Here is a 144,179-nt window from a genome sequence, read left to right as displayed (position 1 = left end):
ACAGTGGGAAAAATAAGAGTTGATCTGAGTTTTAAAAAAATGGATTAGAGAACGAAATTAGCAAGAAAATGGCAGAAGTATCTTGACTTGCTAGCTACTATATGTCTTGAGGGATATAGTCTTGTGCCTGGCACATAGTGGATATTTAACACATATTTATTGAAATAGTTTGTTTGAACTACACCATGATTTCATTCATGTATGCTATTTCCTATGAGAAAACTCCCCTTACCAATGCAGATTGTTATCTGTAATGCAGCAACTTATTTTCTTAGAGAATTGTTCATTTGAAAGGAGCACTGAGATTTGTCCAAGGTAACATAGCCAGCCTATTATGAGAAGCAAGACTTAAATTCAGGTTTTCAAGATTACAATATATTTACTATATACCAAGCTGCCTCTGGGCTAGAATAATATTTCAAAAAAATAAGCAGTGGAGATATCAGCCTTTTAGTTACCTATCAAGAAACCCTGAAAGCAATAGGGCTGTCAAAGCTTTTCAAAAAATCCTAACTGCCTCTCTCCTCTCACTATTTAAAACAATTAAATATGAATTTTCTCTTTTGAAATAGTTGAAGTTTTATTTTTATTTTTATTTTTTTGCCAGTAACATTGATAGTGTGCAGCTTGTTTCTGTTGGAGAAAACTCTAATCCAGTTTCCTAGGTCATAATTATTGCCTTAAAATATGTTATTATGTTTAATATATATATTGGATTGCTTGATTTCTAGAGGAAAGGTGAGAGAGGGGAGGGAGAAAATTTTGGGGCACAGGGGTTTGCAAGGGTGGATATTGAAGGCTATCTCTGCACCTATTTTGATAACAGAAAGCTATTATTTAAAAAAATAAAAAATAAATAAAAATTCCTAGTATGTGCCAGGAAAAATATTATTATCTGTTTTTGCATTAGAACAATAGTGAAAAATTAGTTTAGTTGGGATACCCATGACTTTCCCTTCAGGCACCACTTTTGAAAATCTTTCAAAAGAAATGTGAGCTAATGTGGTCAAAATTTATCTGATCATATAGTGAATGGATAAGGTTTTGAACTTGATGTCTTGAACCCCTTGGGATCAAAGCCCACCTTAGACATTTCCTAGTTCTGTGGATATTTAGCCAGTCATTTAACCCCTCTCAGCCTCAGTTTATTCATTTGTAAAATGGAACAATAACATCTACCAAGATTGTTGTGAGAATTGAACGATGTAATATATATGTGTGTGTGTGTGTGTATGTGTGTGTGTGTGTGTGTGTATGTACATACATATACTTTCTATGTAATTAAGAAAAAGTAAAATAAAAATGACCCTAAAATTAGATGATATATTTAAAGCATTTTGCAAATTTTATGCCTATATGAAAGTTTCTTCATCTTAATATATCTTTAATTTCACTAAGAGAAAAGATGTACATTATAGTGGGAAAATGAGCTCAGGACCTAAGAAGATATGATTTCAAATCCTTTCTGTATCAATGATTGTGTGACTCAGGGTAAGTCACTTTTATTGTCAGTGCACCAAGTGATAGAGTGGATGGGTGTAGAGGCAGCCAGGTGGCAGAGCGGATTACAGCCTCTGGGCCTAGGAGTCACAAAGATCTGAGTTCAAATTCTGCCTTCGATGCTGCCTACTATATGATCTTGAGCAAGTTACTTTACCATAAGAGTGATCATAAGGGCACCTGCACTTCATCAGGAGAGACTATCTCCAGTAGGTAGTCCAGGACCTGGAATTTAATAAATAATAGTCACTTAATAAATGTCAATTGATTAGATCGATTGAACCTGACAACTGGCAAAAATTTCCAGTGGTTATATCTTACTTGATCTCTTGCTAGCCTGTTCTCTGTGATTTCTTCTTTGACCCTATGTCATCATAAATCTTGGGCAAAGCATTTTACCTGTATTTTTTCTCCTGGTTTCTGGCTTTCATGGCCATTAGTTCTTATTCAGACAATTTGTTGTACCACCTGGCTGATTTTGGCTCTGACTTAAGGGGCTTGTGGCCAATATGAGTTTTTCTGAGCTATAGTGATCACCCATCATAATTTCTAAGACAAGAAGACACCGTGAGTTTATCATGCTGGGAATCTCCTGCTGATAGCCTTTTAACAGAGATAAGATCTCCAGCTTTGCCAAGATGGAATTTTGTTACCACATTTTTATCTCAGTCTGTTTCAGAGTGACACAAGAGTAAAGCATAGTGACAAAGAATACTTGGGACTGGTAAATTAAGGAAGCAAGTCTTTATCTTTTCTTCCCATAATAGAAGTCACCCAGAAAAATGGGAAATAATTGAGCTTAATGTGGAATATTTCCAATCCATTACATCTATAAGGCAGCTATCTGGCCTAGAGGATAGAATACATATATAGAATATAGAATACTACAAGTCAGGAATCTTCCAGAATTCAAATTTGGCCCCAATCACTTACTAGCTGGATGACCCTGGTCAAGTCACTTAACCTTTTTTGCCTCAGTTTTCTCATGTAAAATAGCTGGAGAGGGAAATGGCAAACCATTCCACTATCTCTGCCAAGAAGTTCCCAATTGGGATAACAAAGAGTTGGATCTGTTTGAAATGACTGAATTATGACAACATTATATATGACAACATACATAATGACAACATTATACCTTCCTCCTTCCTTAATGTGCTAGAGATGACTACTATTAGATATAAAAATGTATATATAACAATATATATATATACATATATAAAATTGTTCTATACATAATTCTATTTATCAGTTCTTTCTCTGGATGCAGATACTGTTTTCCTTCATATGACCTTTGTAATTGTAATCATCAAAATTAGTCACTGAGTTGTTCTTAAACCAATATTGCCATCATTATATAAAATGCTCTTTTAGTTCAATGTTTATTTTACTCTTTGTCATTTCATGCAAGTTCATCCATGTTTTGTTAAAATCAGTAAGCTCATCATTTTATAAAAGAATCCTCTTAGATTGGGAGTCTGTCTTTAAGTGGCATTGGGGTAGTTTCAGAGGAGGCCATGTAGTCCAATCCATACCTGAATAATATTTCCTTCAACTAGTGTTTGTTTGGCTTCTGAATAAAACATCCAATGAGAGGAAATCCAGTACTCTATGAGAAAATCTGCAAGCATACTTCAGAGATAGGGTTCAGTTTCAGAACACCACAATAAAGCAAGTTGCATGAAATTTTTTGTTTTTTCAGCACATATAAAAGTTATCTTTGCATTATACTACAATCTTTTAAGTATTTAATAATATTAATCATAAAGAGAATCAATGTATATACCTTATTTAAAATAATTTATTGTTAAAAATACTAATGATCATATGAGCCTTAAGCAAGTCATAATCTTTTTGCTGGTGGAGGATCTGGCCTCGGGATTGATGGCTGCTGACCAGTTTGAGGGTTGTTGAAAGCTGGAATGGTTGTGGCAATTTCTTAAAATAAGACAACAATAGGGTGTGTTGTGTCATTTGACTCTTCCTTTCACTTAAACACTTAGAGGTCAATGTAGGGTTATTAATTGGTCTAATTTTAATAGTGTTATATCTCTGGAAATAGGGAAGAAAGTAGAGGGAGAGAGAGAGAAATGGTATGTAGGTAGAGTAGTCAAAATACAATGTTTATTAAGTTTGTTTTCATATATATATATATATATATGATTCTTAGTGCCATTAGACAATTATAATAATAACATCAAAGATCATTGATCACAGAATAATAGATAGTGAAAAAATAACAATGAAAAAATTTGAAATATTGCCAGGATTACCAAAAATGTGTCAGAGACTTGATGTGAGCCCACTTGAGTGTTGGAAAAATGACATCAATAGACTTGCTTGATAAGGGGTTGCCACAAACCTTAAATTTGTAAAAAAAAATACAATATCTTAGAGGCACAATAAAGTAAAGCACAATTAAATGATGGTACGCCTGTATTCTACTTTGGGATAGATGTATTCTATTCATGGAAATCATTGTTTTAAGATTAGGCCTGATGTTTGAAGTTATCATAACAAGTCTCTCCTTAAGGAAGGCTATAAACTTTAAGAACAGACTTGTGAAAAAATATTGCTAATAACATTTTCCAAAAGTTAGTACAGCTAAGTTTTGTGTTCTCCAATAAATATTTTGTATATAATACCAACTTCCTTTTCTCCTTAATTGCAGCCCCCAAAATAATTTTTTCGCCCTTACTCCTAATATGCATTTTGGCCACCTGATGTGTATATGTGTGTGTCAGAGTATTAAAAACCCATTTTCAGAAGGACACTTTGGATCACACTCTCCCCTACAACAGGAGCACACTTTCTTGCTGAAGCACCCCGTTTCTGCTGAAAGGACCCGTGTCTGTCCTGTCCAATCTAACACTGTCCTTATATGAGTTATACTCTACATTAGTTTGTGTGCCTGAGTTTGAAGTTGGATTCCCCTTTCCTTTTGTTCCTTTCCTTTCTTCCTCATGACTTGTAATAAAGTTTTGTGTTGAACTGATTCCCATTATTTTAGTTATTCACAGCACTCACACTCAATAAAGTGTCCTTTTTGGACATTCCCTAATGTTTCTTGCTGGCCAGTGGGACTTTGTATGGAGAGTTGCACCTAGACTGGGGGAATATGGTACTTTGAGCCCAGTTGTAGAAAGCCAGAGTTCATAAAGGAACCCTATATCCTCCCAGAGGGACTCCTATATGCCAGATGACTATTAAAACATTATACTCTCTGTCTCTGTTTCTCTCTGTCGTTTTCTTTCTGTCTCTGTCTCTGTTTCTCTCTGTCATTGTCTTTCTGTCTCGCCTTGTCTCTCTGTTTCCATCTGTCTTTCTGTCTTTTCTCTCTCTCTGTCTCCTCCACTCCTTTACCCTCCCCCATATGGGACATGTGATTTCATAGACATTGGAATCCCCATATAAAGAAACTTCTCAATATAGTTCATTGCTTCCTCTGTTACTTATAAACTTAGAACATTGTTGGGGGTGGAGTGGAGTGGGGAACTGCAAGGTTCAGTAACTTTTCCAGGGTCACAAAGCCGGTATGTGTCAGAGATGGCACTTGAACCTAGGACTTAGTGACTCTGAGAAACTCTCTAAACTATTTCTTTATAATTGGACCATTGAAGAAATGTCTCAAACTAAAATCAAGGTAGATTTCTTTTTTCCAGAGGGGAGACCATAGCTTCACCAAAGTCCCACAGAATGTAAGAGTTCACCTTAAAGTCTCAATGGGATCCTTATCATTATGCCTTATGGACTTGTAATGAAGCAGAGTTACTCCCCATATTACTTAATCCTTATTGAAAACCCTTCCAGAAGAATAAATCCCCAATATCCTTTGCTGACCTGCTCCAGGGATTTGCTAGCTTGACTGTCAAAGAGTGTCTAACTCCCCGCTGTTGACTTCTTTGTTTTTTCATTTGACCATCTGGTAAGATGATTTTAAATGTACTTGCTTTTTTGTGTGTGCAAGGTTGTTGGGAGAATTCATTGCTATTTATAAAATACTTGAAGACCTTTGACTAATTACCTTTTATAGGGTACAGCAAGCTGCTTTCTAATTTTGATGCTCTTTGTTATTTGTTTCACAATTTTTCAGAAATGTACATGTCTGTCCACAGAAATGTGGAATTATAATGATAACTAATATCTTCATAGTATTTTAAGAGTTATTATGTGCTTCACAATGACCTGACCTGGAAGAGATAACTATATATATTTTATATGTACATATATGTATATATTTATATTATATTATATTTCATGTACTTTTTAACATTATTAACTTATAAAATAATATGTAACACAATTATATATGAGATGACATATAGACATATGTATTTGTGACACATACATACACACATATATTTATTTATGAGAGACAACAGTGGTTTTATGGATAGAGAATTTTCCTCTCTGATATATACTGCTTCTATGACACTGGGAAGGTCACTAAATATCTCATTTTTGGTGCTCCCTCCTCTCTTCTTTGCAATTCTCTAAGGTTATAAATATTAAAAAAGTGATGAAACACATTGGGGAGTTTCCTTATTTGGGAGTTACTGTGTCTAGATAGATAGATAGATGGACAGATACATAGAATGAACATAAATAGATGATCAGGTAGCTGGATGGCACAGTGAATAGAGTACCAAGTCCAGAATCAGGAAATTTCATCTTCATGAATTCAAATCTGGCCTCAACTCTGGGTAAATCACTTGGTTGCCTCAGTTCCTGATCTGTATAATAAGCTGGAAAAGGAAATGGCAAACTATTGTAGTATCTTTGCCAAGAAAACCCCAAATAGGGTCACAAAGAATCAGAGATGACAAAATTTGACAATTAACTGCAGAGAGGCAGAACTCTGGAGAAATATACTTGAAACACCGTGCTAACTCAATGGAATTGATGAAATGATGGTTCTCTAGTTCACATATATATACTTAGTACTTAGTATAGTGATTTAATGGTTCTCTAGTTCACACACAATCAGTATACTGTCATGATGTAATTGTAATAGGGTATATAAAGGCTGAGAAGGACTGGAAAGGAGATATTCTGTCTTTGACCATCCTGGTGGCTCTTTTGCCTCCTCCAATAAGACCAAGGACTCGGGCTGGTCCCCAGATCCTCCAGAAAGCTAGCCTGGACATTACAATTAACAGATGATAGCCATGAGATAAATAGAGGATAGATTGTTAGATAGATGATGAATAGATAAATACAAATTAATATCTAGATGATAGATAGATGGAGATATAGATACATATGTAGAGTTATGCTACCATCCAGCAGCAATTACATGACTATGAGGTTACTTTCCTCTTCCCTTGCCCCACTTTACCATTCACCCTGAAGGTGACCTGTTTTCTACTTGCTGTTTCACCTAATTAGGTTATGAACTCCTTGAGATCAGAAACAAGATTTTGTATTTGTATTCCCAACATTTAGCAGAGTACTTAGCACATAGTAAACACTTAATAATTATTCATTCATTTTATATTTTTGCAGAACCTGGCTTGAGAAGGTCTAGGAAACCTCTTAGAAATGTGAAGGCTTCCTCGAATTTCTGTAAGAGTCCTTTCAACTGATTCGTTTTTGAAGCAAGAGTTTAAAATGCTTAAAGGATTTGTATCTCATACCTATTAGATTGACTAAAATGATAGAAGAAGAAAGTGACAAATGTTGTAGGGAATGTGGAAAAATTGGGACGTTAGTGTACTGTTGTTGGAACTGTGAACCCATCCAACCAATTTAAAAATTATGCCCAAAGTGTTCTAAAACAGTATATACCTTTGACCTAGAAATACCGCTATTAGATTTGTTTCCCAAGGTAATCAGGGAAAAAGAAAAAGAATTTTCATGTTCTAAAATTATAACATCTTACTTTATAGTGGCAAAGAACTGGAAATTGAAAGCATGCCTGTCAATTTGGGGATGACTGAACAAGCTGTAGTATTTGATTATGAAGAAACACTATAATGTCATAAGAAATGTTAAGTTTTTGGTTTTAGAAAAACATGGGAAGACTTGCATCAAATAAGGAAGAGTAAAGTGAATAGATCCAAGAGCATATTGTATATAGTAATAGTAATGTTATCTGAAAAATAATTGTAACAACCAAGTTATTGGTTATTATATCCAATCAACTAAAAGAGACTTTTGAAGGAAGACATATCTACTTCCAGAGAAATAATTGGTAAATAGATATAAGCATAGTATAGTTTTACCTATATCTATTAATCTGTGTCAAATGGCTTTCCCTAGTGCAGTCTGAGGAGTGAGGAAGGGAGACAATATAGAATATGAAATATAACAAAAATTAAATTAAAAAAGATTTTGAAACTTTTGTCCTTCAGGACAACTTGTTTTGGCACTGGCCTTGAACACAATTGCAGAAAAGAAAACTAATGATCAATACTATTTCTACCCTGTTTCCCTGTAGCTGTTCACTTTGTTCCCCCAAACAACTCTCTCTCTGTCTCTCTGTCTCTGTCTGTCTGTCTGTCTGTCTGTCTGTCTGTCTCTCTCTCTCTCTCAGTGTTGTAGTCACAATACTAGATAGCCCTCTAGTAGCACATCATCCTTAATTTATGGGCAAGAGTAAATAGGTTCAGATTAAGGGAAGTGATTTATCCAAAGTCACAAGGCTAATTGGATCATAGTTGAGCACAAGGCCCCTGATCTCAAGTACAGAACTTTTTCATACTAACTACCTAAGAGTTATATAACATGCTTGAAATTGCAAAGTACAAAATACAAGGCAACTCTATATGGTTAATGTTAATAGGATCACATGTCATAGCTCTAAAGCCAAAAGAAACTTAAAGCCCCTCTAGTTCAATGTCTTCATTCTTTAGATGAGGAAACTGAAGTCCAGGATGTTTAATAACAAGTATTCTCATTTTGGCTTAGACAGAATTAAGAACTGCTTGGGCAGAATTCACTGAGACACTTCGCCATGATACACAGTCATCATTAAATATTCCCTGCACTTATTGGCCATGGAAAGTCTATTTACTAAAGGAAAGAGATGTGAGTTGTTCCCTAGTGGGGAATGAGGGAGGGAAAACCAGTTTAAGTATTTCTGCAGTTCCAGGTCTGGTATATGTGTCACACAGTTTATTTTTCAAAAAGTGACACATAAAACACTTAATTCAATTTAACAACAAGGGCTGGCTTCCATGTAGCTTCTTGTATGTGACTTCAACAGATTTTCCCGGGGGTGGCTCCCACATGCTTGTAAGGAGGTATGGCCTGAATTAACTGAAAATTAAGTGTTACCCTGCTGTTTACGCAGTTATATCCCTCAATGCAAACCCCCAAGGAAGGTCTGCTTCTGTCATGAAGTGGTCTAACCAGGGCTCTCTCTTGTATTCTTTTATTCCCTAACATTAGAGAGAGAGGGAGTACACAAAACACATGAGGAAAAACTACACACTTGAGCTCTGGCTTCCACTATTATCTCTGAGGAGTGGTCATTCATTGCTTCTCTCCTCCAGAGGTCTTATAGACTTTGCTGCAAAGGAAATCCTTCCTGCCAGGTTGCTCAGCAACATATTGGAGTCTCAATAAAGGGAGACTATTTAATGCTGCATTACAAAGAAAATCCTCCACTCGATGGTACCCTGAACAATATACTACACAACTGTAGTTATTTAAATTAGTTAGCAGTATTAGCTTTGTGGTTTATTGTTAGGCATAAGACCTGGTTAGGTTTAATAATATGTTAACCCTCTGAATTGAGAGAGGCGCTTGATTAGCCTTGTTCCTAAGCAAAATAAATAGAATAAGCACTATATTTGGAGCCAGAGGATGTAGGTTAAAATTCCAGTTTTGTCATTTACCAGTAGTGTGACCTTGAATAAACAAATCACATATCTTCTCTGGACTTCATTTTCCTCATCTGTAAAATGGGGCTGGGTGATTTAGATAATCTATGAAGTCTATTCCAACTCTAAAGCTGTGATTGTAGAGCCCTGACTCCCCAATAAGTAACTCCTAGCTTTCTAATGCCTCCTTTCTGCCTTTTGGATATCCAGAATCCCTCATTGTTGCTCCTCTCCAAACAACCTTCAGGCTTACTACCACTCTCTCCAAAATTACCCTTTTATTCTCTTCCTCTTCCCCCAAATTCCACTCCCTTTATTAGGAGCAAACCAAAATGATTAAAATAATTTACACTTAGGAGTGAATAATAATGGTATGGTTTAATTTGCTTAGTATCCTTCAGGATGTTTGCATTTTAAAAAGGAACTCTAGTAATTCCTAAAACATAACCAGCAATACAGATTTATCACATTGAATAAATTTAACAAACATTTATTGAATGAAATAGTAAATGGTGGTATACCAAGCACCAAATTGGAAATAGGCTGGGGAAAGATGTATAATAGGCAATGGCTCTTTCTGGAGGTTATGTTTCCTTTTCTTAGATACACACATCTATATATCTATATGTGTTTTATGGAACCAGTAGATTGAAGTTGGGATGTTACTTTATATCTATAGAATTATGGGGATGGGTGTAGAAAAGCAATTAGAATTGGATATTGTTGACTTATGGGTTTGTGGCAAAATTCTACTATAATAATCAATACTATTTGTTTAAGGCATTGTGGTAGGCACTTTCACCAGGCTACAAGACATTTTACAAGACTTGAAGGAAAGTCTATAATAGTTTATAAGCTGTCACATACAAGGTTCAGCAAAAATTTTTTCTCCTAAGCTCATGTTACAGTCTTACCAGAAAACTAAGTCTGTCACCAGTGCACAGATAAACTCCATCACTGCCCAAAATGACATAGTCTTTTTCTTATTATTACATTTGCAAATAAAAGAATCCTTGGAGGTGTTCTTCTACTATGAATGCCAGTAATATCCATCTGACTGAAATTAAACTAGTAAAGTTTGAACCTTCTTGTCAGTGTGAGAAATCTAAGTAGCAAACATGTGGAGATCATTGGTAAGGCTCATTGAAATCCAAGGCAGAGGAGCAAAATAATATCTGGGTTCATAGATCATAGCTAAAGATGGAGGCATTTGTGATAGGCAGATAAAGTTAGTATCTGACAGATGTCAGTGCAATTTCAACAAAGAGTAATCTACAGTTTTACCAAAAACTAACCTAATATGGAAGCTAAATTGTAGGAACTTTGTTTAACAACAATCTCCCTCCTCCTCAAATATACCACGACATTCTATTAACAATGTGACTAAATGTGAAAGCACATTTTTTTTTTCATCTGAAGACAGTTTGAGAGATATATATACATGGAGGATGTGGGTAGATTATAGTGAAATTTGACAGATGTCTATCAGAAGGACTTAATATTGAGATATTGGGTAGATCCAAATCTCTTTAGATAAAAGTGGGCTTGGGTGGAGGTGAATGTACTTATAATTTGGATTCTGTGGTAATAATAAATGGGAGAGATTATGTTTAAATGGTCAATTTGTTTTTTTTTTCCTTTGCCTATTTTTGTCTTAATTTTTGTTTTATTGACTTTCTTCTTCTTTTTTAAAAACTTACTCTAAATTCACGAGTCCCTTTGCACTAATCACAATATATAGTGACTGACTGAATGTGATAGGGTCCAGTGATCATTTAGTTTTAAAGACATTAGGGGAAAAAAGTAGAGTGCTACAAAGAACTTGTGGGGTAAAAGGTAATAGAAAGGAGAGAATTTGGAACTGAAGATAAAAATAAGATAAAAAGTGGAAAAAGGAGGGAACTCTAAGGTTATATTCTAAACTCTTTATTTTATTTTATTTATTAATTTTTATAATTATAACATTTTCTTTGACAGTACATATTCATAGATAATTTTTTTACAACATTATCCATTGTACTCCCTTCTGTTCCAAATTTTTCCCCTCCTTCCCTCCACCCCCTCCCCTAGATGGCAGGCATTCCCATACATATTAAATATTTTATAGTATATCCTAGGTACAATATATATGTGCAGCACCGAATTTTGTTGTTGTTGTTGCAAAGGAAGAATTGTATTCGGAAGCTAAAAATAATTTGGGAAGAAAAACAAAACAAAACAAAACAAAACAAAACAAAACAGTGCTCACAGTTTATACTCATTTCCCAGTGTCCTTTTTCTGGATGTAGCTGATTCTGTCCATCATTAATCAATTGGAATTGGATTAGCTCTTCTCTATGTTGAAGATATCCACTTCCATTAGAATACATCCTTATACAGTATCATTGTTGAAGTGTATAATGATCTTCTGGTTCTGCTCGTTTCACTCAGCATCAGTTGATGTAAGTCTCTCCAAGCCTCTCTGTATTCCTCCTGTTGGTCATTTCTTACAGAACAGTAATATTCCATAACATTCATATACCATAATTTACCCAACCATTCTCCAATTGATGGACAGCCATTCATTTTCCAGTTTCTAGCCACTATGAAAAGGGCTGCCACAAACATTTTGGCACATACAGGTCCCTTTCCCTTCTTTAGTATTTCATTGGGATATAAGCCCAGGAGTAGCACTGCTAGATCAAAGGGTATGCACAGTTTGATAACTTTTTGGGCATAATTCCAGATTGCTCTCCAGAATGGTTGGATTCTTTCACAACTCCACCAACAATGCATCAGTGTCCCAGTTTTGATTGGGGAATGACTAAATCAATTGTGGCAAATAAATGTAATGGAATATCATTTTGCTGAAAGAAATGATGGACATTAGTGAATACAGAAAAGCATAGAAATGCATGAACTAAAAGCAAAGTGAAATAAGCAGAGCTAGTAAAATTATACCTAATGAAAATAATGTGTATAGGAAGATAGACAATTAATAAAGAACTGAAACTAAATATTGTGAAATTATAAATAACAGGTTTGACCAGAAAGAAGAGATATGAGATGATAACCTTTATTAGACTTTTTTTTTTAATAGGTTGAGGTCCATGGGTATGAGAAATTGCATATATTGCATCAAATTATTTTCCAGTGTGTTGATTGAATTTGCTAATTCTGCCCCTCCACTCCATCTCTCTTTAAAAAATTCTATGTTATAATAAATAGGTCTTTGGAAGGGCAAATCTCCCTTACTGCATTTTCATTCTACTCATTCCTACTGTGCTTATTTCCTGAATTTTTTTTCCTGGTCCTCTTCTATCTCCATAGAATGGTTTTTGGTAATTTCATTAACTTCTATGGATTTAATTTTCATCTCCATGCAGATAATTTTTTTTTATTCATTTATGTTCATTCACCCTCTCTCCTGGTAGCCAGCTGATACAGTGGATCAAGTGCTAGGACTACAGTCAAGAAGATTCATTTTCCTGAGTTCCAATTTGTCTTCAGATACTAGCTGTGTAACTCTGGCCAAGTCACTTAACTTTGTTTACCTCAGTTTCCTCATCTGTCAGATGAGTTGGAGAAGGAAATGGCAAGCCACTCTAGTATCTTTGCCAAGAAAACCTCCGAGTGGGGTCATGAAGCATCTGATACTGCTGAAAAAAAAGCACTGAAGCACAAACCCTCTTTCCTGACCTAAATCTTGCATTTCCAGTCACCTATTGGAAACAACAATCCAAAATGTCCAGAGTTGAGTTTACTATCTTTTCTCCTTTTCTAATACTTACTTCTTCTGAACTTGAAACTTAGTCAATCCTCCATTTTTAAACTCTCTTTCATTCTGATGTTCAAATAATGCCTATCATTTCTCTCTTGGTAAAATCTTTCATGTTTGACTCATTCTCTCCTCTCACATTGCTACGCCTCTGGCATAAGTCCTCATCACTTCATAACTTCACTTTTTGCAATAGTCTTTTCATTTATTTTCCTGACTTGTTTCTCCTCAAACCAGTCCATCTTTCACTCAATTGTTGAACATATCATCTTTAAACATAAGACCATGTCAGCCCCTATTTAAAAATCTCCAATGGCTCCCTATTACCTCTAGACCAAACATTAAATTCTTTGGCTTTTATAGCACTTAATAATATTCCTACCTTCACAGTCTTATATCTTATTCCCCTTCATGTTGTCTACAACCCAGTGACATTGGTCTTCTTACTGTTCTTCTCACATATAACCCAATCTCCCTAATCTGAGTATGTTCACCGGCTATCTCCCATTCCTAAGACTGCCTTCATATCTATCTTCTGACTTTCCTGGTTACCTTCAAGTCTTCGCTAAAGTCCATATTCTACTTTTTAAAAATTCTGTATATAGTTTATTAATATATATTTAGACATTGAAGGTACATAAAAGATTGCGCTTAATCTATGCTAACATAAGAATATATTCAGAAAATACGGCTTTATTATGTTTTCGGTCTTTCTTTTTAAAGCACACATTGCTTTATGAATCATGTTGGGAAAGAAAAATCAAAGCAAAAGGGAAAAACCATGGGAGAGAGAAAAAAAAACAGAAAAAAACAAGTGAACATAATGTGTGGATTTATATTCAGGCTCCTTAGTTCTTTTTCTGGATGCAAATGGCATTTTCTGTCCAGTCTATTGGGATTATATAAAGCCCATCTTCTACAAGAAGCCTTTCCTACTCTTTAATCTTAGTGTCCTCTCTCTGAGACCACACCCAATTTATATTGTCTATACTGTATTTTATACATAGCTTTTTGTATATTTTTGTATATTGTCTCCTATGAATTCTTGAGAACAGGAATTATCTTTCACCTTTTTTTTTCCTGTCTTTATATCCCTAGCACTTAGCACCCTGCCTTGTATACAGTACATGCTTAATAAATGTATGTTGACTGACTGAGGGGAAAAGGATAGAGGAGGAAATGATGATATAAAAACAAAAGATATTGACTTAAAACACAAATACTTATTTAAATCTAAAAAATATTTAAAAATAAGAAACAAAATCATTTGGACACACCTTATCTTTCACAAATTACACAGCTGCTTATAACTCTGAGGTTTGCTCTGAGGCTTCCTACATAAATCTATGATTTCTTGAGTCTGGCTGAGATTCAGAACTGGCCCAGATGAAGTTCTGGTAAATCTGGCTTTGGCTCTGAATCTAAATCTTTACTTTTTATTTCGTCTTTATTTGAAGTCCATTGAATTTCTTGGGATTGCAGGGGGGGTTGATGATGTTAGATGGATATTTTCAGAATATGTGGTTTCCTTCTATGTGTTTTATTTAATGAATTTGTTTAAATTAATTAAATAAGCAGTCTGAGAAGTGACTTATAGGCTGTACCAGATTGCCAGAATAGTTCATCTCACACACATACATACACATACACACATATTAAGAATTATTACTTTACTCATCTCTACTCTATTCTTAGTTGTGCTTTGGAACTCAGACTAAGTCTATGACATTGAGACTGGACTGCTTCCACAGAACTTGGACTATTCTAAAGGAGAACAAAATACTCGTTCTTTTTTATACTGGGATGCTTTAAGCAGTTGGTGGATGGTTATAAGACAGATAGGATAGGAAACCTTAAGATGGAGGAGCCTGTATCATGCTTTGGTAGATGTGGATGGGATCATATTGATAGACCAAATTGTAGAATCCATGGAAGAAAATTTCTCAGGTACTGTCCTTATAAAATGTTTTGAATACTCAGTTAACAAATGACAGTAGGAATGAGACTGAGATGAATTTAGGCCAAGGCAAGAGACAGGATTTTTTTTTCTTTAAAGAAAGGAATTGGAAGGATTTAGATTGGAGGACTGGAAGAAAAGTTGAATCAGGAAAAATAAAAATCAGCATTTTAAGAAAAGGTTACTTTTCCTCAAATTCCTTAATATCTGATAAAGAGCTTTCATTCATAAGTGTGTAACATATTAAAAACATATTTAAGAAAACATATTTTCCCCTTCTTAGCATTAGATTCTTTAATCAGTTAATTAAGTATGTGTCTACATGGCTCCAACCATCTGTATGAGGAAATAAAAGATCTGGACTATATATATATTCTCTAAGGTCCTTTCCAGCTCTAAATCTATGAGCCATAATCTAGAAAATAAAGTATTCCAGATGTTTCCAAATATTTGGGAAGTGAACAATATGTAACATAATGTCAATTATTACTGTTCATTTAATTGTGAGTGTCATCTAATTTCACTGGAGAAACCAACAGTATTACCCCAAAGTTCCAATTATGAAAATGAAGTCCTAAATTCTGATGTTAGTTATCCAGTTTAATGTTTTTTAAGATTCAAATCTGGGATGTAGGGTGTGTTTGGGGAAGACTAGTACTACTGGTTTGAGGGCTACTGAGTTTTTTTCAACCTGTTTTCCACCTTTGATGTCTACCTGATCCATCTAACTCTCACTTGCAATTCCAAGAAATTACAACATGTGCAGAAGCCACACCCTGGTTAACTATTTTGGCAGATGAACTAACCCAGGTTGAGGATGACTGAGGAGGTCTCAGATCTGTTGGTGAGTTGGGCGGGGGTTCAACTCCAAGCATATTAAAAAAAAAAAAAGACTTCCCCTACTGGAAGGGGGAAATAAGAATAATTTGTTCCAGCTGCCATGAAGGTAGCTGATGAAGGTAGATGATGTAAGCATGTGGAATGCTTAGGACTTGGTTAAACATGGAAGATACAAGGCTATCTACTGAATGAAGTCATCATCTGTCATCTTGATTCTGTCCTGCCACTGGATTGTGATGCCTCTGGAAGAGATACTGAGTTTGAAGACTTCATTCAATTCTGCCTCACTTAAATCCAACTTATGCACAAATCAGAAAACATCACTCATACCATTTTACCATTTCTACCTATCTCAAAGTCCCATGATGATAGATAGTAGTGAAGGAGCAGGTATGGATACATTGGGAGCTGTAGTCATAGGTAGCCCTGAAAATACGATCGTGTTTTCACTGGAAGCAGCAATGAGATTTAGCAGCCTCATGGGTGTCTGGGCAGAGGTTTTTTCCTTTAATTTTATGATTTTGTTTTATTTATTTAATATTTTCTCCCACTTACATTCAAAATAATGTTTTTACATTTGTTTCTAAAAATTTTAAGTTCTAGGTTATTTCCCTTATCCCTACTCACAATTAAGAAACCATTTATGAGATTTTGCAAAACATTTCCATAAAAGTCAAGTTGAAAAAAAAACATAGATCTCCAACCACATGAAAATAAAAACCCTCAAGAAAAATTAAGCTTAAAGAAAGAGAGAAAAGAAGACAATGATTCAGTCTTTATTCAGACACAATCAGTTCATTCTCTGGGTATGGATAGGATTTTTCATCAAAAGTTCTTCAGAATAGTCTTGGATGATTGTGCTATTGAGAATAGGAAGGCCATTCACAGTTGGTCATCCCAGAACATTGCTATTACTTTCTATACAGTACATTTAACTTTGAATTCATGGAGGATTTTTTAGTTTTTTTTTTTCTTTTGAGAACATCCTGCTCATAATTTTCCATAGAACAATAATATTCCGTCATAAAAACCACACCACAGTTTATTGACCCATTCCCAATTGATGGACATCTCCTCAATTTCCAATTTTTTTGCTCTGAGAAGAGATTCTGTGAATATTTTTTGGTACATATAGGTCATTTTCCTTTTTTTCCCCCTGAATCTCTTTTGGTATTCATGCAAAGTAGTGGAATTGTTAGGTCAAAGGATAAGCATGAATTTATAGACCTTTGGGTACAGATCATATTTTTTGATCATTTATCAATTGGGGCATGACTTTTTTTTCTTTTTAAATAAATTTGACTCGATTCCCTCTATGTTTGAGAAATGATGCCTTATCAGAGAAACTTGCTTCTAAACTCTCTTTACAATTACTGTTGCTAACTGTATTCCCCCCATTTATTCTCTCCTTTCACTCTTTCCCTTCTCAAAAGTGTTTTGTCTTTTATTATCCTCTCCCTCTTCCCATATCCTCTTCCCCTCCTATTTTCCTGCAGGGTAAGATATAGAAATCTATCCATATTCTATTGAGTATGTATGTTATTTTCTCTTTGAGCCAGTTCTGATGAGAATAAGGTTCACTTTCTGAGCAGCCTTTTAAGGAGCACACTGCTCACTTCCTGATGTGAGAAAATGGCTAGAAAAGGTACCCTAAAAATTATCTGCTTACCCAATCATGACCTGATTACCATAGCAGGTGGATATCTCATCCTGTGGTCAACCTCCCCCCCCCAATCCAAAAATGTATTCAAAGATGATTTTACTCAGCATGGTATATGAAATGTGTGTATAATAGTAGAAAACACAAAATCCAATAGACATGAAAAACAAATAGCTCTTACTGTGAGAGAATTCAGTAGGTTTTGTATCCAAAAAGAAGCCCTGAATGAAATAAGACTGGCAAATGAAAGCCAGCTTACCAAAGTCAGGACTGGATACATGTTTTTTTCTGTAGTGGCTGCCATGAAAAGGAGTGATTTTCAATCAAAATTATTCTAGTCAGTAAGCTTACAATCCTATAAAATAAGCGAATAACAGACTTATGACAATGTGTTTGCCATTTTCAGGAAAGTGCCAAGTCACCATCATCAGTGTCAATGCTCCCATCATAAACTCTGATGTCGTCAAAGAAAAATTTTATGAAGACCTGGACATCCTCATCATCAATGTGCCAAAAGAGGAAAAGCTTATAATTTTGGATGACTTTTATGCTAGAATAGATATAGACTACTAGCCATGGCAGAGAGTTTTTGGAAGAACTAGAGCTGGAAAGAGCAATAGCAATATCACTTACTACTGAAGATTTGTGCATCTCATGATCTTCTCATTACCAACAATGTCTTTATTTCCCTAAACATAATAAAAATTCATAGATGCACCCTTACAGTAGACATAGGCATTTAATAGACTATGACATTTTAAGCAGAAGAGACAGGCAGGATGTGAGAGTGATGAATGTGACAAAGAGTTCTGGATTGATCATAGACTTAGCCTCTCCAAGTTAAAGATTTGCAGTCAGTGGTTCTATGTCAAGACAGCTACCAGAAGACTTAATGTCAACAGATTAGAATTCTTCTTCAGGCAATTTGTTGATAACTTGGAGGAAAAGCAGAGCCAGTACACAGTTAGCAACAGTGGAGCAGAACAGGAGTGGGCAGCTTTCAGATATTTGGTGTACAGCATTGCATTTACTCATCTGGATCAGAACACTTGGAAACATCAGGACTGGTTTGACAAAAATGATGAGGAAATTCAGAAGCTGCTAAATGAAAAACAAGAATTCAGTAGAGTTTAGCAGCAGGTTAGTTCATCTGTCTCTTAGAAGATAGTATTTAAGTCCATCAAAAGTAAAGTGCAAGTAAAGCTTAGAAAGACGCAGGTTTCTTAGTTCAGTAAGAAAGTAGATGAAATTCAGTTTTATGCTGAAAGTAATAATCCAAAGTGCTTTTATGATGCCCCCAAAGCTATTTATAGCTCAGAGACCCATAGTGCATTTAAACTATTTAGTGCTGATGGATCCACATTGATAAATGATAAGGACATAATCTTGGAGAAATGGGCTGAACACTTTCATAGTGTTCTCTATAGATTATTATCAATCAATGTTGCAACCATTTTGCTTCAGGTTGAAATCAATCCTTCCCTTACAACTGAAGTTATAACTGAAGAAGAGATTTTTGAACGCAGATAGGCTCCTTTTGTGTGACAAAGCACCTGGTGCTGATTTTATTCCAATCAAGATTTACAAAGCAGATGGTCCATTGCTCATACAAAAACTGACTGAAATTTTACAAGTTATATTGTTATCCCTCAGGATTTCAAGGACACCTCCATTGTTCATCTCTAAAAAGTAAAGGGAATAGATTATCCTGTAACAAGCACAGGGTGGTTTCTCTCTTAGTTATTGCTGGCAAGATTTTTGCCAGAGTCCTCTTTAATAGACTGATCTTTCACCTGGAAGATGATTGTTTACCTGAGAGCCAGTAAGGCTTTCGAAAGGGCCAAAGGACAGTTGATAATGGTTTTTTGCTGTCTGACAATTCCAGGAGAAATGCCAGTTACAGAACAGAAGTATTTTATGGAAAACTCACACAGGGCAAGCATTCACAGAATAGTCAGAAAAAGAGATATAAAGACACTCTCATGGTCTCTCTTAAGAACTTTAGAACCAATTGCATGATATGGGAGACACCAGGATGGCACACCCCCATCAAAGGGCATGAGCAAAGCAGAATTGAAGTAGCTCAAAAGAACTGTGAAATGCACAAATTTAGAGAATCCACCCCAAATGCACATATGGTAAAGAATTCTGAATTTGAATTGGTCTGAGCAGCCACAGTGGGATACAATATAACTTGACTCTAACAAGAGAATGAAGGACAACAGCTAACCATCATCATCAAGGTTCAAATCTAGTTCTTCTTGCACTAGTCATTGCAGGAGACATTCAGTCTCTAGAAGAGTTTGTTTTCTTAAATTTTTATCATGTCCTGGATGCCTTTAGTAATCTGGCAGAGTCTTTGGATCCCTTCTCAAAAAGGGATTAAATTAAATTTAAATGAATAAATAGATAAAACACTAGATAAATTAACATATATAAATAAATGAAATAAATTAAAATTAAAATAAAATATAAAGAATAATATTATATTGCATATAATATATATTTATACATAAATAAAACATAAATATAAAAATACATTTAAATTAAAATAAAATAAAACAAAATATACTTAATTAGTTATCAAAATAGTTAAAAAAAACCCCACAACATGTTCACATGGTGAATGGTAAGCACTACTCTTCTAAGAGAACTAGTGTATTCCACAATTTAGAACAGAGTACATTAAAATCACTTCTTAGATTTTCAAGTGAAAGTGAAGGGGTAGTCAGCAGAAGTGACAGATGGGCCACAGAAGTGTCCAATAGCCCATGCCTGTTGACAGTCCCAACAGATGGGCAGCTGGATTCTTCATGGTCTTTCTGGAACTCTAGGGAAATTTGATTGACATTTCTGAGATTATTTATATAATAGATCCATGTGAATATCTGAATGAAGAGAAATGAGCTTTTGCTAAAGTTTATTTAGCATCTCCAGAAAGTATATGGAATAAGTAATATATTAGTACAATGCATTGCATTGAGAAAGACTTCCCTAAATGATATTGACTGATCAAGGTTGGATTTTAAGAAAATAGCCTTACTTGTGTTCTAAGTTATTTTTATTTGATTCAGAAACATTTGTTAAGCACCTATCATGGACAGGCACAATATAAAATCCAAGATATGAATGTTAAAAAAAAAAAACCCAAAACATGCTAGACTTAAAGATAATACAACATCCTAAAGGAATTGCAAATAGCTGAATAGTTTTGGGCAAAACTCCCGGGTTCTCAGGCTGTTCATCTGTAAAATGAGAGGGCTAGGGTTGATGTTTTCCATGGTTCTAAATTTGCAATGAAAGGGGAGAGGGCATCTCAGTGTTTTGGGAATTATTTTGGATTAGGAAATCAGAGACTCTGGGTTCAGATGTTGGCTCTCCCATTTGCTACCCATATGATCTTGGGCAAGGCACCTAGCTTTCTTGGCCCTCACTTTTCCCGCCGTAAAAGGAAGAATCAGAACAGATGATCTTTAAGGTCCTGTGGATTCTAAATCTTATGATTCAAAAAGGTAAGGAACAGCAAAACAAAACAAAACAAAACAAGTCTCTGTCCCTCCTCCACCAACTTATTTTGTTTTACTTCTAGGAAAAATATTCCAAACAGATTTTAATGGCAATTTTAATTTACCTCAAATTCAGTAATGCTGAGTTAACTCCAGAAAAGCCAATGAGATGTAAGTGTGCAATGTAATCTCTCAGTTGTAAAGGCCAGGGCTATTTTGAGCAATAAGCACCCATGGAATAAGGAGGTGATAGGTAGTTTAAGAATCTCTTTGGTGTCTCTGGGTTGAGAGTGCCTGCTGCCAACTTTATCTTTATACTTAAAAGATGAAAACAAATTAGGATGATTTATAAGAAAAACATAAGGGTAATTAAGAGGAATAGAGATTTACTTTATGATGAAAGGTGAAAGAAAAACTACATACACACACATATATAGTATAGGAGAGATAGGGTTGGACAAGGAAAGAATTAGGATGATGAATATATCGTTCATTTATTTATTACTAACCTGCTGGTCACTTTTAGTTAATGGGGTATAAAGATACAAATTTGGAAAATAAAATATAGATAAAAACAAATGGTGAATCAGTTAATAAGCATTTAATTAATCATTTACTATAAATTAAAACTATCTTAAACATTTGTTCACTCTTGTTTTCTAAGAGGATAAATGACATTATGGAGTGATATCTTGACTCATGTGTGAATTGGATTTAAGTGAGGCAGATTTGTACAAATTCCTCAAAGCTTTGTTCTCTCTTCCAGAATCACTGAAATCTAGTGTTAGGATGAAAGTCAAAACAATTGATGATGGCTGAGTGAATGCAGTATGTGACATCGATATATTTGATATATAATGAAGCTAAGTTTTTGACCTCGATGGTTCTTTAGAACAAATTGTTCTTATTCACTCACTCTGCTAGATGTGACATGCTTGGGGCAGACAGTTCCTAACAGGCTTCAAAAAACTAAACCCTAGGGATACACAGAAAAGTAAAAACAGTGTCTGCTTTCAAAGAATTTACATTCTAATGGGAGGAACATGTGAATAAAGGTATATTATATATCTACATGTGAATATGTATGTATATATATGTCTCTCTCTATATATATACACATGCCTATTTATACACACAGAGCAAAAATAAGGTAATATTAGAGGGCAATACACTAGCAGATTAAGGGTGGGGTGAGCAGGAAAAACGTCTTGTCAGAAATACATATACAGTACATGAAAGGTAATACTAGAGGGAAGAGTACTAGCAGCTGAAGAGACTGGGAAAGGCCTCCTGCTGAAGATGAGATTCAGCTGAACAAATCCCAGCAGTAGAGAATTATAATAATAGTTGGTAGTGTTAAAATGCTGAAATTCATATTTACACAAAATAAGTATTCTTTAGCTTTGGAAATTTTAAAAGGATAGAAACGCTTTTATTTTTCTTTTCCCCAAAATAAATAATTAGCAAAAATTCTATCCAGAAAGAGAGGGAAGACGAGATGAGATTTTGAAATTATCTCTAAATATATTATTTTATGAAGTCTTAAGGACAACAGGAAAAAAGTTAAAAGTTAGGAGGTAGGTTCTGGTAAGGATTTCGCTTAATATTAGTGGAGAGAATAAAATATTGAGGAGACAGAAACCATCTATGCTGCTTCTTTTCTATTTTACATGTTTGCGTCTCTCTTTCCTTTGATTATCTTACTTTGCAGTCTCAGGTTCTGTCAATCAAGCTAAAATAATGTCCAGTCCTTAGGCAAGGCTTCTAGATATTTGTATTAATTATATTTTTATGGTGGCACTAAGAGAGGAGTACCTTCGGAGGGAAAGGTTATTTCTATTATTTGATTATTATCTATTATAGATACTTCTATAGAGAGGTGGACCTTAGAGACTGGGTACCAGAGCTTTTTTTCACTGTCCACCTGGAAAAATGTGAATTGTGCTCAGTCAATCCTTAGTCAGAGCTGTCAAGGAAAACTAAATTAAGGAAATTCACATTTACCCAGAATCAGCTTGCTACTTTAGCCTGTTAAGTCTAAGGATTTTGTTGGAGATACTCTTTTCTACTGCTATTATCTCTAGTCTCCACCCATTCTAGAGAAGCAGTAATTAGTTTTTCTTTTCTTTTCTTTTTGGCCTTCCTTCCTTCCTTCCTTCCTTCCTTCCTTCCTTCCTTCCTTCCTTCCTTCCTTCCTTCCTTCCTTCCTTCCTCCCTCCCTCCCTCCCTCCCTCCCTCCCTCCCTCCCTCTCTCTCTCTCTCTCTCTCTCTCTCTCTCTCTCTCTCTCTCTCTCTCTCTCTCTCTCTCTCTCTCTCTCTCTCTCTCTCTCTTTCTTTCTTTCTTTCTTTCTTTCTTTCTTTCTTTCTTCCTTTCTTCCTTTCTTCCTTTCTTCCTGGACTTGAATTAGTAGCAAGATGACAAGTTTAGAAGTGATGAGTTTATTCTAGGAGGGGCATTTTGATTTATGGAGTTGAATCCAGACAGGGCAGTAGAAACAAAGTGGAATAAGCTGCCTGGATCACCTAACCAAGTCATCAGTAGATATTCTTATATTCTCCATTGGAAGATGTCTTCCTAATAAAGGTTTGCACTCTGTATTTTTATCAGATAGTTTAGGGAGTTCATGAAATTGATCAGAATTGTTCCTCTGATTGATAACAAATCCCCTGATCCTACTTACAGAAATGTTTTCTATAATACACATAAAATTTAGAAGTATAATTTAAAGAAAAACAAGCAGAAGAATAAGACGTCGTATGAATAGAACTGACTTTTAAAATTACTCTTTCAGGACCTTTTTGAATCTAAATGCACCTCAGTTTTTGTCCAAATTGAGCTGAAGTTTCATGGAACTTTAAGGGTCTCCAGAATTCATGATTACTCAACAGGAACTTGTGTATCTGGTAGCCATGGTAGAGTTTTAGCTGTGATTTGTTTCTGCTGCGGGTGGAACAGGTTTGAAAAGCCTGTATTTCTTTTCCAGAATGTCCCCATGTCCATTAAAGAGTTGATTGAGATCTACCTCATTGATTATAAATAAATTAGAAGTACATAGGATAGTTAATTGAAATTGAAACTATTTCTAGCCATATAAAAAGATGCTCCAAGTCATTATTAATCATAGAAATGCAAATTAAGACAACTCTGAGATACTACTATACACTTGTTAGATTGTCTAGAATGACAAGGAAAGATAATGCTGAATGTTGGAGGGGATGTGGGAAAACTGGGACACTGATACATTGTTGGTGGAATTGTGAATACATCAACTGTGCATATCCTTTGATCCAGCAGCATTACTACTGGGCTTATATCCCAAAGAGTTTTAAAGAAGGGAAAGGGACCTGTATGTGCAAGAGTGTTTGTGGCAGCCCTCTTTGTAGTGGCCAGAAACTGGAAACTAAGTGGATGCCCATCAATTGGAGATTGGTTGAATAAACTGTGGTATATGAATGTTATGGAATATTATTGTTCTGCAAGAAATGACCAGCAGAATGATTTCACAAAGGCCTGGAGAGACTTACATGAACTGATGCTGAGTAAAATGAGCAGGACCAGGAGATCATTATATACTTCAACAACAATGCTGTATGATGATCAATTCTGATGGATGTGGCCATTTTCAACAATGAGATGAACCAAATCAGTTCCAATAGAGCGGTAATGAACTGAAGCAGCTACACCCAGCAAAGGAACTCTGGGAGATGACTATGAACCACTACATAGAATTCCCAATCCCTCTATTTTTGTCCACTTGCATTTTTGATTTCCTTCACAGGCTAATTGCACACTATTTCAAAGTCTGATTCTTTTTGTACAGCAAAATAACTGTTGGGATATGTATACATACATTGTATTTAACATATACTTTAATATATTTAACATGTGTTGGTCAACCTGCCACCTGGGGTAAGGGGTGGGGGGAAGAAGGGGAAAAGTTGGAACAAAAGGTTTTGCAATTGTCAATGCTGAAAAATTACCCATGCATATATCTTGTAAATCAAAAGCTATAGTTAAAAAGAGATCTACCTCATTGATATTTAAATACCAAAAAAAGATTCTCATCTCAAAATAGTCAGGACTCTTTAAATCAAATCTGCAACATTTATCTAGTATAGCAGAAAGAAGATAGGATTTAGAATCAAAGGACTTGAATTTGAATCCCAACTCAGACATCTCTTAGTTATGTGACTTTGGACAAGTCCCTTAGATTCTTTTTTCATCTGTAGAATAAAAGGATTGAATTAAAAGCAAGAGTAATATCTTTGAGGTTCAGTGCACCAAATACTGAGATTGATGTCAATACCAGATGATGAGCTCGAGGAGAGAATTTGGCATCAAATATTGGATTTGGAAACAAAGGTTGGTTTTCAGTCATGTGAAGAATTCACAATGGTCATTCTCTTTACCAAAAGGGTATTTATTAGGAAAAGAGGTTACAGACAAAATGAAGAGATACAATAGACACCAAGAGTGATACACATCAAACAGTTCACAGTTCCTATATTGTAGATGAATAGGATTTTCATCCTTTCTGGAAACTCTGACAGTCTTGTAGTTTTAGAGATATAGCTTCTTTTATCTATGCAGCTAATTGAAAGAGGCCATTGCCATTCATGTGATAGGAGAATGAAGAATGAATGTCTTCTCTGAGAAGTAAGGTGCCTCTAGGTTAGATGATCTGGGAATGTGCAAGAAAACCCTTATTACATTGAAGATATCTAAGAATTTCCAGCATCAAGATTCTATGACCTTATGTCCTAGGAAACCTCTAATTCCTAAACCTCTCATTTTTTTCTGTGGGGTTGTTCACCCAAATATTAAAGAAATGCCCATGGTCAACCATTCAATCAGTAGCTCAGTTTCTCAGAAGTTTTGATTTTTGATGTTCCTTGGCTGATAGAATGCCCTGGATTCACTTTGTCCTGAAGGATGAGAATTCACTTTATATCTAGTTAACCCTAGAACCAACTATGATTTTTCATTATGGTCATTTTCATACCTGCTGCTGCTTTCCTTAGTACCTCCTTGTTCTAGGAATTATAATTGAATCAACAAGACAATTACTTCTGGAAAGGGTTGGTCAATTCACTGACCTTTTGTTCCACTCACCAATCCTGGGATTTACCAGATCATTATTACCTTCTCTAGTCATTGCTTTTCTATGTGTGTTGCCTTCCTTTATTACAATGGAAATTCTTTGAGGGTAGTACAATTCTTCCTTTTATACGGTGTCTCTGGCATTTTCACAATATTTGGTTCTTATTAGATGCTTAATAAATTGTTTTTCAATCATTCCCTTATCCTTTTAGTATGAACAGTATAGTGGAAGTAGCAGTGGCTTTGGTTCTGGGTTCATAATGGATTGTACCACTTATTTTGACTTTAGCTAAACCTCTGGTTTCTCTAAAACTCAAAATCTTCATTTGTAAAATGAAATGATTAGACTAGAGTAATCTCTAAAATCTTTTTCAACTTTCTCTCTTTTAAAAATTAAAAAGAAAATTTTGTTATTCTAAACTTGACAGACATTGATAACAATGAATGTTTCATATAGAAATAACAATAAAAAAGAGAATTGCATAAGATCCAGCTTCTTAAATTATGGTTCAGGATCCCAAGATGAGATCCTAAAACTGAATGTGGAAGTTTGTGAAATTTTGATTATTATTAGTAAATTGATTTATAGATACCTAGGGATACATAAAAATTTCTTGGCTGAAATGGGGTCACAAGTAGAATAAGTTTAAGAAGCCCTAGTATAAGAAATTGATTTTAATTGTTTCAACTTTTTAAAACTCTTTAATGGGATGGGTAGGAAGATAATGTAATCTCCCATGTAGAAAAGACTGATGAACCTATTTTAAGAAAGGTATGGTGACCACTATTGGAGGTAATAATGGAAATGATTATGAAAATGGAAATGGAAAAGAGGGACAGCTGATGGGTTATATAATAAGACTGGAATGCATTCAAGAGGCACTAGCCAGCCAAATTCAGTTTCTTAGCTTTGACCTTTTCCTGCCTGACATGTTCAAGTGAAGAGGCAAGTGGGGAGAGGACTTTTGGCATTTATCTCCCTATACTCCAAGTAATCTTTGTGAATTGCATGGTGATTACATGGTTAAGCAGTTGCTTTATTTTTAGTTCAATTCTACATTTTTTTTTAGTAGAAGAAGATTGGAAATGCCTTAATCATATATGAGTTTCAAAAAGTGAGGAAAGTGGGTTACTGGTTCAGGAACTAGGTTCCAGGAAGCTGAATCTGCAGAGTGAAGTCCCAAGAGATCTGCTTGACTCAGTCCTACATAGTGGAAATTGAGACTCACTCATCCATCTGCTATACCTATTTGGAAGTGAGCTTGGTACGTGAATGCTATCAAGAAACTATTTTAAGTCTGAGTCTACTCTTCCCAAAAATAAATGTAATATATAGAGGAAAGTATGGCTTTAGATATTGGGTAGCAGTGGGCAGTTTATACTTCTACTTTCTTCTTTGCTAAATCACTGCAGTAAATTTCTTTTTACAAAAGTTAATTGATATTAAATGGAACTGAGACATTAATCATTAGTAGGTATGAGAGACATGAATAGGGGCCTGAAACAATAGCATTAGAGAAAGATTTACGGAACATCTCAGGAATGGAGACAGCCTTACTTTTTAACAATAAGTTCTTAATTCAGCACTTTAGTTTCAAAGCTGCCTTATGTAACCACGAATTGACCATATCTGAAAATGTATGTTTCATTCTTTGTCTCTAATTTATTACTTTTTTGCCAAAGGGCAGGAGACATCCTTTATTATTAGTTCTCAGAAATTGAAGTTGGAGAAAACAAACACCAAATGAAAAGCATTTTTGCATCCATGGTAGGGCACAAAATATTATTCTCTATGAAATACTGGAATTCCATTTCATATCTTTTGCTTTTGTGAAGTGTATAATTTGGCATATTATTTTCAAAATTGTCTTTCTTGTTTCCACTTTCTTATCTTCCTTCCCTTCTGCATACTTTAAAAATATTATAATTCTTCCCTAACCTCTGTTACATTTCTTTTGCTTGCAAAATCTCCAACTCTCACATTCATTATCCACCATTAAAAATTGAGAATAGGAAAAGGAAAAAAAAAAAGAAATCTTGCCACAAGTAATCATGTCCACACAGTGGCCTGTCAAAAAAAAAGTATACATCTGTACTTTCAATATCTTTCAATTTTCTGTTAGAGGTACTTTATCATAGTCCTCTGGAGATATGGGTTGATTAGAGTTCTTAAATCTTTCAAAGTTGTTTTTCTTTGAACATGTTCTTCATGTTCTGCTCACTCATTCTGCATTCATTACTACCAAGGATTCTAAGAAATCACCTCTTATAATTTTGCATGGTACAAAATATCCCATTATGTTCCTATGCCACATTTTGTTTAGCCATTCAGAGTTGTTTTTCTTTTAAGTCTTGTAGTTAGTTTATAAAGTGTTCTCCTGATTCTGATCTCATCTGTTTTAATTCACACAAATCTTTTCAGATTTCTCTGAAACTATCTTTATTTCTTATAGCACAATAATTTTCTGTCAGTTTATATGTGATAAATTATCATTCCTCATTTTAAAAGTATGCTCTTAGTTTCTAGTTCTTTGATACAACCAAAAGCACTGTTATATTTTGTATGATTGAATTCTTGCAAAATTTAATGACTTTTGGGCAGCAGTTCCAAATAAAGTTGAACCAACTCACAATTTGGCCAACTGTGCATTCGTGTGCTGGCTTTTCCACAAACACTCTCAATTGTAATATATCACCTTTTTTAATGGTGATTAAAAAAAATTAATGATTTAGAACATTCGTTCTGATGTTTGTTGGTAGCTTGCTTATCCTTTTTAGAGAACTGTTTATTCATCCTCTTTGGTGTTTTGAGGAATGGCTATTTTTCTTATATATTTGAACAATTTCTCTTTGTTGGATATCACACCTTTATGAAGTTTATCTTTATTCCTATAAAAAGTGGGTGCCTTTTTGGTTATAATACAACAATTATATATACAATATGTATTATATATATATACATATATATATAAATAATACATATTGTATATATAATAAATATACAGTACAACAATCATATAATTCCTAAATTTCTTTTGGTAAATGGATTTCCCAACATTTTATATAGTTTTTTTGAATGACATTTTTCTTAGTATCTTCTCTTTTCTTTTTGTGGTTAATGCAGAGAAAGACTGATATTATGTGCAGATTTGTTTTATATTTTACTTTTGTGAAGTTATTGTTTCATTGAATTTTTAGTAGACTCCCTAGGGTTTTCTATGTAGACAATTAGATTACGTGCCCAAAGTGATAATTTTGTTTTGTCTATGCTTATGCTTACTGTCTTAATTTTTCTTTCTTATCTTTATTGCTACTGCTAGCATTTCTAGAATTATACATAAAATATAAAATGATAAAACACCTTTTTTATCACTGTTCTTATTGGAAAGGCCTCTAGTACTTTTATAGAAAATTCTAAGTTTTAGTTTAGCTCAATTTTATTTATTATATTGCAGTGGATGGAATTCTGGGTCTGGAGTCAGAAAGAACTGAATTCAAATTTGACCCCAAATACTTACTAGCTATGTGATCTTAGGCAAGTCACTTAATTATGTTTGCCTCAGTTTCCTCAACTGTAACATGAGTTGGAGAAAGAAATGGCAAACTACTCCAGTGTCTTTGCCAAGAAGATTGAACAACTAAAACTATCATATTTTATTATTTTTTACTTTACTTTTTATTTATTTTTTTATTATAGCTTTTTATATGCAAAGCATAAGCATTCGTACTTTTTCAATATTGACCCTTGCAAAACCACCTGTTCCAATTTTTCCCCTCCTTCTCTCCCACCTCCTCCACTAGATGGCAGTTAGACCAATACATGTTAAATATGTTAAAGTATATGTTAAATACAATATATGTATACATATTTATGCAGTTATCTTGCTGCACAAGAAAGATTGGACTTAGACATAAAGTAAAAATAACCTGAGAATGAAATCAAAAATGCAAGTGGATAAAAACAGAGGGAGTAGAAATGCTATGTTGTGGTTCATACTCATTTCCCATAGTTCTTTCACTGGGTGTAGCTGGTTCTCTTCATTATTGAACAAATGGAACTGATTTGGTTCATCTCATTGTTGAAGAGAGCCATGTCCACCAGAATTGATCATTATATAGTATTGTTGTTGAAATACATAATGACTTCTTGTTCCTGCTCATTTTACGTAAGTCTCCCAAGGCCTTTCTGAAATCATTCTGCTGATCATTCTTATAGAACAATAATATTCCATAACATTCATATACCACAATTTATTCAGCCATTCTCCAATTGATGGACATCCATTAAATTTCCAGTTTCCAGCCACTATGAAACACCACAAACATTTTTGCACATGTGGGTCCATTTCCCTTCTTTAAAATGTCTTTGGGATATAAGCCCAGTAGTAACACTGCTGGATCAAAGGGTATGCACAATTTGATAACTTTTTGAGTATAGTTCCAAATTGCTTTACAGAATGGTTGGATCCATTCACAACTCCACCAACAATGTATCAGTGTCCCAGTTTTCCCACATCCTCTCCAACATTCGTCATTGTCTTTTCCTGTCTGTCATCTTAGCCAAACTAACAGGTGTGTAGTGGTCTTAATTTGCATTTCTCTGATCAATAGTGATTTGGAGCATCTTTTCATATGGCTAGAAATAGTTTCTATTTCTTCATCTGAAAATTGTCTGTTCATATCCTTTGACCATTGTTCAATCGGAGAATGGCTTGAATTCTTATAAATTAGAGTCAATTCTCTCTATATAATTTTGGAGATGAGGCTTTTGTCAGAACCTTTGACTGTAAAAATGTTTTCCCAGTTTATTGCTTCCCTTCTAATCTTGTCTGCATTAGTTCTGTTTGTTCAAAAGCTTTTTAATTTGATATAACCAAAGTTTTCTATTTTGTGATCAATAATGATCTCTATTTCTTCTTTGGTCCTCCTCCACAGGTCTGAGAGGTAAACTATCTTATGTTCTTCTAATTTATTTATAATCTCATTCTTTATACCTAAATCATGAATGCATTTTGACCTTATCTTAGTGTATCTAAGTATGGGTCAATGCCTAGTTTCTGCTAGGTGGGTATTTCCAAAATGCCTCTACAGACAATAAGAAGTGGCAGTGGGACAGCACCCAGAGGCTGCATTGGAATTAGCAGTTGTGCTGAAATCAGCAGTAGTGGAAAAACAGTATCTGCACTGGGAGCAGTGACTGTGGCTGTGCTTTGGTTGCACTGAGTCACTCTGGGTACTGGGTGGGTGTGGCCAGGTCCTGAGAGACTCTAGTATTTTGGGGCCTTTACCCCTATGTTTATAACTTCTCTGCTGATACACTGGCTTGGTGCCAGGGCAGAGTAGCTCACACTGAGGTATTGTTCTCCCTGCAGATTTTCTGCTGGCAGAGACCTCAGCATGAGCTGTTTTCGGTGCTCTCACTGCCTGCCTGAATCTGCCTGAGTCTTCCTCTGAGTTAATCCTGTTCCATCCCTGTGCTTGAGCAAAAACAGACCTTTTCTGGTGAATTATGAGATTATCTTTGGTTGGTAATGTGTTGTACTCCCACTATTCATGGGTTCTGACAGTCAAGCACTAATTCTGAGGCTGAATTTTGTTAAAATTGATTGAGGGAAAAGGAGAGTCTAGGAAGACATGTGTGTCCTCTCTGCCATCTTGGCTCCACCAACCATTTATCATATTAAAGGAAAGTTGATGTTTTCACATTATTTCTAATTTTTTTTAAACAAGAGAAATTAGCATTAATTATTAAAACCTTTAAGAGCATCAAGTGAAATAATCACATGAGTTCTTAATAATGGACTACAGTATAGTTTTTCTAATATTAAGTCAATTATCTCGTATTTCTGGAACAAAGCTTACCTGTTCAAATCTATAATCTTCTAAATTTGCTTGTGCTGTCTCTTTGCTAACATTTTATCCAGTATAAGTCTCAATATAATCTCGATGTTCATTAAGTACATTGATAAATAATTTTTTCCTCTTGACTTTATCTCTATCTCATTTATATATCAAGACTACATTTGTATTTGTGTTTGGTAGGATATCTCTCTTTCTCTCTTTTTGCAGCTTACATATTTTTTTCTTTTAAAAATAATTTATTTTATGTAGTGGATAGAACACCAGCCCTGAAGTCAGGAAGACCTGAGTTCAAATATGACCTCAGACACTAAACACTTCCTGGTTCTGTGACCTTGGGGAAGTCACTTAACCTCAACTGCCTAAGCAAAGAAATATATATATACATATATATATGTATGTATTATTCTGATTTTAAGAATTAAAGCAAGCAGTTCTATAACAGAGAATAGAAAAAAGATGATTGATCATGAAACTACAAATCTATTATGTATAACTTACTATTTCTTTTAAACATGTAATAAAATTATCATGTAACTTTTTTATTTTTCCGGTTTTTCTTCCTTCCCTTTCTCCCTCCCCCTAGAGATGATTACCATTAGACATTAATGTGTATGTATATATATATGTATACACACACATGTAAAATCATTCCACACATACTTTTATTTATCAGTTCTTTTTCTGAAGGCAGATAGCATCTTCCTTTGTATGTACTTTGTAATTAAATTGGGTTTTTAATGTAATAAAAATGACTTTGTCACTCAGAGTTGTTCTTAAAACTATATTGTTGGGGCAGCTAGGTGGTGCAGTGGATAGAGCAGCAGCCCAGAAGTCAGGAGCACCTGAGTTCAAATTTGGCCTCAGATACTTAATACTGCCTAGTTCTGTGATCCTGAGCAAGTTACTTAACCCCAATTGCCTCAGGTAAAAAACAAACAAACTATATGGTTGTTATTACATACAATATACAACAATGGTTCTGTTAATTTTGATCTTCATTATTTGGTGTAAGTCTGTCTATTTTGCATTATTTTTGTCATTCTGGAGTTTGCATTAAATGAAAGCTTTCAATAATTTTAGGTTCTTCTTTCTTCAAATTTGAGTAGTTTCTTGATTTCAGTTCTGTCGTAGGATATGGTTTTAAGATTGAAGTAATTTCCAAGTTGCCAAGTTATTGCCAAGTTGTCTATAAACAGATCTGGTACATATATGGTATATAATGAAAAAAACCATATTTTCATCATTGTATTGCTAAGAAGAGCTAAGCCATTCATAACTGATCATGACACAATGTTGCTGCTACTATGTACAATGTTCTCCTGGTTCTGCTTACCTCACTTTGCATCAGTTCATGTAAACCCTTACAGGTTTTTCTGAAATCCACTTACTCATCATTTCTTATGAATTTGATAACCCTTTGGTCATAGTTCCAGATTGTTCTCTCAGAAAGTTGGATCAGTTCAGAACTTCAACAGTGCATTTGCATCCCAATTTTCCCACAACCCTTCCAACACTTATTGTTTTGTTTTTCTGTCATATTAATCAATCTGATAAATTATTTTAACTTATTTTGTTTTAACTCTTTTAAAGAGTAGTGATTTCAAGCATTTTTTCCTATGACTATAAATAACTTTGATTTATTTATCTGAAAATTGCCTGTTCATAACTTTTAGACACTGATCATTTGGAGAATGATCTGTATTCTTATACGTTTGAGTTAGTTATCTATAATTTTGAGAAATAAGTTCTTTATTAGAGATATTTGCTGTAAAATTTGCTTCCCAGCTTTCTGTTTTCCTTTCAATCTTGGTTGCATTGGTTTTCTTTGTGCAAATCCTTTTAAATTTAATATAATAAAATCTATCTATTTTAATGCTTGTTATGCTCTCTATTTCTTGTTTGGTCATAAATTCCTCCCTTATTTTATGTTCCTCTAATTTGCTTATATTTAAATATTTATATTTATATAAAATTAAGTTCCCATTTTGATCTTGTTTTGTAAGATTTTAAGCTATACCTAATTTCTGGCATATTATTTTCTAGTTTTCTTAGGAGTTTTTTCACCGAATAATGAATTGTTATCTCAAAACCTTGGGTCTCTGAGATTAGCAGACACTATATTACTATAGTCATTTACTACTGGGTATTGTGGACCCAATGTTTTCTACTGGTCTACCATTCTATTTTTTAGCCAATGCCAGATTGTTTTTATGATTACTGCTTTATGATACAGTTTGCCAGGGCTTGGCCACCTTCCTTCACATTTTTTCTCATTAATTACCTTAATATTCTTGACTTTTTTATTCTTCTAAATGTATTTTGTTATTTTTTCTAGCTCTATAAAGTATCTTTATTAGTTTAATAGATATAATATTAAATAAATAAATTAATTTAGGTAGCATTATCATTTTTATTATATTGATTTAGCCTACCCATGAATACTTAATATTTTCTAGTTATTTAGCTCTGAATTTTTTGTGTGAAAAATATTTTGTAATTGTGTTAAAAAATAACCTTCTACACAAAATCTGTTTTGACTCTCCTAGTATTTAGTGCTCTAACAAAATTTTCTAATATTTACCTTATGCTATTATATACATACATATTTTCTCCCTCAACAGGATGTAAACTCCTTGAGGTCAAAGACTTTTATTTTTGTTTCCCTATCTTGAGTGCAGTGTCTAGAACATATTAATGAAATACTCAATAGATGTTTATTAATTGATGATGAGGAGGAGGATATCATTCCTGAAAGTATCTAAGAATACCATACTGGGTATCATCATGATACAGAAGAAAAAGTAGTACTGTGGGAATTGGAAGACCTGAATTTGAAAATCTGTTTTGGCTACTTACAAGCTGTTTGAAGCTTAGTAAAGGAAGTGAAATGGCACAGTGAATAGATAGAGTCTAAGCACTGGACTTAGATTCAGGAAGACCTGAGTTCAAATGTGATACTAGCTGTATGTTCCTGGGCAAAGTTTGCATTGCTTACCTTTCTGTTTACTTTGGTTTCTTTACTTATAATATGGGGATAATAAAAGCACCCATTACCCATGGTTGTTGTGAAGTGAGATAGTAATTGTCAAGCACTTAGCACAATGCCTGGCAAAAAGTAAGCTTTATATAAATGTTTAGTAATTACAATTATTAGTAATAAGTTATAGCCTCCCTTTCTTCATCTGGAAAATAGGGAAATATTTAAAATATCCTATCTTATTATGAAAAAATTGCTTTGTAAAAGGCAAATAACAAATTTGACCTATCATTTGGAATTTTAAAGGTAAAGAAGAGTCCCTTTCTTAAATTTGTTTAAATGTATTATATTGGGTAAATTTAATTTTGATTACAACATATTTTTTTAGACTCCAAAGCAGTATCTATTGACTTTTTCTATTAAAGAATGACTAAGAAACCCTTTGATTAGAGATATCAATAAGGATTGAGCTACTCTTCCTATGCTGAGACATTATGAAGGGATAGAGGAAAACAAACATTTCTTCAAATCAACTAGCTTTTAAAAAATCTCAGCTAAAAAAATTCATTCCACATACTGTTCTTTCAAATTAGAGCTATCTGAAAAATATATACAAGCATGTCGTAAGTTTACAAGAAGATTCACTGATTTAGGAGATCAAACTATATGCCTGATAAGGTGTTGTCATGTTTCAATAGTCCATAATTTTATGAAAAGAAGAAATTACTAGATTATATATTCATTAAAGTTGGTGTGTAGATTTCATTTAACCTTTTTTCCCCTCCCAGACTCCTTCCCTGTGATCTTGTCCAATGTTTTACAGATAAAAGCTGCTTGACAAAAGTTGGTTGAAGAGAAAGAAAATTCAAACATGAGCATAAATGATGTTGCATGGGAGTTTGGTTTCAGGTTTTCACTGACCAATGAGGAAATTTTGTAGCTGTTAAAATATGATTTTTCAAACTAATGAAAGAACAACACTTTCAAAAGTGAATACATACATACAAATATATATATATATATATGTATATAAGTGTTTTTTAAAATTTAAGGCATATCACCTTTAACTAGGGCATAGTCTTTCCCACAAATAGTGGCTACTAAAGAGATCACATTTTCCTGAGACATAGTTCCTGGCAGTATAGCTTTCAGCAGGTGTGATTTCAGTGTATTTTTAGCTTTATAGGTATCCTTAACTGGCCTTATTCTCACTTTGAGGTGAATGGGGTGGGGAGGGAGTATAAAGGTCACACTGTAATTCATTTCTATAATGGTTTCAAAAAAGGAACTTCTAAGAGGGTAGGATTATTAGATCCCTAGGAGTGACTTTGGCCAAATACCTCAAAGGCTTTGCATGCATGACCTAATTAATCCCACCACATTAATTTGAAGGAAGCAGGGTATCTTTTTTAAAGATGGAGAAACTGAGACTTGGATGAGTGATATTACTTTCTCAAGGTCACATAGAGTTTGTGGTAGAGACAGAAATACTGGCCAATTTTTCTAATTCCCTACCTGCCTTTATAGATTAGACTGGCCTTTTATACTCCATCACAGTCAACTAGTCTTCATTTTTTGCCCAGTAGTTGTTGCCTTTTTTTCTGGAATAAAGTGTTGCCCCTTTCTGCACTCTAGGTCCATTGATAATTCCACTTCTAATCCTTTACCTTTAGAGATCAGGAATGCTCGGAGGCCCAAGTCACTGAGACTCCCTGGGATCTTTTACCCTCCTCTTCATCTTTGCACAACTATTTTCCACACTACTGTCCTTTAAAATGTTCCTTCACTTCCATTTCTACTTCTTGTAAGAATTTGGTAAGCAAATTAGCACTATGATGTTTCTGAAAAGGGAATGAAAGTTGACTTGATTTGTTGACATCAGCTAATTTTTTCTCAAATGGGACTTTTTTATTCATTTCTATCCCTTCTCACCCAACCCAAGTGGTTCTGTTTCCAACATATTAAATATAAATTCTTATTCCTGACTTAATTTCTTATTCATTTTGAACTTAAATACAAAAAGACAAATTTCTATGTATACATATAATACAAAAAAGGGTTCAATATGAATCTCCATTTTACTTTTTTTTGAAAAATACATATAATAAGTACACACATTATTTCAAAATCACCATGCTTTTCTGTATTTCCTTCTGAGTTTTCTTTTGTTCTCTGCTGTTATTTTCTACAACATTTTTTTATTTTTTTCTGACTTTAAAAAAGAGTCACGTTCTAGTTCAATTTGATCTCCCTTAAGAAACTATTCTGATCATTCTAGTCCTCTAACTCTTTTCTGAACTCCTACAATGCTTGTATTAGGTACCATATGAAGTAGCATTTACTCATACATTGCTTTTTGTTTTTCATTAATCATTTCCTGGTTTTGTTTAGTCTCCCTAAGGAAACTCTATAGTCCTTTAGGAAAGGAACTTTGTTGAGCTTTGGAGTCTCCCACACTGTGCTTAGCAGAGTCCTGAGCTTAAAAAAGCTCATGTATTTAATAAATATCTTAGGCTAAATGCTTGTAGGGAATGTGTCCAGGTAGGTTTTATAAAAAGTAAAATGATTTTCTACTATGTAGTCATAAGTAATATGAACATAAGAATTTCTGGAACTCTAAATCTCTTTTCATTTTTTGAAGTAAAATTGTAACAAGTATGAATAGCCAAGCAAAACAAATTCTTACAAAAAATATGCACCTTAATTTGGATTTGATCTACTGCCTCTGTTAGGAGGTGAGCAGCATGTTTCATCATGAACCCACTTGAATTGTGGTTACAGACCTTTGTCTTCAGTATATAAATAGACTGGTCACTATCTCTATTTTGTTATTATTATTAAGTCGTGTCTGATTTTTCATGACCCTATTTGGAGTTTTCTTGGCAAAAATAGTGGAGTGGTTTGCCATTTCCTTCTCCAGATGAGGAAACTGAGGCAAATATAATTAAATGACTTGTCCGGAGAGACACAATTGAGAAGTATCTGAAGCCAGATTTAAAGTCAGGAAAATGGGTCTTCTTGACTTCAGGCTCTGCAGTCTAACCACTGTTCTGCCTAGCTGCCCATAATAGCTCTACTTTGCTTGTTAATTGCTGGAAACTATGATTATTGAGTCCATTTTTTGAATTTTTGAAAGATTATGAATAATAGGAAAATTACTGCAGGAGTGGAGAAGGGTAGAAATAATGATTTTCCAAAAAGGGAAAAGATTAGAAGCTGCACATTATGAGTTTGACTTTGATTCCTGGCAAAATTAAAGAATATATTACTAAAAAGATGAGTAACAGAGAAGTGGTAGAAATATTATTATTCTTATTTTATAGATGAAGAAACTGAAAGTCAGAAATTTTAAGGAACTTTTCTATGGTCTCACAGCTTGTAAAGGATCAGGTTGGTTTTGAACATAGGTTTTCATAACTCTGAGCCTCACACTGAGATCCATTATGCCAGGCTTCCTTGGTATGCTTGGTATATTTGGCATAGTACCTGTACATAGTAAGTGTTTGACAAATGTTTATAGAATTAAATTTTAAAGTTTTTTTGATTTCTTTTGTTTTTATATTACAAACATTTATTGATATCCTTCTTTCTCCCTACCCTATTCCTTCATTGTAATAAAGATAAAGAATTAAGCCTAAGCAAAGTAAGCATCTGAATATCTGGGAAGGTTAGCCAGAGAAAAGAAAACTTCTAAGTGACATAATAATTATCTTCAAATATTTGAAAGAATCATTAAACTTGTTCAATTTTGTGCCCAAGGTTAGAATTAGGATTTATGGGTAGAAGATATAAATTTAGGCTTGCTGTCAGGAAAGACTTTTAACTCTAGGCACTTAATAAATACTTATATTGATTTGACTTGAACCTTAAATGGAAGGAGTTACCTCAGAAGATACTCTCTTATTTAAGTTGGACAGTTTCTTGTTGGGAATGTTGGGGCTTATTTTTCCTGTATAAATTGGACTACCTACATAGTCAGTGAGGTCTTTTTCATCTTTAAACATATGATTCCTGGGAAAACAAACTTCATGACATCAGTGATTGTTAGGAGGAAGTCTTTACGTACGTGTTTTTTGATTTTCTGTGACAAGAACCATATTTTTACAAAATTACAAATTACAAGCCCTGAAGAGCACATGGTCATAGAGATGGTAAAGCTGCAGTGCTTAATTGGGCCAAGAGTTCAGCAGCCTGTGTAAGGAAGCCCAGATACCTAAGGATATAGAAGATCAAATGACTATGGACTATTCCAATTCTGTCACTGACCAGAAGAAATCATTGCTGGAAAAACTCTTCACTACTGTGCTCTTCCTTGATTTTCTTGTCATTCAATTGAGAAATAGTAATTGCTTCTAATCTAAGTTGGAGGTATTCTGAGGCTAAAACTAGGCTCTGTTAAATATTAAAGATGAATGAGATGGAAGTATTGAGCAACATGAATTTCAGGCAAAGAATGGAAACCGGAAAACTTTTCCTCACTAAATATTAATGCGAACTACATCTGTGTGATGAAAATAATAAATAATAAGGAAATGTAAGTTTGTTCTCTCTTAGGTAAGGATAATTATAGTATTATGAATATGAAGCTTCAACTCCCCCCACCCCTTTCCTTTTCAGGGTATTAATCCAGTTACAGTACCGTGCTATTTGTCATTTTAAAGGATTATGTGCTTTATTAGTTATATAAAATCAATGAAGAGCATTTTATGTATTTTTTTTCTTCTTCTTTCCATCCTGGAGTCATCAAGCAGGAATTTTGGCACCTAACAAATGGTTAGTTATAAAATGTTGAGACACATATAATCATAGGTTGCCCTCTGGTGGACTACAATGACTTCACAGTTGGTCTTGAATACCTCAAGGCCCATTTGAAACAGAACTGTGTATAATTAAGCTCCCTTTCCTTAAAGTATGCACAAACACCTTCCTATTCCCTCCTCTTCTCCAGATTACCATGTGGGTAATATAATATTTTAAATTGTCAGGCTGACATTTAAATTCTGATTTTTCCAATGTAAACCAAATTCTAATTTTTCCAATGCAAGAATGAAAGGGAAAGGAATCAAAGTATTAGACTAAGTTAGTAAAAAACAGACAAGAAATAGAGGGAACATCTGCTCAGATGTTTTCTTCAAAAATAAAAGGACAGATAATGTTGAAGAATCTCAATTTCTTGTGCTTATTCTAGATTCCCTCATGTATATTGTTCTAGAACTACTTATCAAAAGTGGCTTAGGTGACATTGAAGACATATGCAGAGGATTTGGGGCTGTATTTTGGTCCTTTTCATCCTATAATCATAGTATTGTTGGATTAAGAGGAAGAAAGAATTTCATAGATCTTTAGTCCAATCCCCATTTTACAGATGAAGGAACTGAGGTCTAGAGATATTTATCTTTCACAGGATCTGCCAGTATATGACAGAGCTAGGATTGAGTCTTGGTCCTTTTGCCCCAAACTCCTTCCATTACACCATGTTGCCTCTTGCTAATGCAGTCAAGTAGAAAATTACAGAGAATTAACCATTAGGTAAGTGTTAGTTAACACATTTTCTAAGGTTCTATTTATGAAACAAATGAGTTGAAAATAATTCCAAGATGAGGAAACATCTCAGAAACAAACAGCTTCTTCCTGTTTTAAAAATGCTTCATTCTTTTGGATTTTCTAAAGATGAAAGGCATTAACTTTGAATTTAGATGGAAATAAAAATCCATTCTTGCAATTTCCTCTTTGTGTTTTTCCTCTTTCAGAAACCTTACTGAAAGGTATAGATTCAACACAAATAATTCACATGGAAATGATTTGGCTTTCCTGACTTCTCTTAAGTCCTTACTAACATCCCACCTTTTATAGGAATCCTTTCTTGATCTTCCTTAATTCTACTAAATTTCCTCTATTCATTATTTCTTATTTATCTTATACATGGCTTATTTATCCAGGATTGTTTGTATCTCAACTCCTAGAGAACAGGATTGGTTTTTGCACAATGCCTAACACATAGCAGATGTTTAATGTTTTATTTTTTTTTACTGTTATTTATTAATTCATTGGATCATTTTCTGATTTTTACTAAATAATTATAGAATCTCAGAGTTGAAAGGAACCTTACAAGACTGAGCAGGAATTTATTCTAAATTGATTTTATGAATATGTAGTCATCAGAGGACTTACATGAAGACCCAGACTCCTGAGCCATGGCACTGTGTGATTCAAATGAACTAATGGATATAAAACACTTTGTAAACTTTATAGCACTATATAAATGCCAGTTATTGTTATTCTTATTTTTAACCTCCAGGCAACAGGCCTCCAATCTGGTAATGACTTAATTCCCAGAACCTTCTATTGTACTCCTCAGGAGCTCAAGCAGTATTGTTAGGGTGATACCAGGGTGTGTGCTAGTAAATGTTTAGCAATCTGATTCTCCAGGGACGAAAATATGCATGTGCACACGTATTTTAAAAGTTTAATTGTGTTATTTATACTTTAAAAAAAATCTAGTTAATCAACAAAACAGTAAATTAGGCCCTGGTTTATAGCTAAATTTTGAGGGTTAAATGCTCACTTTAAAAAATTAATAATAATAAAAAAGAAAGTTTTCTTCACAAGTTGATTAGAGCTGGCTCTAGCACCCGCCTATCTGTAGGGATACCCATTCCATCCTATAACTTCTATCCATTGCTCCATCCCCTCTGAGAAAGCCTATTTCAAACACAGGAAGCTGCAGCTTCATGTGTAATGCTAGAGAAACTTAGGCAAGATAGAGATTAGAGAGTTTTTAATATTTTATTTGAGAGGGAGAGATTGTGCTGGGGAAGGAGAGATTTTTGCCCCCAGGGTTGATGTCTCAAAGCATCCAGTAGTGAATGTGAGTTTCCCATGAAATATATGTGTGTGTGTGTGTGTGTGTGTGTGTATACACACACACATGGCTCTAAGCCACTGGAGTAGACTGAAGCAGGGGTGGAGTCTGAAAACTGAGATAGGGAACAGACCATCAATCTGGTTCTGACAGGGTGGGGGGTGAGGACAATAAATTCTGATAAATTGAAATTAAGAACAATGACAGAATGGGGGGAGGCACAGGACATTCTGATAAGTTGGGAAGGCCTGGAGTCGTGATGTCTAAGATAGAAGGTCATTCTCCTTATTTGGATTAAACTTTTATTAAACTGTAATCTTAGAGTAGCCATCCCTAAATGTTAATGATTAGGAGGGAGAGATGGTGTTGCAACCAGGGGGATTGAGGCAGAACAATTCAAGGAACTGAGGCAGAACAATTCAGGGAAACTGAGGCAGAGCAGTTCAGGGAAACTAAAGCAGGACAATTAGGAAAACTGAGGCAGAATAATAAAAGGGAACTGTGGTATAACAAGTGTAGTAGAGTACCAAATCAGAAAGATTCAAATTCAAATCTCAGATACTTATAAAACCAGCAATAAATTGTTTAATCTGCCTCAGTCTCAGTTTTTTTTTTAATCTGTAAAGTGGATATTATAATAATAATTAGGTGAGAAAGCACTGTTTTCATTTTCAAAATACTATATAAGCAGCTGCTACTTGAAAATAATCAATCTTTATTTTTCTCAAGTCTTCTCTTTAGGTTAAACATCTCTAATTGCTTCAACCTTCCTAGTTAAGGCATGGTCTTGAATCTCTTCACCATGCTACTGCTTTCTTCTCTGTGTCCTTAGCATATCTTTAAAACATGATACTCAAGAGATTTATTAGGTCTGACTAAGGCTATGGAGAGTTCTTGAAGGCTAACAAACTTTTCTTTAAATTGTCTAGATTCTATATGACATTATCCTATTATCTGAGTGAACACACTCTGGGCAGAGTGGAAACAACCCTTAGCCTTGCAGTTAAAGTGTCTGATCTCCAGATCTGGATTCATCATACCAGTCATGTGACATTGGATAAGCCACTTCCCCATTCTGACTCTATGATTCTTTTCTGCCTAATGTGATTACTTTACTTGTTAGCAGGTAGTGGATGAGTGGACAGGAGGCAATGCTGATATTTACATAAATTTATGTCTTTTATTATGCAAATCATCCTCACACAACTATATGTTCCTGCTAGATTGGACTTTTTGTTCTTCCTTTTTTATAATCTATCTCTGGCCAAATTGTGCCCTATGCTTGGAATAGTCCTCTTCTTCCCCTTTTCCTGGCTTTGGAATTGCTACCTTCAAAAGCTTAGTTAAGTTATCACTTTCTTAATGATACCTTTTCCAATCTACTCCCAGTTATTAGTATTTTCCCCAAATTAGTTTGCATAAATTTCACATTCACTTATCTGTGTTTATTTTATCTATAAACTCCCTGAGGCAGGGATCGTTTTGTTTTGTCTTTGTTTCCATGGTATATAGTGCAGTGCATTGCACACAAAAAGATAACTAATAGAGGCTTATCAAATAAATGGATGAAAGATCATAATTCAATATTTTATGGTCTAGTGGTACAGAGTGCAATTCATCCCAAACATTCTCATCCTTTATGACTTTTATACAATGAGTTTTACAAAATTCTGATTGATAATAAAAATACCTATTTCACAGGAGAATTATATGAAATAATATTTGTAAAATGCTTAATCCCAAGGCCTAGAACATAGTAGGCACTATGTAAATGCTTATTTCTTTTCTGTCTGATGGAACAATTCAATGGATTTTACGTTCAAATATATATTATAGTACAGTAATTACTCTTCATTCACTTTTTTTTTTGTTTTTTTGAATTAGATACTTAGGCTGAACTTTGTTTTGAGAGATTATGGGTCTCATTTAACAGAGTCTGCAGTTTTCTTAAGTTTAAGGCAGTAAACACAACATAATTCACAAGCAGAAGTATCTATAGAACTCACCATCTATTGAAAATCACTCTTTGGGCTCTCTGCTAGACAATGTCTTGAATATACATATCTACTGAATCCATAACCTTCAATTTCAAAGGGATAAGAAGTTGACACTTTACAGAAGAAAGATTAGTAATTGTATACGGGAAATTTGCAAGCAACTAGAAGGATGCTTTGGGGCATCTTTTTCCTATGTAGGCTTGTTCAAAAGTGTATGTAATGAAAGAATAATATCTTAAAAGAGTGTAAATTTTGTTCAGATAACTCTTGTCCTGTATAGGAAGGAGAAACCTCCCCCACTTCATCTGGTGCTTATTAATATGTAATGAGTGAAAAGTTTGAAAATATGGAAAAATATGCACTGTTATTACATTGTATTTTGTTGTTGCAATGGTTTTTATTTTACTATTGTACTTACTAGTTATGTGATACAAATCTGGAGATCAGAAGTCATAACAAAAAGCTGTATAGTATCTAAAATATACATTCTAATCATAAATACTATTTTATAGAAATATATAATTTTGGACCTCCTAGGGACCTTATAACTATCTATTTGGTATAATGGGAATAGCAAAATTTTTAGTCTGAGAACTTGGATTTGAATCCCTTCTTTGCTTCTTACCACCTTCAGGAAATTTATGCAAATCATATTCACTTTTTAGTGTTTTGTTTCCTCATCTTTAAAATGAGCAGAATTAAATGATCTCTAAAGTTTCTTCCAGCTGTAAATCTTTTGTGATTATGTATGTGTGTGCATGTGATGTGCATTTAAATAAACCACAGAATATACTTACTTTGACAATAATATTACTTTGTGTTGACTTCAATCACCTTGGAAATGCTGAGAAGAAAAATTTTTCTACGCCTTAGTGAAATACTTACTAGCTAGAATGTATCAGAATAGTTACATTGTATATCCAAATGTAACTGTCACATATTTGTTATATACAAAAATACATGTATATGTATATAATCACAAATTTACATAATATGTATGCATATATACATATTTATAGCTGTATATATTCAGCTCCTCAAAGTTACCTCATTGTTTGAGAAAATTTTCTTTTAGCAACCTACCCATGCCATTATATTTTATTGATAGAAAGATCAGAACTCACTGAAATTTTGCAGACTGGAAATATAATTTGATTTGTGTTTTAACCATAAATGATTAAAATATACACCAAAGCTTAGTAACACACATTGCCCTGTTTTAATTATTTTTACACTGAATAGTTTTGTATTTTGTTTACTTCCAAATGTTATAAATTTTTGTATGGTAAATTGGGACCTATATTGTTCATATTACACCAGATACCCAGAACAGTGATGAGTACAGAGTAAGTACTCCAAAAAAGTTGACAAATCTGGTGTCTTTTGTCCTAATGTTAAGTATGTTTCTAAATTTTATTTTCTAAAACTTCAGAAACAATATGTGTAGAGATGAGTAGGATCTGATTCCTTTAGAGATGGGCTGACACTAAATTTCCCCTTCCAGGCATCTGAGAAGTTGGAGTTTTTTCCTATAGTGACATTTTTTCAGACTTCCATTCAGATGTGTTCCCTAAACTTTTAGCCACCACCTCTGGTTCTTGGATTTCAAGGATTTACTTTTATCTTTTGGAAATCATGGCCTTCTCCAACATCCTTTACCTAAACTAGAGAAATAGAAAAGAAAGGGGCAAAGATTAGAAGACACATACCAGCTTGGGAATGGGAGGGCACAAGGCTTCTGCACAGCAGTTGGTGCCTTTTGAATTCACCCCATTTCTGGCTCTGTAAACCATGGGCCGTCTGATTCCTCATTATGTTAGGAGTCCAGAAGCAACTACAGAAAGTCTTTTGGTGCTCCAAATTGGGGGACAGGACATCTTCCTTATGTGAACAATTTTTAAAAATGCTAGGAATTTATTTTTTTGCTTGTTTGTTTCTTTTTTATTTAATATTTTATTTTCCCCAATTATATGTAAAAACAATTTTGACATTTTTTTATTTCAAAATTTGAGTTCCAAATTCTTTTCCTTCCTTTTCCTTCACTCCCATTGAGAAAGCAAGCAATTTAACAGAAATTTTACATGTGTAGTCATGCAAAACACATTTCCATGCAAGTCAATCTGTGAAAGATAACTATGTGGACAATTCTTGCAGAAAGCTGGTTCCCCAATCTTTTCTACTTTGAGATTGTATTGCCCTCATTTGTCCCTCTTACTGTTAATGTGAACAAAGTCAGTAAGGGCAAATAGTTGTTTTGAAGGAAATATAAGTTTATTATGAATTCAAAGGTAATTTCTTGAATTTTTCATCCCAAGAAGGTGTTATGTTTTAAAGTATGGATTATAGTGGAGATTTTTATATTTTGTTTGGTGCTGTTCACTAGGGACAATCTTTATAAGTGACTAGTGTTTGAGTTGTAGTCTTAAAATCTTAATGAGAGAGAGATTATAGCTATCAGGAATGCCAAATCTCAGAAGGAAGTTAGGATGGATGAAAGTGAATGTTAAGGATGAGCATTGCTAAATGCTAAGTGGGTAGAAAAAATGCTTGGGATAAACAACATATAGGGTTGAGAAGAATATCTAAGAATTCTGAGAGATGGCCCTTTTTTTGTGCTGGATGAGATGATGACAATGGAGGGGCAGAGAGAAAGTAGACTTATGTGGCATTTATTTTGATTTTTGATAGAGTAAAAATATCAGTTAGAATGTCTTAAAAAGTAATAAGATAAGCAAGAAGTTTACAGGAGAACATAAAGCTGCTTTCATTTGAGTTCATGAAAGAATTGGTAGAGTTGATTATTCAAAAACTGTTGGCACTTTTCTGATTCATTTAATCCATACCCCAGGGCCACATATCTGGAGGATAATGAGAACAAAAATCTGGAACAAAGTTCTCATAAAGTCAATCAGTCACAGATTCTCAAAGTTCTGAAAGACCTCTTAAATCCTTTAGTTCTACTTGCATCTGATCAGGAATTCTCTCTGTAACATGGTCAAAAGTGCAGGATGTAGGTAGGGATGTAAAGAGACTTGAAATCATGCTACATTAAAATCATTTAAAAGAGTTTAGAGGTATCTAAGTTGAAGATATGCAGCTAGGTGATATAGTATATAAGGGATTGGAATTGGAATCAAGAAATGCTCAATTTAAATCGTGCTGCAAATATCTAAATGTAAACTGGGAATAATAATAGCAGCTACCTTTCAAAATTGTCGTGAGCATCAAATGAGGTAATATTTGTGAAACGCTATATAAATGTTAGCTATTATTATTACCTAAGGGAGGGAGGGTATTTGAAAGGCTGTCACGAGGAAAAGGAACTGGATTTGGCAGTTGCCATAACTGGTAATCTTCAGATGGAAATTTGATAATTCCTTGTAGGGAATGTTATAGAAGCTCTGCTTACTATGCTATAGCTTGGATTAGATGAACTAGGAAGCTTCTCCCAATTCAGAGATTTTGTTTTAAAGAAGCCAGTGGTAGGAAAGTTGACTTATAGGACTTGAGTTCAAATCTTATCTCTGCCACATAGTACCTGTGTGATACAGGGCAAGTTACTTAACCTCTCTGGGACTCAGTTTCCTCACCTGTAAAATGAAGTTAGTTTTGATGATTTCTTAGGTCCCTTCTGTTTTAAAATTTTTCATTTATGTAGAATCCAGTGCATGGAAATTCTACTGTAAATATATCAAATACATTTGATTTCCAGCCCAGGACTTGGTAGGATGTATACACTTGGAAACCTTCCATTTTATATTTCTAGACAATTAAGAGAATGAATTGTTTTCTTTGTGGTTAGATGTTAATGTGTTTTGTACTATCAACTACATTAAATGTTTCTGATCTCCTGAAAAATAGACTTGTAGGAGATGTGAAACTTAATTCCAATTCATGTAAGCAATCAGAGAGAGTCTGACAATCAGTACATGTGATGGAAATACAGAACTAATATGTGGCCTGATATTTAGAACTTGTTAATTAAATATTCATTAAGGGGAGTTTTTAAAAAAGATTACCTGACAGTCAGTTCCTTGATTGCAATCATATATTCTTCACTATTCCTTTCATGAATGGATTAATAAAATGTCATTACTGCTTCTATCCTGAAGCTAGGGTCAATTGGGGATGTACTACAATCTTCAAAGTAAATTTTGCAGTCCAAAATTTATATTAATAAGAATTTTTATTTATATAGTGCTTCAAAGTTCACAATGTATTTTCCATATAATAATTGTATAAAAGAAATGTCATAATTTTTATCTTCATTTTATGGATGAGGAAAATGAAGCTTGGAAAACCTAAGTGCCTTACCTAACATCACATATTTAGTAGCCAAAATATGCCAGGAGACAAGTCAAGATTTCTTGACTCAAAATATTCTTTCTAGTACAATATGCTTCTAATTTCCATTTTTTCCTATACAATTCTTTCACAATATTTCACATGCCTTTTATTTTTATGTAATCTGCCTTCCTAGCAGTTACAATTACTAGTCTGCCCTAGGCCCAACAGAGTATCTTTGACCACTGACCTTTGCAGTGTCAACTCTACCCGGCTCGCCTCCTCTGAGGCCTTCAAAGGTCTCTGGCCACGATCTCTTGAATCTATAGTTTAATAACCGATAGCGCGCTCAAGAACAGCCACGTGTAATCTTAAAAGCCTTATTATTCCTACTCACATAATGCCCTGACTTGATGCCCTGACTTGTTGGTTCCCTAGTGAACACCTGGTCAGAAGACTCATGTGTTCACCACCAAACTCCTTACCTCTCGGCTATCCATCTGCTTGGCTTGGCTTGGCTACCCCAGGCTAGGGAGCCAGGTTAAAGAGAGCAACTGCTGTCTGCAGTGGGCTTATAAAGGGCCTGTGAGGTCACACACACAGCCAATCAGCGAGAGAGTAGTCACCCATTACGAAGCTATCTCAATATGGACAGGATCCCACCCACAGGGCAGTCCTATATCCACAGAGAATACTTCCTGGCCTCAATCTCCTGTTGCACTGTCATGCTGCCCATTTAAAGGGCCCTTACATTTTTATATCTTAATCTTTTTCTAATCTCCTTCCAAATTTCCATAAATGAAACCTTCCTTATAACAAAGAAAGAAATGAAACCCAATTGTCACAGTGCCTGCTTCTGAAAGTATATATCACATTCTGTAGCTGCATTTAGTGTTCTAGATAACTCTCTAAAACCAAGTCGAGAAGAAGGTCCTAACCTGCCTTGGTCATGATTTCTTCTTAGGCATTCCCTATACCAATGTTATCACAGATCCAGTTGCTAACCCTAATTTTAGTTACATTGATTTTACTATTACAAAATCCTTTTCATTTAATATAATTGGAATATTATGATATTTTTATCTATTGTTTAACTTATAATTCTCCCCTTATAGTAGTGAAAGGTTTTTTCTATTGTCTTCTTGTCCTACTTTTTAAAAAGTGACCTTTTATATTTAGATTTTAACAGTATTTGGAGACTAGTGGGAATATGGTAGGTAGGAGATTTTGGTCTAGATATCTTTTCTGACAAACTGCTCTCTGGTTTTTCTAGCAATTCTTATTGAAAAGGCATTTTTTTTCTTTAATAGTTTGTATGTAGGTCTTTATTGAATCCTGAATTGTCATAATAGATAGTTTCAGTGTTTATTTCTCTGGCTCAATCTGCTGATTTTTTTTCCTTTTAAATTTGTACTAAATAGTATAATTACTCTTATAAAATGTAATTTAAGATTAGGTAATGCTAGGTCTCTTTCTTCAATTTGCATTTTTGCAGGTAGTTATTGTTATCCAAATTTTAAATGACTTACCTGGGGTCAAATTTCAATTTAGGTCTTCCATGACTTCAGGTCTAGATCTCTATCCACTATACTCTCTACTTTGTTCTTTGATTAGTGGAGGCTTTCTCCTTTAAACAGTAATCTTGGCTTGTTCTGGAAACATGAAAGAACTGAATTATTTAGCTATACTTACTAGTCTTTCTTGCATCTTTTTCATTTGAAGTATTTGAATGTCCAATAATCTCTTCAAGTCTCATTTGAAAGATTAATTCAAGTGCCTTCCTTTTCTTGAAAGTCCATCTTTTTCATAGATTATTTTGCTCAATTCTATAAGATATATTAATACTCAAAATGCTCAATTCTCCTTTGCTTTCCACACTATTGTATTCAAATCCCTTCTTTGATTTTCTTGCAGTTAGGAGTAGTCCAAGGTATTTCAGATAGATTTTCCTTTATGGCAAAAACTAAACACACACACACCCACAGACACACCCACAGACACACACGCACACACACACACACACACACACACATGCACACACACCTTTTACATGGAAATACTGAACTTTAATCACTACATTTGTTGGTGACTAAGTTTGACATTTCTAATTTCTCTGTGTTGGAAATCAGGAGAAACTAGTCTATTAATTAATACTTTGCCCTTAACTTTCAATAATTCTTAGTATTTTTGTCTTATTTCCTAGAATAAAGTATTCAGGTTTTTTATGTCATAGTTAATAAACTATTTATTAAGCACTTATTATGTGCCAGACACTATATTAAGTAATGGGGACACATTACTTAGAAAGACAGTTTCTGTTTTGTGATGTTTCCCATCTTATCTTTCTGCAAAATTTCTTATTGTTATGAGGAGGTGGATTTTTAGAATTAGGCTAAGGAAGATTTAACTCTACCACCTTAGCAGTTTCCTATACTATAAAAATATTTCTTTTGAACAATATTGCTAAGTATATGATCACCTTTTCTATATCTTGAATTAAAAATAGTTATTGAAACTTAAGGAAGACATTTAATCCAATCTCATCCATTTGAGGAGTTTATTAAAGTCCTCAAATATAGGAAATCAACTAAAGGAACTACACTACAATCCAATGTTCTTCTTCTCTATGATGATGCTTCCCTAATCCTTGTTTAAAAAAAGAAATCAAATGATTTCCCTAAAGATCCAATATGAGTCACTAGCAGGGGCATTCAGCCCTGGTAATTCATATGCCTTTTTATGGAAATTATTTGATTTCTTTGTTAGTGACCAACCCATGTAGAACTTTGAGATAATTAAACATTTTTTTCTAAAAGAGGGATAAGGGAGGCAGTATAATATAGAGGAGGAACATTGAGTTAGTACTCAGAAGGCCTAGGTTCTAAAACCAGATTCTTGATTTTTTTTTTCTGAGACATTGACATTGGACATAACTTGCCCTTTCTTAACCTCAGTATCAGCTTTTATAAATGGCATAGTTGAGTGGTTGGATGAGATCTGCAATTCCCAACCAGAGTGTCCATGAACTTAGGGGGTAAAGTTACACCTTTATTTTATTAGTTTCCAACTAAATTTAATTTAGCATTTCCTTCAATTATGAATGTAGGCAACAGATATTATTCTGAGATTGGTTCCAGAGATTTTTTTTTTTTCTGGAGTGTCAAAAGGGTCCAGGGCACAAAGAACCTTAATAATCCCTGGTCTAGATTATTTCTAATATCTATTCCAAGTCTATGATTGATGATTAAAAAAAGTTTTATAAAATTAGCACTTGTGAAATATGAGAATAATTTCTTTGTATATTTATATCACTAAAATTTTATTGTATTTAGAGGATTTTCTTTTCTCCACTGAGTTCCTTTATACTCTTCCCATCATAGTGTGGAAGTGACTGAGTTGGTAAAGGCAATGTCAGCAAGATGACCTGAAATTATTCCACTTGTATATTTGGACTTTCTTGTGTTATGTCTTTCTTTCTCTGTTGCTTTTCTTTCCTGATTACCCCCCCCAAGTTCCCTGCCCCTGCCTCTACTATAGCTTTGGACACGAACATACTTTTCCATGTGCTATCTGTCCTGGAAAAGTTTTGAATGGAGTTCTAGAAGACTGGCCAATAGAGGATGATTTAAACTGATAGCGATGAAGAGAATAAATACCCACAAAGATGAAATTTTAGGTCTTTTGAAGTTGAAGAATTTCTTCCCTTTAGATTGTTGCTGAAGCTTTCAAAGGCCATCCCAGTATAACCTCTGGTTATCTACATATAAGAACTTCCAAAAACCTTAATTTCTTCATAAATTAATTAAAGTCGATGATGAGTGTGCTGAGGGTTGTGTAATTGTGAAGGTTGAAAAAGAGAAGGCTTTGGTCAAAGAATAGTTTCAGGAGCTTGAGGGAATTTATGGATTTATTATTGTTTACAACTCTGCATTTACTTTCATGGTTTCCAGAACCCCTCTTGATTAAGGGTTAAACTTTACTGGCTCATATTATCCCAGATTGCAAAGTAGAAAACACAGCAGGAGCCCAGCAAAGTTTGGCCGATTGATTGATCATGTGCTTTTTAAAATTTACAGGTTTGGTGCTCTCTCCTGCTTTCTTTCTCCTTCCCTAGGAAGCTCAGTAAATGAAATAGGAGGTGTCTTTTACAGATTGTGTATTCATGGGAAAGAAAGCTTACCTCTTTGAGCTTCTATTTTTAGCTGCAAAATAGATACAATAATGGCTTGCATCCTAAACTGGACAAACTCAGTTATTCATATTTTTATGTTGTATAATAATTTATGCTTTTTTGCACAAGATTTCTTTAGCTCTTAAGATCCATAGCTGTGAATAACCAGAATTCTGCTGGGGTCATCTACATGCCTGTTACAAGGCAATACTCCAATCTACAGGGTCATAGTGATGTTTACATGCAGGAATAAGGTTGTTGTTATTGTTTTTTGTCCTTTGTTCTCAAAGAAGACCATGATATCAGAGAGATGATACCATGACACACAAGAGAATTGGGTTTAAATGAGGGAAGACTATGCAATATAATCTGTCTCTTCCCCTCCAAAAGCTATCTAGGTCAAAGGCAATAAGAACATGGGAAGATCTGAGAAATCTGGACTTCGGATTTCAGAAGGATTTTCATTCTTTGTATTTGAATGTCCAACATCTAGTACATTGTTTGGCACACAGAGATAGTCTCTAGTAGCATAATGAATGGATTGCTGGACTTTGAGACAGAAAGACAAACTTTAAGATCCTGTCATATGACTTAATGCTTATTAGCTTCAGTTTCCTCATCTATAAAATGGGGATAATAATAGCACCTACCCACAGAGTTGTTGTGAGGGTCAAATTAGATAATAGAGGTGAAGCACTCTTCTTTTCCTTTTTTTTTTTTTTTTTTTCCTGAGGCAATTGAGATTAAGTGACTTTCCCAGGGTCACATAGACAGGAAGAGTTAAATGTCTGAGACCAGATTTGAACTCTGGTCCTCTTGACTTCAGGGCTGGTGCTCTATTCACTGTACCATCTAGTTGCCCCTGTAAAGTACTTTTCAAATCTTAAAATTGCTATGTAAAAATTAGCTATCATTAGAAAGTGCTTAATAATTCTTGTTGATTGATTGATGTGTTAATGGGATTCTTATGTGAGACCTGGAAGGAAATGACATTCTTCAGTATTATGTGTCAGAGTCTTGGTGGGTTTCATTCAAGCCTTTACTATTTTTAGATTGATAGACTGATAATCAACTTTTCCTGGTAAAAGGCTTCTAGCAGAGACATTATATATTGACATGTTTCCGGCTGAGCTGGAATGTGACTTAGTCAATGGGGCATCCATTTCCCCTTTGGCTGCCTTTTGAAAATGTACTATTTGATTATCACACAACTGGAGCAGCAAGAGAACAGACCAGAGCTTTTTCAGTTCACAGAACCCCAATTCTTTATTAATCACAGCTTGCTCACAATGACATACAGGAAAATAGCACTAATGAAGAGGAGAATATGCAGGCAGCAACCTTTGAGAGGTGGGGTTGGGGGGAAACAACTTCAAAACTGCAAATATTTTTGAGTGGGTGTGTTTGGTGAGTCCCGTAGTTGGCACCAAGTGCCCTTCTAGCCCTCTAACTGTTACAGCCCTCATGGTTAGAGATATCTTTTTTAATGAGGCAGGGTCCCCTAACACTGATGGAAAAGGCCAGCTTTGAATGGAAGTCAGCAGTGTGTAGGAGTGTATATGTAAATGTGTATATGTCTTAAATGCAACAACCAGCTCACAGGTTCCAAGTTGAAAAATATTCAGTAGCATCATATACTTGTACTATATGTAATAGCATAAAAATGAACATCATCAATCATGGCATTCACAAATAAGCCACCTGACACATTAATTAATTCATTCCATCAAAAGAACTTAAACTAGAGAAGTAAGCCCACTTTTATGAAGAGTGTTTTATGGCTGTATTTATACCATTTAGACTGCCATGTTCAGCACTTTTAAACATTCAGCATTTTGCTTCTTCTCAGGTCAATCTCAGTTGTCTTTCCATCCATCCCTTTTTAAAATTTGAAGTCACATTTATTGCCCATAACTGCTGAAGCAGAAATGAATGTGAAGATTATCAACTTTTCTGTCCTTTAAATTATGCTGTTGTCTCTAGGCTGTTAAATAGATTATGAGCATACAAATGTCAAAGAGCTATTTATTTGGATGGTTTCCAGGTGGAATCACAATACCTGTGATCTAGTTATTGTCTTAACCAAGCTCAGAGATTATGAAGCATTCTAGGCAATTAGGCATGAATGGTCTCTAGCACCATAACCTACTACTGACTTCATTATTCTGTTGGAATGAAAAGTGCTGGGAATGGAGTTGGACGTGAGGAGCTTCCAAAAGAACAAACCTAGCAAATTCAATTGAGTGGAAAGAGACAACATCAAAAGCCTGTTACAGGACATGTAAGATTATGAAATAACTTGCATAATGCAATACTTGTATTTTTTAACAAAAATGTAAGTATTTACAAAATAAGATCCAAGGTTTTTTTAAACATCAAGCAAATCATTCTGCAAAGAGACTGCATTGTTTTTATTTTTGTTTTTTTATAATGAGTTCTTTTTTTTTTTTAAACCATGTCATACATTTTCCCATACTGATATCGCGTGATCCATTATAATATAGGCAGGGGAGTTTACTAGAGATGGGGATATGTTATGTCCTCCATTATCTTCAGCCAGACAGTTCCACCTGGAGCTCCTTGTTCCTACGGACCTCAGCAGCATGCCTCTCCTGAAAAATAGCAAAGAGAGAAATGTCATAATGAGTTAGCATGGTATAGCAGAAAGACCAGTGGCTGGGGATTCAAGAGATCTGGCTCCTATGTTTAGCTCTGACAATTGACCATCCATGGGATTATGGCCAAGTTGTTTTATTTTTTTGAACTCTAATTTCATTAGCTGTTAAATGAAGGGGTTTGGCTCTCTGAGGGTCCTTTCTACACTAGTATACTATGTTTAGAAATTCTCCAAGAACATAATAATTATGTGGCTATAACAGTGGATCCATGAGCTTCTAAAAATATGCATATGTTTTGGTAACTGTATTTCATTATAAATGGCTTATTTCTAATCCTAAATATTTTATTTTTATGAATATAAAAATATTATTCTGAGAGGAGGGCCATAGCTTTCACCAGGCTGCTACGGGAGTCAATGACATACAAAAACTAAGAACCCTTGATCTAGAATTTCCTAAACACACTTGCAGTTCTATGTCTGAATAAATATTTTCTGAAGTTCTCTCCAGTTTCTTGATGCTATAATTTTACAAGGAGGAATCAAGAAAATACTTGATCACCACATTGGAAATATGAAAGTAAAATACTACTCTTTCAATACATGTATCTGTCTCATTTATCTAATTAATTTCAGAAGAAATGAAAATGTGGGACTAATAAAATTTCATAGTAAATTTTAGGAGAAGAACAACGGATTTGAAATCTAAGTAATTTAGTTCAAATTCTGATTCTGACATTTAAAACTTTACCTCTCTAGGCTTCAAATGCCTTATCTCTATCAAGTAGAGGACTTGGACTAGATAATTTCCAAGATTCATTTCAGCTATAAATTTATGATGCTTTATTCAAATGATCTCATGAGACTTAGGAACTGTATATTGAATATGTTTTATGAATTAAGTACAGGAAGAAGCTGAGAAATAAACCCTTTATTTAGGAAATGGTCTAACAACTCCCTTCTCTCTTCCTCCAATTCAATATTATCTTCTGAGGAACCTATCAAATTTATGTCTTCTATAATTTGCATATGCTTGTGTCATAACTACTACTAGCTGAGTGAATTGCCATTTCTCTTTAAGTGACAAGCTGTTTATTTAATTTCATTGGGCTTTAGTTTTCCTTTCTAAAACTGAGAAGGTAGAACTGCATGATCTCTGAGGTTCTTACAGTTCTAAATCCTATGATTCTGTTATCAATAATGTCAACAATGCTTTTCATAGATTATTCTTATGTGGATGCTTACATGAAATCATCTGTTTATTGGATTTTCCATTTAATTACTTTTTTTGTAGCCATATAAATAAAGCACTATTACTTTAATATGCTATTACTAGCATACATATATACATATGCTATGTATATATGTATATTTGTGTGTGTATATACAATCTCCATATTTAGAGCCATTTTTAATAATCATATTCATTATAAACAGCATATTTATATGTCACATTTTATTCAACTGTTCTCCAATTGTTCAAGAGGAAATCCAAAGCATTTCTTTGGATTCTATTACTCTAGGATCAGGGTATTTGTTTTAAAGTAAAACACTAATCCTGGAGTCAGAAAGACCTGAATTCAAATCCAGTCTCACATTATTATTGGGTATGTGACTCCAGACAAGTCACTTAACCTTGTTTGCCTCAGTTTCCTCATCTGTAAATGAACTAGGAAAGGAAATGGCAAATCATCTAGTATTTTTGCCAAAAAAAAAAAAAAGAAAAAAAAAAAAGAAATCTCACATGGTGTCATGAAGAATTGGATACAAGTGTAACGACTAACAACAAAAACAACAATACTCCCCAGTTATCATCTTTTCTCTTATCATTGCTCCTTCTATCATTGTTTTCCTATTGAGTTTGGCATCTTTCTACTCCAAACAAAGGAATTCCATTATTAACTTTGAGGGGAAAGGACTGGTATAGGAAGGTAATGTCAAATAAAGCTGAAATCTGTTTATTTTATAATTAACAAAGGAATTCCATTATTAACTTTTTTGAGGACCCCAAATTTAAGTTGACAACAATGGTAATTATTTAATTCTTTTTTAAGCTCAGAAATCATACTCCCTATGATTTAAAAGAACTACCAGAAGCAGCTAGGTGGTGCAGTGGATAGAGCACCAGCCTTGAATTCAGGAGGACCCAAGTTCAAATCTGGTCTCAGACACTTAACACTTCCTAGCTGTGTGACCCTGGGCAAGTAACTTAACCCCAGCCTCAGGAAAAAAAGAAATCCTACATTTAGCTTACATTCACCTCCATAGATATTAATAGTGCTTTTGACAGAAGGGGCAACCATAAAATTGCCTCTAAGCATCAGGTTATTTAACAATATTGCTCTAAATTGTTATATTTAAATATTGACATAAGTATTATATTAGTGATTATTGTGCTTTGTTATATTTTTGTAAAAAGAAAAACATAATTGAAATGATTTGAGTATTTAATCACCTATTTTTATCGACTGCCTCTAATTTTTCCTTTGTATAACTTATTTGTTCCTGGTTATTTGCATTATATCTCCCACAGATTGTGGACTTGAGGGCAGAGACTTTTTTTTTTTTTTATTATTGTTGGTTTGGTTTTTTGTCTTTTTTTGTATTTTCAGAACTTAGCACAGACATATGATAAGTGCTTAATAAATACTTGGTGATTTGACTTGGTCTTCAAACCTTGTGAAAGACTAGCTAGTAGAGCTATACCACTACACTAAAGCATCATTGGAATAACTGCCTCCAAATAAACAATCATGAACACAGTTTTCAGAAAGAAATAGTATCTGAAAGGTAATAATTATTATAATTATTATTATTAAGAAAGCAACTTTCATGATTCTGATAATTTTGAAGTGTCCCCCCCTACAAAGGTGTAAATTAGCTGAAAATGAAAACTTTTATTTGTCATGAGAATTAACACATATGGTCTAGGAGCTAGAAACACAGCAGGAAAAGGTCAGACTATAAATAAATATATCTGAATTTCAAGATAACTTTTTTCTTTTTCTTCATATACTTTATGGCTCCTTTGGTAGTAAATTCTCACCAAACCACTTTAGAGATGAATCCTGAACTATATTATCATTTCTATACAATTGAAATGATGATCTCAAATGGAGCAAAACTCCCTCCACTATCCCACTCATTACTACCTGTTTTCTGCAGCCAGTAGGGAATTATAGAATAGTATTATCTTCTCTGGTAATCTTTGATTCTACTAAAATATTTGACATGAAGAATAGATCCCATAAGATGGTAAACTTCATGATAATAGGGATTGTTTCATTCTTCATCTTTGTATAACCAATACTTCTTTCCCTCTGTCTTTCCCCCCACCCCTTTCTTTATCTCTCTCTCTCTCTCTCTCTCTCTCTCTCTCTCTCTCTCTCTCTCTCTCTCTCTCTCTCTCTCTCTCTCTCTCTCTCTCTCTCTCTCTCTCTCCCCCTCTCTCCCTCTCTCCCTCTCCCCCTCTCCCCCTCTCCCCCTCTCCCCCTCTCCCTCTCCCTCTCCCTCTCCCTCTCCCTCTCCCTCTCTCTCACTCACACAGGTGCACGTGCATACACACATATACATATACACATGTGTGTATATATATCACTTAATAAATGTTTATTGATCAATTACAAAGGAAGAAAGCTCATCAAAGTTATAGCTAATGTTATCTTTTCATCTATTCTCTATCATCAATGGAATGAAAGAGGTTGGTACAATACAGCTAATTTTGATTTTCCTTTGTATAATCTGAACCCAAGGATATAACAAAAGGATCTGGAATCTTACACTGAACTTTTGTACTGATAAAAATGCTTAATTAATACAAAACAATAACAGCAACAACAGCATTAGGCTTAAGAATAAAAAATCAAACAAATTAGGATTTTGGTTTTGAGTTAAACACCAAGAAGTTGTGTGACCTTGAAAATATTACAGAACCCCTCCAGGTTTCAGTTCTTTTGTAAAATAGATTCCCACTGAACTTAATGATCTTTAAATTGATCTTTCAACTCTTAAAATTTCATGATTTTATTTCAACTCAATAGATGGTCTATTAACAGAAATCCTTCCCATCAATAAGGTTCTTCATGCTGTTGCTTGCATGCTCAAACTACAAGCTCAGGGTGATTAGAGAGGGCATTGATCTGCAAAATCCATATATTCTGAAGATCACAATTGCTTGTATCATGAATGGTCATAAACTAAATTGCCTTAGGAATAATAAACAGTAAACAATAAATAAATCACTTTTAAAAGCTTAAAATCCTCTATGATTGCCTAGACTAGAGTCCTAGCTTTGCTCTCAATTAATTGCTAGGTGACACTGAGTGGATCACTTTACTTCTCTTTCAGCTTTAGTTTTCTTATCACTGTGATGGCAATACTGACACTTTTTACTTCACAAGATTATTGTGAAGCTCAGAGGAGATAATACATTATAAAGTACTATTCAAATTAAGCTATTATTGCTGTTTTTGTTATTAACTGTGGATATGTGATTATAAATAGAAAACTGAGGTAACTGGATGGGGCTCAAAGCTATCTCTTGGGGGAAAACATAGCTGCATTTTATTCTCTCACAGAAAATATTTAGTTTTATTATTGCTACTATATCATAGTATATGATGCTATTATCACTATAACAACAGCTATAATGTTCTCCATTTAGAATTGGCTACATTATTAGAGGTGTAATGAACAATTACAAGTAAATAGTTTGTTTTATTTTGCATTTAATTTATACAAACATTTAGTTGCTAACATTTTCACAGGACATCTAAAAGTGATTACTTAGATTAAATGTCCTTTGGCTATGAACAGGAGGAAGAAATCTTGGTAAATTTGCTCAGAGCTTATATTAAAGCTGCCAGGATTCCTTGTACCTCTTACCATTGAAGGTGAAACTATTGTTTGCCTCAAAAATAAAAAATGGGTCATCTTGGCAGCCCTTAGGTCTGATGAGCTCAGGAGGAACAACAGGTTCCTCAACCTAGTCAGGTTTCAATTCATAATTTAAACAATAATAACAGCAGGTAGCATTTACATAGCTTTTTAAGGTTTGCAAAGGGCTTTACAAATATTTCATTTTATATGCTTAGAAGAATTGTACATGTTTTACCTATATCTGGATTACTTGCTATCTTGTAAGTAGGGAGGGAGAGAGAAAAATTTGGAACACAATGTTATGCAAAGATGAATATTGAAAACTATCCTTGCATTTGGAAAAATAAAATGTTATCAAAAAACTGCCAAAATCCAAAAAACAAATCCTCATTTTATTTTAACAACCTGAAAAGCAGGTGCTTTTATTTTCATAGATGAAGAAACTGAGGTATTCAGTTTAAGTGATTTTCCCAGGGACACACAGCTAAGTAGGTTTCTGAGGTTAAATTTGAATGCAGGTGTTCCTGATTCTAAGTTCAATGCTCTATCCATTGTACTATCTAGCCACTATATTTTGAGGAATGGAGGGTCATATTTAATGCTATTCCTTATCATACCACTGAGGAAATAGTGAGAAATTTAATCTAGGTCCATTGAAACAAATAATTTCAACCCATGAACTACATGTCTAATATACATATCTCAGAAGTGAATAAGCATTTGTACAATACCTACAAATGTGTCAGATACCATTTTATAACAAATATTATCTCATTTGATTCTTGCAACAACTGTGAATTAGATGCCATTATTATTCTCATTTTATTGTTGAGGAAACAGAGGCAAATAGAAATGAAATGAATGCCCAAGATCACATAATAGCTCCCATTCTTGAAGAGAAAATTCAAGGGTAGCCTGTTCAGTGGTTTTCCATCCCCCTCTCTCCCTATGTCACTGTAGATTAATTTGCATTATTAAAAGTAAAGTGTTGTAACAGGTGGCTTCAACTTGATGAACATTTTTTCATCTAAGAACATCTCTTTCTTTGTGTTTAAATTAGTGCATGCAATAAATTCTTTTTTTTTCTTCTTCTTTTTTTTTTTTTTTTTTTTTTTGCCCTGCTTCATCTCAGAAAATTTTGCACCTAATTCTTATCATTAAGAAAGAAGTGAGTGGTAAAAAAAAGATGAAGGAAACTGTTAGGTTCTTACTAAGTGCTAAATTGGTACTTAACAATTCTCTAGTTCACACCTTTGGTTCCAGCCTTTAAGGGGAGTTTACCCCTTTGAACTTCTGAGGAGGAGTTTACATATGACAAGGATTTTACACAACCTTTAAGAGGAGCAAGTTCATTGGTTGAAGTATTTTTCCCACAAGCCCCTGAGTTATCTCACACGCCCATTCTCTGGAAGGATAAAAGAAGCAACATTGAGCAAGGAGTTAGTCAAGTCTGGGCCAGAGTTGGGATGGCACTCTGGAGGAAGAAGAGTCTGGCTGGGAGACGATCAGACCTTTACAATTCCGGACCTTTACAGGAAACTATGGGGATTGGTGACCCTTTCCATCTTAGAGCTTAAGATCTACAAGGTGGGAAATTCTGGGTCTAGTATGATATGTATATTAGATTTTTGGATATGAATTCCAAAGAACTCAGAAACATAGTAGGCCACAGGAGTTGAGCTCATTGAGTCATGTGGCCTAGCAGAATGAAATTCAAGAAGATTGAAAAAAACAAGATGTGATTGGTGAAGTATTGCTCATGGCTATGGAGGAACTATGAAATATGGATGAAATGCCAAAGGACTGGATATGGATAAATGTTGCCCTACTTTTCAAGAAAGGGAATTAAGGGGATCCAAGACATCTCAAGCTCAACATAACTAAAACTGTACTTCTTGTCTTTTTTCCCCAAATTTTTCCCTTTTTTCTAAATTTCTTAGGGCACCATCATTCTTCGAGTTATTGAGGTTTACAAGATCAGAGTGATTCTCAACTCTTCTCTCTTTCTTTCATTCCAACATACAATTAGTTGTTGAATCTTGTAATTTTTTTCTCCACATTTCCTCCATTTCCTTTTGCCACTTTAATCCAAATTCATGTCCTTCTCACTTTTTTTGCATTAGCCTTCTAATTGGTCTCTCTGCCCCAGGATCTCTCCTCTATGCAATCCAACCATAATATAGCTACTAAACTGATATTTCTAAAGCACAGATTTGATCATGTCAACCTCCTTGCTTGTGAAGTTCCAGTGGCTAGAAACGTTTCTAGTTATTAGAGTCATCCTTGTGCAAATTACTTTGTATCGTCATTATACATATTGTATTCCTTTCCTACATACATGTAACCTTCAATAAATGTAAGCAATTTGAGGGCAGGACTTTTGTTTTTGTCTTTATTTTTTTAATGACTATCACAAAGCATGACATGTCTTAGGTATTTAATAAATAAATGCTGAATGAACAAATCCTTTAAAATTCAGACTTGAGAGTTTTACTTGATTGTAAATTTTTAGAATGAATTATTTAAAAGATGATCTATAAGCATTTAAAAAAGGAGGAGGTGATGGCTGAGTCAACAGGGATTCATTAAGAACAAATGCAAGTCTGATCTCATTTTCGTTTTTGAGTTTACTAACTGTGACTTGTCAACTATAATTTTCAATTCTGAGTACAACTATTTAGGTCACTCTATTTAAGTTACATGCAAAAATCACTTTAAAGAAGGAATCTTTATGTTATAGCTTCTTATTTACCTTCCTCCAAATCTGAGTCTCTTCTGAGTAAAGAACTGAATATTTAAATGAATGGTGATATGACTAGAGAGATGAAGTAGAAGGCCATGTCACATTTTCCTTTTGAGGAAGAAAAAGAAACTACAAAACTAATAGATATTACAGTGTAAATTGTGCCCACCAAAGACAGAATGCTTATCTAATGAGGGAGCTTTTATTTGATAGATACATGCTCCTTTGGTTGGGTTCTGAGGGATTTCTAGTTTTCTGTTAATCAAAAATATGAATTGAATACCTAGCCATATTTAGAGCACTATATCAATCATTAGTCTGGGGGAGAAATCAAGCCAAGTTTTGGATTTCAATTCATAGGATTACAGATCTAGGGTTTTAAGTGACCTTAGATGTTATCTAGTCCAGTGATATCAAACTTAAATAGGAGTAGATCATCCAGGCTGCATATAAATTTAGAAAACCTTATTGAAATTATCTATGTTATCTTGTATTCTTATCTATTTTGTTAAATATTTCCCAATTACATTTTATTCTGGTTCTGACTCAGCAATTGTCAAATACTAAGAAAAATATTGAAAATCTGGGGTCCCAAATTCCCTAAAATTCCCATTTTCATGTATAAATTATGTATTCAAGAAAGAAAGAGTACAGAATGCTAATTAGAAAAAACCATTTGAAGTTTTATTTTTCAGTCATTTTGGCTCATCATGATTCTTCTATCTGGAGTTTTCTTGGCAAAAGTACTTGCCACTTCTCCTGATTATTTTACAGATGAGAAAACTGAGGCAAGTGGGATTAAGTAACTTGCCCAGAGTCACAATTATCTAAAGCTAGATTTGAATTTGGGCAGATGAATCTTCCTGACTTTGGGCCTGGCCCTTTCCACTGTGCCATCTAACATTGATAGAGCATCTAAAATTTATGAGACAATTTCTGAAAACTGAGACAGGAGAAATTTTATCATTCCCAAGTACCCTATGGTTGCTTTATGTTGAGCTTGGAAGTTCCACACTGACTACTCTGTTTTGTGCTTCTGCAGCTCTCCTAGAATGAGTCTTGAGGTCTTCCAACCTCTCATCCAAAGCTTTCCATCCCAGTTCCAATTTGAACTGATAACAAAATGGAAGAAAAGTGGCTGGCTCAAGGTTGCCTAGCAACCCAGTTGGTAAAGACAGAAAGAGCTCCCACTGTTTGGTGATCCTAGAGTTTTTGGAAATATTTTGCTGAATATTAAATTTATTCTTTTTAAAATAATTAGGTATAGGATAGACATAGAGACTTGATGTGATTTTCTGTAATTTCAAGGGAGGATATTCTACTTTATCAGTGCAGATTGGCACCCTCTCTGCACCTTAATACCTTAAACAGTTGGTAGATCACTGAGAGGTTGAATAATTTGCTCATGGTTAACCAACCAGTATATTTTAGAGATGAGACTTGAACCCAGTCTTTTTGGCTTTGACGCCAACTCTACCTACTTTGCAACAGAGCCTCAAATGGGCATAATAAAAGTAAACTTAAATACTTTCATCAGACTAATTTTTACCTTTGTTCCTGCTTATGTTAATGAATCTCTTCTTTTCCTCTTCCCTATTCTTCCCAACTTGATTCGGAGAAGGCAATAGTATGGCCCTGAAATTTCTGTATTCCAAGGCAACATAAACATCTCCCAGTACCAAAAGCACCCAAAGAATTTCCTTTATGAGAACCCATCAAGAAACACACAAAAAAGAGACAGAATTTATTCCAGTTCTTTAGGCCTGCTGCCTCATTTACTTTGAAGTTGAGAAGATTTCTTCTATTAGCCGTCAACAGCTGGAGTTAGGAGCTTCTTATCTTTCACAAGAATAATACCCCACTTACCTTCTCTTGAAGGCGTTCAATAAGAGCAGCTAAATTAGCTTCACGGTTCTCTTTAATCTGTTCCATTTTCAGTATCAGCTTTTCCTCTGCCATTTTGCTGAAGTTGTTGTTCTCTTCCAAAGCCTTCTGAAGGACTTCTCTCTCATGCTCTCGCTTTTCTGCCAATTGTTTCAGCACCTGGGCCTCCTGAGACTGAGGGAGAAAAACACATCCTGCTGACAATCATCCAAATGCAAACCTGTCAGAAGAATGAGCTATTAACTTGGGATGGAGAGAGCTTTATGAGAAATAATACCCCTCTACTCCTTCATCAATGTTGTTCAGTGAGGTATTGCTCAGAGCTTTGTGCTAGCACACGGTTAACTGGAGAAAGAACATTTTCAGCTGTGGATTTTTGCTTTGGGCAAGCTATCTTAAAAGAAGCAGCATTTAAACTATGCTGACTAGGTTTTAGACATTACTGTCAAGCATTTATGCAACATAAAGTGCTTTAATTAATCATTGGATGCCAACATTCCATTTAGGTCAAAGAAGAATGGGTGAAAGCTGGGGAGAGTTCCGGCCTGGTTTCCTGCTGTATTGTTATTTGGCCAGCTGTAATGCCTTGCTGTGTGTGAGCTTTTACATCTCACCAATGGGAATAGCTAAACTGACAGTCTGCTTTAACAACCCCTCCCTTTTTAAATTTTATGTTCCATTAGGAGTTTAGGATGGTATAATGCCTATTGAGCACTCACAGGCAAGAGCTCTTCTGTTAATGTCTATCTTGGATCCTCCTAAGCCCCCTGGAGACTCATTGTCCCGGAGTAGGTGAGTGCTTGGAGTAGAATCTCCACTCAGGCTCTTCCTAGGTTGTGTAATTCAAGGAATGCATGGGTGGGATAAAGTCAGTTCAATTCAGTAATCCATAATGAATCATCAGATCATAGATTTACACCTGGGAGGGACTTTACAGGCTATTTAGTATGACTCTTTTATTTTAAAGATGAAGAAATGGCTCAGGAGGGGGCAATGAGTTGCCCAGGTCATACAGCCAGTAAGTGACATATAGCTGGTGAACAAATCCAGGCCCTTTGATTTCCAAATTCAGCATACTTTTCTTAATTTAATTCTACAAGCATTAAATACCTACTACATGCCAGTTATTATGTTCTGGGGCTACAACAATGAAAAATAACACAATCTTGGATCTTTGATCATACATTCCTCAAGTGTAGAATGGGAATACTATTAGCATGTACCTCACAGAGTTTTTGTGAGGAAAAAAAAAAAACAAGAGATAATATTTGTAAAGTGTACCTGGCACATAATAAGTGCTTAATAAATAAATAAGTGCTTATTCCCTTCCCTTCCCCACCTTCCCTACACACCCACTGAATGCAACAGGAATTTATCTTTTCCTCCTATGAACTCTTAAAATCCTTGTTGTCTGAGTCTCATTGTTTGATAATTAATGGAATTTTTTTTATGGTAGATTGTAGACTCAGTCTTCTTGGATTATAGTCACATCTGATATAGCTATATCATTTATCTGTATTAATCTTGTGTCCCTTATAGGTGGGGACCATTTCTTCCATACCTATCTGTCCACAGTGCAGAATATACTCAATAAATATTTGCTGGTTTATTGAAGGAGTGCTTAGGGGCCAGAACAAAGGAGGTAATCTCTGAGTTCTATGAAGTTTTTAAACTGAGCCTACCATAATGAGATAGCAGAATCAATCAACCATTTATTAAGCACCTACTATGTACCAGGCATTGTAATGGGCATGTATATAAAGAAAAAAAGATCATAGATCATAATATATGGACTTGGTAAACACAGGTATTTCTTTTCAATGTTTCTTGATATCTCTTGGTGTCTTGGGTGTTATCTGAACACATTTGAAAAGATCTTTAAAGGATGAATTCTCCCATAATGTTCTCTTTTTCCTACTAGCAAGAAGGAGTTTGTAAGCTTTGAAAAGACATAAATTATACCTAAGGAGTGGATTATTCATCTAGAAGGATGACTCATTGGGATTCCCCTCCCCCCATATAATGATTTTAAGATTGTACTAAAAAAGGAAACAAGATGTGGCAGTGTAAAAAATATGGGGATAATTAGCCATTTTTGTCAACAGATTCACTAGATAAAAGTGAGGGAAAAGTTATACATGATTCTGACACCTAACTTTAGTATTAGACTAATATCTTGTTTCTGGGCAATCTATTAGGCTTAGATTATGCTCTAGATTGAGACTTCAAAAACAATTCTTGTATAAATGGTGATGATAAACAATTTTTAGATTTTAATTTAGACACTTTTTGGTCTTTTTTTAAGTTAAGCAATGGATGTTGTTGAAAACCCTGATGAGAATACTTTAACTAGGAGGAAAACACCCCAATTTTTTAGAATTCAGATAGTGGTCTAAACAGAGCATTTGATACCAAAACTCTATTGAAATAGTAGGATTATTTGATACCAGGCATTTGATGTCAAAACACCATTGAAATAAGAGGATTATTTGATACCAAGCATTTGATACCAAAACATCATTGAAATAGTGGAATCATTTACGTCATGCATTCCATTGTATTTTAATTTGAAAACCGTTCACTTCTGAGAGGAACTAATAACACACAGAAGGTTCAACTGAAACAAAGACTACAGGTTTAGAATTGGACAGGACTTTAGTAGTCATAGAGTGAAATCCTTTCATTTTAAAAACGAAGAAACTGAAGTGCAGAGTGGTAAAGTGATTTGCCAAGTGACAGAACCAGGATCCAAAATGAAGTGCTGTCTTGACCAGGGTCCATTATCTCTCTCCTGGACTTTTGCAACAGCTTGCTGGTAGGTCTTCCTGTCATAAGTGTCTTCACCCTCCAACCCATTCTAAACTCAGTCAAAGTGATTTTCCTAAAGCACAAGTCTGACTATGCCACTCTCCTACTCAGGTTTAAACTCCAGTGGTTCACTATCACCCCCAGGATCAAATATAAAAATCTTCTATTTGGTGTTCAAAGATCTTCATAACTTGCTTTTCCCTCCCCCAACCTTTCCAGTATTCTTACACATTATACCACCCCCCAGACACTTTTTGACTCAAAAACACTGACTGCCTTGCTCCTTGTCTACTAAGAGGAGGCAGGGAGTGGATTCAGAGAGCTTCTAATGCTAGCTACAGTCTGCTTCCTCTATGTATGTCTTGTTGGACAAAGATGGAGCAGGGAATGGAACTAAGTTGAAAAGCTATTTTACAGAAAGAGAAACACCAAGGGAAAGGTACTTGTTGTCTTACTCCAGATGTACAAATCTAGAGCTTGGTGAATTGTAGAAGCAGGATTCTATGGTTCTGAGGATAGTGGATTGAATCGGAACTCTTACCTATTGTTTAAACAAAATCTAAATCTTTGAAGCAAATATGAAATTACTTGGATTCTTGAAAGTTCTCTAAGTTGGGAACTTGGTTAGACTTCAAATTAAGCTTCAAATGAATCAGCCAGTCACTCCATCTAGAAATCCAGAGTGTTAGTTTTGAGGAAGGCAAAAATAGGGGAAAGAAGGCCAAAGAGATAGGGTATCATTTATCCTGTTGTTTATTTTTGTACTTTCTATCACAGGAATCTGTAACTTTTTTTTTTTTTTTTTTGGTGGGGTGGGGAATTCATGGTCAGACTTCCTTTGGCAGACTGGTCTATGGACCCTTGTCAGAATAATATTTTATGTACATCAAATAAAATGCACAGGATTACAAAGGAAACCAATTATATGAAAATATTTGTGAGAAATATATGTATACATATATCTCCATGTATGCATATATATATATATATATATATATATTCCAGTGCATGAAGCCATGACTGTTTGACTTGAAACTTTGACATTCAACACTATTCTAATTTTTCTAGTATTTTTCAATGTTAATAGTAATTTTATTTTATTTTTATATTTGTGATGGTAATATTCCCATTTAAAAGTCAGTGAGAAAATTCCACTAGGGAAATGAGCACGAGAAGAAAAATGGATAGAAATTTAATAGGATAGGTTGGTATTAAGATATATTTTTAGATTTCTAGACTTGTGGGGCCAAATTGAGACTTGAGTATGAACATGCAGCTCCCACTATAATCAATAGGGATTATATGTATTGGCCACAGTGAAGAATTTGGCTCTATTAATGGGGTTGGTACTTTTAGACTCATTCAGAGTTAAATTAGACTATATCCCCTAAGCTTCAAGATTTTCTGGACAGCATTTATTCAGATCTAGCTAACAGTGTAGAATGGAAGACCGTGAAGAATGTGACTGTGACTGTGTTCTCACTTGCTAATAACAACGGCCAGGAAAAGTAGGTCAGGTCATTCCTTCCTGGGCACTACTTATGTTTTGGGATTACTTATATTACTTCTTTTGCATACTCGAAGAAGTGTGCATCCACCTTTGTGTTCACTGTCTAAAATATTGCTTTTAAATCAATGGTTCTTGATTTTTTTTTTCTATCATAGTCCAGTCTGATGAGAGTTATAAATCCCTTTTCAGAGTAACATTTTGAAATGCATAAAATGAAACAAAAGAATTACAAAGAAAGCCAATTACATTGAAATATAATTATTGAAAATATTAAAAGATAAATTTATGGATCATGGTTAAGAACCCCTGCCCTAAATGAAGGCTCCTAGACTCTATCCATTTTCTAGTCTTTTTCAGAATTCTTGAGCACCTTCTTAGTAACTCTGCAGGGAGAGAAAGTTTATCATCATCTTTCATTGTTCCAACAGCAGCCCAGAGGTTGGACAATCTCATCTTTTTTTTTCTTTTTTTGTTTCTGGTATTAGTTGCTAGGGAGGATTTATTTCTTTTATCTACTGAATCAGCCTATATCTCATGGGGAAATTGTTTTAAATTTTGGTACCTCTATTACCTTTAAATTTTAAGCTGAAATAAAACATGATTGGACATAAGGATATGGAATCAAAATTCATTTTATCTAGAGGAGCATCCATTTTAGGGGAGGCAAAATGCTTTAACTTAAAGCTAAGCATCTAAGGACCTATTTGCAAAAGAGAAATACTTGATGACTTGGATGATTTCAACTTAATTCAGAGGCAGAATTGGCTGAGGGTTGTTAAAATGAGCTCATTTAGAGAAAAATTCTTCAACCTTGAAACATATCAGAATGGCATCGATCTAAGATGGAAGGTCAGCAGAATGGAATAATAGAGCAAGATAATGGCCCACTGATGTAATGCCAATGTCAGGAGGATAATATTTATAGAAAATAAATGTTAACCATGACATTCAGAAAGACAAAAATCCTCTTTACATTTTCTCTTAAAGAAAGAGATGTGACTTATTGTAGAATGTTTTATTTTTACATAAATCCCACACTGGACTCCATATTACAGACAATAACTTCTTTTCTATTATATATGGGGAAGAAAATCATGATTCAGAGAAGAGTTATTGTATATTTCAGTAGTACTTCTGATAAATTAAAATGGTTTACTGTCATTAGTTATAGTACTAGTTATAGGAGTTTAATTACTGCAAATATAAATGGAAGATAAATTTGAGTTAAGTGGTTTCTAAAACTCAATTAAACTCTACATATACATGAGTTAGAAGGGATGTAAAGGACTAGATTTAGTTATTGCCAGTTTTCTTTTCTTTTCTCAATTGAATTTGTCTTCTATCATTTTCTTTTTTTCCTAGTCTCTATCATTTATGGACCTATTATTTATTGTTATAAAACATTATCTATCAAAAAGTAAATCTCCCTGTGCCTTATTTGTACTCCTTCGTGAGTAAATTAGGCTACTTAAAACAAAATTAATGATTTGACTTTTAACAGTAAAAAGATGTGCTATTAACCCAATTACACTTAAAAATAGGCATATCTAATTTAATCTAACAGTGTCTTGTTATGAAATATTGATGAGCTATAATTATAGAAGAGAAACTCTGTTATATAAATTCTATGGTGAATAGCCAGCTGTATTTAAAAATTTATAGTCAATTCAAAGACATTTGGAATGACCTCTCCAGAAAGGACAAACAAAAAGTTGATTGTGCTGAAAGGCTAAAAGAGAATCACTGTGTTGCTCTCATATTATGTAACTATGCAAATCAAGATTCTATGATTCCACAGCTCATGTGACCTCCTCTTTACAAAGTGAAATACTTTCTGAATGTTTAACTCAGAGTGATCCTAGGTAGTGTGTTATTACCTCTAAGCCATTATATATATATATATGTATATATACATATATGTATATGTATATGTTTGTGTATTATATACATATATGTATATAACCACACACATTCTATCTATCTATCTATCTATCTATCTATCTATCTATCTATCTATCTATCTATCTATCTATCTATATGTCTGTGTCTAGTTACCTATCTGAGGGAAAGTTTAACAGAATATAAAGAATATTGGGTATAGAAATGAGGAGATCTGGATTAATGTCTCTTGCCCTTCAGTTTTCTTATATGTAAAAAGGGGATAAATACCTGCCCTGTCTGCTGTAAAGAATTGTCATGAGGCTGTGTTTAAAAAGGCCAATTTTAAAGTATTTTGTAGCCATAATACTATATGCCAGTAGGTGTCATTTATTTATTATATTTAGATTATAATTATTATTGAAAAGGACTCATAGTATAAAAAGAAAGTTTATCAGGAATAGTGATTAAGGGTTAAATTTAATTATATGTTTATATATATATATGTACACACATGTATATATGTGTATACATATATGTGTATGTATGTATAAATAAAATTGTATACATATATATTTTAAAATAATCAAGAATAAATTTCTTTCCAGTAAAGAAATTAGAGGTGATAGCTGAACTAGTTTTAGCATGATAGTTTTAGGGCATGATAGTTTAGATATCATTAAGTACTTAGGTTTACATTAAAAATATTTATTACTTTTTTTTTTTAAAGATCCATTTATAGCCACTTATTTCCTAGCAAATTACATCTGGAAACACTGAAAAATTATGAAATTTGAAAAAAAAGAAGTATTTTTGCATTTTCCTTTATAAGATTTTTATATAAAAAATGAAAGTAATCTCATTCCATGTAGTCAGTTATAGGGTGGAGATCTGGGCTGCAGTTACCTCATTATTTCCTGATTCAGAAACAACAGGTGTCTCATGGATGTGATCATTTGTTTTCTTAAAGAAGGTCAGAGACTAGGGAGAGACAAAGGCTTGTCAACCTTCATAACAAGTTCCCCCTAACATTTATTTTTATTCCAGTCAATCAGTGGAGCAGCATTAATTCCAACTCCAAATGTGCCCAAAGCAGTATGTTCCCACCTAGCAGCCAGATGGCCAGTGCTGAGATGTTGTTGGCAGATGGAGAAGAGAGCTACCCAGAATCAGCAGGTGCAGAGCACCAAGGTAAATTCAAGTCCATGCTGTGAGGCATCACTGGAAGCCCTTCATCAACCACAAAAAAGTCCCTGGTTCATAGTCAAGGTGGCACTTTTGTATTCTGAGCCTGGTCCTTGGCTTGTAACAGATGTATTCTCTTCACACATGTGGCAATTCTGAGTTTTTTTTTCCTTGCCACACAGAGAGGTAAATCATCCAAGGCTAATGCTGTGATTTTTTTTTCTATTTAAAAACAGAGTTGTTATGAAACTGTAACTCTAATTTAGTGCAACTGCAGAAGATATGCCCATTTGGAAATTTTTACTGACCATGGCTTTGTTTCAAGATAGGAAACTGAAGCTCAAATCAAGCTTACAAATTATCCTGAATTTCTAAAATTGACCTCAATTTAGTCAAAATAAGTTGGCTAATGATAAAGTAAATCATAGGAAATTATGTACCAACAAATACAAAATCCTGAATGATGATACAAGTGAAAGATTTTATTTTTTCCCTCTCAGGCATATAGGACTTGTTCCTTCATTTTTCTACTTCTTAAATGTGTCTATATACATGTTTATTCTTCCTTAATTCAGAAGAGATGCTTCTCAAGGTTAATTCTTTATTATGCATTTTTTCTGCTGTCTCACATATTTTAAAATTCCCATAACTTTCCATCTTTCCTGGAACTTGGCTTCTTCAACCATCCTCTCTATCTCTAGCTCATTCATTTGTCCACTTAGCAAATCTTTATTTAGTGTCTATTATTCCCAATATTATGTCTAAGTCTTGCTTAAGTATCTTGCCCACCATTAGTGCTTAGTTAATTTTTGTTGAATTGAAAGGATGCTTTGCTACGTCCTTTGGAGATATACCAATAGATTAAGACAAAACCTCTGCCCTTAGTCCAATTTCTTACTCTTTATTCCTTAATAGTGGCATAGAGATGTACATTTAAGATATTCTATTTTGGAAAGAATGTCCAAATATCTTCAAATAAATTCGATAGCAATTGAAAGTTATACTATTGATCACCTTTGCACTAACTTCTCGAAAAGTGATATTTAGCCATTTCTTCAACTTCCTTATCATCTATTAACTTCTTGATCCTTGATAATCTTGCTCCTGCCACTACAATTCTATAGAAACTATTTTCTGGAAGCCCTTTAATTCAATCTGCCTTGTACAGTTCAAAGATGTAGAGTGGATAAGAAATTCGGAGGTCATTTTGCCTGCTCCCTCATTTCCCAGAAGTTAAAAAACTTGCCCAATGTCTCACAAGCAGTAAAAATCAGAAGTGGCATTTGAATACAAGTTTTCTGTTTCAAAAATCAGTGCTCAGGGCACTGTACTATTTATTAAACATCAATTATGTGCAAGGTACTGAAGATACAAAAGATGTTGTCTCTTTTCTCAGCAACTTGGCAATATATTGGAATACATAAGATGACTATAAGAGTAATAAAAAAATAACACATGGTAAGAGCAAAGGAACGAGTTAGATGAAATACTTGGTGAGAAATGGATGATGAAGAGATCACTTTGTAGCGAGACCCAAAGAGTAGCTTCATTAATACTTTGAAGTTAATTTGGAAATAGGTCTCCAGTGGAGTTCAGGGATCTGTCCTTGGTCCTACACATTTTGGGGGGGTCTTACATTTTTAAAAATGTTGGAAGAAGGCACTGACAGCATGCTTATCAAATCTGAAGATGGCCCAAAGTAGAGAGGAAGAGCTATCATGGATTTAGAATTACAAAAGATTTTTGACAAGCTAGAACAGTAGGCTGAATTTAATATGGATATATGCAAAATTTTATACTTGTATTCAATAAATCAGTCTTCAAACACACTAGGGAGAAAGCATTATTAAATCTACTGATATTATAAGACTAGATAATTTCCCTTTAGAAAATGTGAATTCTGATCTATAATCTCCATATGAGTAAACAGTATAATATAGTAGCCAAAAAACAAAGCAAAAATTCAAGTAAAGTGACCTTAGATTTCATTAAGAGAATTATACATGACAGTGCGATTGTACTTTCCCCAGATTAGAACACAACTGGATAGTCTTTTCTATCTTACCATCTGAACTTACATTATTATTTAATAAATAGATTCTTGTTTTTCCTGGTCCTAATTCGCCATCTTGAGAATAGGAGGATATAGGCAAGAAAGAGAGCATATGATAAAATCGGAGACAACTGGTTGCCTAGTATTATTGGCTCACTGTGTGTGAAGGGGAGAAGATGAAGCAAAGCTGGCCAATGACTTCTCTTTCATTTAATTAGTTCTCATTCTAAAATAAAATGTTAGTGCTGAAAGCAATCTCAAAGATCAGCTAATACAAACCCACCATTTCATAGAAATTGAAAATGGGATCAGAGACATTGTGATTTCATTAAAGACACACAACACAGCATTAGAATTGGGAACAAAATCAAAGGTTCTCACATGCTAATTTGGTCCTAAACTATGCTATTTATCTGATCTAACTCCTCTTTTATCCCTGCAGTATTTGACACTTTTGATCAATCTCTTGGTACCCTTCTTCACTTGGTTATATGACATTCAACCATCTTTGTTCTTATTTGACACATTATTCTTGGTTTCTTTTACTGACTCCTATTCACCATTCTTTCAATGGAGTTGCACCTTAGAGCTCCATCTTTAATCCTCTGTTCTTTTATGTTGCTGCTTCTTTCACATTTCTTATGGGTTTAGCTATTCTCTCTCTGTCGGGGATAGAGTTCACTTTCTTTTGCCCTGTCCTTTCCCCTGAACAATAATATATCTTTTGCTTCTAGACGGAAAATTCTACTTAAGAGAAAAATAAAAAAAGAAAGGATATTGGGGTCTTAAATTCATAGAATGTGACAGCTGGAAGGGATGTTAGAGGTCGTTAATCCAGACTGTTCCTGGATAGTAATTGCCTTTGTAACACTCGCATCAATTGGCCACACAACTTTTCACTGATAAGGAACTCAATTTCTTCTAGGTTCCCTATCCCATTTTTGGACTACTCAAATCATTAGAAGTATTTCTTAATATTGAGGCAAACTTTGCCTTTTTCATATCCTGTTCCTTAAATGTTTCAACATAAAAAGTTTTTATTTTTTATAAATAATAACAGAGATGATGATGATGATGTTGATGATGTTGATGATGATATTCAAAATTTACCCCATCATTTTCCCTTACAAGCTTACATGTTCTCTTTCCTGACTGGATAATATTTGACAAGGATACTTTCATGGTTTCAAATAATATGTGCTTAGTTATCATGTTGTATCTATGCTTCCTTTGTGATGTCTCTTAAAGGCAATGCCTTCCTTTTTCTTTCTACAACTACTGTCCTAGTTGAGGCTTTCTCACTTTATCTTTCTATTTTTATTTGCTCTTACTTGACCTTTCACTATTATCTACTCTCTTCTATTTCCTCCATATCTCATTCACTCCTATCCACTCTCATCAGGTGAGATATCAAAAAAACAGAATTTTTTTACACCCCCCCCAAGACAAAATTAAAAAAAAAATCCTTCAAACATACTACCTATAGTCTACAAGTAAAATCCAAATTCCTTTGCCTCATATTCAGGGCTCTGTACAATCTTGCTTCAAACTATCTTCCCACTCTCATCTACCATCACTTCCCTACACAAACCTTTTCCTTCAAGTAGATTGTTTCCTCCAGGGTCATCAGAATGTGTCTTATCTCTGTACTTCTGCAGGTCCCTTAGTTTATTAGACTATCTTTCTTACTGGTTTGTCTATCCTTCCTGTAAGGTTAAAATCCTCTCAGAAGCCTAACCTAACCACTTAGGCTATAGTTGCTCCTTCTCTTAAGTCTCCAGAGTCTCATAGACTCTATTTTTGATCTAGTAAAATATACTCCCTCATATTAGGTTTAATTAGATTTTTATGTAGGTGAATCTTTGCTCTTCAACTAGAACATAACAGCTTGTGGCCAGTGTCTGTAGTTGTTACTTATTTGTATCAACTCACTCTTTCACAGTGACTAGCAAAGTGTGTTGCACAAAATGGGCACTTAATAGATTTATTTGGTCACTTAAGTTAAGGTATCAATTCAATTTAATTGTCTCTGATTTCTATATACACTATTTTATTTCAATATATATTGGGTATATATCTATTTTTTGGAATTTAATTTAATGTTTGTCATTCATAAAATTAGTGTTATAAATAAATGGTTTCAGAATTGTGTAGATTGCCTATTTTATGTCAGGGATCCTGTTTGTTTTAGAAAACAAACATATGTAGAGGATCAAGAGATGTCTTTTTTTTTTTTTTTGCCTAGATTGGAAACATATTTCTGAGAGGAGGAATGTTATCTGGTTAAACTTTGGTTCAGTTGAACTGGTTCAGACTTTCACCTTAGGAGGCAATACAGGGGATCCTGAGAAGACGATCCTCAAAATCAGAAAGAGCTATCCCACTGAAGTCAAAAGAATACATTCAAGTCCTAGTAGCATTTGACTAAGGTGGATTAAAAGTGATGAGGTACTATGTTGCCCCCTAGGGGATGTTAGTTTATCAACTGTGATAATGATTTTCATAGACTCACAGAAAAGAGGATCATACAGTCTCCCCTTTAAGACTTGGAATATTTTCCAATAAGGTACTTGACATTCTTTTCAATTGTTTCGTTTTTCTGGTTTTGCTTGACTACTTCTTGGTTTCTCCTTGAGTCATTCTTGTTCAAGTCTAATTTTCAATGATGTATTTTCTTCACTCACTTTTTTTTATATCTTTTTGTAATTGTCCAATTGAGTTTTTAAGTGAGTTTTTTTCTTCTATGGAATTTTTTTTCCATTTCATCCATTTTATTTTTTAGAGAGCTGTTTTCTTTTTCCAGCTCACTAATTTTATTTCTCAATGATTTGTTTTCTTTATCCACTGTCTTTAAATTTTTTTAAAAAAAATTTGATTACACCAAATTAAAAAGGTTTTACACAAACAAAACTAATGCAAACAAGATTAGAAGAGAAGTAACCAATTGGGAAAACATTTTTACAGTTAAAGGTTCTGATAAAGGCCTCATCTCCAAAATATACAGAGAACTGACTTTAATTTATAAGAAATCAAGCCATTCTCCAATTGATAAATGGTCAAAGGATATGAACAGACAATTTTCAGATGATGAAATTAAAACTATTTCCACTCATATGAAAGTGTTCCAAATCACTACTGATCAGAGAAATGCAAATTAAAACAACTCTGAGATACCACTACACACCTGTCAGATTGGCTAAGATGACAGGAACAAATAATGATGAATGTTGGAGGGGATGTGGGAAAACTGGGACACATGCATTGTTGGTGGAGTTGTGAAAGAATCCAACCATTCTGGAGAGCAATCTGGAATTATGCCCAAAAAGTTATCAAAATGTGGATACCCTTTGACCCAGCAGTGCTTATATATCCCAAGGAAATACTAAAGAAGGGAAAGGCACCTGTATGTGCCAAAATGTTTGTGGCAGCCCTTTTTGTAGTGGCTAGAAACTGGAAAATGAAGGGATGTCCATCAATTGGAGAATGGTTGGGTAAATTATAGTATATGAATGTTATGGAATATTATTGTTCTGTAAGAAATGACCAACAGGATGAATACAGAGAGGCTTGGAGAGACTTACATCAACTGATGCTGAGTGAAATGAGCAGAACTAGGAGATCATTATATACTTCAACAATGATACTGTATGAGGATGTATTCTGATGGAAGTGGATATCTTCAACATAGAGAAGAGCTAATCCAATTCCAATTGATCAATGATGGACAGAATCAGCTACATCCAGAAAAGGAACACTGGGAAATGAGTGTAAACTGTGAGCATTTTTTTTCTTCCCAGATTATTTTTAGCTTCCAAATATAATTCTTCCTTTGCAACAACAACAACAACAAAATTCGGTGCTGCACATATATATTGTACCTAGGATATACTATAAGATATTTAATATGTATGGGAATGCCTGCCATCTAGAGGAGGGGGTGGAGGGAAGGAGGGGAAAAATTCAGAACAGAAGGGAATACAAGGGATAATGTTGTAAAAAAAAATTACCTATGCATATGTACTGTCAAAAAAAGTTATAATTATAAAATTAATTTAAAAAAGGAAAAAAAAGACTTGGAATAATAGGCAACTCACTACTTCATGTCTAGCCCATTCCAGTTTTGGATGGTTTAGGTGCTAGGAGGTTTTTCCTAATATCAAGTTTATCTTTGTCTCATAGCAGTTTCTATTTGCCCTTGAATATTCTGCCTTCAGAGATTATTTAGTTCAACTCTTCATTTTATACATGATGAAACAGAGGCTCACAGAGTAGAAGTGACTTGCTTTCCCCCAAACTCATTACTTCACCTCTCATATCCCCTTCTTTGAAAAGACATGACTATGGATATAGAAGTCAACATAACATCAGACTTTAATAACACACACACACACACACATGCACATACATATGTAGAATGCTATTAGTTTTGTTGAGTTGAATTTTCTCCATTTTTTATTCTGTTACAAAGGATAGTTTTTTTAATCAGGGAGAGGAAGGGAGAGAAATGTGTTAGGAAATGTAGATGAAGAAAAGCAAAAGAGATCAATACAAATCTATTTAAAATTCCCCCAAAACACATCACTTCTCTATTTCTCAAGGACATGATTAGCCTACTCTGTCAAGAGAAGAGTGTGGTTCTTCAGGAGTTTGTTTGCCCCTTTCTGTAGAGTTAAGAAATTCTCCCTAAAATTTTCTCTCCTTTTTCTAACTGTTTTTTGGATATTTACCCTTGATTTATCTACCACCACAGAAATCATGTGTAAGGTCATTACCTTTCCTCATCCTAATTTGTTCTTTCTCTTCAATTTTTCTGCTAATGGTATGTCCATTCTAAACAGGCTGTACCCTTTCTCATTCCCATATACAATCTTTATAAATTATATAATCTTTCTTTGTATTGTAATACATGCATCTGCCTCTATCTTTCTATTTCATGAGTTTTTAGGTCTGGAAGAGACTTTTGAGATAATTCAAATGCCTTGTTTTACAGTTGAGAACATTATAGTTCAGCTTGATAAAGTTACATGCTCCCAAACACACTGTGAGGAAATAAGAGATCCTGCATTATTATCTCAGAATGCCCAAAGTACTGTTCCTTTGCATCCTAAGTTTTCATCATCTTTCAGCAGAACTATTTTGATAGCTATCTTATTGGTATCCCCACTTGTAATATCTTATTTTTGTTTTCTACCTTATATGACACTGAAAAATTTCTGAAAACAATTACTCTCCATTTGTCACCTTTTTTTGCTAGAAGGACAAAGTTTTAAGGGTTTTTTATTGACATCAGCAAAAAAGTCCAGAATTCCCAGTCTATCTTTCAATTGCCTCTACCTCTCCATTAATTTCCCACTACTCCTTATCTTTCACAAACACCTTGTCCTCCTTTTCCCTCTTCATTCAAATTGGTGCATCCATTGTTCCTTAAATACAGTATAAATCCTCTCTTTCTATGTTTGTGGAATATAGTCATTTAACAAAGTTATTTAACTTCTCTCAGGCTCAATTTCTTCATCTGTTAATATTTGTCAAGCAATTTTCAACCTTAAAATGTTATATAAATACTTATTATTATGATTATTTTTACTTTCTTTTGGATTTAACCAAGAATCTTATTGTCTTATTGGTATAGAGAACTTCAAGTTGTAAGAAAATACTCTCTATTGATACAAATTTGCAATTGCTTTGCAAGTTATAATCTTGAAAGTTTACTAGAATTGAGTGAGTGAGACACAGTGACATTCCCAGAGTCATACAGCCAGTATGTAATAAAAACAGGGCTTTTATGCTGATCTTATTGACTCTTAGATTTTTAAAATCTATGTCTCTGTCTCTTTATAGCATTGCTTTTAAAATAATGGAATCAATGCAGAAAGCCAGTCTGAATAAGTCAAAGGCTCCTCTTTTCTCAATAACATTAAAAATAACCTGAAATACTGAATATTTTACATAATTTACTTTAATTGTTTGCTTCAGTTCTTCTGTGTAGAAAAAAATACAATATCATTCAATGGAATGGAGCTGGGAGGCAGAGGAAGCAGCTACAATGATGAATGTATATGGACCTTAAATTTGAATTCTAATTTCTGTGAAAAGAAGAATATAGCTTTTCCAAAGCAGAACCCCAGCTGCAGGCTCTTTAATGAGAATTTAATACTTTTTCCCCTGAAGAACACTAATCTAATTAACACAGTGTAATCTAAGAGTGAAAAATCAATTAATGATTTTTAAAAGGATAGGATAGAATTTCCTATTAATTAGTTTGACTTTCTGCTAATTAAAACTTTGCCAAGAGGACATAATCTATAGTGATTTTTTCCCAATAAATGTTTTAGATGAGTAGGAGAAAAGTGAAATGGACATAAAGATTTTACAGGCTTCTAACATGATTTATCAATGGGCATCATCATTCTAGGTGATTAGATATCTTTAGCCAAACTGTAAATTTCTAGTCCAATTAAATTGTTTATATAGATATGACTACTAGGGTGGAGTGAACATGTCAGGATCTATACTTTATTAATTTAGAAACAGCTGCCAGGGGGCTTTGTTAAAAGAATATCCAAATCGTTTTATTCTGACTTTATTAAATTGAGGATTTTCTTTATTCTTTTTTTTTTATGTCTTTTAGAGTCAAAAGAAGCATTCTGGATGGGGGCAAGAGCAATAATCTGAATTCTGAGGTCCAGGATTGTGCAGATTAAAAGAGATCTGAAAGTAGTTTATATCTTTAAAGCCTCAATCAAATGGATCTAGTATTTGGGGGAATGGTGAAAGGCAGTGGAAAGATTATGGACTTGGAGTCAGAAGATTAAAACTTGTGCACTTCCTGAAAATGCCATATGTAAGCCGTGTGACCTTGTGACTAAATTTCTTAATCTGTAAAATGAAAATAATATCTACCTGAGAGTTACTAAGAAGATCAAATGAGATAGTGTAAGTAAAGTAATATGTAATCACGAAGTGTGATAAACTACTGCTATGAATTCTTATATTTCAGATCTGTTCCTGATTTTCTATCAAAAGTCACAGTATCCATCTTCTTTAGATTAATTATTTAATCAAAAAATTATTATTAATTATTAAATTATTAATTATTAAATCACAAAAGGTGATTTTCTGTAATACTGGGGAATAAAAAGATCAATCACTACAATTTAAACCAGCAGTTCTCAAAGTGTGGCCTGGGAACACACAGAAGTTCCTGCAAACCTTTTCTGAAGTTCTCAAATGTCAAAACCACTTTTATAACAATACTAAGACATTTTATTTTCTAAGTAATAAATATTGATATATATATATGTATATGTATACATATATATATATGTATATAATGCACATGAACAAAAACTTAATTTGTGAGATGCTCAATCATTTTTTAAGATTTTAAAGGGGACTTGAGGCCAAAAAGTTTGAGAATTACTAGTTTAGGGTCAGCGAAACTTAAATAAATCTGAATTCAAAATGAACTTGAATCTGTGATGTGCACTCCATCTTTAAGAGGAAGATAGAAAAGACAACAAAGCAAACATCATAAGTAAATTGGAATTACCATGGAGTTTCTTAAGTTTAGTGTAGATTCAGTCCAATTGTCTACATTAACACCACAAAGACATCATTGGTATTAGAATTATGATCTTGGAGCCAATGTGAAAACCTCAGTTCCCAGTATAGATGAAATGTTATGTTAAGAGTATAATTAATGAAGTAAGGAAAAAGACAAACTATTAGAAAGATTTTCAGCAACATGAAGTGAAGCAATAAGAGTTTGCTGGTTAAGAAATCCAAAAAGGAATTAAACCTTAAACTCTGGACCTCCCACTTAATTTTGGCTGTAGTATTTTCATTTCTATTGTACTTACTTATGTGTGGATTTTGTATTTGGCTTGTCTCCTTTAAGCAAAAGTAGAACAGGAACTGTGTTTCTGGTTCCTTTTAAAGCTATTTATTAGTGCTTAGCAAAGAAATGAGCACATAGTAAGTGAGCATATAGTACATGCTTAATTATTACAGTTAATCTTAACAATAGAAATAAATGTCTAAATAAAAGATTAGTTTAAACTCTCTGGGAATTGATTCCTTATTTATAAAATGAGGCACTTGATGAAATAATATTTAAGGACTCTTCCCATCTAAAAATGTGAGCCTGTATGAATCATTAGTCCTCTAACTAGTGCGAGGTTATCATACTGCTGCCCCAGGGAATAGAATTTATATGATACCAAATAGCAAAATCTCGTGGTCCATTTCCCCCAACCTGCCAATTCCTCCCCATTTCCCATAAGAAGAAACTGGGTACATGCTGTTGACTTATTTCTGTGCCCTGCCGTACCCTCCCAATCAAAGGAGCCTTCAGTAACGGAATATTCATGATAATTGATGTTTTGCTAGTTTCCTTTCCTCTTCCTATCTCATTTGTCCTAGGTACAGTAACTGATAGTTATAACTCTATTAAAAATAAATTCATGTTGTCAAGAATAATTATGAAGATAGAGATTTCAAGATTGTCCAATGATCACTGTTGCAGTGATTTTGAATGCTATAATTTAGGGGGAAAACCAACTACAATAGAATAAAATAATACTTTTTACAGTGAGAAAAGTTGCCATTTAAGATCTGGGGCTCACTAGTCCAGGGCATTGTCATTTACCCTAGTTACTCTTGAGAAGATTAGTTGAAGTTCTCCATAATTAATTGCAGTAGGAGTTAGTGGAATGTATGAAGGAAGATAATGAGTGATAAAAAGGAAATCTAAAAAGGAAGAGAATTTTTAAAAGCTACCTTTCTTCTTTCCTCCGCAGCTTCCAGCTTCTTCTGGATTTCCTCCAGAGATACATCTTTCTTTTTTGGAGAGGCTAAAGTTCGTGGAGCTTCTGACACTGGAGATGGTGGCTTTAGGATCAGCTCAAAGGCCTGGCCAGAGGCTCGTTTGTTAATCTGCTTCACTTCCATATCTGAGAAATGAAGGGTAAAAAATTCTGAGTTTGTGCAGCAGGAAGAAGAAGATAATTTTGATGATTATGATGACAATAATGATAATTCACATTTATCTAGCACTTCAGAGTTCACAAAGTTTATATTTTAAAAATAATCTGATTTCCAATGAGCAATTGAAGACATTTGAATTTGAGTTGGAAGAGAGAGGGCCTAAGATTTTCTGTGTGATACTCTAGAAATATAAATTCACACTCTTGGTATAATTCTGAATGTATTTGATCAAGATAAATATTTATGGCTTTTGAAAAAGATGACAATATTTAAGGGGAATAGGGTAATAGAAGGCCTACTTAAAAGAAAGTCCTGTCCTTATATCACATTTAATTTTATTTGCCTCTAGAATAAATATGAGTCACATCATGAATTTGAAGTAGCATAAATTTGCTTTTTGGTAATTGTCATGACTGCAGACATCTTAAGGCTACTTTTTAAGTAAAGTGAATTAGGCATCCTGATAAGCAGAAGCTGGGAATTATAAGCACATTTATTGGAACCAGAGAGCAAACGAACCTCAGATTCCTTATCTTATTTTGCTTTTTTAATATCTTTCCTTATTTGTAAAATGAAGATTAAAAATAACAATACAACCTACTTCATAGGGTTGTTATGAGGATCAGTTGAGATCATTTTCCTCACTATCTGTATACATTAGTCACTCCTTGATAATTTAGGACTATGGAATCATAGGGAGATGGACAGGGCTTTAAAAGTCACCTAGTATAATCTCTTCATTTTTGCAGATGAAGTACCAGAGACTGTTTTAGAAGCTCAATGCTTGGGGCACTGAGAGGTTAGTTGCCTAGAGTTACAGGAGGAATAAGTATCTGAAGCAGGACTTAAGCCATAGGCTTTTTTGATTCTAATTAGGATAAAAAAATTACTTCTGTCACATCTCTAAGAGGTGATAATTCAATTTCTGATTAAATACTTCTAGAAGCTCATTTATTTATGAGATAATTCATTACTTTTTTGTAAGTTATACTTTATATTAATCCTAAACAAATCACATTGCCTCTCTTCTTTATATACTGTACAAAATATGGAATTATATTTGGATGTTATAGTTTATATTATATTGGAATTTTGGATGGGATTTGTGATTTCACTAGGATAGGGAGTGTATTCTCTGTATGCATATTCCCTCTGCTAATGCCCTCATTCCTCTGTACTGCGACTCAGAATCTTGGAAGTTTTCCTGGAGCACAAAGAATTTAAGTGACTTGCCCACTATCATATACCACATATGTGTCAGGGCCAGGATATAAAAATTAGGATTATACTCTTCCTATTTGTTATGTAGGATGTGATTTATGATTTTTATGACATTATATATTATTTTATCTCTATACTTGCATATCTACATTAAAAACAATACAATTGTAATATTGAGGGCCCAATTAACACTTCTCTTGGTAAAGCACTGCCAAAGGCCTATATGGTGCTCTTACAAATGAATGGACCACTTGAGGAAATTTGGTGAAACAGACATTTTCTCCCTCTTTTTGTTTATTCTTATTTGGGAAAAATAAATTGAAGGAGGTTCACAACTCAAATTTCAAATCTGCATAGCACCAAGTGAAGATCGGGGTGGAAAACATGAGCTACATATATATTATCTTCCAGAGTCTTCACAGGCCATTGAGTTCAACTACTACTTATACCAGAACTACTTCTATGATATACATAAGAAGTGATGATCCAGTCTTTCTTTGAAGACAAGTAAAGGAGGGGGAATCTACTACTTATTGTTTATTTGCTGATTGGTTTATTCATAAATTTTTCTATCATCTATCTATATTCCTGTTTATTAATTTAATCACATATTTATTTGGATATATTATCTTTTGAAGAAGTTTGTTCTACCTTTTTTTTTTTTTTGGATAGTTCCAATCTTTCCTCGGATCTAGGATCTCAAAAGTCACTGAGCCAAATTCCTTTGCAATACGAGAATCTCACTATTTCTCTAAGAAATGGTAATTCAGCATCTTATTTAATATTTCTTAGGACAAGGAACTCACTCCTTTAAGCATAAATTCATTCCTTTTTGGGAAGTTCTATCTCATATTTACTCCAAATATAGTTCCTTGAAACTTCTATTTGATTTTAGTTCTGTTTTCTAAGGCAAGATAGACTTCTGTCTGCTACCTTTTTTCACATGATAATCCCTCAAATATTTGAGGACAGCTATTATGTCTACTAGAAAGCTTTTCTCTTTTCAGTGCCAAACATCTTCATTGCTCAAGCACATGAAATGGTTTCTATTCTCTCTTGATTTCCCTCCTCTGAATCTCCTTTGGTTTGTCACAGTCTGCTTTTAAAAGATAATGACCAGAATCCTACCCTACACTCAATTATTTCTGACTAGGATAAATTACAAAACCTCTATTGCCTTTCATCTAGCTGCTACAAATCTATAAAGGCTTCTTGAGACTGAATTAACCCTCTTATCACACAGTTATATATCTTGTGACTATTTTCATATGACTTGCTATGAAACTGTGTTTGTCTAATTTTAAATTTATATTAATAAACTTATGTAAATACAAACCTTTACATGTTTTACTGCTCTATTTCACAGTGTTGATTTTAGTCCATTATTCTAGCTTATATGAATGGGATATTTGCCCTAAATTATTTGTATCTGTGACTACATAGGTCTGACTTTAATGAAATAACCTATGATTCATACTAAATACTTTAGCAGCTGGTATTCTAGTAATTGGTCATTAACACTTTGACAGAATGATGATCTATTATCTTCATAATGATGGCTAGGAGATAGTGTGTAATATTTAATGACAAATGTCTTCTAGATTTCCAATGAAAAATTAAATTACATAATTTTATTAGATTTTTAGTGTTGAGTTGATTTGATCATATCCTAATTCTTTGAAAATTGGAAATCTATGTATAGTAACTTTCAATCAACAAGAATTTAAGTAGCTATTATGTGCCAACCTTTTGAGGCAGATAATACCATAATCCCTATTTTACAGTTGGGGAAACTGAAGCAGATAGAGTTTAAATGACTTGCCCAGGATTGCAAAACTGGTAAGTGTCTGAGGCCAGATTTGAAGTCAGACCTTCCTGACTTTAGGTCCAGTACACAATACACTTTGCTACATAGCAAGCTACCTTGCCTAGCAGCTGTTAGGGATGATAGATGTTAGGGAGATACAAATTTGTATCCCAAATAAAAAGAGTAAAATAATACCTACTCTAAATGAGACCAAATTCTAATGAGTGAGACAACTATAAGTAATATATGCAATATACATATACATTGAATAAAACAACTCTATACAAAAGTAGTTCCACACAAAGTAGTTTGGGAGAGAAGGCATTCATACTGTGTATGTGTATGCTTTTGTGTGTGGGGTGTATGTGTGTATGTGTGAATGTGTGTGACTTTTATCAGGAAAAGCTTCAAGCAGAAAATAATGTTTTAACTGTGTTTTAAAGGGAGGGACTCTAAGATAGAGATAAGGAGAAATGCATTGAGATGATAGTTTATCAGGACAGTCTCTTATGATGCTAATATGTAATATGTCCCAAAACTATTAGTGCAGTTTAAAGTTTGAACTGAATTTAGTTTTAAGTTTTAAGCTTAAAACTGCACTAAAACTTTTTGGACAGTATAGACATATGTGTACACAAGCATGTGTATATAATATTTATCTGTAAGTTAATGAGTGTCATTTTATACGTACATGTTATATGTATTTTAGTTAATTGATACTTAAAACAGGGAAAAATTAGTAAAAACTTCATGTATTATGGGAATTAGTTACGTTAATCTTTCATAAGAATAGAAAAGTCCTTATTCAAATGCAATTCCTTTTCTATGAATCATATAAATTTACATGTTGCTATAAATTGTTTCTATTATTTTAGATCCTGAGATCTTTTCTTCTCAATATTGTATTCATTTCCTATCCTTTATACTCCATACTTAGCAGTGTCTGCTAATATCATTATTTGCTTTACAATGATTCAAAAGAGGTTTTCATTAGAGGCTAGTAAGTATTCCTATTTAAAAGATGAATATTCTCCTTAAGCAGTCCCACTGAATGGGCTTCCTCTATAAGGGGTCATAACACTTTTAGAAACAAGTATTATTTACTAACATCCAATGAGGATCAAAATTTGGAATAATGCTTAAAGTAAAGGTCTGTTTTTAGATCCCTAGCCTGTTCCAGCAGTTGTTACTGAATTAAAGCATCTGCTAATTACCCTATGAATGGTGCCAGTTCTAATATGTGTATGTGTGAAAAATTAATTTTCAGTTTTTGGAAGGACTTTTCTTAAACTGTAAACTTAATATGCAACAATAGATCATGTGCCATATATAACATCCTTGATATCAAGGATATCAAATATTAAGAGGCAACATGGTCAAATATAGTAAAAAATATGACTTTTATGAATAACATTTCCTCCCTAAAATTAAGAAAATATTATCCTTTTTATTATGTAGGGTAATGTTAATTATGAGGGATAGTAAGGATTCAAGACCCTTTTGAAAAAATGGTTTTCACTGAAAAATTAATCTGTCCCTGTTTGCACATACATTACAAATTTACACACACACACACACACACACACACACACACACACATACATGAGAATCAGATTGTACTTGATATAATATTTGATGAAAGAGGAGAAATTGCTGTGGAGATGGAGTTGGGGAGGTAATATGGTAGAGTGGGAAGGTTTAGAATTTGAGTCAGAAGGGTTTTTCCCCAGGATCTATTATTGTGTCTTTCACATAGTAGGTGTTTATTAAATGTTTGTTGAATGAATAAGTGAAACTCAAATTCTTGTCCTAGTTCTGTCACAATCTTGAAGTTAGGGTATTGAGGAAGTTTTATCTCCTCTCTGGACTTCCTTTCCTCATTTGTAAAATGAGGGGGGTTAAGTGAAATGATTTCTCAGATCCATTCCAGCTTTAAAATTCTAGTTCAAAATAATGATTTGAAATAGATGCGTGCTCTTGACATAGATGTTATTTCTAGACAAAACAGTTAGCACTTACCATGAATGCCCTGCCATTGAAAGAGCTCTTAATAGGATGACAAATAAAATGAGAGATGAAGAAAAAATTCCTTGATCCCAATATTCAGCTTTAAAAACAAGGGAGAGTGGTAATATAGGATGTGGACCTCTTTACACTCCCTTAAGACCTCTATATCTGGGACTAGTTCAAACAGTCTGAATGGATTGATTATTTTGATTTTGATGACTGAATTGGATAAATTATTACATTAATAATTAGTGAATTAAAACTCATTGGGGAATTGGGGTGATTAGACTTGCCCAACTCTCTTTATCTGGGTAACCTTCTAGATCAATGACCCTTTTGTCAATCTGCTTCTTAGAATAATGATTTTAAACTTAAAAAATAAAATATTTAGAATTATAAAGGAAGCAATTGTATTGAAATAAAGATGTACTTTTTCCCACCCAAATTTATAGACCTTCATTTCCCTGGAAATATCTATGGACTAACTCTATTCTAAATGAAACTAATTTTCTTGTAGGTTTTTATTTGACACTAATAAGCAAAAATATATTTAAGTGTATTTTTCAAAGCCTAAATAATTTTTACTGAGGATTTTCCTGTGAATTTGCAGTGAAAAGCCTGTTCTTAAAAATGGGGAGCCATTAAAGAGACACACAGAGAGAAAGAGACAGAAACCCACAGACAGAGACAGAAAAAGACAGAGACAGAGGCAGAGAGAGACTAACAGACAGAGAGAAAAAGAGCCAGATATTCAGAAACAAGGAAATATAGATAATGGGATCAGATAGATATACATATGTGCAAACAAACATATAGATAGAGAAATAGACAAATAGATATACATTATAAACACTTATAATACTGTTCTTGAGGGATTATTGTGGTTAACCTAGCTGGAGCAGATGCTAATAACAATGCAGCTCTGATTCTGATGAGGCTTTAATGTGTTATTATTAGGACCAAACACGAACTGTGACAAGCAATAGACAATCAATAAGTGCTAATAGCCAGAAACAGCAAGTCAATTGTGAGATCTATAGAGTATTGATTTAATTATTGTTGGAACTGGGACAGAGAAATGAATAATTTCCCAGCCTTCCCAATGATCTAAGAAGCTAAGTGATTTATTTTCATCATGTTACTCACCATCATATGTATAGATGTTAATGTTGCGAGGTTCAGGATAAAAACAAGAGCAGATCAGTGACAGCATGGACAGCTCCTTCATTTTTTCCTTGTAAGCTGAAATTAAAAAAAATTATGTGAGTAAATTTTTATTTTTAAATTTCCCTCTGTCTTTAAGTAATTTTCAGGTAGCCAGTCAGTCAACAAACAAGCAGTTTTTAAGTACCTTCTATATGCTATACATTGTGATAAGTATTACTGGAGAGACAAAGAAAGGGGAAAAAAATCAAATCAGCTCTTTCAAGGAGCTCACAGTCTAATAGGTAGAAGCATATAAACAATTATGTATACACAAGATATCTACAATATAAATTGAGAGCAATCTTAGTGGGAAGGCACCAGAATTAAGGGGGACCAGGAAAGGCTTCTTATAGATGGTAATATTGTGGTTGAGACTTGAAAAAAGTCAGGAGGCAGAGATGAGGAGAGAGAACATACTAGGCAGGGGGGAAAGCCAAAGAAAATGCTCAGATTAGGGAGATGGATTATTCTAAGAAAGAATTGGAAAGTATGTGCTGGGGCGAATGGGGGGGTGGTAAGAAGTCTGGAAAGTGACGATATATTGAGTCCAAGTGTCTCTTTTAATACATTTTGTGAGTGTCTAACTACAACAAACTGTTTTACCTAGGGGGGGCTATGTATAGGCCCTCATAAAGCAGAAGGCTATACCTACATTCCTTTTATTAATTTATTCAATTAAAAATGGTTCCAGTTTTATCAATAGATTGTGTCTTGAGGACATGAACTATATTTGTTTTGTATTACCTGTGCCTATCCAGCATGGTGCCTTGCATATTTTAGGTGTTTAATGAAAGCTTGTATTTTTGAGTTGACTCAAGTAGATTTAAGCAGCAGTAGCCATTTGCCCGTTTATTCAAAGTGGGTAATAATTTGTATCCGTAGGATAAATAAGGACAAATAATCAGTATAATTAAAAAGAATAAATAATCAATAGGATAAATAAATTAAATAAGGATGAATGAAAAAGGTGTTACAAAGAATAAAGGGGGCAGGTACTGGAGGATACTGATAATAAGAGAAGGTATATCTATATCTATATATATATATAGGATTAAACTATTGAAGCTATTTTATATATAGTTTAATATATATCTATATAATATATATAGTTGCAATAGTTTAATATATATATGATAGTATTTTGTGTATGTGTATATATATATATTTAAAACATCTGCAATAGTTTAAGCCTAAAGGGATCAGGACTGGATTGAGGGAATGAGAATAGCAGCAAGAAGAAAGGGAAAGAAAGGTATGGGTGTAACACATCAAGAAAACAAAAAACAAAAAACAAAAAACAAAACAAAAACTTGGGACTAGCTGCATATGGGGCCAAGAAAGAGGAAAAAGTGAACGATTGCTTCAGGATTTCACACTGAGACAGTGAGCTGCCACACTAACTCAGAAGAGGGAGAAAGCACTGTGGGCTGAGGTAGTTATAGTTATGAAAGACATCCCTGGAGAAATGGGACATGAGATGGGTCTTGTATAGGATTCAGATAATCAGGCTTAGAGGTGGGAAAACATGCATAAGTAATAAAATCTTAAAAAAAACATTTTAAAGAAAAATGCAAAGCCTAAGAAAACAAAGCAATATGGTCTGTGGTAAGAAATGATGGTGCTAATAAAGCATAACTATCTAAAATGCAATTGTAAGTATTGAGTGAATGGTAATTCTCCTTATAGGCTTAGGTTAATCATAGTTTTCAACATATCCCAGGGTAAAGTGGGGCCATGAGTTTTCTTGCAACTTCTGGGAGGTGATAAGTAATTTCATATAATCTTTTCCACAGTTGGTTGCACTTGATATTAGCTATTAATGTTTGAGAATAAATTTCTTACCCCAGTGAATTAATTTCAAATTCAGCCCACATGAAGAATATTGATTCTAGAGCAGCATCTACTTAGCCAAATGACATAGGAATGCTAATTGTTTGCCTCCATTCTTCCAAATGGTTATCATTAACCATGCCCATTTTATCATGGCTTTCAAACAGATGTTCATTGTTTAACCATTGTGTTGGAACAAAAAAGTAATGCATTATTGATTTTAATAATAAAGAAACTGTATCTTACATGTTCTAGCTCTAAAGCCAGTGATTCTAAGATGTATTTTTTTCCTCCTGATGGCTTTTACAAATTATATTTTGATAGATATTATAAGGAAATTGTTGTCCTATCCATTGGCCCAGACCCAGAGATGGATGGAAGGGGTATAAAGATAAAAAGCTGCAGATTAAAGATGGGAAGAAAACATGACGGGCAGGAAGTGAGATGGGGGTGAAGCTTTGATGAATTTTTAGTTTATTTGTCTTTATCCTTTTGCTAATGAAATTTACATAATTTTACTTGATATGACTAGAAAAACCTCAGATCAGAACTGCTTATGCTAAGGCAATTATCTGAAGAATTTAGGACAAGAAAAATCTTTTGCCTAAGTTGGGGATTTTAAGAATAAGCATGTTTTGGTCTGAGTGATTCTTTGTAATTGTATTCATTATTCTGTGTACAAATGCAGCCTTTAATCAGTCTCTCTCTCTCTTTCTCTCTGTCCTTTATCAATACTTCACAAATTTTATTCTAAGAGCTTTAATTTATAGCTTATTTGTTGAAATGAAAAGTTAAAACAAGGACACAAAACAGTTGATTACTAATTTTGTGCTGAAAGCAATATTTCCATAATACTAAAGATGTCTTCTCTCTTTTTTCCTCTCTTTTTCTTCTTTTTCTATCTCTATATTTGTCTCTATTTCTCTTAACGGAGGAAGTATTTGTGGAAAAAAGGTAAGCGCATTTTGCCTATGATATATATGTATGAATATGAAGTATTGAAATTATAATCAGCTGTAGTTAATTGAGTCATGGGGATAGATGAAAAAGCCCAAGATAATAATATTATATTATTACATATTGATATAAATTGAGCAGCTAAGTAGTGCAGTGGAACGTGGAGTCAGATCTGAGTTAAAATACAACCTTAGATACTGTGTGACCCTGGCCAAGTCACTCAACCTTGTTTGCCTCATCTGTAATATGGGCTACAGAAGTAAGTGGCAAAGTCTTCTAGTATCCTTGACAAAAAAAATCCCAAAATGAATTCACAAAGTTGGACACAACAAAAATTTCTGAACAATAAAAAATAAAAGTAATAGTAATAATAGCTAGCATTTATATAATACTTTAAATTTTTCAAAGAACTTTACAAATATTCTCTCTTTTGATTCTCACCCAATGCTGAGATGTAAGTGCTATTATTGTTCCCATTTTATAGATTAGGTAACTGGGACTGATAGGTTAAGTGATTCATCCAGGGTTATACAGTTATTAAGTTTTTGAGGCTTGATTTAAATTCAGGTTAAACTACATTTACACACCAAAGTGGAGCATTGAGAATTGGGATGATTAAACATTAATTCAGAATCAATCCTCACCATAAAAAAAAATGTTAAAGACAATAGAACTAAATATTTTAATGGAAGTATTTGGATGATTTCTTCAATTATCCATTTAATTTGGCTTATGTAAATGCAATCATAGATATGGCTTTTTACTCTGACTGTCTATAATTCTCTCTGTATATAACATATATATTACACATATACTACATATATGCATGTATGCATATGAGATTTCTATAATTCTATATGTACAGATTTTATTATTCCCTGAGTTACCCAAGATAATACTGCAAGAAAAGGGGGATGTTGGTACTTGGTCCTACCTTTTCTAATGCCATTGTTCTTACTACATGAGTATGAAATGGATAGGTAGTGTGGCTCAGTGGAGAGAGCATTGGTCTTATAAACTAAAATCCTGCCTCAGACACATAATGGCTGTGTGACCCTGGATAAATCACTTAATCTGTCCCTGCCTCAGACTTCTTATCTGCAAGAAAGGGACTAGTAAAATTGGCTAATCCTTATTACACCAGGTTATGTTGGCAAAACAAATGAGGTAAAAGTATGCAAAATGCTTTGCAAACCTTAAAATGTTATATGAGATGCTCCCACAAACTTAGAGCAGTTAATAAGTTTAAAGTACTCTGTATAAATGGACACTCTGTATAAATGTCAACTACTGTTATTATTCAGTAGCTTTTTAGTTTCATATTTATTGGGTTATAGAAATGTCAATGTTCCCTGAATGGGAAATGTTATTTCTTTTATGGTTGTCCAGTTATTTTGAGTCTAATACATAGCAAATGATATCATCTCTGTTTACTCATATGTGAAAAGTCAAGAAGAAATATTCTAGAAAATTCCAAATTTCAGAATTTACAGTGGGATTATAGCCAGTCAGATAAAAAGTGAGGTACTATTCATGTAAATTGTGGGGGGAAGGTGGATCTGGGTTAGAGAAACCCTAAAAATTTCAAACCCCTCTGACCTCTAGGAGGAGTCCCACCCTCCTGTTCATAGGGGAGACTCCCAGATGATAATCTCCTCCTATAATTCAATTGGAGATCTTGGCCTGGGGCATAATCACCACCCTTTATTGAGTTGAAAATAAGTCCCTTAAATTCATTTAGAGATTGGTGCCTAGCACCAGGCCACAAAAACACAATATATTCAAAAGCTGAACCCCCCCAAACCTTTGCAAAAAAATCCTAATAGGATTGCCACAAGCCTCGCCTTTCAGGATTGTGACTGCCAGGGGATCCCATTGCTGTCAGGGGATCTCTCAACCCTCATTTCTCACACCATGATTTCCTCAAAAGGGAACAAAATATGGTTTAAAAAGTCCCGAGACCTGAGTTTGACCTCCCAATTCTAACATTCACTAGCAATGGAATCTCTAGGCAGTTAAGAGTACTTAATACATTTAAGTACTTAAATAAGAGTACCTTATTTTAAAATTAGGATTAATCATAGTCATATCACCTATTTATAGAGTAGTTGTAAAGAAAGAACTTAGTCAATCTGAAAGCATTATATAAAGGGGAGCTCTCCTTATATCTCAAAAATCTTGGCTACCTTAATAATAAACTGATTTGATTGATTGATGGTATATTGCCTTATGTTTCTGCCACTGACTCTAAAAAGAGTACAGAATGTCACTTAGCTGTCAGTCTACAAATTGGAATCTATGTGTTCCCTTCCTCTCTTTCCCCTTCTTTTACCTGAGGCCCTTCTAGTAATGAGTTTTCTTGATAAATTCTAGTTATTGAGCTCGAATCCAATTTTGCTTGTTTTCTTTGGAAAGACCTCTGGGGATAAACTCAAAGCATAAAGAATAGGATTAGACAAAAGGGACAATGCAAGTCACAATGGGCTTGCCTTATTTTGGGTTACAGTAACTCTATTTATATTGACCTCCTAAGAGATTTCATTGACAAAAGCACTTTTGTTGAGTTCTGGAGGTAAACAATGATTTACATTGTAAGGCTTTTTACAAAAGAAATTTTGTTTCACATAGTCATTTCTAGAAACAGAGCACTTCAGAGATTGCAGCACAAACCCTGAGGTATATATAAATATACACACCCAAATATCAGTCATGAGATATACATATTAATTAATTAAGCTATATACACTCTATTTCTCTATTTTAATCCTTAGACTAGCTTTTTTGTAATCTTAAGATTTGTTATTGATAATTTAACCTGATTTAATCTTTTGATAGAAGAATATTGTGGGTGGTCAATAGAAAGAAAAGATGCGCTCTATTTCCATCTTAGGTCTCAGACTTAAAGTAATAATAGTAACAATAATAAATAAAAATAAACTAGCATTTGTATGGTGATCTGAGGCTTGAAAAGAACTTTAACAAATGTTGTTTCATTTGATCATAACAACCACAGGAGGTAAATGCTATTATCATCCCCATTTTTCAGTTAATAGGCAGAGAGAAGTTAAATGACTTAACTAGAGTAATTCTATTAGTGAGTATCTGAGGTAGTATTTAAAAGAATTTCTGATCCCAGGTCCAGTATTCTATCCCCCAAGATACATAACTGCCTCTAGATGAGATTATTGAGAAGAGGCAATTAGAAATTTTGGGGCCCAGAGTCAGGAACATTGGCCTTTGATATTATTTGTACACCTTTGGGTAGGTCATTTAATCTGTTTTCTCATATGTACCATAAAAATAATAATATCAACCACTTCACAGAGTCATTGTGAGTTTCAAATGAAATAATGAAAACTTTTAGCACAATGCCGCCTGTAGTAGGTACTTAAATAATGATATTCCCTTCTCCCTCCAAGGTCAACTCTTTCATCTCCATACAAATAATATATGCTTTGATAAGCCACAAGTAACTGCAATTTCCTTCTTAAAAGCTTGATCAGAGTAGGCCCTGGTAATTTTAAATATTAAAAAAAATTTCCTGCCCATTATGGATTTTAACTTGAGATTGTATACTTTTTTGGGAGATTGGGCAGGGGATGACTATGATGTAAGAAACTTATCATTTAAGCAAAAAAAAAAAAATCATCTAATTTTAATGAACTATTTAAATATCATAGATAGTCGCTGTTATAGCTGGCCTTGTGCCAGTTGTCTCTGGTCTGTATGATGTAATGGTACATTTTGAGTATGAAAATGTATTCATTTTATATTCAGTTTCACCCCCCACTCCCAGTAAGAATTATGGCTCCCAAAGTACAATTTTTCCAGGCTATTTCTGAAGGATTAATATTTAACTAATGTAAGCATTGTACCTTTCATGTGGGGACAGATAGCAAATCAAATAAAGGGACATTTTAAAAGGTCAAAATGGAGCAACCCATCACTGGTTTTACGGAAACATATGAGGCACTAAAATTCTAATTCTCTTTTCTTGGCATAGAAAATGTGACCAGAAAAATTAATTGGGTGACATGAATCAGTTCTTGTGATCAAAATCATAATGAGAATAGTAAATTGTACCAAGCTGGGACCAAACCTTGCCTTGATCCCCATTTAAAATTACCATTCATTTTAATCAATGTCCTACTCTAAGATGTGGAATGCTATCCATTTTTTTTCCTGATAAAGGAAAATTGGCTGCTTTTGGGGATGCCTTGCTAGACTATTGTTTATAGAAATGATAGAAACACAGTCTGTTTACAGTCAATGTTTTGTCACTCAGCCTAATTCTCCTGTGGGCTCAGGGAATCATTTTTTTGTCTTGCTCTGGCATTCAGGGGTGGTCAGATGGCTGACTGACAGCATCAGACTTAGATATGGTTAGGCTGTCCAGTCTCTTATACTATTCATAAATATGTTCAGACTGGAATGATTGGTCCCCAAACCAATAGTTTCAATGTGGTTGCAAAGACAAAAAAGTGTGAGTGGAAGAAGTGTTAGATTTTGTAATCAAAACCCTTTGGGCTTCTGATTACTGTTGTGATCCTTACTGCCCATGTGGTCATGGGTAGAGAGAGCTTGATGGTGTAGTGGATAAAGTACTGGGTCTACAGTCAAGAAGACCTGAATTTAAATCAATCACTTACAGCTATGTGATCTTGAGGAGGTCACTTCCTTTCGTTTTGCCTCATTGCCTCAACTGAAAATGGGGTAATAGAGTTGTTGTGAGGATCAAATGAGATAAGATCCATAAAACAGCACAGTGCAAGGCATATGCCAGGTGCTATAAATACCATTCCCTCACTTCTTTCTTCTCTTGGGCAAGACAATGAACATTTTTCTCATCTAGAAAATGAGGGTATTATACCAGATGTTCTCTCTGTCCTCTTCCAATGCTAACTCCATAATACTTCTTATAAAAGAGAATAGACTTGAAGTCAAAATCTCTGTTCAAATTCTGGCTCTTCCCCTTACTGTTAGACAATGTTTCAGTTTCATTAGATCTCTGAGCTCCTCATTTGTAAAATGGAAACAATTATATTTATACTACTTACATCATATGGTTGTTATGGGGAAATACTTTGTACATCTTATAGTACTGTATAAATGTAAGCTGCTACTACAGAAGCTAACATGTTATTCTCTGCAGTTATTCTGCAAGGTGCTTAATGTGTCCTTTCATTCCTAAGTGGTCTAATTTCAGGTGGACATTTCTAATTTCGGCTGCACTAGCCTAATAATTCATTTATTCGTTCATCTGTGATTTATTAAACCTTTATTTTGTTTAATCACTGAACAGACTTTGCATTTCACATTAATTTTACCATTTTACATTAAATGACTTAATTTCTAGAATCAGAAGTATTTTTATCACCAGTGACAAAGAAAATAAATAATTTAGATGTCCTATTGCCACCCCACTTTTGAGATATTTTGAAGAGATCTTCAGGAAACAAACCAAAAATAAGAAGTTCTTCATTATGATTTCCCATTGACTAGACATTTAAATATTGCTATAGTCAAGGTTTCTGCAAAGAGGGGAGAAGACTTTAGCACAAAGATGAAATACCAATTATACCATAGAATACAAAATGGCAGCATAAAATTTCAAAGATGGAAACTGTAAAGACAGGATTCAGTGCAAAAGCTATTGAGAATATGAAGTTAAAACCATTTTTACCAAAGAAAATATAGCCACCAGGTCACTGACATTATCTAACTACTGTCAACAAGCTGCCAAGAGAAAACAACATTCTCCCATTCTTAATAAAGATTCTTAGTGACAAGTTATTTCACTTTTTTTCTTTGTATCTTCAGCACCTAGCACAAATCAAGTAGGTATTTGATAAATGCTCATTGATTGATGATAACTGGGGCATGTTCTTTAAATTTCTATGAAATACATACTACCCCCTTTGAAAGCTACTCTATGTGTACATTGGTGATTCCATATGCATATTTTGTCTTTAATTTTTATACTTTTTATAGGAGAGCTTGAATAATTTCTGGGCCAAAGAAAGCAGGGTTGCAAAAATTCTATATCTATAGGGTTAAATACGAATTCCTTTAGCGTTCATTTCATCCAAAAATATTAAGTCAAGATGTATGAGTAATTCTGGCATCCTCTACGGGTGCATAGCCTAAACCATGGCAAGGACAATTTCAATTTGCAAACTTTTCCCTCTTTAAACTTATATTAAAAAAAACAAACAAACATAAAATATTGCATTGAGAAAATTATATTAAGGCTGTGTTTCCATCATGTGAATAGAATGATAAATGAATGAAAAATAAATAAGAAAATAAGTTTATTTTCTTACTGCCCTTTGAACTCTGAATTGGTTGATTATTTGGGTATTTTAGAGACAGCATTAACTGACAAGTTTTGATACAGTGCCATTCAGGCAGCCCTGATTAGATTAGGTGACTTGATAGCTGACCAATAGTTAGGTCATCTTGGATAATATACTTAGAAGAAACATTAGATGGGAGAGGCCTCCCATAATTTCTGGCAGAAGTCCCATCTATAATAATCTAATTTGATTTCTTTGCCATTATGACCATTTGTATATGCTTAGCTTGCATTTTTATGGTGACGTTGTATATGAAACTTTAAATTGATGAGCGGTTCATATTGCCAAGGTCAGTTGACCCTTTCTTTTCCCCATGTTTCCATTATTTATAAAATTATCAATTCATTTCTAGTTAACAAATGTTTATTAGACATCTACTAAATGAAGGGCACTGTGTTAGGAGATGAGAATAGAGGGATTCCTACTCATTAGGAGAATATATTTTGCTAGTGGATACAACATATTTAATTAAGTTAATTTGAAGCAAATGGAATAATGGAAATAAAGACCATGAATTATTCATACACCTTTTTGTGACACTTCTGAATTCTTTCAAAGAAGGACTGAGAACTCCAAACTATAAGATGGAGCATGGGAAGGGATCTCTCAGGGATGATCAGAGTCACACAGCTAGGAAGTGTTAGGTGTCTGAGTTCAGATTTGAACTCAGGTCCTCTTGACTTCAGGGCTGGTGCTCTAACCATTGTGCCTACTAGCTGCCCCTGAGTTATGTTTTAAAAGAAGCCAGGGATTCTGTGATATGAAAGTGAAGAGGAAGTGTGTAACACATATGAGGCATATTGCCTATGCAAAGGTAAGGAAATGGGAAATAAGATATCAATATGAGGAACAACTAGAAGTCTAATATGATTGGAATGAAATAATGGAAGGGAATACTAGGAAATAAGGTTGAAAACTTAGAGAGAAGCAGAATTGTTGAGGATTTTTATATTTTAGCCTGGAGGCAACAGTAACTGAAAAAAATTGAATAGGGGGGAGTTTTTGAGAATCTAGGATTAATCTTCTCCACAGTATAATACATGCATAATAAAGGAGTTTATGAATATGCTAGTGATAAATCAGAATTTTTTTTCTTCCTTTGTCCCCAATGATCACCATTATCTACATTTCTGAATAATATTTATTAAGTTTCCTTTGAAGAGTGGGGTTTTCTGCACAACATATAGATTGTTCTCCACTTGATTTCTTCTCTTATTCCTAATCATGACATGAAAGTGATCTTGGATTCTTGAATGTAATGCTATCAGATTAAAAGTCCTACCAAATTCAATAATATAGCCACACAGTCTATAATGAAGACCAGGTGTTTGTGTGGGCTGGACAGGGATAATAGAAGAGAGAGAGAGAAGACAGAGAGGAAGAGAGGAAGAGAGGAGAGAGGGAGAGGGACAGAGGGAAGGAAAGAAAGAAAGACAGGGCTAGGAAATTTAAGTCAGCATTTGAGCTGTTTTGTCAAGGAAAAAAAATGCCAAGGGTTAGATTCAATGGAATCACCTTATAAATACTTCTTTGTGAGTCTCTCGTTTCTAAGTAAGTAAATGTCAGAAACCAATAATTAGCTAAGACTTTGAAAGACTGCTAAAACTATCAGTCCTCAAATATGTGACCATTCACTTAATTGGCAGAAAAAAAAAATCTAAACCTTCTACTTCAGAATATCTAGTGTCAAATTAAATTTACTCATACCACTTTGAGTTTAAGCAGAGTGTAGATAGAATCCCAGAATTCAAAATTCAAACATGATAAGGCTCAGGCTAAAATAACATTTAAGGGTCAATGATAAAAACAGTGATAAAGTGAGCAGAGGCTGCTGAACAAGATTCCCCTATATTAATGTTGTAGTAGTAGAAGGAACACTGAAGTCAGAAGAAGACATGAGTTTTAATACTGGTTGCTATTTACTGCCTAGGTAGCCTTGATCATATCCTCCCTGGCACTTCTGTATTCTCATCTGTAAAATGAGGGAATGGACTGAATGGCCTCTGAGTTCTCTTCCAAATCTCAATTTATGATCCCATGGATCCTCTTAGACCATGGCACAGGAGTCAAAACAGCTGAAAACTATTGAGTCAAAATGAACATTTCATGCAACATCCACATCACATCAACCACATTCAGTCCCCAAAATGCTCCAAATCACCTTTATTCTGATTCATCTTATGGCCATTGATTCATTTATTCAGGAAATATTTCAGCATCTATGCTGTGCAAGTTATATTCATATTCCTGAACTTATTCTTAATTTGAATGTTTTTCCAGAGAGTAAGAAATAAATGAAATCTTCTACATTTAACTTTTAAAAAATGTTTGATGTTCTACATAATGAATATTTCAACCAAACTTGCAGAAATTTTATTTTTGACTATTTGCAAGACCTACAGTCATTTAAGTTAGTGTTAAATATTTTGCTACTATTCTGGAAGTATAAATTCCTTCAGAATCCATTTTAGAGACAGCTAAAATGGTGTGAAAGAAATCCTTCAGGTTAACCTAGATATGTCAGCTAAAATTGTTCGGGTGTGTTGGCATTTCAAACACTCCATCTCCGCACAGTTTGCCATGGATGAGCTCATTCTTTTTTGAAATGGGCTTTGTTATATTGCAGGATGGACTTTAATTAGTACAATCTTCTACTAGTAGCATAGTAATACATTAGCTAAGTAGGGGACGAAATCACTGCATTATTTTGGAAATGATTTGTCTCTTCCCATCACTGCTGACTGTATTTAAAATGTGGTATAATCGGAGTGATACAAACCAGAGAAAAAATTGGGGGGGGGGAAATCCTCTTTCTTTTAAGTCCCATAGTTCCTGGGAGATATTTTAAAATAGAAATCATTCCAAATAAAAGCTGTTTTCAATAGAAAAAAATCACAAATCACAAATTTTTGGTTAAACAACACAATAAAACATACTAAGATAGGGACAGATAAATGTGAATGATTTAGAAAGAAAAGATGTCAGCACAAAATTTTGAAACATATAATGAGAAATCTTGTTTAATTTTCTAAAAATCATACACTTCCATGTAGAAAAGATTGACTTTTGATATGAATGGGGAGGAAAAATAAATAAAATTTTAGTTTTATTTAATAACAGCAAATAATTTTATATCAGAATAAAAATGGTAATATTCTTAATTATTAAAAATCTCTAGCATGTAAGGGTGACTACCCACTTATAATCAATGAAATAAAAAATAAAAATGCCTATAAGATTCTTGGAGTCAGTTCATTCCTTAAGAGAGATTTTTAGCACTCCCCTCATTATTATGAGGACTTGATTGATTTGAACATGTAAAAATTATTATTTGCAAATGTTAATTGTAATAAATTAACAATTTCTGCATAAACTATAAAATATGTAGTTTCATTTCAACTTAACAAATATTCATTAAGTGCTTACTGTGTGCAAAACCACTATTTTTACAAAATGAAATTTGAATCCTAAGGTTTTAGCCCTGGAAAGAAACTTGAAGTGTTGCTCTCCCCCTTCCTGCCCAGTCCCCCATTTGATAGATGAGAAAATTATATGAAATTATCTTTCAACCTTTGACATTTTTATCTTCTTGTTGGGTAAAGGAAGAATTTCTCCCCTCCAATGACTTCCCCAACTCATCCTGGCTATTTTTGTTCCCATGACCTAATTCTAAGTCTTTCAGCTAGTTTCCTGATGATTCTTGTACCAAAATATTCCTTTCCTCTGAATGCTCTTTTCTGAAATTACTAAATCTACTTTGGTCCTCCTAAGTACCAGGCAATAACAATTTTATAATGTATGTATGCCACAGCTATTATGGTTCCCTTTGGAGCTATGAAATGATAAACTCTTCTACATTGCAAAATGTCAAATTTTTATTTAATCTATATAACATTGAAATATTGGTGCTTGCAGAAAGACCTGTTGTGCTTCTGCTTTCTATGACCATATAAAACTTGGGGATAGGAGTGATTTCTGGTCACATATGTCTGGGAGACTAATACTGTGTTATGATAATGTCTTCTAATTGACTGCACAACTGGAAGAACTGATATCTCAAGGATTGCTAAGCTGTTATTGGCCTTCATTTTCAAAGAGGACCACGACATCAGGGAAGTGAGGCCATGACATGCAAGTGAATTGGTTTTAAGTGAGGGAGCACTATATAAGGTCTCCTGCCTCACTTTCTCTTCCATAGCTATCTTAGTCCAGTGGCAAGATACAGACTAGGTAGTAAATGAGGCAAAGAATTTCCTCTTTCATCTAGTCAAAAAAAATCTAACTTAAGTTTCTGGTCAAAGTAGAAATGACTACTATTTTCATTTAATCTTGAGTCCATTAGGATCCAAACAATGACCAAGTAGGACTTGGTTTAGTCTTGGTTCTCTTCCAGAAGGAAGGACAAAGAACAATCTCTGTGAATAAAGTTGGCCTAGAAACTGGAATTGGTCAATTAGAAGACTTCCTCCCTTTCTCCCTCCCTTCCTTCCCTTCCTTCCTTCCCTTCCTTTCCTTCCTTCCTTCCTTCCTTCCTTCCTTCCTTCCTTCCTTCCTTCCTTCCTTCCTTCCTTCCTTCCTTCCTTCCTTCCTTCCTTCCTTCCTTCCTTCCTTCCTTCCTTCCTTCCTTCCTTCCCTTCTTTCCTTCCCTTCCTCCCTCCCTCCTTTCCTCCCTCCCCTTCCTTCCTCCCCTTCTTCCCTTCCCTTCCTCCCTCCCTTCCTCCCTCCCTTCCTTCCTTCCTTCCTTCCTTCCTTCCTTCTTTCCTTCCTTCCTTCCTTCCTTCTTTCCTTCCTCCCTCCCTTCCCCCTCCCTTCCTCCCCTCCCTCCCTCCCTCCCTTCCTTCCTTCCTTCCTTCCTTCCTTCCTTCCCTTCTTTCCTTCCCTTCCTCCCTCCCTCCTTTCCTCCCTCCCCTTCCTTCCTCCCCTTCTTCCCTTCCCTCCTTCCTTCCTTCCTTCCTTCCTTCCTTCCTTCCTTCCTTCCTTCCTTCCTTCCTTCCTTCCTTCCTTCCTCCCTCCCTTCCTTCCTCCCTCCCTTCCTTCCTTCCTCCCTTCCCCCCTCCCTCCCTCCCTCCCCTCCCTTCCATCCCTCCCTCCCCCCCTCTCTCCCATCCCTCCCTTCCTTCCTTCCTCCCTTCCTTCCTTCCTTCCTTCCTTCCTTCCTTCCTTCCTTCCTTCCTTCCTTCCTTCCTTCCTTCCTTCCTTCCTTCCTTCCTTCCTTCCTTCCTTCCTTCCTTCCTTCCTTCCTTCCTTCCTTCCTTCCTTCCTTCTTTCTCTCCTTCCATCTGCCTGCCCATATAGGGTATCATATCCTTCTACTATAGATGCTCTTAAAAGCATTTGTTTTTCTCTTTTGCACCTCTGAATCCTCCCAAAATATCTTGGGGTTTACTGACTAGATTTCTTAAGGACCAGACCTTAAGACTAGGTACCAATTGAGGCAAATAAAATCTCTTTTACCTAGTCTAAAACAAAACAAAACAAATAAACAAAAAATAATTCTGGGAGGGGGAGACCCTCAGAGTTTCTGGCCAAAGCAGAAATGATTGCTACTTACATTCAATCTGAATCAAACCCCAAAAATAGATCAAATGGGCTTGGCCTAGGACCTAATGAAAATTTGAGCTGGAATAGAGTGGGTATACAAAAGGGATGGCCCATCTCTTTATGGATCTCTCTACTTTGTGACTTTGAGTGGGGTAGAATTAATGTAAGTTAATCATTAGAGTAGGGTGGGAGAGGGTTGGTAGTATTGTCTCTCATTTGGCTATGAGGGCTGTAGGCCAATGGGGAAAGGACAGGCAGGGATGATATTAAGTATTTATATAGTTCTTGCTACATGCCAGAAACTGTGCTATGTTCTTTGCAAACATCATTTTCAATCTTTTTTCAAGTGCTGTTATTATCTCCATTTTACTTTTGAAGACATTGAGGCAAACACAAGTTAAGTAGTCTGTCTTGGGTACACAACTGGTAAGTTTGGTTCTTATGCCCCCCTGACTCTAAGCCTATCTGCTATGCTGCCTGTCTGCCCCAATGGCTTAGTTTTTTGTGCTTAGTTTTCCTTGATCTTACATGAATAAGTATTCTGTGATGGAAATATCTGGGTGATCTTATGAATTTGGGAAATCCAAAAGTTACAGTGAAAATATCAGCTGAAATAACTATTACCAAGTAGTCACATATGGCAGTGGAAATGGTTATACTGGGAGTAGAAGGATGGTCAACTAAGAAAAAATAGCTTCATGGACACAAGATCCACCTAGAAGTGCTGATGACAGAGTCAATAATGGTATGGTATTAGTAGTCCAGATGGACTGTCTGCCCGACAGGAAACTGCACCTAAGACAAATTTGGTGAGGACAACCCAAAAAGAGAAAAGATTCCTAGTACAGGAATTGTAGGTTATTCTTCTGTCACACATATTTTCTATATCTGTGCATTTTTACCTGTGTGTTTTGAGTTTGCTTCATTCTGCTCAGGGATCTTGGGTATGCAAGGGGACAGAGTATCTCTAGTTTTAGGGAACTTTTTGCTATGGACTAATCACGCTATATCAGTTTAGTAAGTACCTTTGCAAAAGGCAATTGAATCAGGTTAATTATGCCACAACCAGTGGCTTATACTAAAAACAGCCCTTCAGAGTTATCCCTAGAACCCTGAAAGTAGAAATAGTCACAAATCCTCAGAGAAACCCATTCTGTGAATACAAGTAAAAATTGAGGGAAGTTGCTATAGCAACAACTACCACATTATAAAATTGAACTTTATTAATTTTTCTTATTTTGCTATTGGAAATACTGTAGAGAATTTAGATTATAGTATGGAACAGATGACTTTTGAAATCCCTTCTAATTGTGAAATTCTATGGTTTTAACATTGCTTACTGCTTCAAGGAATTTATATCTTCCCTAAGCAAACACTACCATCTGGCTGGAAAAAGTGTTCCTAAAAAATAATATTTGCTTTTCATATTATTGTTGAATAGTTATAATTGTTTGACTTCTCAGTGCAATCCTGGATTGTTGTTCATTTTTGTATCCACTTTCTGAATTATGAACAATCGTATTTTTTGATACTTAACGATAAAAAAGAACATGTTAGATATGAAAAATATAGTCTGGCAGATGCTAGAGAAAGTAATGTAGTTTCAAGTGGAAAAAGAACAAATACAGGATTAATTAATTAACAGGATAAATTTTATTCTTCCAAATACTACATATAAAAAGTTTTAAAATTTGGATGAGTCCCTTCTGTTTTATTTGGGGCAAATAGTATGTGAAAAATGAACTTTTTTTTTTATGTCAACTAGTAATCTTTGTTGAGTCAGAATCCCTGTTCAAGAGAGGTATTACATAATGGGAATTCTAGTTAAATTGAAGCAGAATCAAGTTGAGTCTGTCCTTTTTATTTGTGAAAACAAATGGGACTCCCAATAATACTTATACCAATAAAATTGAGGCAGATGCTTTTCTGTGGTTTAATCTGTTGAGACAAGTATTCAATTCAATCAAACAAGTATTTATTAGGTCTTTATTGTGTGTAAGATTCTGGAGATCTAAAAATGACAGAAATTCCCTAGCTATATATGAACTGATAAGTTTGAAATGAAATTTTTCATACTTCATCACTATGAGTAATCATGTTTTATTGAAATGTGTAGGCATAAAAATTGCTGTACCTTACTCATTTCTGAAATTCTTTTGGTTTATTTCATATTAGTTTGAGACCATAAGTTAGGTATTCTCTAGGAAAAAAAGGGCTCCTCATTTGTCTTTCTTATCCCATAGTTCTCAAGGGCACATGTCTTTGAAACTGAGTGGGGACAAGCAAAATCGTTTATTAGTACTTGGTATTGTTCTGCATATTTTTACAATAACTTTCCCTTATGCAATTCTAGAATCCCAGAATTGAAAGAATTCTTAGAGCATATTTGATTCAATTCCTTGGGGTCAAATCTAGACTTCTATAATTCAACAGGATGATAATTTCTAGTTCTTCAACAGTACAGATTGTCATTTATTTATGTCTCCCCATCCTTGCAATACTTGTCCATGTCCTCTCATAATTTCTTCATGGGAGGTCCACCCAACAAACTTCTGTTTGCCTCCACTTTCTCATCTGTAAAATGGGGATAATAATCATACATACCTTCTAGAGTTGTTGTGAGGATCAAATGAGATAGTGATTGTAAAGCATCTGGCACATAGTAAGCACTACCTTAATGTTAGCTATTATTATTGCTATTTGTGAAGACCCAAATCAATCTTCTCCCTTTCACAGTAAATTTAATGTCTAGATCACTTAGTTTCACTTAATTTCAACTTTGTCCTAATACTAAAGGATTTTAACAAACATAATATTGGTCCCCTTACTAATCTATTTGCTATTTGTTACAACACACTTTCTACAGTTTTGGAACTTTTTCAGTGCCTGGTTCTTATACCTGCAATGCTTTCTCTCCCCACTTGTGCCTCTTGGAATACTTTGCTTCTAGAATGACTTTAAGTACTGCCTTTTCCAGGTCTTTCTTGCTCCTCCTATCAACTAGTGCCTCTCTTTCCTGAGTTACTTTTACATATATGCATATCTCCTCAATTAGAATTTAAATTCCATGAGGGAATTTTTGTCATTGTATCCCCAGCATTTATCTCAGTGTCTACAAGATATTAATTACTAAATATTTGTTGATTAATTGATTTTCCAACAGAATGTAGATCAATGATGAGCACACAAGTATACCTTGAATAAACACTTATTGATTGACTAACGCTATGCTGACAGCAACTTAAGAAAGGACCAAAACAACATAAGGTACTCCTAATTATACCAATGAATCTAGACAGAGCTTCCTGATCTCAACTTCTAAAGAGGATCATTTACATTCAATTGAATTTGAGTGTAACTGAATTTCTCATATTAATTGTGTCTATCACCATCCATTAATGCAACTAGAATGTTTTGATCCCCAACAATAATTTCAGAAAGGGGACTTTTGTTAGTTTTCAAGTGAACAGCTCATTAATTATGTCAGAGTAGTCTCAATGGAGGGATATTTCTATGTTGAGAGAAAATTTATCCTACATATATGTAGATTGTGAACTGCTTGAGAGCAGAGACTGACTTTTGCTTTTTTCTGTACCCCCATAACTTTGAATGATATCTAGTACATAATAAGTATTTAATAAATGTTTCTTAATTGATTGAGAAAAATACCACTGTTGGAAGAAACTATTTTCTTTGTTTTTACTTATAAACGATTGCCTTCTACTTATTCTACAAATAGAATAGAGATTTATTGACCCCCATCAAGCTAAGTAATTGGCATTCACCTAAACTTGCTAAAAGTTTAAAGGTTTGGTTATTGTACTTTGTTTTGGAGTTTTCAAAGTCTGTGATGTTACTGGCAATGGGCTTGTTTTAATAAGTAGGGGATTGCTGCTTTTGAGTTTGGGTCACTTCATTCTCAGCCTCTATCTGGCTTCTTCTTCGCTCCTTATTTCTAAAGACATAGAGAAAAGACCCGATTCAAATAGAAACATTTGACTTTTTTATCAATAATGTTGCCAGAATATGAAAATATACTTTGGAAAATATACATGAAATATGACTTCTTTACTTTTGTTAGCACAATCACACCTCAAAATGCTGCAAAGCCACTGATATTCAAACTATCACCTTTGAATCTGGAGTATAGCATTATATGATTGAATTGAAAACATGCTAACTTCTGCCTAGAAGGCATCTACTTGGATGGTGTGCATTCATTTTGTACATGCATAATCAATGACCTCATCTCTGGGTCTCAGTTTTCTCATCTGTAAATCAAGGGAATTTAACCAAATGACCCCTTCAAATTCTGACCTTCTTTATTTCTTCAAACATATGAAATAACTGCTTAATCTGTGATGGTAGGATAGGAAATAAAATACTACTTACTTGTCCCATTGTTAATCAAAGTTTTCTGTTTTATTTCTTCTTTCTTCTCTTGGCAAATCAAATAAAAAAAAATTTTCCCCTATAGCTCACCATTGTGACCACCCTTCAAGGAGCCTGCTATATAGTCAAGAAAATAAGTCACAAATAGTCCAATAGGAATGTAAACTCCCTGAAGGTAAGGACTATTTATTTTTAATCTTTAAATTACTCCCAATTAGTACAACATCTGACACAGAAGAGATATTTGTTGAATGAATGAAAAATTAAATAACAGTAGAAAAAAAGAAATCTTAAAGCAGTATGGAGATTGTTGATGTTTGTTTAATATTATCATTTCTATAACTTGAAAGTCTTTGGTGAATTACCAGGATAATGCCTAAAGTGTCTCACCTATTCAGAATGTATTCTTGGAATTATTTGGTCATACCATAGAGGCAAAATTTTATTATTTATCTATGAATAAAATTGTATTTTTTTTCTCTCTTAAGCAAGGCAAATGAAGCCCAAAGTTCAGAGTACTTTACACATTTAAAAAAAAATTTGCATTGCTTCTTTTCAATTCAGATCAATAAATATGGTGACTACATAAATGTAAATGACTACAAAATGGAAAAACTTGAGTTTAATTTTCAAATAAATGTCCTATCAGTCTGGGAAAATTCCTTAAACCATTAGAACTCTCAGACTTTTAAAGTTCTAAAACAATTGCAGATCTGTATTGGTAGAAGGAGTGTGTTCACTTAAGAGTTTTTTAGAGCTGAGATCACATGTCCTCTACAGAAAACAAAATGTTAGGAACAAAGCACTCACATTCCCAAATTTTCACAAGGTGAAAAGGCTTACAAAAATATATTTGAAGGAAAATGTAAACTTTCATTTGGCTATGTTTCTTATTTTTTATTATTATTTCCTTTTATGTACTTCTTCATATTTTATCATCTTTCCTAAATTGGAATTGGAATTTTCTTTCCCCCTTTTCTCCCTTTTTCTATTTGAGAAATAACTATTAACATCAATTTATTCTTGGAATCAAAAGTATACAGTTGAAAAAATACTAATTTACCGAGGGAAGTCAGAAAACTAAGATGTAAGGTTTAGCAAATGAACAATGGCAATGAAGCTGGTGTTCCAATAGTAAGAAAACCAGGCAACCAAGTTACTGAGTCAGCAAAGCAACAACTGTGGATATTAACCTATAATACTGTAAAAATCTCTTTGCCACTATGGGTTTGCTTTCATATGACCTGAGAAGCAAAACTTCCTGGCTGCTATTTGTTATTTGGTCCATTCTACCACAATTTAGCTTAAAAAGAAGGAAAGATATTGACTGGTGAATTCTCCTTGTAGTAAAACACTGCAGGGTTCTGGTCACCCCCTTTCACCTTTCCTGTGACTCTCCATATTTATCTATTGTTGTGTATTATCTCTAGGGACATCAAATGTCCCAACTGTGGGTTGCCTTAAATTTTATGCATTTAAAATTGGGGCATTGGTGAATTTGTATTACAGAATCATTGACAACTATACCTTTGAATCTTTCCATATTCTCCTAGCATGTCTATGTCAAAGATGAAGAGATAAATGAGTTCTCCAGTGAGGAACACAGTTTTTGGAAATAAATACTTTCTTACCTAGTTAAAAAAATAAAATAATATATCCTTTCCTCTTCCCAAAGTAGTCTAACATCTCTTAGCAGAACATATATAATTGGGTTATAGGGAGAATATATTCTTTGGGATGACTTAATTATATATATATATATATTTAAGGCCAAATACAAAAAAAAATTAGTGTACTGACAATAAGTTGAATATTTCAGTGTTTCTGACCAGAAACATTGTGGGTTCTGTGTGGGTTTTAGTATAATAGGCTCCCTAGAAAATATGAGAGAATAGGGATCTTTTTCTGTATCCTCTTGGTTAAGATGCTTTTTTCCCCCTTTGGTTCTAAAAACATGATGAGAATAATGGAAAAACAACTCTAAAATTAATGCCATTTCTTCTGAAGAACTGACTCCCTAGATAATGAATAAAGCAATAAAAAAGTTAAAAATTGAACACTGCCATGAATCCCAACTTAGTAGAAAGGAACATTTCAAATGATCAAGTGAATAAGAAATAGAGACAGAAAGAGAAAGAGGCTCAAGGAATGTGTCATGAATTTGCAATGTAGTTTTCAAAGCATAAAGGCATTTCTGTATAGTTATGCTAGATGAGAATTTGGTTCTTAATTGGAAAAGCAATTATTTGTTTCACCATGAATTTTAAATATATCCTATTTTACTAAAATGAGTAGAGTCACCCTGACCTTCTGCCTAATGTTTTTATAGGTATTTAGAAATCCTGTGGCAGAGAATACCTGGATTTATGCTTCCATTAATATTTTCATATTCAATGGTATTACAAATCTAGAAGAGGAGTGAATTAATGCTATATTGATAAAGTATAAATATAATGCCTTTCTTTCAAAGAATTACAAAATCTTAGTATTGAAAGGACTTCAGAGATGTTCTACCATAAAAATGGCCCCACATTTAACCTAACTAGTGGCCAAAAAGCCTCTAATTAAAGGCTGCCGGTGAGAAGCAGCCCATTTCTTCCCCAGGCTGCACAGTCCCTTTTGGGACAGTCATTCTAAATCTTAAGAATATTTTTTTTCTGACATAATATAAATATAAAATTTATAAGTGCATCTCTTTATAACTTTCCCCTTTCTCCTCTAGTTCTATTCTGTGAGTTATATAAGTTCAATATTTTTCCATATGGCAACTTTTCAAAGATATGAAGGCAGCTATCATTCTTTTTCCTCCCTTTTACCTGGAAGTCTTCTCCAGAGTAAACATCCCTAGAGATTCAACAAGTGGATGATAGATTAACTGAAAATGTCAGGTTTTAAAAATATCAAATATTTTAAGACATGCATTTCTGTATCTATTTTAAATCTATAGAAAATTATTGAAATTCTATTATGCAAATCTGATTGAAGCTATTTGTAATTCTGAAAGTTATCACTATCCAATGGCTACTCCTTAAATGATATCTCAGTACCCTTAATTATATTGGTTGCTCTCTTCAGGATGCTTTCTAGCTTGTTAATGTCCTTCTGAACATGTGACCTAGCCCAGAATACTTTCAAAGAGCTGAGTGCTTTCATATACATTATCTCCCATAACTTTGTTATATAATTAAGAGAAAGGTCTGTGCCTATTATTATTTTCATTTTATAGATATGGAAAATATATAGTGAATGTTCTGGTAATATTTGCATATATGGTGGTTACCATCAATAATATCTTATTTGAACATAAAGGGCACAAAGAAATTCCTAATGACATCTTCACTTATAGATTTTTTGGGGAGATGAAGATAGCAAACATTGTCCATTTATAATCAATAATAGTTTTTCTCATCTCCAAATTAAATATAAAACCAGCCCTCTCATAGCATAGCCGTTTATATTTGTAGGAAATGGAGATAATAGCTACTTAATTGATCTAATAGTATATATTTTAAAAACAATTAAATAACAGTATTAATACTCAAAATGCTATGGAACAAGATATCATTTCCCCATAAGAGAACTAAGAAGAGGCAAGGTAGCACATGGGGAAAAAAATCAGTGAAAAAAAAATTTTATTCAGTGATTATAGAAATGTCTAAAACTAAAGTTTTAACTTTTATAAATTGGTATGCAATTTAAACTACATGGAATAGAAATCAAAAAATGAATATTTTAATGTAGGAAATATATTTCTGGGAATGTAGTTTCAATTGTATAATGAATATAACAAAAAACTCAGCATCTATTGGATAGTGGTAACTTTCAGAATTATAAATAGCTTCAATCATATTTGCATAATACAATTTCAATAATTTTCTATAGAGTTAAAATAGATACAGATAAGTGTAAGTCCTACAATAATAGATATTTAAAAAACTTGAGATTCTTAGTCAATACATTATCTATCTTTTGAGTCTCTAGTTCATTGACATCTATATTCATATCTCTATTGAGGTAATATTTGTACAGCACTTAGCAAAGTATCTGGAAAGGAGTAGATGCTATATAAATGATATTATTATTATTATTGTTCAAATTAATCATTAATCTTGAAGTTCATGCTGCTTTATATATATATATATATATATATATATATATATATATATATAATTTCTGCACCTCGTTATATTGCATTGAAAATTTATTTTCCTTGGATTTGGAGAAATTATGAATTCTTGAATGGAAAATTTATAGGCTGTCCTTGAAGCTGTCAGTTTGTTACTTGGATGCTCTAAAGCAATCGGAAGGATCTTATAAGATTAGTGCTGTTGTGATAAATGCTACAATAGAGTATAATGCGGGAATATTAGAAGAACAGCAACAATACTAGTAAATTACATGAATATAATAGAAGCTCTTTGAGAATAGTGATTATTTGTATCCCAAATACCTAGCAGGGTGCCTTGTACATAATAGATATTTAATAAATGCTTCTGACAAAATAGATTAAAACAGATAATAAAATAAATTTGACTATGGAGTGTGAACTAGACCTCTGGTCACTAGTAGGTCAAAACTGTAGTCATTATAAATGAACTGAAATGAACTAGGTTGTTTCTTATGAGAACACAACTCTATAATCAAATAATGGATGTATTTTCTCCAAAATGGTATAAGCAAATCTCTAGTAGAAATTTAATTAAGTCTTAGCTAATCTTTTTATTAATATATTTGTGGGTTTGCTAAATTATTTGCTTATAAAAATGTAATTAGTCCCTTTAATCCTGATATAAAGATGTAAAATTAAAAGCATAACATTTACATATCATTAATAATATACTGACATACTACATAGGTCCAGAGAGTAGAATTAGGTAGAAGTTACAAAAAAAGAAAATTTAAGATTGATATAATAAAGTGTTTCCTCTATCAGAATTAACAAGAAGTGGGTTAGGCTACCTTGGAAGTATAATCAAGAGGCAACTGGTGATACAGTAGAGAGTACAGTGGCTTGACATCAGGAAAACCCAAGTTCAAGTAAAGTCATAGACAATAACACCACTAACAGGGTGATCTTGGCAAGTCATTGAATCTCTGTCCCAATTTCCTCACTTGTAAAATGAGGATAATGATGATACCTACCTCCCAATGTTGTAAAGATCAAATTTAGATATGTATGTACAGACATAGATATAATTATTATGATGATGAATTTGCCCATATCAGAGTTCTTCAAGCAATAATTGGATGGCAACCTGCATGTATTGCAGTAGAAATCCTTGTTTATATGCAGATTGGATTAAATGACTGTTGCATTTTCTTCTAATTGAAATTCTGTGGGTCTGGGAGAACACAAGATAACAGAAAATGAACCAGTTCTTCAGGTTGCAGTATAATTGTTCTGTACTGGTAACAGATAAATAAGCACTTTCATATGGACCTCTTTGCATTGCCCATTAAAAAAATCATTCAGTTATCAGTTATAAAACATATATATATATATATATATATATCTTAAGTTCAAATCTAAGAAATTTTTTCTTAAAACCAGCATGCCATAAGAACCAACCTTCCATTTTATTAAAAAGACAAAAGAATCATTCTGAAATTCATTATTCCCAGTGATATACAACAGATAAAAGAAACCTATCTCAAGAAATATAGTTGTACTAGAAAGAACACTGGATCTTAACTGCAGTTGTCTTGACTTTGGATGAAACATTAGATAATCATGCATTTCATAACTTAGAAGAGGACATAGCTATACAACAGTGATTCAGTTTTACTTTCTCTAAAGCTTAAGAACATATCAAGTATTTGAATAAATCTAAGGCCAGTTGTTAAAATTATACATAACTTTTTAATATCCTTCTTGGCCAAAGTGGGTTTGACTTCAGAGAACAAGGAAAACTCATGTAAATCATATAAAATAGAAATATCATAGGAAAAACCTCCAAGGTTGGAGAGCTTCTATGACACTACATACTTGTAAGGATACAAGGATGTTTGGGCTGACATTTGTACCAAGTCTAGAAAAATGATGCTTGTAGTAGAAGAGAGATGAGAGCAGCAATTCAAACAACTGCGACTAACAAAGAAAAGGAGTCCCTTGGGGGTTCAATCTTGCCTTCACAAATACAGCAGAATATCCTATTAATTCTGCTGACTTAGGTCAATATTTTAATGCATTATTCATTTGGAGATGTCTACAGTCAAATGTTCACATGTGATGTTAATTTTTCTCAGAATCATAGATGTAAATATAATCTGAAATTCTGTAGTGTGTATATGATTCACTGTGTTTCACAGGTATTTTTTTTTTTTTTTTGAAGACTCATGGTATCTTTGATGTTATTCCTAGGTGAAATACTTTTCTGGGCAGAACTTGATGGAAAATTAATCTCCAAGCATGGCTGTCTCAGTTAAAGTGCTGATCCACTTGAAATAAGAAAGCCTGTTCTTCCACTGAATGGCCAAACACTGCATGTTTTCTTTAAAAGAAAACAACAATTAACATGACAACAACATACCATAAAAACAAACATTTATATTCAAGTATGAGAGTAGTACTTAAAAAAAAATTCTTCTTTTATCTCTAGATAAAAAAAATAATATTCAGTGCATGTCTTAATTCCTTTAGACTTTGTAATGATTTCAGATCATTAGTGCTGAATGTCTCAGGGCTGAGCTCTTCTTGTACAATTTTGTGCAATCATCAATATTACATAATATTAAATGATAACTCAGTCCTTTGCATTTATGTTACCCATTGACAAAAAGGACCCCTAATTGCTTCATGGATACATATTCTTAGGAACAAAGGCACATAAATAAGACTGGCCATATTTTCATTTTCTGTATCATTATTGAGGGACTTCTACTATATTTCTCTTAGAAAATCTGTAAACATCAGTGTATGACAATGCAGAAATGTTCTTTCCCAAAAGGAAATCCCTGTATCTTAATTTATCAGATAAGTCTTTAAAAATCAATAGGCTGACACATTTATTAAGATTTAGCTGGGAGAGTAAAAAAAGCACCAAAATAAATGTGGACAGTATTAAATTCTTTATTTTTATAAATTTTCCAGTAGTTAATTTCATTTAACTTTTAGAATTATTGGCTAATTTAAAAGCTCAGCTCAGGTGACCTCTCTCATTTGAATTTTCTCTCCTCTATTTAGAACATCTTCCCAGTCAAATTATCATTATCATTTTTATTTTAACTGATTATTTAAGGATTATTATTCAGTAACCTTCATACATGTTGTATACCCTATAATGTAAGATACCCTAAACAGGGATTGTTTTTGTTTTCTTTTTTTGTGTATCAGGACTTAAGCAATGCCTTGGACAGAGTTGTCAATTGTTGGACAAAGTAGGGGGGCTCAGTAAATATTTGTTCAAGTGTATTGAATATATTATTGAATTTGAAAATGAAATCTCATGAAATAATGATTGAAATAGCCATGATTTTTAAAATTACTTATGCAATGAGGTTAGATGTAGGAAATAACTTTACATTTAAAGATTATTTATGTTTCAATTTAGTAGTTACTTAGTAACTAGTAAGTAGTAGTAAGTAGATTATCTGCTACTATAAAATTATTCTGCAGATAGATACTCTGATAATATGAAATATGAATATATTCTACCAAAGAAAACATGAAAGAAGTCATAACTAAATCAAATATTTTTCATTTCCTTCTTTCTTTAAAATAAAAGAAATTAAAACTAATAAATTAACTAAGAATCTAGTAGATAATATATTGTATTCAGTAGATGCCCCCCCAAAATTAACCAATCAAGAATTGAGAAGTAGCATGGTATAATAAATACAAAGCTGGCTTTAGAATCGGGAAGACCTTGGTTCATCTATCTCTCTGTCTCTGTCTGTCTGTCTCTCCTCTGTGTGTGTGTGTGTGTGTGTGTGTGTGTGTGTGTGTGTGTGTGTGTGTGTTTATTAATGAAATGTCCTATTCCTAAATCACATGTCAATGTTTGGTCTGCCACTGCCTTTGATACATATAAATTTATGATATAAACCCCCCCACCAATGTAAATGGTTTAAAAATAAATAACTTTATGAACTCATACTTAAAAATAATACAACGAAGCCAGATTATTCCAGGGCCTAAACTACCCCTAAAGATTTGGAATCTTTAAAAGTTACATGAACTCTTTTGACTTACAATGAAAAGATTTTAAATATATTATAGCCCAGATGTGGGAACTGACAAAGAGTATGCTATTAGAACTGAAAGGAATCTAAGGAATCATAATAGTCATCTGATTTTTTGGGATGACATTTTACAAGTATTCAAATGGAGGCCAATAGAAAGGATAGGCTTTACCAAACTTATAATACACTGTGGGCTAGTACATTTTTAATACTCAGGGTCAGGTTTTCTAATCTCTAGTTCCATTTGCTTTCTATTGCCCAGAAACTTCTAACTCATACTTTGATTATTCATTCCAGGGTAAGCATTTGGGAGGGTGAAGGAGTGAGATTCCATTAGGCTGTTAGTATTTGGAAATATTAGACAAATCTCTAGTTCATTCAGCATGCTAAATTTTGCTCTGGTGTCACAAAATAGTTACTGCAGCTGACAAATATGGTCCACTCTCATCCAGGGAAGACTTGAGGCCTGGTAACAATATTCAAGTATTACAAGACAAATTTCCTTCAATATATGAAAAAATTTACTAATAGAACTCTTTGTGGGCATAATGTAGGCCAATGATTTTTTTCATCACTGTAGGTTGTTATTTGATAGCTGTGGACCCAAATTTGAGGATGATCAACAGTTTGGCATTTAGAGCACAAATTCTCTCCAAAAGACACTCCCGTAACCTGTTTGTTGGCATTATTTGATAATTTTAGGTATTTTTAAAATAGTATAGTTTGTCAGTTCCTGATTGTGATTTTAAATAGAAGCATGATGGAGGTGATCTAGTTATGCCATAATTGGATAATCAGGTCAGATTGATGAGATCTAGATAAGGGGTAACTAAATGAAATCAGGGTTAATTGAGGTCTAATGGAAGGTTTGGGGTACAGGGAGTCAAATAGTGCTCCCCTGCAACCCCTTTGGATTCAGCGCAAGGATACAGAGTTAGATGAGGTCTAGTAGCAGCGCAAGAGTCCCCATGTAAAGGAATTTACAGACTCAAAAACCTAGATTGATTAAAAAAAAAAAAAAAAAAAGGTTGATTATGGGATTTGGAAGTAAAGTCTAGTTAGTAAAGTTGAAGGTAGAGATAAAAGGCACCGGAACCAGAGTTCCAGTGGGCAGAAATACTTTGATATGGCAGGTGTAAGGCTGCCATGTTTGGGACCTCTGCCAAGAGAGGATTTCAGCTTGGTTCTTTTAATAATAGGGGGCTTTGGCTACAAGCTGAAGGGGCTTGTGGGTGCAGTCCCAGGTTGGCTCCAGGCTGGGTTTCAGCCAGGGTAAGAATTTGAATTGAATTCAATTGGTTTCTGGACTGAGCCAAATAACAAAGATGAAAACTGTGCTTAGGGTGGAGTCTCCTCCCTGAGACAGAGTCCAAGGAGGTTTTCTCTTTTAAAAGTTTTGGGGTTTCCTTGTCAAGATTACTGGTATTAAGATTTTTGAAGCAACATGAATGAACTGGAATATAGGTTAAGAGTAGTATAATCCAAACAATAAGAGAATTAGAAATTTTGTTTTAGAATGACTTCATTGGAGAAACCGGTGGTTTTTAATTTGGAAAAAGACTGGAGGGGGCTGACTGAGTTGAGAAAGGGAGGGAAAAGGAGGAGGCCATTATAGAAGTCTTCATGTTTTTGAAAGACAAGTGGAAAAGATTAAAATTACAGAAGAAGGAAAAATAGAAGAAAATGACAGGGAGCCAGATTATGTTTCTAAAATTCAGATAGTTTCTTAATTGTATTGTGCCAAAGGGGAAAAGGCTGCTCAACTGGGAGGAAGTTCCTATCACTAGAGGCTAGATGACCTTTTGTATAGATGTTGTTAAAAATTCTTAGCCTGCAAATAATTTGTCCTTTAAAGCTACAGAGGTCCCTTTCCATATGCATAAATCAGCACCTGCTTCCATTTTGCTTTAGTTGTATAGATCTTACTCCCCCCCCCATTTTGTTTCATAGCTATTATAATATCTAGGGATTACCAAGAAAAAGATTTTGTCTTAAATTATTTAATTAGTAACTTCATGTCACTCAATGTATTGTGGTACTCTTCTATGAGACAATGAAATATACTTTTAATAATGAATAAAACTGAAATAAAACTTGAAATAAACTGAATAAAATAAAATAAACTGAATAAAACTTGAAATCTTGAACTATTTTGACTAGTAAGAATGACCCGTTTGATATACAATATTTGTGCTGATGTGTCCATAAAAGATTTATCTCATAGTCTAATCCATGACCCAAATACTGGAAATGAAAATAAACCAGAATGTATTGAAATGATATTTAGGGGAAAAAGGAAAATCTTTTGAAAGAAAATTCAATTATAGTATTCATGGATTAGAACAGAGATAATTACTCAAAAGATAAAATATTTTTGGTTAAAATGTCTTATTGTAAAAACAATCACCAGCTGGTATCTGTACCAGCACCAGCATCAACAAAAACCCAAACCCAAACATATGAAGAATAACAATGAAACTGAACTTGTCTCTGTAACTAAAGTTCTGGGACCGAATACCACGAGTGATTAGAATTTAATACTTTCTACTTTTCAAGAACATCTTTCTTCCAAGAATAAAAGATGTTTAGACAAGCATCATTTGGGCAAGATCCCTTATAATACTTAATCTCCTAATCTACCAGTGGGTAAAGCCAGTCATCCAGATTTTGACTTCCTTGCCCTAGGTTACTCACTCAGCAGTAGCCTAATTGTTTATAGACCTACAATCAGCTACCCTGCTATTTAGTTTTTTTCACCATCCTGAAATTATCTCCAATTTTCTAGAATTTTCACTGTTAAACTATGTGGCATAATCTATGTGCATATTTTAAATTTTGTGTGTTGTGGTCCTTGTAATTTATTTCTTCTCTAACCCGGAATAAAAATTATCCAGAAGGTACTTTAATACTAAAAACCACATTCATCTAGCAAACATTTTGCATACAACAATGGTGTAAAGAATAAGAAAAACCACAACTACAACACAACAGATTCAGCATAGTAACTGAAATGATTATCAAACTCATTTTAAATACTTTAGCAAATAATTTAACACCCCAGATTCTGGATCACCAACTTTGCAAGTTAACTGCCACTAGGGAGGGTGCTTGTGTTGCCTCCTCTTGGCAGTTGATTGTCTGTTCAGGGTGATGGTAATTTCCATTTCACCACCAGGGTTTTAATTCAAAATTTAGATAATTTAGTTCACAACACATGCTACTAACCTACCAGCAGTGGGGAAAGCTAATCTTAAAATGACGATTTTATTTTTAACACATTTTTAGCCTCTCAGAGTCTGAACTGAAGGAAACGAATCCTTAGAAACATTTTTCCCCCGTTGCAACTTCAACTACCAAATTAACAACAATTTTTCAATCAAAACTTGGCAAACCAACCCTTTTCTTTTTAAAGGAACGGACACTCAAAACGTAACGCCATAACGCATACACACACTCTTATACTAATGCGACAAACAACCTTTACAACCTTTAAATGTTTACAAGATATTTATAACTTTATACATGAATAGAGTCCAGAGAGATTTTAAAATGCTTCTCTCAGTGAGGAGAAAGGAGAAAGAGAAGGGGCTATATAATCTTAAATTTGAGAGCAATTTGTCTCTTCACCCACTCACCCACTCTCCGTCTATTCCTAAAAAAAAAAAAAAAAAAAAAAAAAAAATCTTTGAAAACAATAGTCACTTAATGTGATTTAGGATCTGATTAATGGAGTGGAAGATGGGGTAGGGGGGTAATGAATGTGGAGGGGCAGATTCAAATATCTCAGAGATAGTTGGATGGTTCGGGGGTCCTTTCTCCCGATACAGAGCCCCTCCCTTTTTTTTTTTTTTTTTTTTTTTTTTTTTTAAATGAATATGAGATGAGAACCTTTGGCAAAACTAAAGGAACCTTTGATAATAGAGACAGAAGTTAGGCGTGGAGTGGAACTCCTGCTGGGACTAATTTCTCACAGACTACGAATTCCCAATACGAGACTAGTATCAGCACCAGACTGCTGCAATAGGGAAAGAGAGTAGGAAGAGAAGGGCGCGTCCAGCACTGCAGGGCTGGCTACCCTCCCACAACTCTCGCTTTGGTAGAATTGCATGTCCAGTGGTTTTCTGTCTAGCTATACCCCTCTTCGATTTGACTCCTCCTCCTTCTCATCCCTAGTTCTTTCAGACTTCCCGGGGGGATCCATGGGGCGATGGAGGGTGGGACAGGTTTCGGCTAGCTCAGATTCCTTATCAGCCCACAGGGAAAAGCAGAAAGCTAGGGCGACTGAGCGAAGGATAGCTTAAAAGAGGATACAATGAATGGTTCCCAGCCCTGAGAGCTTGACTGAAGAAAATAGGTGGGTGTGGGAGGAAAAAAGCTCTAAATGGCTACTGCGGGGCTGGTAGGGGAGGGGCTCTGAGAAAAGGGTATATCTCCCGTAGTTGACTAGGGCGGGTTTGGGTTGGGGGGGCAGAAGGAAGCAAGCTGGGTAGGGCAGGGCAGGACGGCTTTGTGTAGTGGGTATGGATTGGAACTACTCCCACTATGCCTCAAAGCCCTAGACTTTCCTGGGTCCAATACTCCTTTCTAAATTGCTAGCCTAGATATCTATGCTACTTAAAAGAATGGGTAGGGCGGGGTTTGGGCTGGGTCGGTAAGTTCAGGTTGATAGGTAGCTGGAGGGGAGTACAGGCTCTTTGCAAATCCCTGCTAGGAAGAGTAACCATATTCAAATATGAAGACCCCCGAGCCGCACCCTCTTCTAGCATTTCAGACCCTTCAGACTTGGAGAACAGGAGGCGCTGTAGCGCGGCGGGCGGGGCAGGAGGGCTAAACGCCCCACCGGGAGCCTGCTCTCCTTTCATTTTTTCCCCTCACACTGCATTCACTATCCTGGAGAAGTGCCCAGATCCAGGAGCTACTGGACACACCTTGCCTCCTCTTTTCTTTTTGTCCTCCTCTTCCCTTTCTCCCTTCAAGTCCAAAGCTCAAAAGGGAAGCGACCACAGTCTCAAGACAGCTATAATATCCAAGACCAGTTTGGTTCTGATACAACTGGAAAGAAAACAAATTCTTAAGTAATCTGACTTGCGTTAGAATGGCCAAAAGATATTGAGACCTATTAGGTAGCAAAATATAGTCACTGATTTGTTAAAATGTATCATATCTGATACATTCATTTGTTTTTCTAGTGACTTAAAACATTCATCTCCTAAACAATAAGATAATTGAATGACAGCAAGGATAATCTCTACATCTATGGTTTAGAAGCTGAGCGACACACCTTTATATTCTGATCAGTATCCCTCTTTACTAAACTACAAGGCAAGGTTTCCTTACTAGTCGTTCTATTCCCCTTCTTGCTTCTCTCCTTCCCTAGATTTCTGAAATGTTAAATAAGCAAGGGCGATGTTGTGTGTGCGTGAAGAGAGAGAGAGAGAGAGAGAGAGAGAGAGAGAGAGAGAGAGAGAGAGAGAGAGAGAGAGAGAGAGAGAGAGAGAGAGAGAGAGAGAGAGAGAGAGAAGAGAGAGAGATTGAAAGAGAGAAACAGAGAGAGAGAAATTGAGAGAGAGACAGAGAGAAAGAGAGAGAGATTGAAAGAGACAGAGAGAGACAGAGAGAGAGAGATTGAGAGAGACAGAGAGAGAGAGATTGAGAGAGACAGAGAGAGAGATTGAGAGAGACAGAGAGAGACAGAGACAGAGAGACAGAGACAGAGGGAGAAAGAGAGACAGAGAGAGAGAGAGAGAGAGAGAGAGAGAGAGAGAGAGAGAGAGAGAGAGAGAGAGAGAGAGACAGAGAGAGAGAGAGAGAGAGAGAGAGAGAGAACTCCCTAGCGCTTCTGGGAGGAAGAGGACTGGGAAGCAGCAGCGGCAGTCTCAAGCAGATGGGTGGGGTCTGTCTGCATTGTGCTGAGCTGCTGGAGTGTGTGGCACTGAGCTCTGCAGGTGCCCTCCCCACAGGAACGCTCAGCCTCACACAAAGAAACCCAAGGCAATCTTCGTCTGAACCACCCTCCCTTCATCCTTCTCCTCCCCAACCCCACCCCTGCAACTCCCCACCCAGCACCCTCCCACCCTCCACCTCCCCACACCCTTTTCACTGTTCTTTACTTCTTCCTTTTTCTATTAGTCTCCCCTCCCCCAAAACAAAGGAGCGGCTGCTTCCTTCTCCAATACTAGCGGGTTAGTTTAACTAGTCAAAACGAGTTATTTCATCCTATTCTCTCTCTCTTTTTTTTCCCATTCAGCATCCAACCGCAGAGTTGGAATCAGTTTGACTTTGGATTTTTCCCCTCTTCCTTTCTTTTCGCCACCCTTCCTCCCCATTCTCATTTCTTCTGGTTTACTAAGGGGGAAACTGGGGAAAAAAATAACATTAGACTGACAGTATAATGTTTCTTCATAACTTCAGTTTCTGGCTTTCTATATCATCTTTCCTAAATTTAAGAGAAAGATGGTTGATGTAACTTTTCTCTCCCTGAAGCACCGAGGGGTTATTAAGGGTAAATAAAACCTTTATGGATGGGAGACCAACTTACCTGCTTCTGTGACTCTGGAATAATTCTTGACTGAGATTTCAAAAGACTCTTCTCTCCACCCTCCCTCACCGCACCCAGGATTATCAGATCTCTATGTCCTTTCTTCCCTAAATTCTTGTTTTTGATATCGCCAATATTATAATTTTTCTTTACAAACCACGCCAAAGTCTTAACAAACAAAAAATAAAGAAACAAAACAAAACAAAAAAACAACCCCCCCAAAAACCCCATGGGACAATCTGTATCATCGCCTGTAGGAAAAGGATAAAGGAGTAAAAACCGATTTCTTACCCATTGCTGTTTTAGCCATTGTAGAGATGTGCAGATGGATGCTCAGAGGTGGGGAAGGCAAAGGGGTCCAGCTACAGCAGCGGAGAGAGAGAGAGAAGACTGAATAAGGCACTGAGTCTGCAGAGTGGGGCTGTGGAAGAGAAAGAGCAGGAGGCAGGAGCCCATGAATAATTATCACTTCTCAGTCCAAGCAGATTGGCTCTGGAGGTCCCCTGATATGACTCCCGCAGAGCCAGAATCTCTAAGCATTAAATATTGATCTGCCAATGGTGCTGGAGTACAAAGTGCCAAAATGCAGTTTGAAATGGAAATCAGTTCTTCTCAGGCAGCTCCCCCCATTTTAGGGGGCTTAATAGTACAGTCCATGTAGAACGTTTGGTGTCTTAACATGAGAAGCCTCTTGGAGCTGAGAGCTGGTTTTTGCCTACCTGGGGGGGGGGGGGAAGGGGACTTGACATTGTTCACAATATTTTATTGGACAGATGAGATTTGATCAAAGGGATAGAGTAATTTAGAGGACTATGAAAATTGTGACAATTGTTTACTTAGATTATCTGGATTGTTACTTTTAGAAAGAGACTTTTATTATTGAATTGTAGTTTTTAGCCTTTACATATGTTAGTGTGTGCACATATGTAAACACACCCATATATACACATAATACACATACATTCATATTTCTCTATCACTTTATTAGTAGTTGGGTTTTGTCCTCTAAGAGTCACTTTTAGTAACTTTGCAGTTTGCAGAGTGATAGATCTATCTTTAGTGGTACCATGGAAAAGAAGTTCTGATGTTACTATATAATTCTTGGTTCCTTTAGTAAGATTAGGCTGAATTAGGAATCTTAACAGTAGCATTTATTTCCTCTGAAATTTTGCTTTAGTTGGAGAAAGGTTTTTGTTAACATGAAAGGTCCAAGGGCATGATGATACCTAGTGATCATTTCTTGATTAGTGATACAAAGTGCCTTTTTATTAGTAGGAAAAGATACTGTACTTAGTGTTAGAAGAGACATAGTTTTGACTATGGATTTGGCACTTAGTAACTGTTTTCTTAATTTTGGTACACCTCTTATCCTCCCTGAGCCTGTTCTTTCATCTATAAAATAGGGATAAATAATACATATACTATTTGCTTTAGAGTAGTTGTGATGAAAATGCTTTATAATATGAATTTGAGTTGTTATCAAGGACAGATCTTATTAAATTGGAATTTTATTGACTGTTATTCCCTTGATTCTTCATTGTACTGAGATATAAATAGAAAGAATGGTCTAAAGTTTAGCAAAATATGAAAATAATGAAAGACAATTCCAAAGAAAATAGAATAAATAATATGCAACTTATTTTTACAAGCATGTAAAATATATTTACAAGCATAACTTCTTTGGGACTATACACATTCACCCTATCATTTTGCAAAATTGGAAAGAAATGTTTATATGAATAAAGTGCTTTTCTTGAAATTCTTTTAAATACTTCTTCAATATAAGTTTATACACACACACATACACACATAAACTGGGATGTGTATATCTTGTTTTACACACTGTTTTGAATGTTACAATCTTGATTTGAAAAGGTTTAGAAAACATTAGGGCACTCTCCTTGGTGCTGAAATAAAATCCCATGGCTGCTATAAAATATGTTATATAATTTTAACTCCATAAACCCTTCATTAAATGTTAGGTAGCCAATAGAATTGTAGAGTTTTTGATATGCTGAATCATGAATAAAACCTCTAATAAAGTAGAGATCAATAAAATTATCCCCCTATCGGGAAGATTAGAAATCATTTTTCCTGTCATAGAAAGGTATGTGGAAATGACACAGCAGACAAAATATAAACAGAAGTATGGAGAATACAAATATAAATGTTTACTTTTTTCTGACTCTTGTCATTTCCCAGCTTAAATGTTATTATTAAGTCACACTAAGAGGAATAGTTATTGGTCTTAAGATGAGGAATCTTAAGAATAACTGTATGAGTCATACTTTATTTGCTTACCTCATCAATGAGCTACTCTGCCCAGGCCTTTGTGAAAAATGAAATTCTGCAAATCATGGTAGAAAGGGGTCTAGCAACTTCTATAGGCATATTTTTTTTCCTATAGGCATGTTTTAAAGAAATGTAACTCTCTTAGGGAAAAATAATAGAAGGGCTATCCATTTTTCATTTCTAGATAAATGGGTACAAATGGAACATTCCTATAGAAGTGGATAGAAAAAAGTAATGATCACAGTGTGCAAGGGTAGATGGCTATTTTCTACTGGTTTTAAATTTTGAATAAGTCACTGGAAATTACCCCCTTAGATAGGAATGAGTTAGTGGGGAGAAAGTTCTTTTTTTCAGCTATGCCTGGCAAAGGGGGAAGAGTAACTATGGTAAGGAGGGAACACCATATGAGAGATAGTTGATAAAATGGGGGTGGTGGTTGTAGTGTTCTGGTCAGTTTTCTGGAGGTCACTGGAGCAGCTTTCATTTCAGTAGAGTAATTATCATGAGAATACCAAGTGTTAAAGTCCAAAGCCTTTATTGTCTCCTTTACAATCTAGTTTCCTTGCCTGGGTCTTGGGTCAGCTTTCTTGGAGGCCTTCTGGAGTCTTGGTTTCAGTGAAGAAGCAAGGGAGGAGAGGCCTGCCATCATGGTGGTGTGAGATGGAGTGAATCTCTCTTCTTGGCTCTGAGAGCTTGAGCTCCCTCCTCCAGTCCTCTGTCTTCTCCAAGTCTGACCCTGGCTGAGTTTGTCCTACTTTATATGCTACATCATCATAGGTGTGAATCTTGTAGAACTGTATTAAGTACTAAGTAAATATACTGAATTAGAGAACTATTAATCACCATGCTAAACTAGATAATCATTGCCTTATCAATTCCACTAAGTTAGCACCTTGTTTAAGAATGCTTGTTTCAAGTATAGAGTTCTGGCCTGTAACAGGTGGTAAATTTGGAATTTAACTTTTCAAAAAAAAAAATTCAGCTGAGTGACTTTCTGTTTTTAGTAGATTTCAAACTGAGAGTCAATGGACTCTGAACTCACTGTAATTCACCACTGTAATATGGAATGACTAATGTATATGAGATAACTCATAAGAATGATGATGATTTTGGAACCAAATTTTAGGAAGGACATTTATAGCTAGGAAAATGATCTGAATGGTGAAGGACCTCTAGACCATGCCATATATATTAGGGAAAAATGCAGATTTAGATTTGATATGACAAACTTTTTTTTAAATGTTCATTGTTAAATTTCTTACTTGTAGAATTAGAAATTTCATTGTTAAAAGGTACTGCTTAGGCCATATAATTCAACATTACTTGAGAATCCCTTCCCAAAAATGATCATATGTCCTTCAATTGAAAATTTTAAGTGAAATGAAACATGCTATATCTCCGAGACATCCAATTCTATTTGTGGGAAACATTTTTTTGAATACTACTATTATTGACTATAACTTATATAAGTTTATAATTTTAAAGTATGATTGTCCTTTAAAATCTTGGAGGTAGGAAGAGGGGAAAAGAAGTGTTTTCTCAGACTTCATGTTCAGAAAAATAAGTCTGATAATTATTTTATTTCAAGAATCTGTGAACCTCCTTAATCTTCTCTCCTTAAAAGCCCACTTCACTTAAATACATAATATAAAAATATTTCCTGTTACTACTAGTTAATAGGTGAACATGATGACAACCTGCTAGTATTAAAGAGATGCTTCCATAATTTCTACCTTCTTCTATTTGGAGCAAAATCATACTTTATCTTACACTTTCTTGCATTTTACAATTGCTATAATTTATGGCAGCATTTATGGATCCTGGAAATCAAAGAACTGTAATAGGAATTTTAGTTAACTTTGAGTTGGGAAGAATTGGAAATTGTCTTAGACAATAGAACTGAACATAAAAGTGTTAATTTTCTTAGTTGCTTAAGTGGATTAAGTGAAGTCACTAACTAAAGTTACATAGCTTACTGCTATAATAGTCAATAAGAAAGAATTCACTAAGTGAATTGCTAAAGACGGCTGAGAAATGGAGAATATTACTATGATTGAAGTTATTGTTTGGAAGTAAACCTCAATTTCCAAACTTGTTTCCAAAGAGGTATCCTACATAAAAGCCTTGGAAGTAAACCTTATATATAAAGAATTAGCAGATTGACATTTAGCATACCTAGGCATTCCTAAGGGAAGGATAAAAAGGGACAAGTGGGAAGACAGAGAGAAGCATCTGTTTCACTGAGGTGTTATGTGAGAAGCAACTGAATAAAAAAGTGTTTTCAAAGCTGTATACTAATAATAATAACACTAATTTCATCCATTGAATCCTGAATGATTCTGATGAAAAGATGGAACACACCTTTTGTTAAAAACTCCATGAAGCTACATTTTGTTCTTACAAATAAAATTTCTTTTCAGAATGAACAAATAGCAGTTACAATGCAATCTTCCATTCTTTGTTTTTTTCAGCTAATTTTGAAATGATAAATACATAGTCCATTGTTGAATTACTTGTAGAAGACTAAGTGTCCTCTATAAACAAATTCCTTTCACATTTTCTCCAGTTTTTCCATCTCTCTTTTGTGATTTTCCTCCCCTTTAGCATTTCGAGGTTGGGGACTCTCTTATTTAAACTTATATTTGTATACCCAGTTCTTAGCATAGTACTTGGCACATTTAAAATACTTAATAAATTCTTCTTGCCTTGCCTTTTGTTATATTACTTTTTATCTTACTTATCTTATTCTATCCCATATATTTTGACTTCTTCCTAAATTGAATTTCTTGTTGTTTTCTAAATATTCCATGTCTTTACTAGCCCAGTTACTTTTGCTCTTATTATTTCCTTTGCTGAGATGAAATTATAACTCCTTCATCTATTATATTCCTGTTTAAAGTTTTAATTCAGATGCTATTTATTCCATGACTTTTCCCTAATCCCTTCAATCTGTACTGCTTTTTCCTTTTAACCACTTCATATAGCCAATTTCCTTTTAGATTCATTATTTCATCAAATTTTATTTTGTAGTGTTGTTATTTATGTACATATCACATTCTATTTCTTGACTGAATGTTTCATGAGGGCAGAGGCCATATCTTGAGCAAAAATTATGCTTCTCCCAATAGTTCTCTACACTTAACACTAATAAAATTTTGCTAAATTGAATTAAAAATAATTGTGTATTTTGACCACAATTGACTGAGGAAACAAGGATTTCACTTAAGCATTGATAAATAGCCTTTAAGAGAAAAAAATGATTTCTTGTTCTTTCATAAATCCATTCAACAAATTGTATATAAAAAGAAAATCACCTCAAGGAGAAAAAGATAGCTTTCAGAGCAATGCAATCTATATTATTCAAAGATTCTTTAATATATCAGGGAGTTGATTTTGAAGTGGTAAATGGATGTAACATGCTTTATTATTTGCTTGTTTCTTTAATTATTTTTAGAATGAATTCAGTTAACTATTATCACTTTTTCTTAAGCAAGGCTTCTTTTTATGTCAAATAAGCACTTATACACATTGGTGATTAATAGGACTGATCCCTAAAGCAAAATAACTGAATTAAATTACTAAATCCTATTGATGATAATTAATAATTGAATTTTTTGGAAATTAACTTCTTTTGGCCACAAGGAGAGCTTGATATACATTTAATAAGCTGACTCTTCAAAGTCAATTTATCAGTTTTGGTACCTTTGGTATCTTGGCAGCAACTACTGTAACTTTTTTTTCTTCACTAGGCATGTTGATTTCTAGTCCTGGTCAAAGGAGGACATTTGTTTCACTGCAATCAGACTGGAGGAATGGATTTTCCATGGGAGATCGTTAATTATTTCTATGTCATATGAGGTAGGAAAGTTTGGACAGAGTAATGCAGTGCTTTGCATAAGTATCTATGATAAATCTGGATGATTTGATTCAATTCAACAAGTTTTTGCAGTGTATTGGGAGCTATGTGATTGTAGAATAAGTTGCTTATGATTTTAATTCAAGATTAGGAATAACTTCAAGATTAAGAATGAAAAGATACCACGAAGAATTCTGCACAATGTTTGGTATATAGTGAGATATTTTGACTGACTGACTTTGAAACTATTATATCTTTTAAGAAGGAATGAATGATAAATGAGGCTATGAAAAAAGGATTGGAGAAAGTCAATGATGAAGTGTTTGAATGTGTGATCTTCCAAAAAATTATCTCATTAGATTTTCATTGTTTCACAATTACAAAATCTCATAGACTTATGAGACAACAAACATTTATTAAGTATTTATTATGTGCCAGGCACTATGCTAAATGTTGAGAAACTAAATACAAGTTCCTGCCCTCAAGAAACTTACATTTTACGGGAAGACATGTTAAAATAAAAGTTGATTGGGGAAGAGAAAGAAATGAAGGTATCTGGCACAGAACTATTGTAGAGCAAGTACAGGAGATTCAGCAGAATAGCCTTTAAGGAAGGAAAATATAGCTGGTCTGAGTATTCTTCTTAAAAATGAAGGTTCTGGGAGGAACTGATTAATCAGAGGGAGAGGCCAAAGGGAAATAGGATTCTTTCAATATATGAGAGTTGAGAGTTTCCAGGATGGAAAATTTGCTAGAATATCATAGAGAAAGTCTGGGGAAAGTCAGGAAAGCAGCCTGGAGAAGAATTAAGTTCATGGATACCACATTAAGGATCCCTTATTTAAGATGACCAATTCTGCCTTTTAAATAGTTTTAAATGTTAAATATCAATTCCTCTCTTCCCCTCCCCACTTCTATATCAAACCTCGTTCTGTCTCTGAATCTTTCATCCATTTCATCTAATTATGTCTTTTTGGGACAAGCAGAACAAGACTTAGTGTACCTCCTACCCAGAGGTTACTGATTTTCAGCTTACCAAATCCCTGGTCTTGGACATCTCCAGCCACGCTACCTCACTGAGCAGTGGTTCTTGTTCAACAGAATGCTTAGAAACAGTGGCTTGCAAGCACAAGTCTTTATCCTATGCAATTACATCCTGAACTACTATTGAATTCCTTCCAAACTCCTCATGAACTCCTATTGAACTCCTAAACTCCAACTTACTTTCTAGTCCCCATTGCTTATATAGAGTCTATGAGGTAACACACAGAGCCAATAAGGGAAGGAGACATCTCCTGTTGATGATGTATCCTCCATGTGACTAGAGTTCTTGCTTCAGAGGTAGCTGCAGGGATCACATCTGGGTGCCTCAGGCATCAAGATCTCTGTGCTTCCTCTTATGCTACATGAAGCTCCTCCCTTGACCCTTACAACTTAGCTTTTCCATTACTTGAAGATGCCTTGAGTCTCTTTTAAATCTTCTCTTTTTCAGGCTAAATGCCCTTAGTTCCCTCAAACAGTCCTTGCCTAGCATATTCTTCAGTTCTCCCACTTTTCCTGGTAGATCTCTTCTGGCCATCTTCTAGATTGTTGATGTCCTTTAAAAAATATGGTCCTCACAGTCTGCTGAATTTGTTCTCACTGTGGCAGAATTCAACCTGTTAAAATTTTATGGATATTAACTCTCTTCAAAAAGGCATTTGCTTTTTCTTTCTCCAAGCTTTATTTCTTAAACAAATTTGACAAACATATTTCCTGTAGTACCAAATTGATGATACTATAATGTCCAACATCACAGGGTCAAAGACAGACCTATGAAACTCTCCATTAAATATCTTCTTCCAACTTGATAGCTCATTAATTACTGTGGTTTGACTTGCATCCTTCAAGTAGTGGGAAAAAATTGAAAAGGCTATTTTCTAAGGGAAACTGAAATATGATTTAAATATGATCTTTAATTAAATGGAATGTTTTTGTCAGTAATTTTTTGCACGATCTGGAGTTTTAAAATGAGGACTCAACACTTGGGAGTTGAAGTCAGTCTAAAAGATCTTGTACTCTATTTCCCAAAATATACCTAGATTAAGTTGTTGGAATCAGATGGCATACCTATGTGAGGTCTATTTAGGTCCATTTTGTGAATAAAATTGAGAAAGGAATTAAATTTGTAAAGCAGAAGAATTCTCTATTGCATAATAAAATCAGTTCCTTTTAAATGACTGAGTTATGTATAAATTTCTGAATATAGCTCACAGGTATGTGTTTACTATAGTCACACAGAATGTGTATATTTCCCTAAAATCACACAGTGAATAGGAGAAGTGTGATTTAAGCTTAGATTTTCTACTTTCTAAGGCTGATCTTCTATTTATCCTAAAGATAATGCAAATATGCATGGATAGAAATATATACTTTGAATGCTATGTAACATTTTTATTATTTTTATATTTATTTTATTTTATTATATGTTTATTTTTATTGTATTATATGTATATGGAAATTCTGACTTCATGGTTAAATAACCTATCCTCAGTCACATTTAACTTCAAGAATTAGTCAGCAAGAGAGATTAGAACTTTAATCATATAAAACCAACAAAATTTGTATACAAGCAACTCAAGTTTTGATGTTGATTCAGGGACCATTGTATTCCCTGTAAGAGACCTCTAAGAACATGTGGTAAGTCATGAAAGGTGAAACAGATAAAACCCAAAAGGAGGAATCCCAATTGAGGTTTCACTTTTTCTCACACAGTCCTAGCTCTCAGGTGTAATAGAATGTGGAGAAAGTTTAGCAAATTTTGGCCAGTATATTGGCTGACATGACATTTCATTGACACTTAATTGAGCAGACTTGGCAGATGTTCCCTAAGAGTCAGAATATTTGTATCCTCTTAAATTCACATACACATAGGGATCCTTGGATTTCACAAAGTTAAAAAAATCATCAAATAGAAATGTGCATTTTTCCAAATACATGGAAAGACAGTTTTCAACATTCACTTTTGTAAAAACTTGCTATCCAAAATTTTCTCCCTGTCCTCCTTCCCCAAGACAGCAAGTAATTTGATAATTAAATACATGCAATTCTTCTGAAGATATTTCGATATTCATTAGTAGCAGTAATTTTTTATTATGCTGACTTGACCTACACATAAACAGTTAATATTTCTCCAATTATTTGGGTTTGACTTCATTTGTTTGTAATTGTATTCATATAGTTTCTGGGTTTGTCTTGCTGGGTAGACTGTAAGTATTTTGTACTGTTTGCTATTATTTAAAATGGAATTTATCTTTCTATCTTTTCTTCTTGGGTTTTATGGGAAATATATAAAAATGCTCATGATTTATGTGGGTTTATTTTATTTCCTGCAACTTTGCTAAAGTTGTTAACTGTTTCAATTAGTTTTTCAATTGATTCTCTAAGGCTCATCATATTGTCTGAAAACAGTGATGGTTTTGTTTTTTGTTGCCTATATTTATTCCCCCAAGTTATTTTTCTTATCTTTTTGTTATAGTTAGTATTTCTAATACAATACTGAATAATAATGGTGATAATGGACATTCTTGCTTCACCCTTGAACTTATTGGGAAGGCTTATCACTTATTACCATTACACATAATGCTTACTTTTGGTTTTAGATAGATATTACTTATCATTTCAAGGCAAGCTCCATTGCTTCCTATGTTTTCAATTTTTTTTTTTTAAAGAAGTGGTATTGTGTAAAGTCCAGGCTAGCTCCCTGGAGGCCTCAGGAATAGTCAGAGTCAGGATAAGTAAAAGTCCTTGGTCTTCAGGGGCAGAAATGAGGGAGACAGACAAACTGCCACAAGCTTGCCACCAATCTCCCTTCTCCTGGTCCTGCTGCAAAGTGAAGTTCTCTTGTCTCTCTTACCCCACCCCTTAATCCTTACCTATAATTATTTGTGATATACGAAATATGGAGCCTGCATGGAACAGTGAGAAAGGCCATTTTTCCAAACACATGCTAATAGAATCATTATCCAATAAGTAATTAGCCTTAAGTGCTAGGTTATCTTATTCAAGCACACCTTTTAAGAGTTTCAGCCCTTTACAGTATTGTATTTTGTCAAGTCTTTTCTCAATCTATTGAAATAGTCACATGGTTTTTTATTGTTTTTCTTATTCCTACAATCAATTAATGACAGTTTTCTGAATAATGAACCAATTTTACACTCCTGTTATAAATCCTACCTGGTCATACTGTATGATTCTTGTAATATATTCTTTAATCTTCTTGTTAGTATTGCATTTTTTTGTATCAATATTCATTAGATAAGTCAGCCTATGTTTGCTTTTTGTGGTTTAGGTATCAAAATAATATTTCTGTCAGAGAAGGAATTTTGTAGGACTCATTTTTTACCTATATTTTAAACTAGTTTATATAGTATGAAATTATTCTTTAAATATTTGGTAGAATTCAGTTGTAAATCCATTTGGTTCTGGGGATTATTTCTTAGGGAGTTCATTTATAATTTGTTCAATTTCTTTTCCTAAGAGAAGATTATTTAAATCTCTTATTTCCTCTTCTGCTAATCTGAACAATTTATATTTTTGTAGTTATTCATCCATTTCACTTAGATTGTCAATTTTATTGGCAGATAATCAAGTAAAGTAGCTTCCTATAATTGCTATAATTTCATTTACTTTAGTGGTTCATTTACCTGTTTCGTTTTTTGATATTTATCATCATTTGGTTTTCTTCTTTTCTTTTTAGATTAAATTAATGAACATTTTTAATTAATTAAAAAAAAAACTAAAACCTTTTCCTAATGATAGTTATTACTTCAATGGGTTTTTACTTTCAATTGTATTTGTCTGTTCTTATTTTCACTATTTCCAATTGGTGTGTAATTAAGGATTTAAGTGTTTTTTTTTTAATTCCATGTCCAATTCATTGATCTTCTATTTATCTATTTTATTGACCTGAACATTTAGAGATAAAAACATTTTTCCCCTCTAAGTATGCTTTGACAATTCCCCTAAATTTTGATATGTTCTTATTGTTGTCAATATCTTTAATGAAATTATAGGTTGCTTGTATGATTTGATCCATTAATTCTTTAGAATTAGATTATTTAGTTCCTAACTAATTTTAAATCTATGCTTCTAAGAACTTTTACTGAATACAATTATTATTCCATTATGATTTGAAAATGATTTATGTGGGTTTATTTTATTTCCTGCAACTTTGCGAAAGTTGTTAATTGTTTCAATTAGTTTTTCTGATTGACTTTCTATGGTCCATCATATTGTCTGTAAAAAGAAAATAGAAAATACATTTAATATTCCTGCTTTCATTTGTAAGTTTTTTATACCCCAATGTTTTTATTCAGTCTTTTTTAGTCATGTTCAATTCTTTGTAACTCCTTTGGGGTTTTCTTGGCAAAGTTACTGGCATGGTTTGCCATTTCCTTCTCCAGGTCATTTTTATAGATGAGGAAGCTGAGGCAAACAGGGTTAAGTGACTTGCCCTAGGTCACACAGCAGGTGTCTGAAGCCAGATTTACACTCAGGAAAATGAGATTCCTGACTCTAGAACTCTTCTGCCTTGATACATGGTCATTATTCATGAAAGTGTTATGTACAGTAGAGAAAAAAAGGTGTACAGCTTTCTACTTCCTTTCAATTTCCTCATGAAGTCTATCATATTTTGCTTTTCTAAAATTCTATGAATCTACTATCTTCTTTTTTGTTTGACAATTAGAGTTATCTAGTTCTAAGAGGGGTAAATTGAGATCCCTCATTAGCTTTTCTTTTAAGAATCTGGATATTGTCATTTTGTACATATGTTTAGTATTGATATTACTTCATTGTTTATTGTACCTTTCAGCAAAATGCATTTTCCCTCCTTATCTCTTTTAATTAGATAAAATTGGATCCATTTTTGACTTTATTTTGTTTGAAATCTTGCTTACTATCCCTCTTTCTTTTTTAGTTCTACTGAAACATAATGGATTCTTTTCATCTCCTTATTTTAACTCTGTGTTTTTTGTTTCAAATGTGTTTCTTGTTAACAATATATTGATGATTCTGGTTTCTAATCCATTCTGTCATTCACTTTCATTTCATGGGCAAATCATTCCCATTTATGTTTAGAGTTATGATGACTGTGTACTTCCCTCCATTCTATTTCCTTTTCTTTTCCTCTTTCTTTATTCTCTCTCTCCTCAAAAGTCTGTTTTGCTTCTGACTACAACTTCCCTTGAGGAACCCTCCTATCTTATCACTTTCTTTTCCTTTTGCTCAATCCCTTCCCCTCTCACTTCCCTTTAGGATAAGATAGATTTTTTATACTTTTTTCTGTCTTTTTTTACATCTGTTCAGATGAGAGTTTAAGCATTGCCTACCCCAGTACTCCTCCTTCCCTTCACTTTAAAACCTTGTAGTGAACCTTTTTTATCTGAAATAATTTTTCTCCATTCCTCTGCTCTCTTCATCCTTCTAGAATATTCCTTCTTCTTTCTCAACCCAATATTTTTTGAATATCCCAGGATACTTGACTCAGACTCATTACCTCTGTTTATTAGACTACTTCTAACTGCTCTAGGGTTTATAAAATTCTTAGATGTTTATGTATCATCTGCCTATATAAGAATGTAAACAGTTTAATTTTATTGAGTTCCTTATGCTTACTCTTTCATATTTACTTTTTTCATATTTCTCTAAAGTTTTGTGTTTCAATGTCAAATTCTCTAATTCAGCTCCTGTCTCTTTATCATGAAATCTTGAAAGTTTTCTGTTTCATTAAATGTTGATTTTTTTTTTTTTGCCCTGAAAGAATTTATTCAGTTTGCTGAGTATGTTGGTGGCAATCCTATATTTTTTGTCTTTTGAAATATCATATACCAACCTTGCTGTTCTTTTATAATAGTAACTGCTAAATCTTGTATGATTCTAATTATGATTCCATGATATTTGAATGGTGAATTTATGGCTAACTGAAGTATTTTCTTTTTGTCTTAGGAGCTTTAGAATTTGGCTAGAATATTCTTGGGGATTTTTATTTTGGGATCTTTTCCAAGAGATGAGTAATGAATTCTTTAATTTTCTATTTTGTCCTCTGTTCTTAAGATATCAGTCAGTTTTTCTTCATAGTTTCTTGAAATATGATTTCTAGGGTCTTTAGTGATATAGATTTCAGCTAGTCAAATAATTCTTCAATTATCTCTTCTCAATCTACTTTCCAGGTCAGCTGTTTTTCCAATGAAATTGTTCATAGTTCTTTCTTTTTTCATTTTTTGACTTAAATTGCTTTTTGATATATCATGAAATCATTAGTTTTAATTTTCTCAATTCTAATTTTTAAGGAATTATTTTCTTCAGTGATTTTGTACATTTTTTCTATTTGGCCAATTTTATTCTTTAAGGTAGTATTTTTCTGGGCAATTAAGGTGTTGTTAAAGTATTATTATCTTTTTTAAAAACTTAATTTTCTTTTCACAATTTTCTTGCATTGCTCTCATTTCCCATTTTTCTTTACCACTCTTTTTAGATTTACTTTTTTTGGCTTTTTAAACCTCCTCCATCCTTTTTTCCTTTTTAGCTCTTCTAGTAATTCTTATTTGATGTGTGTCTAGTTTGCATTTTTCTTTGAAGCTTTGTTTATAGATGTTTTCATATTAATCTCTTCTTATGAGTTTGTGTCTTTAGCTTCCCTATCAACATTGTAGCTTTATTTGTTCAAGTTATCTTTGCTCTCCTGCTCTGTATTCTGTAGTTTGGCCTGTACTCTGGTCCTTACACACAGAGGGGCTCTGTCCCCTTGCAGTGACTAGTCCTTCTTTCTGTTTTGGAACTGTGAAATATCTGGGTAATAAGCAATGAAGTTGACAAATGGTACCCAGTTTTGTATCAAGTGTTAGCACAAGGGTCCCCTGTAAATTTTTTCTGACAATTTTACAATGTTCATATCATTTTTTGGCATTTAGAACTCCCCAAAATGGTGCTATATCTGTAACTACCAACTCTAAAGTCCATATCTAGCATTTCCATAGTGATGTACACTTAGCCAGTTCCCATCCCAATGTCACAGATTTCTACTTCTGATCTTCTACTTTATCTTGGGCTGGAAAAATGTCTCACCCAGATATTTCATTGACTATGCCCCTGAACATGTTATTTAAAAGTTGTTTGGAGGGAAATGCTAAAGAATTTGACTTGTTTCCTCCTTTCATTTTGGCTCTGCCTATGCAATTTTTAAAAGGAATATAAAATATCATCCCCTCCTCCACCTTATTTTTGAGTATATTTTGTATCCTTTGTTTTCCTTCTTTCCACTTATCTATTTTTTTCTGGATGATTAGAAATGTTATCATTTTTATTCTTTTCATGGCTACAAAAATTACTGTACCCATCTTTATAATCTTCTGTTTGTTTGTTTTTTTTTTCCTGTTCCATTATTCTCAATAGTTTCTTGGAAAAAAATGTGTCTTTCTTGAAAGAATATGGCTTCTTTTCCCCTGATCCTTGTTATGTCTTTGTGTACCATATCTCTTCAAAAATCACTACCTCAATGTAGGAAAAGAGGATTTTTCCATTTTAGGTGCATTGGAAATCTACTGTTGTATATCCACTTATGATCACTCTTGTCACTTACTGGAGGTTGTCCATCTTTGGCTTTTAATAGAAAACCAGCCATCTTACTCTTCAAACACTCAAACCATGAAACATGGAAAATAAAATTGTTTATGTATCTATTTTTTCTTCAAGTTTCAGAAAAGACCTTTTTTTGAGGCAACTATCTATTATATACTTTATCTTCTATAAAAAAAAAACCCAACAACCCAGCATGCTTATCTTTTTTCTACTTTCTCCATTTAATCTCTTATTTAAATATTGTGTTTTGATGAAAACAACTTTCTCTGTGCTGACTCTCTAATGCTAAATTTAGAATCACTAAGTCCTAGTATGTGAATTCCCTTCTTCTTCTCCCATATTTTTCTTTGCAAGATTTCACCATCAACCATCTTGGGCAGGCTTTTATTTGCCTAACTATTTGCCACATCAACTAGAAAAGACTTTCAATTACATTTCAAATTTGTATTCATGTAATATTTAGAATTTTAAATATAGAAATGTAATATGACTAGGAAAATGGAAATTAGACTTGTCTGATATAGTTAAGCTTTGGTAGAAATACTAATAAGAAAGGTTAATGGTTTCTTTTCTCAAATTATCATCTAATTCTATAGGTTAATAAGTTTCTGAACAATTCCTGGAGACACATAAATCTGGTCTGGGGTGGACCAGGTTGTGAAGATTGAAATAGAATCATAGAATTTTAGAGTCAATAAGTACCTTAGAGAACACACAGTTCTATCTTTTAATTTTTTAGATAAAAAATTTGCCAGGATCCAGAGAAATATAGACATTTATTTAGCGCCATACAATTAGGAAGTGATGGAACTCACTCTAGAACCCAGCTTTTCTAACTTCTAAACAATAAAATGCTCTCTTTTATTTCAAAGTGAGCAGATATCTCCTGGTAGCTGGTAATCATTTTTAGTCTAAAGAGATTAAGTCAATTCAATGGAAAAACTGGACAACTAAGTCTTCAGTGGATTCTAATATTTACTTTGATCAAAGAGTCTTTTCTTAGGAAACGTGATTCTTTTGGAAAAAAACTTGCAAGTCACCTAATATCTTGAGGGTCTTTCAGATCCAGAATGCCATAGAGGTATCCTAGATTTTGCTAGAAAGGGATCATCAGAGATCATTTAGTCCAACTTATAACTGAACTAGAATTGTACCGACAATATCCATAATAAGAGGTCAAATAGTACCTAATTGAGGCTCTTCAGTGAAGAAAATCAACTCCTGTTTTATAATAGTTCATTCTATTTTTGTACAGGGTTTTCTTTTCATATAACCATGATCTGCCTCCTTGTTACTTCTACTACTGTTTTTAGATTTGCTCTCTGAAGTAAAGCAGAATATGTCAACCCACCTTCTCCATAACATCCCTTCAAATAGTAGGAGAGTGCTATCATGTTCCTGCTCCTCTTCTTTTCTAGGTTAAACAGTTCCATTTTCTTCAACAGAAGTTTAAGTCACTTGATAAAGTTAAAATAGACAGAATGTACAGATCACCACATGAAAGAAATGCCAAATTTCACAAACTTTTGATTGCCAAAATCCAGAGACTTCCTGTCAAGTAAAAATAATGTTGTGAGTAATCAGGAAGAAAAAGATCAAGTACCAAGAAAGTACAATCAAGATAACACAAGATTATGCTACAAATATTATAAAGGAAAAGAAAGGAAGACTTGGAAAAGGATAAATCAAACAAAGCCAAAAGAAATAAAAGTTCTACAGTGAAAGAAATTAAAACTTGAATAGAAAGTGTTTAAACATTAGTTTAGACTTCTAAAGATTACTAAATAGAAATCCTAAGAACTATAGTTATGCATAAAAAATAGGATGTGTATTCTAGCTTACCTAAGCAAAAACCAGTAGCTCAAAAGACATTGCTTCTGCTCTATGCATATCTAAACCTTGAGGGTAAATGGGTACCAACAATAGTGCTTGCCCCAGGATATGACAGTTTATCTGGACCCACTAGGTTTACTTTGTGTATTTCTCTCTTAAGTGTGTACATATTTATCAGGTTATATAGTACTTTTAAATAAATTGACCATATGGCAGAATATAAATTATTCATAAAAGCAGGAAAAAGTGTTTTTTATAGACTGCAGCACAATTAAATTATAGTCACTAAGGGAAAACTGAAGAAAGGATTGAAAATTAAATGGGCAATAAATTACAAAGCCCTAAAGAAAGTGCAGAAGATCCAAATTACAGAAACAATAAATAACTTTATTAAAGGATAACAATTATATAATCAATCAACAAACATTTATTAAATGCCTACTGTATAGTGGGCATTGTACTAAGTGTTGATATAATGCCAGAGAAACTGAAGCAAGATAGAGATTAGAGAGTTTTTAATATTTTATTTGGAAGGGAGAGATATCCTGAGATAAAATGGATCCATGGTTTGGTCCCAGGGCTGAATGAGACTATCATCTCCAAGAATCCAGCATCCAGCTAACATCCAGCCAGCATCTAGTAGCCAATGAAAGTTTTCAATGACATATTTATACATAGTAGCTAAACAAAGGCAGGGGGTGGAGTGGTGAGCAGGAATCTCCAGGCAGAAACCATCAATTTGGTTCTGACAGGTTCTGACAGGTTGGGAGGGGGTAGGACTATAAATTCTTACTAACTGAGAGTTAAGAAAGTGTCTGGCATGTAACAGAATGTCTGGAGTCCCCCTTTTCCGAGTTTACACATTGACAATTTATAATCTTACAGCAAATAGTCCTGAGTTATATCAGTCTTCATGAACCAGAGGGACGTTTGCAACTAAGGGGATTGAGCCAGAACAATTAGGGAAACTGAGTCAGGACAATAAAAGAGAACTATGGCACAACATTGAGTATACAAAAGGAGATAAAAGACTGATTTCAAAGAGATTCCAATCTAACAGGGGAGAGAAAGTAAGCTAGATACAGAATAAATAGGAAAGAACTAAGAGGGAAGACATTAGATTTAAGAAGAGTTGAGAAAAACTTCTTTGGAGAAGGTGAAATTTTAGCTGAAACTTAAAGGAATCCAGGGAGTTCAGCAGTTAGAGCATTGGAAGGAGAGTATACCAGATATATGAGATCGTCAAATTTGAAATGGTAGGAGCTGAGAGATGGAGTGTCTTGTTTGTGGAACAGCCAAGAGGCCAGTATCACTAGATAAAGAGCACATATTGGGTAGTAAAGTGTAAGGAGACTGGAAGATAGAAGAAGGCTGGGTTATGAAGGACTCTCAGTGCCAGATAGAACATTTTGTATTTGTTTCTGGTAGCAACAGGGAGCCATTTGAATTATTTAAATAAGAAGGAATGATAGAAGGTTTTGCTCTCTATGAAAATCACTTTGGTGATTGAATAGAGACTGAATTGGAATGAGGAGAGACTTGAGGCAAGCAGGGGTTGGTAGGGATGGTTTTGTCCTATATAATGATAGGGAAAGGATGAACAGGGAGGAAGGGTTTAGGGAGAAAGATCCCATTTTGGGCATATGAATTTATGAGTTTAAGATGTCTACTGGGCATCCAATTCAAGATGTTTGAAAGGCAAGCTCGAGCTCGAGATTCAAGATCAGAGGTCAATAGAGAGTTTGGAGTAGGATAGGTGCATTGAATAATTATAAATGGTAATTAAATCCATGGGAGGTGATGAGATATAGGATACAACTTTTGAGATGCAACCAGAACATATTTTATAGGAAAAGTTATATCTTTAAATACGTTCATCAACAAAAGAAATAAAGAAAAAAATGAATTAACTATGAGTCAAAAACAAATTTCCCAGATAATAGAATAAATCCCCTAAGTATCTACATAAAGAATACTAAAACTCCAAAAAGAGACAAACAAAAATTATTGGGTTGATACATAAACCAAATGATGATTTTTTTTGAAAAAAGTTAAAAAAATAAACCACTAGACAATTTGATAAAAAACTGCATTATCAACAACAAAAAAGGAAATTCACTTTATAGAAATTTTCATAAGTTATTATGTGCCAAACAATTGAAAATGGAAATTAAATGAATGAGTATTTAATTAAAATATAGAATACTCAATAGCAGAACAAAAAATAGAGAATTGAAAGAATTTGATTTTAAAAAACATAAATTGGGGGCAGCTAGGTGGCACAGTGGATAGAGCACCAGCCTTGAATTCAGGAGGACAGGAGTTCAAATCTGGTCTCAGACACTTAACACTTCCTACCTGTGTGACTCTGGGCAAGTCACTTAACCCCAGCCTCAGGAAAAAAAACAAAACAAAACAAAACAAAAACCAGAAATTGATCCAGTCAGAAATGAACTCCCAAAGCAAAAAGAAAAATCAAGGCCAGATGACCATATAAGTGAACCATGTTTTTTTTTAAAAAAAACATTTAATCTATATTTCACATAAATTATTTTCAAAATGAAAAGATAGAAGGGACCTATATTTTGGACATTTTGACTTTACTATGTAATAATAATAATAGTTATAACTAGCATTAATATAGCACTTACTATGTTCTAGGCACTATGCTAAATGTTTTATGAATATTATATCATTTGATCTTCACAACAGTCCTGAGGGAGATATCATTATTATCCCCATCTTACAGATATGGAAAACTCAGGCAGAGGTTAAATTAATTGCATAAGATCACATTGCTAGCAAATATCTGAGTCTGGATTTGAACATAGATTTTCCTGATTCTAGGCCTGGTATCCACTGTATCATCTTGTTTCTAAGATGCAACTAAAGCATACTTTATGGGATAATCAACTACTTTAATCAACAAAAGAAAGAAAAAAAATTAATGAATTGATCATATTTAAAAGACCCAGCAAGATAATTTACAGATTAAAAATATGGAAAAATAAAGCTGGGAAAAACAACAACAACAACAACAACAAAAAACAATAGGCCATTATCATTACTGACAAGAAGCTGTCATGCAGTAAATTGAAAAGCTGGGAATAACTAAGTTAATTTTCCACCTTTGACATATTGGCAGTGTGATCCTAGGCATGCCATTTAATCTCTCAGTAATCTAGGTAACTCTCTGAATATAAATTTCAAAGAAGATTCTCTCTTGTGTTTTTAAAAGAACTTTTCCTAAATCAATATAATCATAGATCCAATACCTATTCTCCCTCATTAATGAATTTTAAGGAATTCAATAAATATTAATTGAATAGGGTAAGATATTATCAAAAATGTTACAACAATAAAACTTTGCTAATGTATTATTTGTGTTTTTTGAATGAGCCCAAATGTTTTAGAAAACCATGAAGTTATCCTAAATTTATAAGTACCCTTTGACTGTAACCAGTCAATATGTCATCATAGACCATAGTACCTTCTCTGATGAGAACATGCCATGCTGGGCAGTCCTGTGCCTGTGTCTCCCATTTCATACTATTAATTTTAAAGTTCTTAAGAAATATCTTGAAAGTGTCCTTGTACTGCATTTTCTGACCACTTTGTAAGTGTTTGCCCTATGTGAGTTTTCTGTAAATCTGATTTGAGCATTCCTATATGAGTTCTTCATAATTTTTTTTTGGCAAGTGTGCATTTGGCATTCAAACAATGTGGCCAGCCCAAAGGAGTTGTGCTGTCTGTGCTGTCTGCAGTAGAGTTGGAATTAGAGTTTGATGAAAAATGGAAAAGTCCTATGCAGACGACATATACATACACACATATACATTTGTAAAATGTACTTCTACTAGCACTGTTTGTAATAGCAAATAAAATTCAAAATAAATTTCATATAATAAAGAATGAATAAATTGTGGGATATGAATGTAATGAAATATTGAGACAAAAGAAATGACAAATAAGGGAAATTCTCATTAATTTTTTGTTTAATGGATGCAGAGTAAAGTAAAAAAAGAGTTAGGGCAATAATTTATTTAGTGACTATTATTATGTAAATGAAAACAATATTGATAAAACTTCAGAATTCTGATCTTTGTATTGTCTTGTAGGTCTTTAAATAATGAATGCATCACCATTTGCTGAATATGTTATAATGGTTATTCATTTCATGTCTAGATTAGCATTGGAGGCTCTTGAGTTTTCTTTCAACTCTCAAATTTTGAGTATAATTCTATGATTTCAAAGCATTTGATGATGGAATGTTTTTAACCAAATAGCAAAGAAATAGTAAGATTATAAGTGTTTCATGAGAAGTACATCAACATGAGCAATGTTTTGATTTATTTGTCTTGCTTATAACTTTTTTATGTGGTAAAATAACTTTTTAATAGTATTTTATTTTTCCAAATATGTGTAAAGATACTTTTCAATATTCACTAATAATATGCTTTGATCCACATTCAGTCTCTATAGTTCTCTGGATGCAGGTGGCATTTTTCTTCCCAAGTCTATTGGAATTGCCTCGAATCCCCTCATTGTTGAAAAGAGCCAAGTCCACCACAATTGATCTTCACATGATCTTGTTGTTATTGTGTAAAATGTTCTCTTGGTTCTGCTCACTTCACTCAGCATCAATTCGTTACTCTTTACAAGCTTTTCTGAAATAAACCTGCTCATCATTTCTTATAGAACA

General features: G+C 34.0%; 1 protein-coding gene and 1 long non-coding RNA gene across 2 annotated transcripts; one reads left to right on the top strand and one right to left on the bottom strand.

The window, feature by feature from the left end:
• Positions 1-53,536: 53,536 nt before the first annotated feature.
• Positions 53,537-123,330, bottom strand: STMN2 (stathmin 2). The gene is made up of 5 exons (XM_074278947.1): positions 123,169-123,330; positions 89,023-89,118; positions 82,635-82,807; positions 64,402-64,593; positions 53,537-54,909 (listed from the first exon to the last, which is right to left on the bottom strand). The coding sequence occupies exons 1-5, from the start codon at positions 123,185-123,187 to the stop codon at positions 54,850-54,852; spliced, it is 540 nt and encodes a 179-aa protein (XP_074135048.1). The 5' UTR covers positions 123,188-123,330; the 3' UTR covers positions 53,537-54,849.
• Positions 65,010-80,789, top strand: LOC141549411 (uncharacterized). Its single transcript, XR_012484351.1, has 3 exons — positions 65,010-65,211; positions 71,663-71,806; positions 80,485-80,789. It is a non-coding gene; the product is annotated as an uncharacterized LOC141549411 (long non-coding RNA).
• Positions 123,331-144,179: the final 20,849 nt, after the last annotated feature.

Source organism: Sminthopsis crassicaudata, chromosome 1 (assembly GCF_048593235.1).
Source record: "Sminthopsis crassicaudata isolate SCR6 chromosome 1, ASM4859323v1, whole genome shotgun sequence".
Classification (NCBI taxonomy): Eukaryota; Metazoa; Chordata; class Mammalia; order Dasyuromorphia; family Dasyuridae; genus Sminthopsis; species Sminthopsis crassicaudata.
Note: the sequence above shows the minus strand (reverse complement) of the source record. Positions and strands in the feature narration are given on the sequence as shown.

Excerpts from the sequence above, each read along its gene's own strand:
- STMN2 (XM_074278947.1), bottom strand. Across the intron at positions 64,594-82,634 it reads CTGCGGAGGAAAGAAGAAAG|TCTCAGGAGGCCCAGGTGCT; the intron begins GTAGCTTTTAAA and ends TTTCTCCCTCAG. Across the intron at positions 54,910-64,401 it reads TTGAACGCCTTCAAGAGAAG|GAGAGGCATGCTGCTGAGGT; the intron begins GTAAGTGGGGTA and ends GCTATTTTTCAG.